Genomic DNA, 144,179 nt, shown 5'->3' with positions numbered 1-144,179 from the left:
TGGGTTTAATTTCAGAATTATGTTTGATTCCTTCCTCACCATTTCCCTTACCAAACACATACATTTCACATGTTTTTTGGGGGGGATTATTTTTCCTTTTCTCTTCAATGGGAAGGAATTAGTACACTCCGCATTAAGAAAACCCACAAAATGCGGTTTTTGGTCAACAAGGACAGTTTGGTAATGTTCAAGTAGTCTAGCGAATAGAAAACCGTACACGAGTAGTTAAGCACTGTGTGTTTCCAAATCTCAGCGTGGCCCCACCAAAGATCGGCATAATTTTGTTATTATTATGATTTGAGGAGGACAAAGCGGAGGACTCTGGATGTATAAATGCACCGTCAACTCGGTGCACGCATATGCATACAATTCCAATTCCGGAGGACTATTCCCACCCTATTCCCCCACCCACGTGTCCATGGATGAATGGCAATTACGTGCAACTTTGTTAACCTCTTTCTCAACTGGACTGGATCATCTGTTATATCAGAAATTTTTGTCTCATGATCCGCACCAATCACATACAGCTTGTATACAACTGTGTCAATTCATTTCGTTTCAAATTAAATGTTATCATTAAAAATTGTAATTCATATTTGACCCTTAATTTGAAACAGAAAAAATATTATATATTGTTATTATTTTTTTTTGTTTGATGTTATTGAGTATTGCATTATCAATTTATATATAAATGGGCACAGCATTGTAATAATTTTGTTGAATTCTGGATTAAACAGTGGTGCATCCTTAATTTTGCGTGTTGCAAAATAAGGGTAGAAGAGTCAAAGGCGCAACGCCTCAAGTTGACCGACCACACGTACAGATGGAAACAAACGGTGTGTCATTAATTTGCTGCTTTGCCGGTCTCTGTTGTCATACTTTTGTCCCTTTCTTCATGTAAACCTTTTTCGGGGAAGGCCATTTCTGTGTACACTAAAAGCCACCAAAGACCAACACAAATTCAAATCCAATTTTGCAATTCCTTTTCTTTTTTTCTTCACACGAAGTCACTCTAACAGGGAACATTCAAATCATCCTCCTGATCTTGGTAAGAACAGGACAACCCCGCTCTCTCACCTCTCTCTCTCTCTCTCTCTCTATATATATATATATATTTATTTATATAGTGAAGGATTCTTTTAATCTAGTCATGACTAAGGAGGTGGTTCATGGGAATGGATGGGGTCAACAAAAACCAAACCTAAGATATGGATAGAATGGATACATATATACATAGATATTCTCCTTATGAAGAACGTGAGTTCCATCCATGTTATAATCATCAAAACGTGTCTGGTTTATTAGTCTATATTTGACACTAGCTACCTCATCATCAATTTATCAGATATATTCTCAACATTCATGTCTCTTCTTCTTTCATTGCCTCGATTTCCTAACGTTTGGCCATACCTTATTATATGACATAGGACCACCCTAACCTATCTTTTAATTACTTTTTTCTTCTCTTTTTTTTTTTTTTTTTCCTACCAAAAATATATATATAACAATTGACATGCAGCCCGAACCAGTTTTAAATAGGGGTGCAATTCAGCCGGGTCAGAAACTTGAACAGGTTGAAGGGTGAACCCCAAGCACTGACCCAAGATAAAAAATCTGGTTCAAGTTCAGTCCAATCCAAAATAACCTTTCTCCTCTACAAGTTATATGAAAAATTATAAACAAATTTTGAAGAAATTAATTTTTCAAAAATTTAATATAAGAAAAATCAAGATTTAAGAACAACTACAACAAAAATAAAAAATAAAAAAAAAAAATAACGAAAGGGAGAAAATATTGAACACAATTGTAAATTTTTATATAACATACGTAATATCAATTTATATTCAGAAGCCCAATCTAATTTAAGTTCAAGTTGGGCTTCAATCCTAATTTTAAAATAATTGTTTAAATTCGTCAAAAATAAGTAATCATGCAATGATGGGCTCACCTAAATCGGATCTTGAATACAAAAGCCTAAGCCCAAAAGAATGCAACCCAATCTCATGGATTAAAACAAGCCCACCTACCCAACCTAGTATGAGACCAAGTTACAACTCAAGTCACATAAAATAAGAATCATTCGAGAGCAGTAGAATTAAGTCATAAATAGTCATAAATAGCCAAAGCGCGCGGCGGAGCGTGGGAACGAGAGCACGCTCGGAAATAACACCCGTTAAAAAAGATTGTGTGACTTAGGTTATAACCATTTACTATATTTTGTTTTGCATTTAAAGAATACAACCCTCATTTATTTCAAGAATGCGTTACTCATTAATTTGAGAATGCATTCACATATTACTATTTCTAAAGATTACAGATGCATTCACGAAGTTAAGGTATTGATTTCTCAAAATGATGTTTTAATGCATAATATATTAAATTTGCTTAGTGAGAGTATTGATTGAAGCTTGACAAAATTAGTAGTCGGTAAAGTGTCGAACTCCCAAATGAATGTTTCGTATTTGAATCCCTTCTTAAACTTAATTTGCTACCAAAAATAAATAAATAAACGGAATTAAATAATTGGTGTAGTGGAATGTTGGTCAACCCAATTGCGCCTAATCCGGGGCGTGGAAATCCAATCCCCATCAACTGATCGTTGTTTGTTTGTCTACCGCGGGTCAATTTGGTACATTTGGTCAAGAATCAAGACTCAAGACTACCTCCACAATACCATGACCTTTCTTCTACCATATCATCTAAAGCTTATGAACCAAATTCTACTTCATTTGGTTAGACCCAAAAAAGGGCATCATTATATTGTGTTTACCAGGAGGGCGGGTTGTTAGACCCAAAAAATTATGAAAATGCACTTAATGGAATTTATTAAAAACCTTTTCAATAATTCAAAAAACAAGAAAATGTGAAATTTTGACATGTTTAATTTTGTTCATTATAGAAAAAATTTCCTTTATACCAATTCAAATCAATTTTACTGTGGAACTCCCTCGGTTATCAAAATTCTTTTTTTCTTTTTTAACAAACACATTACCCTTACCGAGAAGCCTTGTTTATGGGTGAAATATTTGCACATTGGGAATAAAATGCTATAAAAATGATTACCATTACCAAAGTTTACATAAAATTGATGGTCCACTCCAGCTGGTGCTATATGCTTCCCACTCATGTTGTTTGGGATTGCAGTAGTTAGAGTGAAACATAATTATTTGATGGGTCAACACATATATGTGTCAGCTTTGTCTTATCTTACTTTATGCTAAGGACACAAATTTCAAATTCAAAAAGAAACATCATCTTTCGCTTGTGGGTAGTTGTAGTGGTTATAACAGTTGATCCATATCTAACCACGCATATCATAATTGAAACATGTTTAGCAATTGGATTCTCTTTTGATAAACCCTAATTATTTTTAGGACACCACAACTTATGAGTGCTTAACATGCACCACATAAAATGTTACAGATTTATTGCTAACGAACAAAAACAATTCATTTAGGTGATGATTGATGAAGCCGTCAGATAGTGTCCTACTGCACACACAAAAACACAAACTTAAATGGGCGTCCGAATTTCCTTTAGTCTATTCTGCTATATTTGAGATGGAAAGTTACATGCGTCCATTGATAGATTAAGAAATGTTTTAAAAAACCCGACACTAACGTCATCGATCAAAGAGAAAAAAATTGTGTATGTAAGTGTCCTATTATCTTGTTTTAGTAGTCGTTTAAAACACCCCTCGGTCTATTTCAATAATAGCTCCTTAATTATCCCAAAACCAAAGATACATATATATATATACACACTTTCAAATCGCTGTAAAAAAAAAAAAAAAAAAAAAGGATGGGATTTGTATTCAATCTAATATAAGTTGAGTCATATATGTATGATACTATTATATATGAAGTACTACCATGTAGTAAACAAATAGGAAGTGGATGCCAAACGTACAAATATCTCCAAATTTATAAATGAAGTACTAATAAATGAATTTAGTAGGCTCTCCAAACAGTACAAATATCTCCAAATTTAATTGACAGGTTACAATTGATAATCAGATAATAAATATCATAGTTGTTATTGAATATGTCCCAAAGAACACAGTATTGTGATCCAAAGCATAATAGACACCTTTTTACAACCTTGGCGGTATGAACATGAAAAATATCCCACCATATGAACAATACATACTGTTTCGTCCGGTTTAATATGTACTTTATCAAAAAATTTAGAATATATACTAAACATTCCAATCTTTTTTAAGGTGTATCCCGAACCGAACATACCATCATTTGTTTACACCAACAATGACTTACACCAACAATGACTCGTAGTTATGTTTAAGAACATCGAATCAACAACTTGAACTTGAAACTAGGACAAATTTAATTCCAACTCTGTAATAAATTTTCTTCAATTTCAAATTCAATGTCCCGATTCACAACAAGCAAGCAACAAGTATGGTATAAATAAGAGCCAAAGCACTCCCTGCCACAAACAGGGTTGGTAATGGATACATATCCCGGCAACCAGTACAAGAAAACTAAAACACTACCATTCCTCAATCACATACCGCAATAGAGTTCACAAACAAGCAAAACCATCAAACGACACTTGAGGACTAGCCAATCAATTAATCCCATATAATCAACACCTTGTTAACCCACTATATCATTTGCTAGGAATGCATGTAAATGAGCAATTTGAAAGAAGAAGAATAACTCCTAATTCCAATTATGGTGATTTCTAATGGCCTAGTGCAGATACATAAAATACCTGCAATTTCAACCCGGAAGTAATCACTCGCGAGCAGTGATTTCCAAACAATCTGAACAATAAACTCAGTCTATTGTCCAACAATTTGATTATGAATATAAGCCATCCATTCTTCCAAACACACATACATAACATTTATACAGAACTTAGGAGACAGTTGAAGGATGAATATAAGGGGAAAAAAAATGAGGAGAAAATTCGAAGTCGAAACCTGTTTAGTTACAAACCTGTTTTAAAGTAATTCCACTTCCTAAATCAGCAAATGATCCAACAAAGGCTAATCAAACAAACAAGAAAAAACCATAGAATACAACAAACCCGAGACACCCATATATAAATAGAGGAGTAAAACTTAAATACATCACACGAGCCTAATTAGTCAATCATATTCATCAGCATTCGATCATCTCAGTGTATCGTTTCTATGCTCTTACTGAGCTCCTCCAATTTCTTCAACCTCAATCTCTCACTTTCACTTACCAGCTGGTCCATCAATACAAAATACAAAGTCGAGCACATTTAAACAAGAATAATTAGACATTGAAGTTGAAAAATACATACATATATGCTTTTATTTCAAGTAAGAAATATATAACACATAAACACTCACCTCCATTAATCTGGTAATCAGCTGCACTTTTTCTTTGTTCTTTTCATTGAAAGCCTCGAGAGCTTCTTTGTACTCTCTCTCCTGTGACAAATTAATACCACCAATTCAGTAATCGAAATTTCTTGTACAATCATTTCTTTGAACTAATAATTTTGATCTTTATGTATGTTCACGAAATCTGTGATCTTTATGCATGTTCATGAAATCTGTGAGAATCATATTTTGATATAATCTGAATATTAATAGTACCATAGGTGGTAATGTTTTACCTTCTTCTGGCAGCTCTGTCCCAGAGGCTTTAGTTCCTTGTTGACCGAGTCGATCTTCTTACGAACAAGTGCAACTTCCTTCCTCATTGGATCTGCTAGCCCTTCAAGCTCCTATTTTTTTTTTTTTTAATTAAAAAAAATACACTTGTTATTTATAGATAATTAGAGTTAAATAACTACTACCACTTTGACACCTTACATGAAATTAGCTATAACTAATGTTTTCCATATTATACCTATTACTATCAATGATAAAAACTATATGGCCTTTTTACAGGGTTTATATTGATAAGAAGCCTTGGATTAATTGATCTAACAAATGATAAAAATTATCTGTACCCAAAAAAGAAAACATGTCACAAAACACATACAACAAAAAAGTAAGTTACTAATTTTTTTTGAAGAAACATAGAGTTCTATTAATTCCCAATTTCCCATAGAAAAAAAAATGATGGAAAATACACACATAGTTTGATTTCCTTTGTTCTATAAATTAAAAGAACATAACGAAAAATATAAAACCCTAAATCAACTAAATCTACAACTACAACTTTCTGGATATACACGCACATACACATATATCCCAAGAAATAAGAGACAAACTTTACAAAGATGCTTCTCTTAATTTCCTGCATAACAGTAACAAAATTCTTTACCCAAAAAAATTGAAGAAAACTACATCAAAAGTTCATGTTTTTTTTAGGGAAAGCAAGTTTAATTTGCTAGACATATAATTAAATCAACTTATTTTGGTCTAATCCGTAGCTAAATTCATATACATATGTACATGAAAAATTATGTAGTTCAAAGAAATTATGTCCCCCAAAAATAGAAGAAAACTACATCAAATTTCATCTCTCTTTTGTAGGAAATCGAGTTTAATATAATCAAATCATCTTATTTTGGTTTTATTAGTACCTAAACTCATATATATATATATATATACACACACACACATAGCAGATATGTACCTCACGAATGGTGGCCAAACGTTTGGTTTCTTCTTCGATGCGACCCAACTGAGCCTGAACTTTCTCCTTGACCTCCAATTTCTTCTTCTCGATCTCTTCCTCCTTGGCTCTGAAGGTAGAGAGAGCTGATTTTGACATCTCTTCGTCTTCTTTGGTTAGACTACCGTTGAAGCTTAGGCTCCCTGAGATTTGCCCTGACTGCATCAGTGCCTGTTGTTGTTGCTGCTGCTGTGTTTGCATCATTTCTCTCTCTCTCTCTCTTTCTCTCTCTATAATATTTCTCAGAAACCCTTCTTCCTTGATTGAATTTCTCTGTTTATCTTCCCCTTTCTCTCTCTCTCTCTCTCTATCTTTTGCTTTTGCTTTGGAATGATGGCTCTCTCTCCTCTCTTTCTCTCTCTATCCTGTTTGCAGGTGCTTGTGAACAAGGCTGGCCTTAATGTTTAAAGTACCAAGCCAGCTTAGCTTTCTTTATAACACAAAAATTAAAGAAAAAAGGAAAACAAAAAAAGACATTATATATATATATATATATATATATATATTTAATTAGAGGTTACAAGTTCAAAATAAATAAATAGGAACCTATCTAGATCTCGAAATGATGGTAGTCCGAGGATCATGGTTTCTTTGAATTCACAAAGTAGAAGAAAATATACAAAAAAAAATTTGAAATATTATTAGTAAAAGGATAAAATAAAAAACATAAGGTAATCTAAAAAAAAAAAAAAACTAAAAATATAAAAAAAACTAATGGTTGAAGGAAATTAAAAACCTAAATTTAATTTTTTTTTAAATTATAAAAAATAAAAATAATATAAAACTTAATAAAACCGTCCTACATCAATCGCACGTGCACTCGATTAGTGTTAGAGGTTCTTGCTCCATATTATATTTGGATAAGAAAAGTGTTGAGTATATATCAGTAGAGTTAAATTTAATCATTGATCCGGTGTCATGTCAAGTATCGGAAATAAGAAAAACACTCACACACTCACATGTCTTTATGGAAACTTCAACCCTCGACTTTCTCTTTTGAGATGTGAGGAAGTAATACTAAATTACAGTACCTTTGATTTTTGAGGGAGTTAAAAAGCGTCAAAAAGAAAAAGGATTGCACATTAATTTGTCTGAGTTCACCCTACCAATACAGACATTGCGAGTTTAAATAAGGAAGAATACTCACATGGAATTCACATGAGATTAGTGTTAATACTAATATGGGAACGTTGCAAGTTCAAATAAATTATAATACTCAAATTGAATTGAGATGATAGGAGGATTGGTGAATATGTACAAAGTGTTATGTATTACTGTCTAATAGTTTAATTGTTTTTTTAACAAGGAATTTTATATATATATATATATATATTGAAAAGTTTAAGCTGAAATGACCCAACTGCCAACTACTTAGAAAAGATAGATGAGAATTATTCAGCTCGAGTGAATAAAGAATGTGTGGCCAAATTTCAAGACTGTCTGCACAATTATTCAGAACACCGAGTAATGAGCACTAAAATAGAAGAGTCCTTTAGATTTCAGAGCGCTTGAATTCAAGATTGTACTTGTTGCAGATCGATGATATTTTTATAAAGGGAATTAAAATTATGTTTAAAGTTTGTCTTCTTCGATTGTAAATTTTACTTGTGTTAAGAGGATGCAAATGGACGTTTTACAATAACAAGGTTGTTTTCTTAGGTTGGTAGGATGACAATTTCAACTAACTTTTATTGTTCGTCCACATGGGGGTGGGCTGACACTAGCACATAATAATATATATATATATATATATATATATATATATATGCACAAAACATCAAATATACTGTATGAATTTATTATTGCATATATGATATATATATATATACATGTATAAGTGCCAGTAATCATTTTTTACCCTTATGATTTTGCTCGTTTCTTTTTTACCCCACCAATAGGCTCAGTTTTGTTGGGAAAAAAAAAATGGAAGAAAAAGAAATGAAGGGAAATGAAGGGATATAGTTTTTTTTTTTTTTTTTTTTTGGTATAAAATTTTGAAAAGAAAAAAATGGATGAAATAATTTCGAAGCTTTGATAAATCGGGTTTGTCTTTCATACGGTGAAGTGGGTTGTTACAGAATAATATTAGAGCCTGATCAGTCGAAAGGGTGGGCACAATTCCATATTACCACCTGAAGTACTTATATGTGATTGTGTTATTTTCAATTGGTATGGAATCTTTCGGAATAAAAGTCAAAAATAAAATCGTGCACGTTCAAATCCAAAATGAATAATATCGTAATGGAGTGGGTCGTAACAATTTCTTTGTGTTTTTTTTTGTTTTACTGTACCAAACATAACCATAGTATATATATTTCTATGCCTTTATCTTATTCACACTATTGTTCTCCTCCATCTTTACTTTCTCTAATTATCTAAAACCGTTCTATGCCTTTATCTTATTCACACTATTGTTCGCCATCTTTACTTTCTCTAATTATCTAAAACCGATAAAGATGCTTATATAAAGATACTAGAACGTCGGCGGCGGCTTTGAAGCGAGGCACTTTTATCTAAATCCCTCACATCAAAAAGTTATTCACAGGCACCCTCCACTCAAGAAATTTCTTTTGTTATTCATATTTTTTTTGGAAAATTCATTTTTTGGTGGCAACTATTTTAAAAAAATAAAATATGTCTAAAACAAATTCAAAAAAAGATGTAGGTATAGTCAATTACTTGAAAATTTTATATACAAATTTTTTAACTTTGTAATTTGGAATATAAAACAAGAATGAAAAAAAAAAAAATTCTAATAATAGAATATCTTAATCCTAAACACTAGAAGGGACAAATAATGTATATGTATGTGTACATACAATCATATACAGTAAGGTTGAAGTGTTCTTAGGATGAATTGTTGAAGTGACCGTAATATCCTTGTGGGATATTACTTGGGTCAGTTTGTTTCCTCCACTAAAAACTCTAATAAATTTTGTATAATTTTTATTTCGTGGTCACTTGAAGATAGGGTTCTTAAGAAAAAAGTTTGGTGTGGAGTGGAGAAAAAGGGTGACCTGACTCACCTACAAAATCAGGGGTGGTACTAAAGAAAGCCTTTAGTCCCAAGCAGAGTAAATTAATAGGTAGCACCACCAGCTTATCTAACCTTTTGACATATATATTTCACTACCTTTCCTTCATGGACTTCAAAGCAAGATTCTCCTTTTAAAATAAGTCCTACCTATTTCATGCTCGGGCTTGGATTCGGGCTCATTATGCGTAAAAATTACCTATTTTGTATGCTCTGTATTCATAATTTTTTATTAACGCTTTTCATAGTCAAGATTTTTAAAATGTATTTGCATTTCTTTGCAAGCGTCAAAAATTTCTCCTCCAAGACAATATATATACACGCATATACATACAAGCACACACAAATATATGTATATGTTGTTTTTCTGTTGTTTCTTTTGTTAGCCTCTTATTATACTTGGTTAGTTGGAATGACATAGTCAAGCTGTACTTTAGATATTCTAAAATGATAAAATTACAAGTTAATGGTATTGTTGCTTTTTCTTTCTTTTTGGGGGACCATTTCACCACTTGACCTATTCAAAAGTTGAAACAGTACAGTTGTAAATTACCTCGAGATCCAACGGCCATGATCATTCAATCAGATTGATTATGGTCCCAGGAATCTATTTTGTGGGGCCATCACATGGTAGGTGTTGGATCAATGAGCAATATTGTGTCACCTCGCGTGCTACCCAGCTGCTGATTAGTGGTGATATATTGATATATATATATATATTGATTATTATTAAAAGCATCAAAGTTAGCAACTTGCAACAAATGGAGACCATAAACCATTTTTCTAAGGCCTTGTTTGTCTACTTAATGATTTGTTGTGTCTGGCCAAACATCAACTCTCGTTAATGTAAGTACATATATATAGGTTATTATGCCAAATGTATCGATTTGGAGAACTTCACACACAACATCGCTGTCTGCGTATGTATATCATTTTGGAGGTAGTTAACCAACTGTATCTTAGATTCCCTCCCTCACCTATCATGATTCATGATTAGTTCAAATTACAAAATTTATAATAAATTAACAAAACAAACAGGACCTAAAAGTTTACAAGGATAATGATGCTGGGACATTCCCGTTATTAACTTTCGGATAGACCATCATGCAATGCATTTAAAGGATTTAAGGAATAGAAATCTGTCCCATAGTATTCTCAGTTAAACAATTACTCTTTATCTCTCTAAAAAAATTACTAATTTGCTATTTTAAATTTTTAGTATTTAGATTTAAAATTTTAAACTCAAAGAATATAAATGAAAAGATGTGAAATATATTATTTGAAAAAAGAAAAGTGGACAATTATTTTAGGACAGACAAAAAAAAAAAGCATGACACTTATTTTGTGATAGAGAAAATATGTCTCAATAGCATTATATATATATATATATTACAATTAAAGTGATAATTAATATATCCTCATAAGTGAACAAAAAACAAAATCCATATAATTATCATGTCAAGCAAACTACCAAGCTTATGTTGAAATTGGGCTTAAATGTAAATTTGTTCAAAGTCGTGTGTGGGGTAAAGGAGATAAGTGTGAGCTTTAATTTGAAGCTTATTAATTTTTGAAGTTCAGTTTGAGCAAACGTATTAAAATAGAAATTTGAACTGTGAAGAATAATAATATGGGTTCAAATGTAGACAGACACATTTTATTATGACAAAAGGATAAAGGTTAATTATGTATACACAATTATTCGTTCAAAACATTCTCAATTAATGAGAACACATGAGTAACTTCTTATTTTTGAGCAATTTATTTAATTCAACACGAGTTTGCACATTTATAGCTGCCCTACTTGAACATCTATCTTATATATGCAGATTGGAAAATAATAAAATTGACGATACTTGACCTATAAAATTATAAAATTCATCGGCACTTGCCCATTACTGTAGTATTACTCTATTGGATTATATAAATTTACACTTCTAAATTTCAAAATGAGTTAAGTGGTCCTTAAGATGTGCAAGAAAAAAGTGAGACAAATAGTAGAGTGCTCTCAATATTCTTACAAGATTGGACCCATTTTAAAATTCGAAATGTCGTTTTAAAATAGTTACTACAATCCATCTTAGTCGTTTTGATAATTTTCTAATTTTATGCAATTTTTGTTCTAGCTCAAAATGGATTCAAATTGTTTTGGTCCTTGTTGAGCCCTCTAATTTTGTGATACAAGACTTAATAGTATCTTTTTGTACATTTAGAAGTCCTTTCAAGTTGTTAATTTTTTTTACCTGTAAATGTTCAGAATTTTTTTGATAATTGTCTGGTATCAAACGAGTGGACTATATATAATCGATGGATTATGAAGTGCTTTAAAAATTCCGACACTATCATTGTCGACCAAAACTAATAATAATAATATTAATATTTTAGTTTTTTTCCAACTCATTTGTCATAGAAAAATGTTACAATGAGAAAGTTCACACTGTAAATTTGCATCTTGTAAACACCACTTCTGATTTGAAAACACCTTATCAAATTGGGGATTCAATTGTCCTTGATAAGTTTGAGAGCAAAAACCTACTTTTTCTCTCCCCCCTCGAACCCTCAGCTGCCCTCTTCGTTCTTTTCCTCTGTTTGCTCCCCACCCCCTCCCATGGGGGTGGGAAGGTGCCGATCCTCGCATCCCACCGTTTAATAAATTCGGCGTGTTGTAATTAGTCGCTCGGTGGATAGATTTTTACGTCGTTTTATTGTTGTTTTGTTAGATCTGCTCGTGTTAAGCTTGTTTCTGACTTGACGGGGGTAGATCTGTTTTTATCTCCGGCTAGATCTCCCATCTATATCGGGTTTTGTTATCCCCGCCTTTGTGTAGGTTTTGTGGTCCCCACCTCTGTGTGGGTTTTGTTGTCCCTGCTTCTTGTGCGGGGTTTGGGAGGATTTTTCCGTCGGCGGCGCCTTGTGGATGCAGCCTTGGAACAGTTGCCTTGACGATAGCTTGATCTGTGAGTCACTCCAGTTGCTACTTTCCTCTCTTGGTGGTTTCCACAGTTGCATTGTTTTCTTAGCAAATCTGAAGCCCGTTCTTCACTTTTTCTTCTATTGTTTCATAATTTGTTTGTCTTTATATAACCATTTATGGCGCTCTTAGTAGTTGTATTTTTTTATTGCCAAGATAGATAAAAAATAATAATAATAATAAAATTTGCATCTTGAACTATGTTGTATTCCTATTTCTCAATTTTTTTCAGAAAATGAATAATTTTGCGAACTGCCAAAATATTGTCAAAAATTAATTTATCAGAGACAAACGATTCCTTGCTCAGCTTTAACCACTCTAACCAACATATATAGGTTTAAGCGGATTAGGCAAGACTTTGTAACATTTTTCGTTCAACATAGTTCAAGATGCAAAATCAAAACGAAAAAATATTTTTTATATATTTGGAGTACTTTGGGAAATGTAAAAAAAAAATAATAATAATAATAATCAAATCAGCACCAAACAGAATTCCTAAAATATCAACTTTGTTGTGGGCTCCAGCTTCCGTTGGCAAGAGAACGGAAAGAATCACTGAAAGAGAAGTCTCAACCTAAGTTGTCCAAACAGGTCACAACGGTCTTAAATATCGATATGCAATTCCGTATATGATCAACCATCACACAATAAATTGTGAAAGCGATGTGTATGTATGACTTCTTCACGGTTATCTGTGGCGTGTGTATATGGACTTATCCAAGCCATTGATACTTCAGTTTTAAATTAATTATGAATTCATCGGCAATAGCATAACCCAAATTAATGAATATATGTACCTATCGTTACACAATCCGACATTTTTTATACCTATACAAATGGTTTTCTTACCGCAAACTACCTTATAATTGCATGTAACGTGTGGACAAACATATTAGTTTTTTTTTTTTTTTTTTTTTTTTGTGATACTAATATAATTTTGGCTTCGTAATGATGTAAATGAAACATTATTGATTGATCTAATTAATAAAACGTCTAACTCTCGACTTAATTAATTATTGTTCCCATCAATATTATATATTGTTGTGTCGTAATAATATATATCAACAAATAAATATTGATTTACAATTCCACATACAAGGAATCAGGATGCATCGTATTGTAAATTATAGACAAATACTCACGCAATGGAAATAAATTAATGAATCATAAGTGCATGATTTATGGAGAGGATTGAGACATGAATTGATTTATGTTAATATTAATTCATCAACAATGGCAAAAGCAAGATTCAATTGTGTCTGGACCTGCCATTACACACTCCTACATTTTTGGTTCTATGGTTCACCTGTTATAATTATAAATATGATTTTCTTTTATTAAAATATGACTCGTTGGTGGTCATAACAAACAAATTAGGGGTTTTTTTTTTTTTTTTTTGGTCTAGTTGGTACTCACACACATATATCTTTACTGAGGTTTGAACCATTGACCTCCCTTTGAGAAGTAAGGACTTGGTACTGTTAGGCCAAAGGCGGTTTGATTTTTGTGTTCTATTAATATATTGTTAACTAAGGTAGATGCATCATGTATGCCTAGTGTTCAACCATACCAATCATAACTTAACCCATAATAGTCGATTCGCTTCCGAAGTGGCCTAATAATTGAACTTTTATATACGTGTATTTAGTTGTATATTTAGTTTGCTTATTATTTGTTTTTTAGTATGTGCAAATGTTTCTCCCTACTTTAGCAACACCATTTCTTGAATGCCCCTGTATAACTTCAAACATAGTAATAATATTTTGCACCAGTTAGGGCAATGAAATCGTAGTCATTTGTTGAAAATGGATGTAAAGTTCCCCCAAAAACATTTTATATTATTACAGTGTCGCAACCTTTTCAAATGAGAACTAATACCAATTTTTATTTATTTATGGAACATTTCAGGATTCATTGAATCTGATTTAAGTCTAAACTAAGAACAGTGACATTTTTGTTTTTTCTTCATTCTCAATTCTAAGTGATGAGCACCAACTATTGTTACAGTTAATTGAGACCATCTTCCTATTTTTAATATATATATATATATATATTTTGTCAAAATTTTAGATAGTTCGTTACAATTTAATTCCGATCAATCACATATCAGCCATCATAAGTCGAAATTACATGATTTCGAAATATCTAATTATTCGGAACACGATATTTTGTGGAGTCTACCAATGATGAGAGAGCTGTGTGTAATCGGCTAAGTCCGGGATGGACAAAAAAATAGTAGAGCTGTTTTATATGTTGTTTGTCTCTTGTGTCCAGCCAAAACAATCTGCAGAATTTGGCTTTTTTAATATTTTAAGACAAAGAAGTGGCAGTGTGCCTCTTTTAGTTCCAAAAACGCACATTATTATTCATATGACATCATGACAATAATTCCATGTGTAACAGTTTCTATGGGCTTTTTTTAAAAAAAAATAAAAAATAAAATAAATAAATCCATTGGAATCTTCAATTCAGTGGGACGTAATCTAAGTTATGAAAAAACGGGAGCGAAAGCGAATTCGAGAGCAAGAACGGGAGTGAAAAAACAATAAAATTAAATCTTTGAGCGAGAATGCGCACGGAGCGTAAGAACGACACCTGTTGAAAAAAATTATGTGACTTAAGTTATAACATGTTAAAGTTAGGCAAATAGCTTGATACTACTTGGTTGGTCAAATTCAAACACAACCTAGTTTAAGCAGATAGGACATGAACTTAAATTGGTTGCAATCTCTAAATAAATTGGATACAAATGTTTTCTATAATTTGATCAGTGTTGTTGAACTCATTGATTTTGCATATGAACCATTAATTAAAGCATGAAAAAAATGCTAGTGTACATAATATATGGACTGTTGTCTATTAATAAAATGATATAGTAAAAGTAAAAAGTTGAGAGTTTAAATTATTATAAAATTATGCCGGAATGTTGTGTAATGATGGAGAGAGCTATATCAGATGTAACGTAACAGAATCAGTTATAATGGTAATCTTGAGCTGGGTTTGTGATCGTTCATTTCGATTAAAAAAAATTAAAAAAATTTAATAAAAAAAAAAAGTGATGGAGGCAACCAAATTGGAAAAAGTTACATTTGCAAATTCTATGATATTGATGGGGACATTTAGCATTGTGTGTTTTTTCACTGGGGTGTTCAAAAGGTGACAACTTAATGAAATATAGGTCAAGGATTAGAACTAAGAGTAGACTTTTGGCCTACTGAATGACTAAATTTTCTTTTACCTGGTAGTATTTATCTTTGCCCACATTGGAAATTGAAATTTTGGTCATAAGGACATGATTGGTTCACTGTTCTGATAATTATTTTATCCTCAAATAACAGTGTTAAAACTGGTTTTTGTACTCATAGTTGAAATTTCATATAAAATTGAACCAAATAAGTCTAAGTTCTCAAAACTGCACAGTGAAAGAGAGAATTTTTAGTAAAGATCTCAAATTTTGATTATACCCTCTTCGACGAGCAACTCTCAAGGCCCATAGAATGTGGCACATCTTTGTCCCAAACAGTTGTGGGCCTTCCTATGTTAAAGAAAATCACTGGGCGACGGCCCAATTTCATTCTAAATAACCCAATGATTTTATTGGGCCTCGGTTTTTCTCTTAGCACACAGTTCAACCCAAGATTAACCCCACTGGATAGATGAATTGAAATAAGACCTCTTGTCATGACCCATTACCATCTGTTTTAGGTGATTGTAGGAATCCAAAAGGGAATGGTCAACAGTGTGAACACAAAAATAAGAAAAATAAAACTATAAAATATATTCTTTACAAAAAAATGAATTTTGTAAATGAAATGCATTTCGAGACTACTTTTTGTTTTTATGCTTATGTAGTTTTCTGAACCAAACAAGCCGTTGTTTTTGTAAGATCAATGGCCAATGTTTTCTAGAAAAGAGACCATGTTATTTACAAGCCCAAAGTCTCCCACTCGGATTCTAATCATCATATTGATATAGACTACAAAATTGGGCTCTCTATTTTAACTTCTTTTTTTTCTTTGGCCTTCACAATTCTTTTGAAGAAGTGTCACTCCACACGAGAATTGGCACCCCGAGAGTAAAATTCTTTCTTAATTCACAAGTTTAATTTTGTCAATTCCCAAATTTAATTTAAGAATCTTTAAATTCACAATGATTTCTCATTCATTATACTAATGACAACTACACTTGACATTTATTATGGATGACAATTACTAAAATATTTCTAATAACAAACAAAACGATTAGAAATGTGCATAATTAAGGATAAAATTTGTTGAAAATTTTAGTTTTAGTATTCTACATGCACGACTGAGTTCTGGACAGTTCGAAAAAGTCTATTTTCGGCCCGAAAGGAGTATTTTTTGGGGTGCAAACGACCCATTACAAAAAACCAATGGCATAAACTTGTGGGCCATGTTGGGTTCTAGCTGAAAACATTCGAATAGGGCTCCAAAATCGATTTTTTTTTTTTTGTCTTATAAGAGGCCTGTAAACTTATTACATGAAAAAGTTTATATATTCATTTTAAAATTTTAAACAAACATTGTTCAAATTTTCATGAAAGAATTCTCAAATTAAAATATATACAATATATATTAAAAAGGATATTCCTGATATTTAATGGTATTTAATTTATTATTTAAGTGCATTTTATTTGATTATGTGTCATTATTTTTTTTTATTAGGTGCTTAATTGTTTTCTTTTGTGGTGATTTAATTTATTTAAATGATATTTATTTTTAGTTATTTGATTGAAATTTAATTATTTAATTGGCATTAATGGTTTAAGTGTAATTGGTTTAGTTATTTGATTGGAATTACTTGTTAGTATTTTAATTATTTAATTGGCATTAATGGTTTAAGTGTAATTGGTTTAATTATTCTATGTGTGTCTTATTTTATGTGTGTCTTATTTGGTTTAATTGGGTTTATTAATTATTATTTTGTTCAATTAGATTATTTGTTAAGTATTTCATGGTGAATAGGGTAATTAGGTAAATACATCTAACTAGGGTTTTAATTACAGTATAAATTAGGGTTTTATATTATAGCCGTCGTAGGTTTTTACGTTAATTGGATGGGCTGGTTAGGATTGTGAGTTGGACTTAAATGAACCTAGGGTTTAGGAAAACTCTAAAAGTATAATGTAGACGTCTGTGTAGGGTTTTTTTAAACAAAACACACGTTTTGTGGAAGTGGAGAAGGAAAAACGCAGTTTTTCACATTCTGCCAAGGTTTGATCAAAGCTCCGATCCTGCTTCGTCCGTGGTCCGATCGAGCTGAATTTTGGAGGAGAGGTTCACGACTCAGTGACGCACAATCTGAACGGTAGAGATTAGAGTTTGACCTCGGGAACAGTAATTCGTACTCGTGAACAGTAACTGGGTCGCACAGGTTTTTTCCATTCTGCCCAGATTTCATCAAACATCTGATCCCGCTTTTTCCGTGGTCCGATCAAGTTGAATTTTGGAGGAGAGGTTCACGACTCAGTGATGCACAATCTGAACGGTGGAGATCAGAGTTTGACCTCGGGAACAGTGATTCGTACTCGTGAACAGTAACTGGGTCGCACAGGTTTTTTTCCATTCTGCCCAGATTTCATCAAACATCCGATCCTGCTTCGTCCGTGGTCCGATCGAGCTGAAATTTGGAGGATAGGTTCATGACTCAGTGTTGCACAATCTGAACGGTGGAGATCAGATTTTGAGTTCGGGAATAGTGTTTCGTACCCGTGAATAGTAACCGGGTTTTGGAACTCGCCGGGATTTTTTAAGAAGACGACGTTGAAACTTTGAACAAAAGTTTTTGAGGCAAGATTCTATCCTTACTCTTTCCCTTAGACTTCATACTCTTTGCACTCTTAAATAATTCCAGGATTAATGAAGATTAAACCAAACTAAAATGATATCTGTTTTGCTATGAAACTGGTAGTTACAGTAGTGTTGTATGCTTGTTCAACCTAGACTAAGCATGTTTGTGGATGCATTGCGGTTCTGTGGTTCACGTTTTTCCTTACCACTGCTAGTATAAATTATTGGAAGGATGGGTCTAGATGATAGCTATCTTAACTTCTGTAATAGCAACTGTTGGAACTTAAATACTAGGAGGATTTGAGTTTAACACTAGATCGGTTTTGTGGAACACTATAATTTGAGCATGTCTACATACATACTGTGAATATTGTTTCGATGCTTACATTATCACAGTTAGTATCAACTGTGGAGGTTAGGATTTTGTGATACATACCCTACATATCTGTATGTCATTTGTAAGGTGTTAAATGGAAGTTTTAATTAATTGTCTTTATATCAGACTAAAGAGAACAACTTAAATTGGGCATGTATATGTTGTTGTTGTGACCCTGTTTATCAATGCTTATTTTATCACTGCTAACATTGAATGTTGGATGTTGGAATTTAGTTGATATATACTTGATTTATTGGTATTATTGACTACTGGAGGATTGGAAAGTAGGCACCGATATGGGACGGTGGCATACTAAGGATGGGTTTGGTTTTTAAAACAATACCATTACCCACCTACTTGGAATAAGGATGGGATTAACTAAAAGTTAAGTCCCGTGGATTTGTATTGTCATGGCAACTACTTGTTGAGTGGCAATACCAGGGATTTTGGATGGATTTTATATATGTACTATTATGGTGCCTCGGTATGAGCTTGAGCCTCAGGACCCATGGCTAGGGAGCGTATATGCATCGGGATGTGTAGCTGGCTACAATGGTTTGAGGTGTACCCTGTTTAGGTATAGGTACATATGCCCACTTCGTGTGCGTTTTAGCATGTTACCTCTATTCAGGTTGAGACCGGCCTGTAGTCCAGTGAGAGTCCTTTAGTGTGACTATATATATATTTACGGACTATTAGCTATTGTTGAATTGTTTAGGATGTACATGTGTATCGGGCCTCTGTTTGGATTGTAGTAATACAGAACTTGCGCGTGGGCCTGACCCACTTCTATTTTTCAGGTACATGACAGTTCCAGGCTTAGACGTGTTCGTGCTGAGCAGAGGTCTCTATTCACTCTTCCGACGATGTAGGGCTCTCTCTATAGTTTTATTTCTGGACGTTTATTACAGTTGTTCTATCTTCCGTTTGAATGTTTAATAGGGGTCCACTAGAGATAGATTCCCAAGTTGTAAACTGATGGAGTTTTGGAGTTTGGGTTTGATGGATTTTAATAATTATAATATTTTGCGGATTCTATTTTTAGTTCCTTCCAGCTTTAATTTCATTTCTTAATTTATTTTGTATTCCGTGTTCATTATAAAATATTAATTGTTTGATATTCCCTCGGGTTTGGGTCTGGGCCTGATTAACCCGTGTCTCGGATCCGAGGGGTATCACATAAGGGGGAGGGAAGGGAATGATAATTTTAACCCTCAATTATGTTTGGTTGATTAATGAAGGTAAAAAAAACAAAAAAAATAAAATAAAATAATAATAATCATGTTTGGGAAAAGAATGGAAAAGAAAAAAAAGGAAAATATTTATATAAATTTACTATTACACCTTTTTATATTTTAAAAGATAGATTGATAAAAAATATATATTTTTAAGGCAAATCATTTCAGCCTCCCCCTCATCTCTATTCTCGTTCTCAACTCTGCACTTGCCCTCTCATCTCTCTCTCCAACTGCAAACTATAAAATCTACTTTTCAAATTGTTTAAAAAATCAAAACCCATATTGGCATATCATTTCAGATTGTTCGAAAAATCAAAACCCGTATCTTTCAGTTTCCATCACCCGCTATTCCAGTTCGGGTTCGCCGTTCGCAAGCTTCATCTGTTGCCTCTCAACTCTCCAAGCTTGCCCTCTCCTTTCGTTGCAACTGCTAACTTGTATGTATGGGTTTTGTTTTATTTATTTATTTTTTTCTAAATCAACTAATCAAGGTTTATAATTCTTATTTTGCAAACTAAATCCTAAAATTAAGTGTAATTTTGATTTTGTGTAAGGGTAAATTTGGTATCAGAACTAATTCATCAACCCTAGCCTTCCATTTCCTCCCATTTTTGGGAAGTTAAGAAAATTACCATTCATGCCTTGAGTTATCATTCCAAAACCATCCATCACCGTCCCTTTCCTTGCCAAACACAATTTTTTAATCACCCTCCATCACCTTTCCTTTTCCTTTCCTCCCTTTTCCATTGCATCAAACTGACCCTAAAGGATTGGGAGTTTTCTGAAATAGGTGGGGAGTAGTGGGGTTTTATTGAATTAGTCCTTAAATTTAAAATTAAAAATATTTTTTTAATTACAAAAATACCTTTTAATTATCTTCTTCACCCCTTAAACTCACCCCTCTAAATTATTTTTGTAATTTAAAAATAATAATTTTAAATTTTAAATTTAACATTAAATAGTAAGGTTAAATTTGTCATTTCATAATAGGGTAATTTGATCACTTTTTAAAGTGTAAGGAATTTTTTGAAATAGGTTAGAGAGTTTATGATTAAAATTTAAAGGGCGAATTGCAAAAAAATCCCCTTAACTATTACTCACTTGCTAAAAACCTCCTTATGAATATATTTAGTAAGAAACCCCTCCTCGACTATATTGAGGGGGGCATTTTAACTAACATTCATCTCTATTTAATTTTTTGGATGAAATTACCCTCTTCGTCTATAGTTTTTTTTTTTTTTTTTGAACTCTTTAACCTCTTAATCTAACCTAGAACAAATGCACAACAAATTCCATCAAATTTACCTTAGAGTTTAACATAACACATTACAGCTGTTTATAAGTACATACCAGAATATGAAAAGGCATTGGAGGACAACAAGATATGCGTAGCTTCTTTTCCCAAGGTAGCTGGTTGAAGATCTCGGTTACATCTACCAAATGTCGTTTCTGATTGTACCTGATCATGGGGTTAGCATGAATCCTTAAATCAAATGAGATGAAGATCCATAAACATGGTTTCAAGGTGGCTCTTAGATGGCCAATTTTCAACTCATTAGGAAAGAAATATAGAAATTTTAAATTTGAAATGTGTTAATCATTCCAGTGACTTAAATGAGAGTTTGAACGAAGGGAGAATAAACAAATCATGGAAGTCCATGGGATAGTTTTCTCACTCTAGAATTCTAAACAAATAAGCTCTCCACTTCCAAAACAATGTTCTACTAATTCTGCAGCTTCTACCTCCCATCTAAATATCTAATGACACTAAATTTATGAGTGTCACACCAGCACCATTGGAAAACACTCGAGCATTAAAATCCCAAACTTTTCTGCAATACAAGTATCAATGAGGGAGAATCTGTGAGCCAAAGACTCTGAATGGGAATAACTGTGCGAGGCTAGAGAGAGTAAGAAAAAAAAAATTATTGATAAAAGGATAATTTTGTCCAAAAAAATTAGATAGAGATGGATGTTAGTTAAAATGGCCCCCTTAATATAGTTGAGAGGGGTTTCTTGTTAAATATATTCACAAGGGGTTATTTGCTAATGAGTGATAGTTAATAGGAGTTTTTTGTAATTCACCCAAATTTAAATATAGTGAAAATATTATAAAATTAGCCCAAAATATTGATGTATAAACGTTTTGCAAATTTTAAATTTTGTCCATTTTACGATCTTGTTCTGAAATTTGCTCCCGACCTAAAGTCCGCAACCCCACAAGCAGAGAATGTTTTAGACCATTAAAAGTACGAGCATCATAAGCATCCTAGAAATTTCCCAATAGAACAAAGTGGCTAAAATCCTTGAAAATTAAAGTCACGTGAAGACACGTGAGAAGTCCGTAGGGCACTCGCGTGCCGGCGTGCTTTGCTTGCTTTATATGAGTGTATATATATATATATATATATATATATATAGATAGATACATATATGTATCTACTACTATATGTATAGGAGCGTAGGAGGCTATGGCATCCAGAAGACGTTAAAAAAAAGAAAAGGTAGCAAAGCAAAGTGGGGGTCCCATGTGAGCAGCTGTCACTTCTGACCCTATACCCTGCAATCTCTGAGTTCTGACCACCTTTTCTGACAAACACACTGTCTCTATGACGTATTACTTATCAACCACATCCACATGTCACCGACCTTTTTACTTTTTTTTTTAATTTCACTTTATTTTTCTTTTAAAAAAAACTTCTGATCAAGCAAATGAGATGACGTGAACTGGCTTGTGGATCCCATCTGATGTTTCGAAAAACTATTTCATGGGAACATATAATTTTTCAGGCAGGTAAAAAAAAAAAAAAAAAAATACACCTTAATTTTAATTTAAAAGTTACTACTAATAATTGTTATAAGAGGTATAATGGCCATATGGAGAGTAAGAAGGAGAACGTGAGCGGTGAGGCGAACTTTTTGAAAAATTAAAAGAGATTTCATGAGATTTACTTACTTCATTACTTCAGAATAGTTAAATGCAAATAAATAAATATATATATATATATAGTAAGGGGTTATTATGATTTTTTCTCTTTTTATATGTGTTAGAATTTTTTAATGAACATTATTTTATTAGCCATCAAGAGATACTTTTGAATGAACAGATATGATCACTGGGAGGTGTTATGAGATAAAAAATGCAACTCAAAATCAATAAATATAATATATTTAATGTAAATTATTGCAACCTATTGCAGAAATTGTATCCCGTGATAAAAAGATATATAGATAATTGTGTCTAATGATGAAGAGACACGTATAAATAGTTGTATCCAATGATGAAAAAACGCATATAAATGGTTGTGTCCAATGATGAAGAAATACACTCAATCCGAGAAGGCACTTCTATATCTATAAATACCACATTGGGCTGCCATTTGCAATCGTTCAATTCATTTTCTTCTATCCCCCTCTCTAGAATTGAACCCAACCCAAGTGGGTTCAAACCATAGGACAAGTGGTCCGAACCACTTAGACTCTTATCCAATTTTATCGAACCATATTAAGATTGGTCCGAACCATTTAATTCGAATTACACGCAATTCAGTATTTATTTAGTATTGATGCATTTTTTAGTCAGAGAGAGTATTACACGGAGGAGGTTCGCTGCATCTACGAGTTTGTACTGTTGTTACAGGTTGATGTAGACCGTTGTATCATGGGAGATAAGCGCCAAAGAGTTCGTCAGTACCATACGGGACGTAAATTGTCTTAAAGACATAATATCCAATACTAGTCTCGGTCCATATTCTTTATTTAGTAATTATTATTTTATTACTTTAATTTAAATATTTAATTAAATATCAAGTTGCATATTTAATTAATTATTTTAGTAAATTATTAATTATCTCATGGCATATTAGTATAAGAATAGTTATACTTAAATGTCATATGAAACATATAAAATTAAACAACGTGGGTATGTTTTCAAGTTAGTAAACTGATGGACTGTCTACCCTTAGATGGTACAAGCATAGAAGCTTTCCTTCATGGAGGAAAAGTTGAGATGTGTGAAGTGCCAATAGTTTTCAGATAAAAAATTTAAATAAATACATTGATGATATTGAGAATCACTGCTTGTTTGATTTGCAACTTTGAAAATAATTTTTAATAATTCAAAAAGTAAAAATTATAAAAGATATAGGAAAATAGATATATTTATAATTGAGTTTTTAGAAAATTGAACCAAACATATTTTTTTTATACAGTTTTATAACTTTCTTTTTTGAAAACATATTAGTGTTTTCATAATTACAAACCAAACAAAAATTATATCCACAACAGTAAAACAATTCAATCTACCAATTTCTTTTTTTCTTGTAAAAAATTCAAGCAAATATACTATACCTCCGCGGTTACGCCTACACCTTCAATATTACTCCTAAGGCCATCGGATGTTGGAGGCTTTTTACCGGTTGGCAAGGGCATTGGGCAAGTAGACTACATGGTATGGTGTTAGCAAAACGTGGGCCCCACATGTATGCCAGCAATGGTGTTAGCCATAGGTAGCAATGGTTTTGCTATTAAAAATGGGTCTCACTTCCATTTTTTTCCCTTCTATCTTCTTTTTCTTTTTCTTTCTTCTAAAGTGTTGGGTTCTATAAATATATTGTCAAAGCTTCTATTACTATACCGTGCAAATGCTGTAACTAAATATTACAGCTAATCACATCAACAATTAGGCTAACGTGATTGACAAAAAATTGTCCATAGCCATCCGATATAACAATGGCAATACCTGATGCCCTAAGTTCCTAACATAATTCAAATACTCAATGGCAATTACAATCATGGTTCGCCGTATTGGTCGATACGCGACCTTTTTTCAAAGGCCCTATACTAGTTGGTTCGACTAATTTACACTGATTTTGTCCGAATTCATTACACTGCGACCGTGACCGATATCGTGAATCATGATTACAACTTGAACTAATATACCCATTAGTAACTATCAAAGAAGTACTCTTCCTAAGACAGGGAGTTTCACCATCATGTAATTGATATCACAGACTTTGGTTTGGGTGGTTTTAGCTTGGGGGTTAAAAAAAAAAAAAAAAAAAAAAAAAGGTTAAGGGAGATAGAGTGTTTGGTTCAAATTATATAAGAACGACATGCATGCGACTCCAAATGAAATGATTTGAGTTCAACTTGAGTCTCTTCGGCTCAGCTTATTCATTTGTGGGCTATGTTAAAAGACTAAATTAAGGATCATGACAGAGCCCAAAAAGTTGAGTTTGACCTTAGCTTGTTTAATTACAAAAGTCATTTGGGGTTTTGATTCGAGTTGTGTTTGAAATCGTATTGACTTATTCATAAATTTATACGCACCTATATATGTCTGTGTATGAGCATATTCATGAGTTTACATGCATGAATCTATACAAGTTTATATTTATAAATATGTCTATGAGCCTATACATGAGACTTATGGTTACGAACGTATAAATGCACGCCTACAAAACCTCATATTCGTGAGTTATATAAGTTTAACTCAATAAAACTGTTCAGAACCAGCTTAATCTAAAAATCAAACTTGAACTCGAAATCGATTCATTCGCTTAACCAACCAGTTCGATATAAAGCTATTTTAAAAATTATTAGTTTTGTTACTTTCTCGGTCCCAAAATAATTGAGCAATTTGAAATTATGACTCACAAAGTATTTTTATCAAATTTAGAGAGTATTAATTAACAACTCAATTTATTTGCCCTTTATAAAATAATAAAAATAAAAATAAAAATAAATAAAAGACAAAAAGTAGTAGTAAGAAGAAGAAGGGGGTGAATGAGTGGTCACATCATTCACAGGACGGTACTTCAGAGCGATCCAAATCCATCCATCCACCAGCTTGCTCTTCTGACGCTGCTAATATGTTTTGATTCCTTCACCCAGGTGCTTTCAATGCTCTCTTCGAAATTACTCCATTACCCTTATCCATTTAAATTAGCTTCAACAAAATGAATTGAATTTGCAGAATTAATTTTAAGAGAAGTGATAAATCTTCTGACTTTAATTGTCGACTATTCTTTTAAAAATAATGTGATTGGAAATGAGTAGAAGAGAAAGAGATGTTTACGGAATTTTTTTTAAGAGTTTTAATAGAATCCAACCACGTTATATTAGTAAGAAAAGTCGATAATTAACGTCGGAAGACTTATCATTTTTTTAATTTTAATTAGTAAATATTTTTTTTTAAAAATTAATATATATATATATATATATATATATATATAAAAACTTAAAACTCTTACACATCACAGGTAAAATTATACCCTAATTCAATATCAAAATTTGCTAAATTAATCGAGTACAATCTTTTAAGTTATGTCATTTGTAATTTCATGCACTAGTTTGCTTTTAAATTTTAATACATTATTTGTCTTGTACTGAATATATATATCTTGATGTAGTATTTGATTGCATCACGTTGTTGTTAGGATTCTCATTTTAACTTGTTTGTATTTTTAAATCAAAAAGCTGAAGATTAGTAGCATCAGAGATCTTCACCTAAAACCATAATCTTTGGATCAAAGTTTGATATTTTAAAAGAACAAAATACTCCATATAATATAACCAATTTTTGTTCTTTTTACTGGTCTTGAATATATTTGGATTTTTTCGGTCAAAATATATATATATATATATATATATATATATATATATATATATGGATCTTTGAAGGTAATCATGATGGAGCAATGCAAAACTTTGTAATGGCAGTTGTGTAATTAGAAGGACATGGATGTCTAGGCAAGTCATCTAGCTGTTGACAGTGCCACCTAGAGAACCATTACTACTAGCAAACAGGGAATATCTCGATTACTGTTAAATAAAATGGGGAGTGAGATAGTTACCGAGAAATAATAAAAAATTTACATAGAAAACGAAAACCTCTTTTATGATTTTTTATTTTTTATTAAAAAAAAGAGATAAAAACTATTGGGGCAATTCGATATTTACATTATTAGACTTTGATAGAATTATAATTCAAAATCATTTAATAAATTCTTTTAAATATATATTTAGGTGGAGATGGAAGATTTTAAAATGACGTTTTTCCGAACTCCAGTATTTTTAGAAGAAAAACAGGATGGGTAGCCAAAAGAACATATTATGAGAGTTTTGCTTTTGTTTATAATAGTGGCAAAAATTGAGAGAGTTATTTTAAGGGCTCTTTGGGAGTCTGAAAAAAAGGCAAAATTGGGCGTTATTATAAAGGCAAATTTACAAGTTTAAGAAGATGACAAAAGGGTTTTTTATTTTTTAAATTTCCTGAAGATGACAAAAATGGCAAGTTTGATAAATGAGAATTTTTCGATTTCAAGAAAATGACAAAATGAGTCTTTCATAAATTCATAATTGTCAATTTAAAAAGATTTTAAAAAGCAAAATTCCCTTTCTACATTATTTTCTCATTCAAATTACACTGCATGCAATATTCGCCTCAACTAGTCCTCCTTTTAACTCCCGTGGTCTACACAATCATGATGGCCTTAGTTAAAGGGCTCTCCTAAGCCTGGAGCATGTTACCCGGAGTTACGAATGTGGAGCACAAGTAAACAAATAACTTTGGACAACATAACGAGGATTAATTAGAAGTTACAATACAAAAAGACCTAGTTACATTCTAAACGATTGACTGGTTGAACCATTGATTATTTGTATAAGCTTGAAATGTAAACCTAAGTAAAGAATTCTAAGAAAGACCGCAAAGGGAAAGCGTTGTAAACTTAAGACTACAAGTTACACTATAAAAAGTGAGAATAAGGATTAGTAGTTGCCTAACTAAGGAACTCGAGGCTGACAATCAGAGTATCCTCTAGGAGTAGCGCGGGATAGACGTATGAAAAGTAGTCGTGTTAGTTGAGGACCTTGATCTCTTCATATATGAGATTTATTTATAGCGTTTGAGATTCTTGGTCCTTGATTGGATGCGCGCCGCACGGATGATTCAAATGGTTTCTTTGTGAAGGCTATCGTAACAATTGAGGTATCATCTTTTGCCTAACACAGATGTGACCTTCTAGGTTTATCTATAACGTGATGGGCTCAGAATGTATATCGGTTGCAGGCACTTGAGCATTGTAAAAGTCACTTCGCCCAGTACGTTTGTCTCTTGATAGGATCGATGTAGGTGTCTTTGTCCATTGCTAATCACCTGCTATGTCCGACCCTTACTTCTACAATATACTAGGCTCGGCAAAGTCTCGTTAGAGTGAACATGGCCATAAAGATTGCTTACTTGGCTAGGAGGGGGATCTAGTCATATCTCTTCTACCATTTTGCTGACATGAGCCTTACTCTTCATGACATCACGTTTAGGTGGACCAAATACACCTAATCTGTGTGCAAATAGTCTTTTCCATCTTATCACATGAAAACTAGGCTCCATTGAATGTTTATCTTGAACTAATCACTCTTAAACTTACAAATGATGATGTAATTCAAAATTAGTTCATTTAAAGTTGGACTTTGCCAATTCATTAAGTAAATGAGCTGTGATCAATTTCGATTTTTTAATTTGTAGGATAAACAATTGACAATCAAACTTGGGTAAGAGTTATAAGTTTTAAAATCATTTTCCAACTAATCTGTTGCAACAACTAATCTGTTGCAGGGTGGCGACTACTGTAGGAAGCGAATTGAATTTATACCTAACCGAAAGTGTGAAAGTGTCCTAACATGAGAATGAGCAAACTTCTTCGAGTAAAATACTTCGAAGTAAGAAAGCCTGTTCTTGGCTGGGGTAGAGCTTTACGCGCGCGCGGTCACACACTGTCAGTGTCTTCTGGCCTTAATGGGGTAAAAGATGAGGGCAGATAATAACGGAAGGGTATTAGGCTACCCGTAAGTAACTCAACTTGGTAAAGTCGCAACTGCTGCCTTTCTCCGTTGTACCCTTTCCGAAGCATTGAGAGACAGACACTCTGCAGGTTACTTTTACCTCTCTCGAGATTTTAAAATTTACTTTATTTTAGAGTCTTTTTTTACTCTCACATGTCTTGTCTTGACTTGTCTTTTCTAGAGTACCCTAGCCTGCTTCCTCCTGCAGCCTTCTCCATCAATTCTCAATTCAATTACCCCCCCCTCTCTCTCTCTCTCTCTCTCTCTCTATCTGCAATAAGATAAAAAGAGTCCACAGGAGAGTATCTGCAAAAGCTAGCTTCTACAGACTCTCTTTACTTTACATACCCAACGCACTAATAACAAAACTCCAAAAGCAACCAAAACAACTGCTACAAAAGTGTCTCTCTCTCTCTCTACATGGACTTCCATCTGAAGCAATGGAAAAACCAGCAGCAGCAGCAGCAGCATGAGTCAGAAGACCAACCTTGTGCAAAGTTACCAACAAGACTTCCTCTGTTTGACACCCATCAATTGCTGCAGCAACAACAACAACAACAACAACAAGCATCTGAGCCTGAGTCTGATTCACCACCTGCTCTCTCCCTGCCCCTTCCATTCTTTGTACCTCAACTCACTACCAAACTCACCAACATGTCAGCATTCACACCTGCTGAACATTCAACAACAACCACTTCTGCTACCAGATCATTTCCCACCAGTAAGATCTCTCTCTCTCTCTCTCTTTCCCTCTTTCTTCTTCTTCACAATCTGTCACACACACACCACACAAAGTTTCATTTTCCTGCTTTGGAAAGTTAAGTAACATTTGTGGCTTGGTTGGTTGGTTGCTTCTAAGTCACATGCATACATACTACTAATCAACTATTGTGTACTTTATTTTTATTTTTGTGTGAGGAAGGGATGGGAAGTTACTTCAGCTGGGGGCAGTGGCAGGAGCTTGAACTGCAGGGAATGATATTCAGGCATATGTTAGCTGGTGCTTCTATTCCTCCTGAACTACTCCACCTACTCCACAACTCCCTCCTTAATTCTACTACTACTACTACTACCCCTCCTCCATATTATCTCCACTACCCTCCTCGCCATTATCAGCCTTCTTGTAAGTTCTCTCATCACTACTCTCATCAGTTCTCTCAACAATTCCATTAAGATTAGTATGACCAGTATCATATATTTTTATTGAAATATATACGTTGTGTTTACCTTTGTTTGTCTCTATAGATTCTGTTTTTGATGGATTAAATCTGATTGATATAACTTATAAGAGAGATGATCTGATCCAAATGATACTCCATTTTCTTCTAGCGTGTAATCAAATCATGCTTTGTTTTTATATATTATTTTTTTCTCTTCAAATGTGACAGTGTGTGTGTGTGTATCAGTGTTGCAATCAGGGTATTGGGGGAGAGGTGCTATGGATCCGGAGCCAGGTCGGTGCCGGAGGACAGATGGGAAGAAGTGGAGATGCTCAAGGGATGTGGTGGCTGGACACAAGTACTGCGAGCGCCACATGCACCGTGGCCGCAACCGTTCAAGAAAGCCTGTGGAAATCCCCACACCCACCACCGCTGCTAATGGTGGTGGTGGTGGTAGTGGTGGACTACTCAAAAACAACACTCTCATTCCTGCAGCTATGACTGGTGGCACACATCTTGCTCTTTCTGGGCCTTCCCCTTCCATTGATCTCCTTCACCTCAATCAAAGGTATATACTCTCCTTCTCACTCTCTTCCATTTCCTTTTGCATGATTATTTGTGCTGCCTAACAAGTGAAGAAAATCTTTGATCAAGATGATCCAAACCATCAAAAGGCTTATTTTTTGGCCTCCCCCTTTGTGGGCCAGGGCATAACTCCCTTAAAATAACGAAGTCTTACTGGTAGGACCCCATTTTAGATCTGGTCTCTGTTTTGAATCTGGGGAGAAGCCTTTGATTCTGCATTAACAAACCCCAGCCACTTCTTTTGTGTCCAATAATCAAAGGGCCCTTTCTTTATGTTCAACTGCACTTTCTATTTTTATGTTCTTTAACATTGCCTTGCCCTTTGTTTATCATGCTCTTACAGACCCTCAGAGCCAAAAACTGAAAACAAGTACCCATTTGAACTTAAGCATGAGATGTCCGGGGATGCCAATTCTGGAAACCAAGTCCTCCGTCATTTCTTCGATGATTGGCCAAGATCGCTTAAGGAACCTGCTGAAAGCAATGCCAGCACGGTGACTTCTTCTGCCACCAGCCTCTCCATTTCAACTGCAAGTCCTCAATCCGATTTCTCTCTAAAACTTTCCACCGGTAACAGAGATGAACCAGGTCCTGAGGACAGGAATGCAGAACAAGAGCGGCCTCAGTTCAACTGGTCCGCCGGATGGGATGCAAACCGGGTTGCTCCAATGGGAGGACCACTTGGGGAAGCATTGAGATCATCAAATTCATCACCAACAAGCGTTCTACATCAATTGCAGCGAAACTCCACATCTGAGACCAGCTACATCACCACCTGATTTGATTATTAGAAGCAAATGGGTCTTGCTTTAGTTTTCTTATTTATTTCCCCTTTTCACGGTTGCGTGTTTGTTGTAACCCATCTGTTTTATAAACTGCATGTGTTTTTGTTGTCTGATGATTAGTTTAACTGATAATAATTCACAAGATCAATCTCGCTTTTTCTTTTTTTTTCCCCCCCTTTCTTTCGTGTTATTTTTATGGAACTGTATTTCAAAACACATGCTTAGAAGCAAATGGTTCTGCTTTAGTTTTCTTGTTTATTTCCCTTTTCACGGTTGCGTGTTTGTTGTAACCCATCTGTTTTATAAACTGCATAGTGTTTATGTTGTCTGATGATTACTTTAACTGATAATAATTCACAAGATCAGTCTCGCTGTTTCCCTCCCCCCCCACCCCCTTCCCCCCTTTTCTCTCGTGGTATTTTTATGGAACTGTTTTTCAAAACACATGCCTGTCAAATGTGTAATCTTTTATTTATTAATCGAGAGAAATCCTATGCATTCATCAAATGCATCATCAACTACTACGGATTCAAAAACATTAGGATGTACAGTGTGCTATACATGGGTATGTCTCACCAAGAAGCAGTCATATCTTCAACCTAAGAATTCAATATATAGAAACATTTACAAAATGCTTTATGCTGATAAATTTAGGTACATGCCCAAAGATAGATTGGTCTCATTGCTGGGCTTGCAGGTATGCTCCTACCCATTTTTGTCTCTCTGATCCTAGCCGTTTTGCCTATTGGATGCTGGGGCTGCTGATATGATGGGAAATCTGAAATTGCAGCAAGAGAATACTAAAGATGTTCTAGCTCTGTGAGAAATCTTTGTCATGATCTGAGTTCATGCCTCAACCGGTTTCAATTTATCGTCTGCCAGAGCATAGACCACTACGGTTCTAGAAGGTGCATATACCATGAACGAACTAGGTCGGTTATCATGCCCATCCTGCACAATCAAAAATGATGATGAGAAACTTTTGCTTCAAAATATCTATTAGACAAACATTGAATATTGACAGAGTCGAAAATTAAGAATCTGAGTGAATTCTTACAAATGTGAAGTACTCTGCACTGTGATCAATTCTATTGAAGCCTCCAAATAGCTTCTCATCTGAATCCAAGACAACCTGAAAAGAGGAAACACAACATGCATTTTACCAGGATGTTAGATTAGCAATGGATAAAATACCAATACAACATAAATCATACAGTTTAGATAGAGCAATATAAGAAAAGGAAGAACAATGCTTAATGCCATTTCAACAAGTTTCCTTCCACCATTTTTTATAATCCTCATGGGTACCAAGGCATCTTGTCAGCTAAGGCCCGACGACAACGCACTGGTGGGGATGATTTAATGGGGTTGAGTAAAATGATAACACAATTTGAATATCCGTAAAAAGAAGTGCCACTTGAAATGTGATACAATTTTAAGTGACAACGACTTCACATACCACCGAACGTGAAAATTTAAAATATCAAAACTTTCTAAATTTACAGTTACCACATAAAACTTCAGCACATAAAAATTTAGGCCATGAAAATTTTCAATACTTAATTTTCAGTTTTATCAAACAAGACTTAAAAACTAAAACAGAGTATATGGAATGTAAACCAAATGAATACTTTTAAAATAATTACTTTCGATACTTACAATTAATAATACAAAAAAATGAGGAGATGGATGATTAGCAGGATTAGAGTCGGATGGACAAAATGAAGTCAGACTAGTGGTGTCCTATGTGATAAAAAAAGCTATCAAAAAAACTAAAAATTAAATTTTATAAGTCAGTCATTCATTAGGCCAACTATCTTATACACGAGCGAGTGTTGGCATTAAAAAATAAATAAGAATCATGTAACCGAAACATGAAATGTTGAGAGTATCTAAAAGAGATAAGTTTATTAATCAAAGATTGGAGTCGGCCACTTAAAATCTCCTTTTCTGCTCTATTCTATTATATGTCATGTATTGTATGGACATATAGACCGTAGGCCCGTCGATGCACCAGTAAAAAAAGGAAGAATAGTGTGCATAGAAGGTAAGAGGAACCGAGGCCAATCAAAACTAACTTGGGATGAAGTAATTAAAAATGGCTTTTAAGAAATTAAATATAAGAGGAGAATAGAGCAGAAAAAAAGAATTCAAGTGGCCGACCCCATTCTTTTGGGATTAAAGGCAAGGATGATGATAATGATGAAATAAAGCCATAGGACCAAAAGGTCCAAAATCATTGTCTTCGGTAAGAAACATGAAATCTATAATTTATTATTGATTAAAAAGCACATTTGACATTTTGTTAGTAGCATGCAATAAAGAGTAAGGGGCATAACAAAGCAGGTGTTCCTTTTCCAGTAATTTTGAAATCAATCATAAATATAGAATAAAAAAGTTGCCCAGCAGACAAAGCTATAATTTATGAATTAATTAATGTTGCACAGCAATTTCTTCTAAGAAAGGAGAAAAGGGTGAATTTTAGAATACTGATTTCTCCCAACATAAATCCACAGAAAGGTTTGAGTAATTTTGCTCCAATTACATTTAAGTTTTCGGATTGAGATAAAACTACCAGATCATGTTCCTATCTTATTTGCCACTAATAGATGCTAGAGATTTCTACTTAAAGAGATCTTCAGTCTGACATAATTTCCAGTTAGTTCCACAAACTAAACAGTCAGAACAATGGATCAGATATTAATTCTGAGAATGTATCTTTAAATCCCTGAAATCTGTAAGTTAGCAAACTGAGTTCAAGAAAAAATAAACCACATCAAGGAAGATAACTAATAGGCAAATGCCTAGAGAGATTAGAAATGTAAATGTCATGTAGGGGGGGATTACACAAACCAACTTTGAACATCTGAAAATAGAAGGCAAAAGGTAATCATACCTTATATTTTCCTGCCTTTAAGCAGCCTACACGGTAGTCTGAATAACTCTTAGTCCAATGGAAATTAAAGACGAAGACCAGGTTCCCTCTTTCAAAGATGATCATTCTATCACCTTCATCCTTCCTTGAAATATATTGGTGTTCTGATGTCATGAACTATACAAACAGATTATCAATTTATTGTTTTTAATTAGTAAAATCCAAAAATACAACTGCGATGAGTTGAATTCATTAGCAGGTACAACAGAGATAAGATAAGAATGAACATACAATTCCAGTCCTAAAATCCATTACAAGTAATGTTAGGCCAATAGCTAATCTTAGTAGAATTGTTAGTTAGGAACTATATATCCACATTTATAAATATAATACATGTACCAGCGGAGAAAGGTCATTAAGAAAGTCCCACAATATAAGTGCCAGACACCTAGCTTTCTATGAAATTATTCTGCCCAGCCAGAAGACATAATCGTGTACGTTTGAGGCAAGATATTCAACATGACGGAGGAGCAACCTGAAGTGGTGACATTTATTCACCTTTGATAAACCCCATATACATGAGAGGATATAGGACAACTAAGAGACCAACTCCTAATGCTTCATTTCATCTCTTGAAAGAATAAGAGGAAAAAAGAGAATAACAAAAGAAAGTTAGCCACCCTTTTTATATGGGCATAGGCAAGAAACGAAAATGCAGAAGATAAGTCACTTTCTTTTTTATGGCTAACTTGTTCATGAGAAGAGCCTACATTTGCATAGGAAGACTAACCATCAACCCATAAGTTATTCCCTTGATATATAAAGGAGAATTGGTGAGAAACAGTTAATGGAAAATTTCATAACTAACCATTATAAGCTTCTAAAATATCCCAAAACTTAGAAAATTTTATATGCACCCACAAAAATATGGAGATTCATTGAATAAATAAAGCACTAATTTATGGTATTTGGCAGAACACATACACCGTATGTTTCTTCAACATGCTGCATTGCCCGATCAAATTCTTGCAGTCCATGATACCTTAAATATTCTGCATCACCCTGAGTATACAAAACCAAAGTTTTCAGAAACCAAGTTGAGGTTACATAGAAGCCATCCAAAAGGTTAGTTACAGTAAACAAAAGGTTTTATTTTATTTTATTTCATTTTTATCATGGCTGTAGAGCTCTAATAATACAGCAAACATAATTCAGGCAATCAAGAAAAGAAGAAAGTAAACGATTACCTTGTAAAGGAATTCCTTATAGGAAGCAACCTAATTTGTTTCTAAACAAGATATAAACCTTGCTTCTCACTAAAACTTTATAAATATTACCTAGTGATTTTATTTATCAAAAATATTCAGGGAATCTAAAACACTTGTAAGCCCATTTCATTTTCTCTCTATGCCCACAAAGACTGAATTGCTTTATGTTATTTTCTTGACTAAACGGGAAAATTCTTTAAGCCCCTATAATTCCAGATTATGGTTGCTCAACAAAACCATAAACAAAATGAAAGTGAACCCACATGAGGATCTCCTTTCCTTCATAAAATGTAAAACTAGCTCGTGATATAACTCAATGAGGAAACTTACTAGATCAAATCTACGCCGGCATTTATCGAAACTGTTATTATTCCCAGGGACAAATTTGCCATTAGGAAGATATTGATCAGCCCTTGGAAAATCTATCCACTCTGATAAAAAGAATTGTAAAGATTTAGTAACCAAACAAAGATACCATACAACAAAGCCAAAAACAGTTGAATTCATTATGAAAAATGATAGCTACATCCCAAACTAAGAATTGTAATAAACAAAATGACCTATCCTTACCAGGATGCCCAAATTCATTTCCCATGAAATTTAAGTATCCTTCTCCACCTAATCCCATAGTAATAAGCCTGATCATTTTGTGCAATGCTATTCCGCGATCTATCAGGGGAGTTGATGGTCTATCCACAGCCATGAAGTCGTACATATCCTGAAAAGCACAAGAAATACAGCACACACATTTTCTTTATTGATAACACGTCTTGGAAATTATGATAATATCTATATGATAATATGAAGAATAGTGATTTTATATTTCTTTTGATCTTAATTCCAGTTATGAAAAAAAAGTATAAATATTTTGAAAGATTGAAAAAAATTAAAGTTTCAATAATTAAACATGAAAGGTCATGCTATTTCTGAATATAACCCAATTATTTTATCCACATCAGTGTAACATAAAACAAATGAATGACCGGGAAAATACAACTCAACTAAATTAACTCATAAGCAATGATTGAATACTTAGTGTCACCATAAAAAAGTAAAAAATAAAAATCAATGCTTTAATTCCACAGCATGCTGCAGAAGATTGCAAATTTTCATTAATGTTAGTGTTGAGGATTGATTAATCAACTTTCTCCAAGCAAACGCTACCTATGAAAATGTCAAGGCCATAAACATGACAGAGGCAGATGGAATGCATAATAGGAATATCTTTTCCTCCTAGTCATCATATTCAATTTCAGGTCTAACAACAAAACCCTAATTACTTTAATTCCACTCTTGCAATAGTATCAATTGTTTTTGATAGCATACTTCAATAGTTTATACTGTTGTTTGCCCTTCATAATGAGTGGAAAATACATAGCACTAAGAACATATTTAACCTTGTCCATCAACCAGAATGCAATGGTTTTGTCACCGACTAGAGCTTGGTCGTGACTTTCAGCATAAGAGACACATTTTTCCGACCACCTTCTGTTGGTGAGAGTGTGAACAATATTACCCATTTCCCAATCTTCATCCCTTTTCCTGTACCAAAATACCAAGAAGAAACAAAAAGCAGATATAAATTTGCAAGTTAAACACATCACAGCAGTATTAAAGATACAAATCAATGCTATCTTAGCTTGAAAGAAACAATTAAAAAATCAATCTTCTGCAAGTGTGACATGATTTCTTCAACTCAGATTGCAGTTATCAAATTGCACGGGTTAGGAAAACCTATATGCTGGATCCCATGTCATAGTCATAAAATTCAAGATGATGGATTTGGAAGTACATGTTGACTTGTCTCTTTCAGTTATATTTCATAAATTATAGTTAGCTATAAACTTGGCATTCTCCACAATCTTTGTCGAAGAATTCCCACGTAAAACAAGCAGAAAGGTATGACACAGGACAATCCCTCAGAATAAGGTTTATGGCTGCTTTTACTGGATAATAGTGGGGTATTGTAGGACTTTGAGTTTGAACTAATGTTTAATGGATGTAGAAGAGAGAATCTAATATGCATGTGCTGAAATTGAAAGAAATGGAGATGTAAGACGGGGATTTGAGATGCCTCAGCTCATCTAAATATCAAATAGTCCCACTACACTTGTAGGGTCTTGTGAAACAGGAGAGGCTATAAATTCTTCTTTAGGTCATAGGCTTCAATCGCAAAGTTACAACCCTACAACTCTACAAGTAGAGCCTAGCAAAGGAGGTTCCTTATAAGCTGTATAACTGATAGCTAAAGGAGAAGATGGTAATCAACATGATTCCAAAACAGGCAAGGTCTAGAATTCAAATCTACGTGTCACCCTCATAAATATAATTCATAAACGTTGAATCGGATTCTAGCCACAGGTAAGAGAGCATGTTAGAGAGTGATACTCTCACTCTACAGAAGTACTAGCACTCCACCTTTTTTAAAAAAACAAAGGTGTTACGACAAACGCAGCGAACCCAAGAAACATACCACACAAAGAACACAAGGATTTAACGTGGTTGGTAAAGCCTACGTCCATGGTGAAAATCCAGCGAAAGATTTCACTATACGAAAATCTGGAGATTACAAGTTTTAGCCTCCAAACCCTAGCTCTCGTTCTCTTTTCTGCGATTTTCAGTAACCAAATTTGGGCCACAACATCACAAAGGAAATGGCACAACCATTCCTCAAAAGTGGAATATACTATTTTGGGCAATTGTGAAGTAAGACGGTTCTTTTGAGAGGCAATTGCGTCATTTTCATTTTTTGTTAAGAAAAAGAAAAAGATCAAGTGGAGTACTAGAGCATACTTTTTTAGTTTGTGAATATCATTTCCCTATCTAAAAATTAATAAAAGTATCTTCTTTAAAGGCAGTCAAGTAATTGTTTGATGTTTCGAAAGCAACATACTTGAGAAGCTCAATCCATTTGTCAGCAATGGCCATATGCAGCCGATAGTCAAATCCAACGCCACCATCTTGAACAGGAATACAGAATGCTGGCATTCCACTAACCTGAAAACCAATAAAACTGCATAATAAATGAAATAAACGAAACGCACAACCGGCGCCATGTTAATTATGCTTTATTTTAGTCTGTTGCTGCATGCAATCCTTTTCAATTATCATCCTCACAATCAAATAATTAACGAAGTCACAAAACAGTGGGTTGGAATGTACAAACTCATGATGGGAGAGTTTTGACAAAATAAGGATACAGCAAAACAAAAAAATTCATTAAAAGAAAAGGAAAAAAAAAATGAGTTATTATTATTATTTTTTTTTCTGAACAACTGAGTTATTTTTCTTGGACATTGAATTTGAACTGAATTAGACAAGACATATTCTTGTTATGCATCAACTCCTCTAAGAAAAAACAGTCCAAGTATTTGAAGCCCTAGTTAAGGTTTTCCTAGCAATTATACCTTGATAAAATAAAAATAAAAATAAAAATAATGAATTATAACATAAAAAGGTGTACTAGGATTTGAGACACACCAACACGTGAGAGAGATTAGAACTTTTATTTTTCGAACACAAGTGAGTTTTTTCATAGAATGATGCCCTATAATGTTTTCAGATTGAATTCAAAAGCAAGGAGTTCCACTGGATACTTGACCATATCAACCACAACATCTATAAGTAAAAAAAAAAAAAAAAAACTAGGAGATTGGGCACGAAGAGTAAAGGAATCAAAGCACCACTTGAAGAGCGGAATTGTGAGAGTACCAAATTTGTTGACTGGCAACTGTAAAATTTGAGCAAAATGCCTAGAGTGTGTGTGGCAAAGGTTTGGGTAAGAGTCGGTAACCTAGGTTTGTAAATCTTTTTTCATAGTGGATTTGATATACATCGACTAGGTTCTGTTATTTTTCCCTCTTGGAATTTTACACATAAATCTTTGTATCATTGATTTAGATTTGTGGTTTGGATTGACCCAAGTGGATAGTAGATACTGATGCATTGGCAATGATTAATAAATAAATTAAAAAACAATCAAATTGTGCATTACACCGATTCACCCCTTCTAGGCCTAATTGAGACAAAGCATACTCTGACGTATCATAGCTTGGCCAATAGTCCACTTTCTCACTCACGTTATCCTGTTGACCAACTTCGCCAATTCTAAGGTATTAATAACCTCAATAGGAGAATCTCCTGGTGTGCATCCCAACATACTATCTTTTTTTTTTTTTTTTTGATAAGTAATAATATATTAGAAAAACGTTCAAAAGGGGAACGCGTCCCTAATACAAGAAAAAAGGTCTAAGGACCAATGGAATCCAAGAGATCAAAGAAATCATCAATTGAGGAACATGCACTTCCTCTTACATAAAAGAATAAAGAACGAAGAATATGAATTTTTAAAGTAGTTAAAGACGATTCTTTTCCTTCAAAGGATCTGTTATTCCTCTCATGCCACAAGCACCACCAGACACAATGTGGAACAATCTTCCAATAAACCCGAGCTTGTTCTTTGACAGGACACCTTTTCCAAGCGTTAATCAATTGAGCGGAGTGCTTAGGCATTACCCAAAAAATGCCAAACAAACTAAAAATAAAACTCCAACAATCAAACGCCACAGGACAATGCAAAAGAGTGTGGTCCACGGATTCACTATCAGCTTTACATAAACAACACCAATTAACAATAATGTTGCCTCTCTTTCTCAAATTGTCCAAAGTCAAAATCTTCCCCAATGTGGCAGTCCAAACAAAGAATGCAATTCGAAGAGGAGCTTTAGAGCGCCAGACAGACTTCCAAGGGAACTCAGGACCAACGAAATTGGACAAACAAAAGAACATAGAGCGAACACCAAATCGACCATGAGCTAAAGGAACCCACAGAATATCATCACACCCTCTGCCAATATCCTTATGACTATACAACATATCCAAAAAAACACAAGCTTCCTCCATTTCCCAATCCTGAAAGGGCCGCCTAAACCGCACATCCCACGTAACTCCATTGTTATCAAGTTGATAACAATCAATCACGTAAACATGCTTATTGGCTGCAATACTGTAAAGCCTAGGAAAGGAGTGAGACAACAACTGATCGCCGCACCAAAGGTCCTCCCAAAAACGAACATGTCTACCATCTCGAACTTTGAATCTAATATGAGTGGAGAAAACATCCCAACCCTTCCGAATGAATTTCCACACACCAATGCCTCCCGTAATAGTGATTGGAAGAGATGACCAGCCCCCACTCTCCTCACCAAAACGACAAGAGACAACTCTTCTCCACTGACGATGGCGTTCCCCTCCAAATCTCCATAACCACTTTCCCAAGAGAGCACAATTAAAAGGAACAATTTTTCGAATGCCAAGCCCACCTAATTTCAACGGTTAGCAAACTTGATCCCAATTAACAAGATGATATTTAAACTCCTCTCCCCTACCACCCCAGAGAAAATCCCTCTGAATTTTTTCAATCCTTTCAGCAACAGAGCATGGAATTTGAAACAAAGATAAAAAATAGGTAGGAAGGGATGAGAGAGTACTCTTAATAAGTGTGATTTTCCCCCCTTTAGAAAGATATTGCTTTTTCCATCCTGCTAATCTTTTCTCATATCTATTAATCACTGGATCCCAATTCCCAACTCGAGTAGAAGAAACTCCCAAAGGCAATCCTAAGTAAGTAAGAGGAAAAGAACCAACTCCATATCCTAAAATAGCAGCTAAGGAGGAAATATCTGGAACATCCCCCACTGGGACAAGCACACGTTTTTCGACATTAATCTTTCACCCAGAAACCACTTGGAAGCAAGCGAGAGTGCACCTCAGATATCTGAGTTGAGAAACTTCAGCATCACAAAATACCAGAGTATCATCAGCGAATAATAAATGGGAAATCTGCATCGGACGTTCAACATCTATGGCAACTCTGAACCCCCTGATGTAGCCCAAATCTTCCGCTTTCCTCATTAACCTGCTCAAACCTTCCATGACAATGAGAAAAAGAAAAGGCGATAAAGGATCTCCTTGTCGCAGACCACGCGAGCTAGCAAAAAAACCCGCAGGTGAACCATTCACGAGAACAGAAAACATAACTGACGAGATACAAGTTTCAATCCATTTTATCCACCTATCACCAAACCCCATCCACCGAAGCAGATACAAAACAAACTTCCAATTAACATGATCATAAGCTTTCTCAATATCAAGCTTACACAAAATGCCAGGAACCCCACTTCTTAATCTAGAATCAACATACTCCCCGGCAATAAGAACAGAATCCAAAATCTGCCTTCCGCCAACAAAAGCATTCTGTGATTCTGAAATGAGACCATCCAAAACATTACTCATCCTGGAAACAAGAACCTTGGTACTAAGCTTATATAAACATCCAATTAAGCTAATAGGCCGAAAGTCCGTAATATCAGAAGCACCGCCCTTCTTAGGAATAAAGAGCAATAAAAGATGCGTTTAGAGATTTCTCAAATGTGCCATGATAATAAAACTCCTGAAAAGTGCCCATCACCTCAATACGCACCACCTCCCAACTCTCCTTAAGAAAGCGCATAGGAACCCATCTGGCCTTGGAGCTTTGTCCCCGTTGCAACTGGAAAGTGCATTAAGCACTTCCTCCTCCGTGAATGGAATCTCAATTCTATCCCTATCCAATGCAGAAATAGAATTAAATGAGAGACCATCAAGAGTGGGTCTCCAATCCAAAGACTCGGTGTAAAGCCGCTGATAAAAAGAAGCGATTCCCCCACGCACATCGTTCTCCCTCCACAATTCTGAACCATTAACCCGGATACGCCCGATATGATTACATCATCTGTGGGCATTGGCAAGTCTATGAAAGAATTTTGTATTTCGATCCCCATCTTTTAACCACAAAGCCCGAGACTTCTGGCGCCACGAAATCTCCTCCATATTAGCAATCTCAGCAAAAACCGCTTGGCAAGAGGCTCTTTTAGAGCGTAAAGATTCTCCACTCTGTCCCACCTCGTCAAGACGATCAAGCTCAGCAATATCAGCAAGAACTCTATTCTTCTTCCATTCAAGATTCCCAAACACTTCTTTATTCCACCTTTTTATTCCCAACATACTATCTTTTACAAGAAATATAAAATGTACTTCCTTTGCGAAATTAAAAAACCTTTTTCAGATCTAGAAACCTCAATTCCAATGAAGTAACTTAAATTATCCAAGTCTTTAACTAAAATCCTCACTTTGAATTTTCAAACTGGACACTTATTCTGAATCACTCTCTATCACTACTATATTATCTACAAATATGCTTAAGCATTTTTTTATCACTAATACATATCTACATATATAATGAGGACTGAGATATTGCCTCTACCCTAATTTACAGATATACTACAATTTGAGTGATTACATCTACCCAAATTTTACCATAGTCTTGTGAAATCTGTCAAACCAAGCCCTTAAGAATTACTTCAAATTTTACCACTGCCTCTCGCTTTATATCAAAAACCATTTTACCAAAGAATGATATTTTACACTAGAAAATGAAATATATATATTAAACACAATGAAAATTTAGTAGTGTCGATGTATCCTTCTAGATTTGATATATCTGACGTCCAGGCACATATCCACACCCGACACACGTACCTTGATCCACATAGTGAAAAGCTCAACTAAAGTACAACTTAGCAATTGGTAAATATGTCTTTCGATAGTCTATGGTATATATCGTATTTTAAGTCAGGTATAGGTCTTATGTGTCTCTTAAAATGAAAGGCTAACAAAAAGTAAATAAATAAATTACATCCTAGTTCGTAGAATACCAATTTAAAATTTCATTTTCATTTTCATATTCCTCACCATGGAGGTTTCTTAAGTTCGTAGAATACCAATTTAAAATTTCATTTTCCTATAGATATAAATTACATCTTAGTTCTTTAATCAACTAGATATTTTAGCCTTCGCGCCACCTTTTTAACTGTTTTTGAAGTCTTTCCGTACAAACACCTGCCACCAGAACTCTGAGCATGTCAAAACTAGCAGTACTCACGTACCCTAAACGTTTGTGAGTAGAGGCATGTGACTTGGATACACAACTCACCGAATGTAAGCCAAGTATTCAGAACTTTTTTTATTAGAGGGATGTGCCACTTGGACACACCCCTACACCAAAATGCGAGCCAAGCTCCGCGCCCCCCCAACACACACACACACACACATAAGTTTTCTTCTACACAAAATGGGAAACAAAAAAATAACATGCTAAGAAGTGGAATATATGCAGGTCAGACATTCATTAAACCAAAATTATATATGAAGATTTTGTAAGCAAGTTATAAACATCAAAATGAAAGATGCTCATCATAACTACCAAATGGAATGGATTACATACATCTTCACCAATGGAAACAGCTTCAGGGAACAGCCCATGAATAAGATCATTAACCAGCATCAAATAAACCACAGCGTCTACATCAGTTGTAAGTCCAAAATATTCATTGTAGTTTCCAGTAAATGCTACCTAACATCAATCAAGTTAAGGAAAAGACAAGTAATCAGAAGTAGCACAGCTGATCATAAATATAGACACAAAATACAAGGGTTTTGAAAGTATATCAAGATAGCTAAAAACAGGGGTAGCAAAAACTAGCCTAATTGAAAGGTCCAGAAGCCTATAAAGACATCTACCAGCATTCCCATTGATGATATGTTCTATTCTTTCTGCTTTGTTTTACCATGATGTTTAAAACCTTGTGACTGCGGAATCGGTTACAGCTGTCATGAATATTTTTCGACTGTGCACACAGGGAACAAAATGCATCGATGCATAACTTCTTACAATATAATTCAATAAAAATGCATTTTTAGTGAATTTTAGTAATTTTGATTCCATTTTTTAAGACCATTTAACATAGGTAATGATTTATACATGAATTCTAAATCGCTGTCATTATTAAAAATGATTTTGATTACACTTTGATAGATTTAAACAAATTTTTTTTTTACAAGATTGAATAAAAGAAGTGTTCAAAAGGGGATCACATCCCTCAGAAAACACATCAGGCCTAATTGGGCCTCTAAACTCTCAAAGAGTCCAAACAATCAACTATCTCATCTATGGATTTACATATCTCCCTATAACCCAACAAAAAAGAGTGTTAATAATAGAGAACTTTAACTCCCCCGTAGGAGTATCCTTTCCTTTGAAGGATCTCCTATTTCTTTAAAGCAATAAACACCACCAGACGCAAAGAGGCGTAACCCTCCAAAAATCACCAACTTGGACCCCCACTATACAACCGCGTCAAGCCTCAATCAAGTTTCTCGAGGATCTGGGCATAACCCACTGAAAAGAGAAAATAAAAAGAGGTATATAATACAAGTTAAAAGTATAATAGAATTATTAGGTCTGAGTGGATAAAATTCCTTGAACTTTAAAATTTTGTCTGATTCCACATTTTCGTTTATATGTTTCAACTTCCTAGAAGAAATAGCTTAAAATATTATTCTTGCATTTTATTAAAAAAATCATAATAAGAGTGTTGCAGCAATGGATAGAGACCTCTAATTTTTGAATCTTACCGGGAATCGACTCTAGCCATCAGCAACTTTAGATTATACCTACCTAGCTGGCAACCATCCAGCAATCATTACACCTACCTAGCTGGCAACCACACACATTACTTTACAAAGTAAAACGGTGTTAGTGTTTTCTGGTTCGGCCGGCCATTTCTTCAAGAATTGGCCAGTTCGCCGCTGAACCGGCCGGTTCTGTTGTGAAATCAGGGTCACCCCAATGTATCAGGAGTACTAGTATCGGCACTCCCCATTTCCATTACGAACCAGCCGGTTCGGCGAACCATGATTCAAACCCAAAGAATGCAAAATTTCAGATTTGGTAATTAAAAATTCAAAATACAAAAATATTAAATTATAAAAACATGGAAATGTTTATTACGAGGAAAATGAAAACAATCAGAGATGAAAAAACAAAGAGAAAAAGAGAAGTTACAACTCTTTCCTGAGCCACGGCAGCAGGTTACAGACAAAAAGTTTTGACCAAAAGAAAAAGAACAAATTAAAGTTGCCACCCTTTCACATCGGCTTAGGTCGTAAAAAGGTTTAAGTGTTGTTGGTTGAGTCTTAGGATCGAATCTTACCCACCAAAGGAGAGAAAAAAAAAAAAAGGACAAAGTCAAAAAGAGAAAAAGAAAAAAGAAGAAAAAAAGAAAGAGAGAAAGAAAAAGAAGGAAAGAACAACCGGCCATCGGATATTCGCTAACATAAAATCATAGTCTGTCAACTTTTAAGATTACTTTTGATATTCAAAGTGGTTGATGCTGTTTACTTCAAACAACAGAAGATATGGATCTCAGGTTTTATAAATTTCTGCAGCAAAACTATAACAGATTTACTTAAAAGTCCGTTGATATCATACTCCACTCTTGTGCACCTTCATAAAGCGTAGGAACTAAGTATTATTTAGCAGAAGGAGAGAGCCAACACAAAAGTAATGACAAAAGCTACTCTCAAGTTGTTGATGGGAAGTCACAAGGGAAAAGATTTACTGAGTTTGAGCTTTAGACATTTCTGTGTTTCAGATGCCCATTTACAAAGAATTTTGATGAATAACTTCAAATATGGAACAATATTGTAGTACCCCAACAAGAAGAATAGGTATTCCAGAGCATTTTGATTGTACCTGCAATCCATGATGAGTGTACATCATTGAAGTCACACCATCAAATCTAAATCCATCAAACTTGTATTCATCCAGCCACCATCTTGCATTTGAAAGAAGATACCTTAGTACCTAAAGCAACACACAAAATTAATCCATAAATCGATAGGGAAAAAGAGAGAAAATTCATTGCAATGCAGGATTACTATAAGTTCTTAAGATATCACATACTTCCCAGTGTCCATAGTTGAAAAGGCGTGAATCCCACATCCAATGATAGCCCCGTGATCCAGAATGGAAGTAGTGACTATCAGTTCCATCAAACATGTTCAGCCCATCCAACGTATTATTTGAGGCATGGCTGAATTCATTAAGTATTTACCGTCAGATACAAAAAGATAAGAGAACTAATAAGTTAATTAATAGTATAATTATAAAAATAAAAATACTAATAATAATAATACCCAACAACAGAGCAGACATACGCAAGTCTGAATTTACAAATTTCTATGTGCAATATATTATTTCAGAACTCCCAATGTAGAATAGAGAATGTGATGATTTGGTATTTACTACCAAACATTTGATAACTCCCATTCTGAAAGTAATGACTAAAGATATCTGTCCAAATCCTTTCAACTTGATTGAATCTTAACCCCAAAAGATTAGACCCCCTAATCAATTTCATGTTTTTATGCTTAAACTTCTCCTTTGAAATTTTGCCCCATTATAAGGTCATGATTTATGTGTCCTAAATCATGACTAAACATTTGTGATATGGTTCCGGAGGATGAACCGGATATGAACAGTTTCAATAAGATTTCATTCCTGAACAAAAATCCATTTTTTTATTAATTTCATCTATTGCATGACCGGAACAGGGGAGGATACATGTTACACCATGATTTTGAATCAGGAGAGATTTCCAGAAATGGCAGATCTATTCAGTCTATCAATAACCTAACCGGATCTGGTGTATCACAAGGGATTTGCCTTCTCTGTTGATTCCTAGGAATTGGGTCTCTTAGAGAGTTAGACACTTGGACCAAACTAGTGTGGTGGGAACCCAGAATATGGCAAGTTATCGAAGCTTTATGATCTGATAGTGGAGCTCAAATGAGCAACTCTGCATTATGTGGAAAAAAATATAACATGCAAAGGCCATCACCAAGCTTCCTGACACAAATCAAGCCATTTCGCCCACACATGGGCCATGCAATCAAATGAAAATAAGGGAGGAAAATAGAGAGGGAAGATATGAAAAAGGAAGGGGGAGAAGAAAGAGAAAATAGAAAAGAAAGGAAAAAGAGAGGAGAAGGAAAAGGGGGAAAGGAAAAAAAAAAAAAAAGTGGAAAAGTTAGTGGTTTGGGAAGGGAATTTCATTTCCTTCAAGGTAAAAGACTAACCCTCCTACCTAAGTTCAGCTGTGTGCTAAAATTCACCAAGAATGGTGTTAATCACCCAAAGGTGTAGGAACTCAAAAATTGAGCATAGTTGTCAAACGATGTTAATAGATTGGACTTGTATTGCCTTGCTATGTAAAGAACTATGGGCTATGGATTGATAACTCTTGCGGTTAATGGTGGTGGTGGTGGTGATTATGCTTTATTCATGAATAAGTCTAGAATTATTGAGATAGGTTTTATGCGGGCTTTTTAAAGAATTTCACAATAGTATACACTATTTTTGGGTCATGGACTGCTCAAGATGGATAGACCTTGAGTGTTGAGCAATAGGCCGCTCGGCTCGAAACTCGATTGGTTGACCACCAAGCTGGATCAATCGGATCCTATCCGGAACTTCAAAGCTTGTTTGAAAGAATTTAAAACTTACACAATGACTTTGAATTCAGTGTTGAAAGTAAAATGAATGTTTTGGAAAAGCAAACCATTCTTGAAAAATAAACCTTTTACTTGGCTAATTAAGTTCTAAATTGTATTTGATATAGTAAAATGTTTGTTGGTAGTAAATTGTGATTTCAGTATTCGTATGAAATGATCATTTGTTGAAAAGATCACTGGTTGTCTCGTTTTTAATATCTTTTGCATACATGGCCGTGGGTTAAACATTTACATATCATGCCTTCATAGTCTCGGACATTTCATTACAATGTCATGGCCTAGGCTGACAACATATTCGACGTGTAGTGATGGTCTTGGACCATATCAATTTGTGATGTTTCCATTTTTTGCCATTTTTCATTTTCTGGAATTTTTGTCGTTGCAAGGTCATTTCCGTCTTTTGCTATTTTGTGTACTGGACACCGTGGGATGTGCCAGTTGTGTCTGAGAGTTGGTTGGGGCATTTCATTGAGTTCAGGACTCTTTCAAATGCAAGGATTGTCATGTTTGAATTTTTCTGTTTTTCGGGCCGGACGGTCCCGTGTGGGACCCGCTACCGGAATTGTCGTGCACGAGGGTTTTGGTTGGGTCCATTTGCATCACATTCATTTTTATTTAATGTGTTTTATGTGGTGGTGAATTAATATGTGTATATATATATGTGTATGTAGTGGAAATAAAAGTCAAAAAGAAAAGAAAAGATATTTCATAGTGGGACCCACATTTTTATTTTAGAAAAAGGCCAAGAGGCCAATGTTTGGCCTCACCTTTTTCTTTTTCTCTCTCTCTCCCTGCCGGTTTCACTCTCTCCCCCACACAATTTCTTTTTTCTTTTTCCTTCTCCAATAAGCTTCAAGTCTTGATTTCTCTCTCATCTTTGAGAGATTTTTGATGCCGTTTGCGGCAAATTGAAGACCACGGCGAGATCTGCGATTTGATCAAAGCAATTCCTTGTTTGGTGCACTTTAAGAATTTTGAAATCTAGGGCACAAAATTGGGGGTTTTTGCTTATTTTGAGGTAGGGGTTTCTAATTCCCAATTTCTTGTTCCTTTGTGAATTTTCCTTCAATATTAGTTGTCAAACATGCCTAATTTGAGTTGATTGCCTTGAAAATGATATTATTGTTGTAAATGAAATCTATGATTATGTGTATTAATTAAATTGTGTGAGAAGAATGCCTAAATGTTAATTTCCATGCCATGGTGTTTGTTATCTTGCTAGAAATTGCTATGTGGAAGCATGTTAAATTGTGTAGTAGAAATTATTTTATCTTCATAGTAATGTCAAAATATGTGACATGCGTTCATATGGGCATGGAAAAGGGCAAAATGATTTGAAGTGAATGAAAAAGGAATTTTGGGTCAAAGTTTTGATTAAAGTGATTTTATGAAAAACCCGGTTGCCGCGGAGTCACCAAAGGGCCGTGGTGTTAATCTAACCTAGAGGGAACTAGGGGAATCACCTTAGCGTCGTTGAGCTATCTGGGCCTCAAATAACGCCGCGGAGGTACCAAAGGTCAGGGACAGTAGCCAATCCTTCTCTCGGGTCACTGCAGAGTCACCAATGGACGTGTTATATTAACAGTTTGTGAAGTGATGGATGATTTTGAAAATGGGGAGCGACATAGCACGGCATTGCATTTCATAGTACAATATTGTTCATTTGGACTTTGATATTGATGTTGTATTTCCCTTGGTAAAGCATGATCCCATTTTCTACATCTCTTTTCTTTTTTTGGGTTCACGGGGTCACAAGAGGTGTGTCTTAGGTACCACCTATTGAGCGATTTGATCACCCCATTACATTTAACATTTTCCAGGGCTAGGAAAAGTAGTAGTAGACATCGACCCTTCACAAGCATAAGGAGGACTAGAAATCTATTTTTGTCACCTTTTGTGTATTTGCCATTCTTTTGTGAAGTTTCAAACCATAGTAAAGTGTGTTCATTTTGCAAACCATGGCCATGTATTGTAACTAAGATACTTGACTGTACTTTGATGTAAATCTGAGACTATGTAAATGCTTATGTTGAATGGGAGGATGATAATATATTTTGAGAAATTAGTATCGTTATTTCTGTGTGATGTTGTATATTTTGCCTTAAATTCGGACTTGTTTTGAGTATCAGGTTTTTCTCACAAGTTGGCATGATGCCGTTTGCGGCAAATTGAAGATCACGGCGAGATCTACAATTTGATTAGAGCAATTCCTTGTTTGGTGCACTTTAGGAATTTCGAAATCTAGAGCACAAAATTGGGTGTTTTTGCTTATTTTGAGGTAGGGGTTTCTAATTCCCAATTTCTTGTTCCCTTGTGAATTTTCCTTCAATATTAGTTGTCAAGCATGCCTAATTTGAGTTGATTGCCTTGAAAATAATATTATTGTTGTAGATGAAATCTATGATTATGTGTATTAATTAAATTGTGTGAGAAGCATGCCTAAATATTAATTTCCATGCCATGGTGTTTGCTGTTTTGCTAGAAATTGCTATGTGGAAGCATATTAAATTGTGTAGTAGAAATTCTTTTATCTTCATAGTAATGTCAAAATATGTGACATGCATTCATAGCATTGGGCATGGAAAGGGGCAAAATGATTTGAAGTGAATGAAAAAGGAATTTTGGGGCAAAGTTTTGATTAAAGTGATTTTATGAAAAACCAGGTTGCCGCGGAGTCACCGAAGGGCCGTGGTGTTAATGTAACCTAGAGGGAACTCGAAAAACCACCCTAGCGTCGTTGAGCTATCTGGGCCTCAAATAACGCCGCAGAGGTAATAAGGGTCAGGGACAGTAGCCAATCCTTCTCTCGTGTCGCTGCAAAGTCACCAACGGACGGGTTATATTAACAGTTTGTGAAGTGATGGCTGATTTTGAAAATAGGGAGCGACATAGCACGGCATTGCATTTCATAGTACAATATTGTTCATTTGGACTTTGATATTGATGCTGTAATTCCCCTGGTAAAGCATGATCCCATTTTCTACATCTCTATTCTTTTTTTGGGTTCACGAGTTCACAAGAGGTGTGTCTTAGGTACCACCTATTGAGCGATTTGATCACCCCATTACATTTAACATTTTTCAGGGCTAGGAGAAGTAGTAGTGGACATCGACCCTTCACAAGCATAAGGAGGACTAGAAATCTATTTTTGTCACCTTTTGTGTATTTGCCATTCTTTTATGAAGTCTCAAACCATAGTAAAATGTATTCATTTTGCAAACCATGGCCATATATTGTAACTAAGATACTTGACTGTACTTTGATGTAAATCTGAGACTATGTAAATGCTTATGTTGAATGGGAGGAGGATGATATATTTTGAGAAATTAGTATCGTTATTTATGTGTGATGTTGTATATTTTGCCGTGAATTCGGACTTGTTTTGAGTATCAGGTTTTTCTCACAAGTTGGCATGATGCCGTTTGCGGCAAATTGAAGATCACAGCGAGATCTACGATTTGATCAGAGCAATTCCTTGTTTGGTGCACTTTAGGTATTTCGAAATCTAGGACACAAAATTGGGGGTTTTTGCTTATTTTGAGGTAGGGGTTTCTAATTCCCAATTTCTTGTTCCTTTGTGAATTTTCCTTCAATATTAGTTGTCAAGCATGCCTAATTTGAGTTGATTGCCTTGAAAATGATATTATTGTTGTAGATGAAATCTATGATTACGTGTATTAATTAAATTGTGTGAGAAGCATGCCTAAATGTTAATTTCCATGCGATGGTGTTTGCTATCTTGCAAGAAATTGCTATGTGGAAGCATGTTAAATTGTGTAATAGAAATTCTTTTATCTTCATAGTAATGTCAAAATATGTGACATGCATTCATAGCATTGGGCATGGAAAGGGGCAAAATGATTTGAAGTGAATGAAAAAGGAATTTTGGGGCAAAGTTTTGATTAAAGTGATTTTATGAAAAACCAGGTTGCCGCGGAGTCACCGAAGGGCCGTGGTGTTAATGTAACCTAGAGGGAACTAGGGAAATCACCCTAGCGTCGTTGAGCTATCTGGGCCTCAAATAACGCCGCAGAGGTAACAAGGGTCAGGGACAGTAGCCAATCCTTCTCTCGTGTCGCTGCAAAGTCACCAACGGACGGGTTATATTAACAGTTTGTGAAGTAATGGATGATTTTGAAAATGGGGAGCGACATAGCACGGCATTGCATTTCATAGTACAATATTGTTCATTTGGACTTTGATATTGATGCTGTAATTCCCCTTGTAAAGCGTGATCCCATTTTCTACATCTCTATTCTTTGTTTGGGTTCACGAGTTCACAAGAGGTGTGTCTTAGGTACCACCTATTGAGCGATTTGATCACCCCATTACATTTAACATTTTTCAGGGCTAGGAAAAGTAGTAGTGGACATCGACCCTTCACAAGCATAAGGAGGACTAGAAATCTATTTTTGTCACCTTTTGTGTATTTGCCATTCTTTTGTGAAGTCTCAAACCATAGTAAAATGTATTCATTTTGCAAACCATGGCCATATATTGTAACTAAGATACTTGACTGTACTTTGATGTAAATCTGAGACTATGTAAATGCTTATGTTGAATGGGAGGATGATGATATATTTTGAGAAATTAGTATCGTTATTTATGTGTGATGTTGTATATTTTGCCGTGAATTCGGACTTGTTTTGAGTATCAGGTTTTTCTCACAAGTTGGCATGATGCCGTTTGCGGCAAATTGAAGATCACGGCGAGATCTACGATTTGATCAGAGCAATTCCTTGTTTGGTGCACTTTAGGAATTTCGAAATCTAGGGCACAAAATTGGGGGTTTTTGCTTATTTTGAGGTTGGGGTTTCTAATTCCCAATTTCTTGTTCCTTTGTGAATTTTCCTTCAATATTAGTTGTCAAGCATGCCTAATTTGAGTTGATTGCCTTGAAAATGATATTATTGTTGTAGATGAAATCTATGATTACGTGTATTAATTAAATTGTGTGAGAAGCATGCCTAAATGTTAATTTCCATGCCATGGTGTTCGCTATCTTGCTAGAAATTGCTATGTGGAAGCATGTTAAATTGTGTAGTAGAAATTCTTTTATCTTCATAGTAATGTCAAAATATGTGACATGCATTCATAGCATTGGGCATGGAAAGGGGCAAAATGATTTGAAGTGAATGAAAAAGGAATTTTGGGGCAAAGTTTTGATTAAAGTGATTTTATGAAAAACCAGGTTGCCGCGGAGTCACCGACGGGCCGTGGTGTTAATGTAACCTAGAGGGAACTCGGGAAACCACCCTAGCGTCGTTGAGCTATCTGGGCCTCAAATAACGCCGCAGAGGTAATAAGGGTCAGGGACAGTAGCCAATCCTTCTCTCGTGTTGCTGCAAAGTCACCAACAGACGGGTTATATTAACAGTTTGTGAAGTGATGGATGATTTTGAAAATGGGGAGCGACATAGCACGGCATTGCATTTCATAGTACAATATTGTTCATTTGGACTTTGATATTGATGCTGTAATTCCCCTGGTAAAGCATGATCCCATTTTCTACATCTCTATTCTTTGTTTGGGTTCACGAGGTCACGAGAGGTGTGTCTTAGGTACCACCTATTGAGCCATTTGATCAACCCATTACAATTAACATTTTTAAGGGCTAGGAAAAGTAGTAGTGGACATCGACCCTTCACAAGCATAAGGAGGACTAGAAATCTATTTTTGTCACCTTTTGTGTATTTGCCATTCTTTTGTGAAGTCTCAAACCATAGTAAAATGTATTCATTTTGCAAACCATGGCCATATATTGTAACTAAGATACTTGACTGTACTTTGATGTAAATCTGAGACTATGTAAATGCTTATGTTGAATGGGAGGATGATGATATATTTTGAGAAATTAGTATCGTTATTTATGTGTGATGTTGTATATTTTGCCGTGAATTCGGACTTGTTTTGAGTATCAGGTTTTTCTCACAAGTTGGCATGATGCCGTTTGCGGCAAATTGAAGATCACAGCGAGATCTACGATTTGATCAGAGCAATTCCTTGTTTGGTGCACTTTAGGTATTTCGAAATCTAGGACACAAAATTGGGGGTTTTTGCTTATTTTGAGGTAGGGGTTTCTAATTCCCAATTTCTTGTTCCTTTGTGAATTTTCCTTCAATATTAGTTGTCAAGCATGCCTAATTTGAGTTGATTGCCTTGAAAATGATATTATTGTTGTAGATGAAATCTATGATTACGTGTATTAATTAAATTGTGTGAGAAGCATGCCTAAATGTTAATTTCCATGCGATGGTGTTTGCTATCTTGCAAGAAATTGCTATGTGGAAGCATGTTAAATTGTGTAATAGAAATTCTTTTATCTTCATAGTAATGTCAAAATATGTGACATGCATTCATAGCATTGGGCATGGAAAGGGGCAAAATGATTTGAAGTGAATGAAAAAGGAATTTTGGGGCAAAGTTTTGATTAAAGTGATTTTATGAAAAACCAGGTTGCCGCGGAGTCACCGAAGGGCCGTGGTGTTAATGTAACCTAGAGGGAACTAGGGAAATCACCCTAGCGTCGTTGAGCTATCTGGGCCTCAAATAACGCCGCAGAGGTAACAAGGGTCAGGGACAGTAGCCAATCCTTCTCTCGTGTCGCTGCAAAGTCACCAACGGACGGGTTATATTAACAGTTTGTGAAGTAATGGATGATTTTGAAAATGGGGAGCGACATAGCACGGCATTGCATTTCATAGTACAATATTGTTCATTTGGACTTTGATATTGATGCTGTAATTCCCCTTGTAAAGCGTGATCCCATTTTCTACATCTCTATTCTTTGTTTGGGTTCACGAGTTCACAAGAGGTGTGTCTTAGGTACCACCTATTGAGCGATTTGATCACCCCATTACATTTAACATTTTTCAGGGCTAGGAAAAGTAGTAGTGGACATCGACCCTTCACAAGCATAAGGAGGACTAGAAATCTATTTTTGTCACCTTTTGTGTATTTGCCATTCTTTTGTGAAGTCTCAAACCATAGTAAAATGTATTCATTTTGCAAACCATGGCCATATATTGTAACTAAGATACTTGACTGTACTTTGATGTAAATCTGAGACTATGTAAATGCTTATGTTGAATGGGAGGATGATGATATATTTTGAGAAATTAGTATCGTTATTTATGTGTGATGTTGTATATTTTGCCGTGAATTCGGACTTGTTTTGAGTATCAGGTTTTTCTCACAAGTTGGCATGATGCCGTTTGCGGCAAATTGAAGATCACGGCGAGATCTACGATTTGATCAGAGCAATTCCTTGTTTGGTGCACTTTAGGAATTTCGAAATCTAGGGCACAAAATTGGGGGTTTTTGCTTATTTTGAGGTTGGGGTTTCTAATTCCCAATTTCTTGTTCCTTTGTGAATTTTCCTTCAATATTAGTTGTCAAGCATGCCTAATTTGAGTTGATTGCCTTGAAAATGATATTATTGTTGTAGATGAAATCTATGATTACGTGTATTAATTAAATTGTGTGAGAAGCATGCCTAAATGTTAATTTCCATGCCATGGTGTTCGCTATCTTGCTAGAAATTGCTATGTGGAAGCATGTTAAATTGTGTAGTAGAAATTCTTTTATCTTCATAGTAATGTCAAAATATGTGACATGCATTCATAGCATTGGGCATGGAAAGGGGCAAAATGATTTGAAGTGAATGAAAAAGGAATTTTGGGGCAAAGTTTTGATTAAAGTGATTTTATGAAAAACCAGGTTGCCGCGGAGTCACCGACGGGCCGTGGTGTTAATGTAACCTAGAGGGAACTCGGGAAACCACCCTAGCGTCGTTGAGCTATCTGGGCCTCAAATAACGCCGCAGAGGTAATAAGGGTCAGGGACAGTAGCCAATCCTTCTCTCGTGTTGCTGCAAAGTCACCAACAGACGGGTTATATTAACAGTTTGTGAAGTGATGGATGATTTTGAAAATGGGGAGCGACATAGCACGGCATTGCATTTCATAGTACAATATTGTTCATTTGGACTTTGATATTGATGCTGTAATTCCCCTGGTAAAGCATGATCCCATTTTCTACATCTCTATTCTTTGTTTGGGTTCACGAGGTCACGAGAGGTGTGTCTTAGGTACCACCTATTGAGCCATTTGATCAACCCATTACAATTAACATTTTTAAGGGCTAGGAAAAGTAGTAGTGGACATCGACCCTTCACAAGCATAAGGAGGACTAGAAATCTATTTTTGTCACCTTTTGTGTATTTGCCATTCTTTTGTGAAGTCTCAAACCATAGTAAAATGTATTCATTTTGCAAACCATGGCCATATATTGTAACTAAGATACTTGACTGTACTTTGATGTAAATCTGAGACTATGTAAATGCTTATGTTGAATGGGAGGATGATGATATATTTTGAGAAATTAGTATCGTTATTTATGTGTGATGTTGTATATTTTGCCGTGAATTCGGACTTGTTTTGAGTATCAGGTTTTTCTCACAAGTTGGCATGATGCCGTTTGCGGCAAATTGAAGATCACAGCGAGATCTACGATTTGATCAGAGCAATTCCTTGTTTGGTGCACTTTAGGTATTTCGAAATCTAGGACACAAAATTGGGGGTTTTTGCTTATTTTGAGGTAGGGGTTTCTAATTCCCAATTTCTTGTTCCTTTGTGAATTTTCCTTCAATATTAGTTGTCAAGCATGCCTAATTTGAGTTGATTGCCTTGAAAATGATATTATTGTTGTAGATGAAATCTATGATTACGTGTATTAATTAAATTGTGTGAGAAGCATGCCTAAATGTTAATTTCCATGCGATGGTGTTTGCTATCTTGCAAGAAATTGCTATGTGGAAGCATGTTAAATTGTGTAATAGAAATTCTTTTATCTTCATAGTAATGTCAAAATATGTGACATGCATTCATAGCATTGGGCATGGAAAGGGGCAAAATGATTTGAAGTGAATGAAAAAGGAATTTTGGGGCAAAGTTTTGATTAAAGTGATTTTATGAAAAACCAGGTTGCCGCGGAGTCACCGAAGGGCCGTGGTGTTAATGTAACCTAGAGGGAACTAGGGAAATCACCCTAGCGTCGTTGAGCTATCTGGGCCTCAAATAACGCCGCAGAGGTAACAAGGGTCAGGGACAGTAGCCAATCCTTCTCTCGTGTCGCTGCAAAGTCACCAACGGACGGGTTATATTAACAGTTTGTGAAGTAATGGATGATTTTGAAAATGGGGAGCGACATAGCACGGCATTGCATTTCATAGTACAATATTGTTCATTTGGACTTTGATATTGATGCTGTAATTCCCCTTGTAAAGCGTGATCCCATTTTCTACATCTCTATTCTTTGTTTGGGTTCACGAGTTCACAAGAGGTGTGTCTTAGGTACCACCTATTGAGCGATTTGATCACCCCATTACATTTAACATTTTTCAGGGCTAGGAAAAGTAGTAGTGGACATCGACCCTTCACAAGCATAAGGAGGACTAGAAATCTATTTTTGTCACCTTTTGTGTATTTGCCATTCTTTTGTGAAGTCTCAAACCATAGTAAAATGTATTCATTTTGCAAACCATGGCCATATATTGTAACTAAGATACTTGACTGTACTTTGATGTAAATCTGAGACTATGTAAATGCTTATGTTGAATGGGAGGATGATGATATATTTTGAGAAATTAGTATCGTTATTTATGTGTGATGTTGTATATTTTGCCGTGAATTCGGACTTGTTTTGAGTATCAGGTTTTTCTCACAAGTTGGCATGATGCCGTTTGCGGCAAATTGAAGATCACGGCGAGATCTACGATTTGATCAGAGCAATTCCTTGTTTGGTGCACTTTAGGAATTTCGAAATCTAGGGCACAAAATTGGGGGTTTTTGCTTATTTTGAGGTTGGGGTTTCTAATTCCCAATTTCTTGTTCCTTTGTGAATTTTCCTTCAATATTAGTTGTCAAGCATGCCTAATTTGAGTTGATTGCCTTGAAAATGATATTATTGTTGTAGATGAAATCTATGATTACGTGTATTAATTAAATTGTGTGAGAAGCATGCCTAAATGTTAATTTCCATGCCATGGTGTTCGCTATCTTGCTAGAAATTGCTATGTGGAAGCATGTTAAATTGTGTAGTAGAAATTCTTTTATCTTCATAGTAATGTCAAAATATGTGACATGCATTCATAGCATTGGGCATGGAAAGGGGCAAAATGATTTGAAGTGAATGAAAAAGGAATTTTGGGGCAAAGTTTTGATTAAAGTGATTTTATGAAAAACCAGGTTGCCGCGGAGTCACCGACGGGCCGTGGTGTTAATGTAACCTAGAGGGAACTCGGGAAACCACCCTAGCGTCGTTGAGCTATCTGGGCCTCAAATAACGCCGCAGAGGTAATAAGGGTCAGGGACAGTAGCCAATCCTTCTCTCGTGTTGCTGCAAAGTCACCAACAGACGGGTTATATTAACAGTTTGTGAAGTGATGGATGATTTTGAAAATGGGGAGCGACATAGCACGGCATTGCATTTCATAGTACAATATTGTTCATTTGGACTTTGATATTGATGCTGTAATTCCCCTGGTAAAGCATGATCCCATTTTCTACATCTCTATTCTTTGTTTGGGTTCACGAGGTCACGAGAGGTGTGTCTTAGGTACCACCTATTGAGCCATTTGATCAACCCATTACAATTAACATTTTTAAGGGCTAGGAAAAGTAGTAGTGGACATCGACCCTTCACAAGCATAAGGAGGACTAGAAATCTATTTTTGTCACCTTTTGTGTATTTGCCATTCTTTTGTGAAGTCTCAAACCATAGTAAAATGTATTCATTTTGCAAACCATGGCCATATATTGTAACTAAGATACTTGACTGTACTTTGATGTAAATCTGAGACTATGTAAATGCTTATGTTGAATGGGAGGATGATGATATATTTTGAGAAATTAGTATCGTTATTTATGTGTGATGTTGTATATTTTGCCGTGAATTTGGACTTGTTTTGAGTATCAGGTTTTTCTCACAAGTTGGCATATGGGATTTATGGCATTATTGAAATTTTGAGACTGCACATAGCAGCATTTCCAAGATTGTCGGCCGGTTGACAAGGTTCATCAGTCAGTTGACAGTGCATTTTGTTGTATTCCAGTGAGTTGAGCCAGGAGGGCCATTGTTTCGGCCGGCTAAACCTCACCATCAGCCGACCAAAACCCCAGGTCCGGCTGACCGAACCTCCCCACCAGCCAACCAATGCACCACTGTAGCAAAGTCCCGAGAGCATACCATTTTCACCATCGTTTCAGCCGGCCGACCATGTAGGTCAGCCGGCCGACCATGTAGGTCTGCCGGCCGATCCAACCTCATCAGCCAGCCGACCAAGGGTTTTCGGCCGGCTAATTCTTCCCCTTTGACTTGCACATTTGACCATCTTTGTAAAATGGTGCATTTTGAGTAATTTGGACCTTGGTCTAACTCGTGTGTTGGATTTTGACGTAAGTTTGAACAGTGTTGTCCTTAGTTGACCTCGGGTTCGGTTAAGGACCCGGTTAACGGTTCGGACCCACGGGTTCGGGTCGTTACACAATTAATACTTTTGTTTATGGAATTAGACAAAATTTGTAAGTTACAACTGCTTGAAGCCCTTGCGTTGAAGGCCTCAACCCGAATTTGTGTGTTATGATGGCCTCAGGCATTTTGTGTTGGTGGCCTCAGATTGATTTGAAGAATCTTCTTATGATCTTGGGCCTTTTTGACTCATCGCCTCACTCTGAATTCAATTGTGGTAACATTCTGGGAAGATTCTCGCTAATACATTATATTATGGGAGGCCTTTGTGGAAACTGAGCATCGCCTTTGGGAAGCATCTCGACAAATGGCACAATAGGATGGACTCATATACACGATGCCTGGGGTGACTCACTCAGATAAAAGAGATAATGATGTAACGACAAGGATGAACTATGAAAAAGATATTATACAATAATGCTTTTCAGTCCAATTTCTAATTTCAAATTTGTTGTCATTGTTGTTTCGTGGACACTGGTTTTTTCCCGAGTCAAGGCATTTCGTAACGTTCAATATATTAATATCGAGCACTGTGCTAATATATTTGTTGTACAATATTGTACGAGTTGTCACACGTGTACAGTTAGTATTGTATGAATTGTCACCTACCCCTCATTACAATTTATAGAATTACCAAGTATAGGGTTTACTTGTTCTCCACTCACCTACTCTCGTAGCTTCTCCTATATAAACACAATTGTATTATTGTATTACTGACTCAATAAGATATACGTTTTCATATATTCTCTTTTTCTCTCTCTTTCAACATGGTATTAGAGCGGAAATCGATCCCTCTATAAATTTTCTTTTAGTCTTATTCAGACTCCGATCTTGATTCCATCTCAGCAATCTCTCTCGGATCCCTCATCGGTTTTCTCTCATCAATCTCTTCACGGCAATCTCTCCTCGGTGATCTCAGTTCTCGCATTGCCAATCTCTCTCGGATCCCTTCTCGGCTCTCTCCTCGATAATTTTTCTCGGGTTCATCTCGGCTAGATCTTAGTTCTCTTATCTCGGCTCCCTCTCGCTACTATATCTCATTTGTTCGGTAGCTCTTGTGATGGATAATAAGGAATCCCATCTACTTGGATCAATCACCAGCACCAAACTGACAGGCTCAAACTACCTTCAATGGTCTCAAGCCATAGAGGTGTTCTTACGAGCTCGAGGAAAACTGTCATATCTTAAATCAACCAAACCAAATCAACCAAACCCCACCAGTGATGAAAAGATTATTGAGGCTTGGGACAAAGAAGATGCTCAGATTATGACTTGATTATGAACAACTTGGAGCCTGAGATCTTCAACAACGTATCATTCCTAGAATCTGCCAAAGATATCTGGGAAAATCCCAAGGACATGTATTCTTCAGAGAATAATATTTCTCGTATTTATCAGTTGTACCAGGATATTTTTAAACTCCAGCAAGGAGATTGTTCTGTTAAAGATTATTACTCAGAATTGAAGGGCATGTGGGAAGAATTGAATGTCTACCAACCATTGAATATAGACATTAGACAACAAAAAGGGCGAAGGGAGGAGTTTCCGATGGCAAAATATTTATCTGGACTTGAGCCCGAACTAGCTCCGATCAGTTCACAGATTTTGTCTAGCAAGGAGATACCTACAGCAAGTGAGACTTTTGCTCAAGTTCGAAGAGCATCTATTCATGCCCCTGTGATTGAGAAGGACAACCACTCTGCTTTTGTTGTTCTTACTGAGCGACAAGATACTTTCCGTGGAAGACGAGGGGGCAGAGGTCCTTCCAACCCAGGCCGTGGTACTCATGGCAGCAGAGGGGGTCGCAGGCTGAAACAATCACTATGTTTGACTTCTGCTGGGCTCTTCATGGCAAGCCAGCTTGGGTTAATCAAGCTTCAGTTTTGGAGGAGACTACTCCCACTCCTGTGAATGAACAAGTCGTTCTCTCCAAAGTCGAATATGATTCTCCGATAAAGCGTGAGCGTGCAAATCAGCCCTCCTCCACCGCTACTATCGTTACTTCAGGTAATACGTGTCTCCATGCTTCCTCTTCTACACCTTGGATCATTTATTCAGGGGCATTCAATCACATGACAGGTAACCCATCTCTTCTGTATGCTATTTCTCATGTTTTCTCACCAACGGTTATTACTATAGCGAATGGTGCCAAATCAACTGTTCATGGAATTGGTACTTTCCGCACTTCGGGTCTCACTTTTTTATCAGTTTTATATATCCCTCGATTTTCATTCAAATTATTGTCGGTTCGCAAAATCATATTAGATTTAAATTGCTCGGTTACTTTTTCTCCTTCCCATTGTGTCTTTCAAGATCTCAAGACGATTGGTGGGGGGTTTGAGATAGATTGTTTTACTACTTCCGGCTAACTACTACTCCAACAGCTCTACATTCCACCTCCTCTTCAGCTTATCAGTGGCATTGCCGCCTTGGACTTCCCTCTTCAAATAGTCTTCGAGCCTTGGTCCCCTTCTTTAGTTGATTTTGCTAAGTTTAATTTTACTACTTGCGAACTTAGTAAACATCGTCGGACTACTTTTAAGTCTCGTTTTGATAATAAAAGTTAAAAACCTTTTGAGTTAGTACATTCGGATGTTTAGGGACCTGCTCATACTACTGGTTTATTTGGTGCTCATTATTTTGTGTCATTTATTAATGATTATTCACATGTAACTTGCGTTTATATTCTTAAAGATAGATCTAAAGTATCTCTATTTTATAATCCTTTGATGCTGAAATTCAAAATCAGTTTGATGCAAAATTACTTGTTCTTAGAATTGACAATGCCCTTAAATATATACTAAATGTTTTTCAAAAGTGTCTTGAGTCGAGGGGCATTATCCATCAAACATCTTGTGTTGATACCCCTCAACAAAATGGAGTTGTTGAACGGAGTAATGGCCCACTCCTAGCTATCGTTCGTGCTTTAATAATTCAAATGCACGTTCCAAAACATTTTTGGGCAGATGCAGTTCTAGTTGCTGCTTAAACCGCATGCATTCTAGGGTCCTTCAAGCAAAATCACCATTCCAAATGATGTTTCCTGACAAAAACCCTTTTTCCATTCCTCCAAAGGTGTTTGGGTGTGTCTGTTTTGTTCATAATATAAGCCTGGGACGAGACAAACTTGATCGTCGTGCTCACAGATGTATTTTCTTAGGTTGTTCTCGCACTCAAAAGGGATATAAATATTACAATCCAACTCTTCATAAACAATTTGTGTGTGGAGATGTAACTTACTTTGAGGATGTTCTTTATTATTCCCAGGAAGGCAGTCGTTTGGAGGACTTCATTCTTCAAGAGTATGTTCTTCCAATTCCAGTTTTTAATTCTGACATTCCACCAGCTCTTCGTGTCTATGCTCGTTGCCGAAAAAGAGTAGTTAATCATGTTCCAACGACTGAAGTAGTAAACCCAGTCTTGCCACTTCCACAGTCGCTTCAATGCCTGGAGATTCTTCGATCTCTTCGGACTCTGATCTTGATCAACCTATTGTTGTTCGGAAAGGTAAACGATCATGTACCAATCACCCTATCTCTAATTTTGTATCGTATAATAAATTGTCCTCCTTTCTAGCTTTTTCTTAGTCATTATCCTCTATTACTCTTCATAAGTCCTACAGGGAGGCACTTTCTGATCCAGGGTGTAGGAAAGTTATAGAAGAAGAAGTAAACGCTTTAAAATTGAATCATACTCAGAACCTTGTTCCTAAGCCTACTGATACTCAGGTTGTTGGTTGTCGTTGGGTTTTTACTGTTAAACAGAAGCTTGATGATACTGTTGAGTGTCTCAAAACTCGACTTCTTGTTAAAGGCTACACTCGTACTTTTTCTTCTTCTTTTTTTTATAAGTAAGGCTACACTCGTACTTATGGCCTTGATTATACTCAATCTGTTCTCTCCTGTGGCCAAAACTGAATTCTGTTCGTGTGATAATCTCTCTTGCAGCTAATCTAGACTGGCCACTTCATCAACTTGATGTTAAAAATGCCTTTCTACACGGTGACCTTACTGAGGCAGTCTATATGACTCAACCACCTGGGTTTGAGTATAAGGGGGAGTGTGTGTGTCATCTCAAGAAGTCTATTTATGGCCTCAAACAACCCCCTCATGTATGGTTTGATAAGTTCAATAAAGCAGTGGTAGCTCATGGTATGACCAAAAGCCAGGCTAACCACTCTTCTTTTTTTAAGAAAACGAAAAGTGGCATTGTGATTCTTGTGGTGCATGTAGATGATATCGTTATCACCGGCAGTGACAAAGATGGGATACAAGTTCTAATCCATCTTGAGTTCTAGCTTTTCCTTACTAAGGATTTGGGCAAACTTCGGTATTTTCTAAGAATTGAGGTGGCTCGATCGAAGCAAGGCATTAGTCTTTCTCGGCAGAAGTATACTCTTGATCTCTTACAGGATACTGGATATCTTGGTTTGAAACTTGTAGCTACACCCATGGAGACTAATGTAAAACTTAAGGTGCATAATGGTGACCCACTCGATGATCCAAAGATGTATCGGAGACTTGTAGGTAAACTTATTTACCTCACAATCACTCGTTCAGACATCTCCTATGCAGTCATTGTTGTGAGCCCGTTCATGACGAGTCCTTGGGTACCTCACATGGAGGCAGTTGTACGAATCTTGAAGTATCTCAAGGGTGCTCCGGGACGTGGTTTGCTTTATCGATCTTCCGGACATCTTCGGATTGAGGGATACACAGATGCAGATTGGGCAGGTTCTCCTTCTAATCGATGGTCCACCACGGTTTAATGCACCTTCATAGGAGGAAATTAGTAACTAGGAGGAGTAAGAAACAGTCCATTGTTGAAGCAGAGTATTGTGCCATGGCACACACTGCCTGTGAACTTACTTTGTTGAAAACTCTTTTACAGGAACTTGGGATTTCAGTCCAGTACACAATTCCTCTCCATTGTGACAATCAGGCAGCTATTCATATCGCTAGCAATCCAATCTACCATGAGAGGACTAAACACATTGAAGTATTTTGCCATTTTATTCGATCTAAAGTTGACTCGAATGAGATTGTAACACCTTTTGTTCTGTCTGGTAGACAGCCGGTAGACATCTTCACTAAGACACTTCCCAAGAACTCTATTGATTCCATATGTAGCAAGCGGGGAGTTATTGACATTTACTCTCCAACATGAGGGGGAGTGTTGTACAGTATTGTATGAGTTGTCACACGTGTACAGTTAGTATTGTATGAGTTGTCACCTACCCCTCCTTACCATATATAGAATTACCATGTATAGGGTTTACTTCTTCTCCACTCACATACTCCCCTAACTTCTCCTATATAAACGCCATTGTATTATTGTATTACTGACTCAATAAGATATACGTTTTCATATATTCTCTCTCTCTCTCTCTCTCTCTCTCTTTCAACAATATTAAAGACAAGAGGTTGATGATAGGCCTGATTTGAGATTATTGTTTTCACTATATCTAATTTTGATGTCAAGTTATGTTGCATTACACTTTTAACACCACGTTATCAACTAATGCCGTTACATATGTTATCAATGTTATCAACTAATGATGCAAATTGATATTGCTAGATAAAAAGTACGGATGTTTTCATAGTTGTCATTTTGGCTGCAACATTGAACATAAGGTACATATAGTGAGATTTGATATGCATTGCTGGTCCTGTTTGGTATACAAGTTATGTGAATTTTTACAAAAGAGTAAACCTCAATCAAATGGTCGATTGATCAAGATTTTCGCAGAAAAAATATCCGATCGATCGGAGATTGTCCAGGGGTGCTCAATCGAAGGCTCAATTGATCAAACATGGCAGACATACTAATATGGAAACTCTCTCAAACCATAATTCTAAAAGGATTATACTTATCATATACATGGGTCTTCTACACTGGCTATAAATATGGAGTTATAGTCCTCTACAACTCTAGGTTATCTCTCACTGGAGCATTCGACTCTTGACAAATTATTGTGGAATTTCATATTTTTAGAGAGAAAGTTATGATAATCATACTATATGCTATTGAGAGAATCAAAGCAAGGAGTTTAATTAAGAATATCCACCCTAGCATCAACTATGGTTTGTAAAGAACAAGTTGAACAAACATCACTTGTCATTGGAGATCTCAATTCCATGAAGAAGCAGATCAGATGAAGACCGAATCTGTCAGTGGATCATGGAGGTTCTAGGGAGATCTTGCATAATTTTGAATCGGGAGGGTCTAGGTGATTCTAGAGTTAAGAGTGTCCATAAACTTAGTCTGTAACCTCTCTCTCATTCAGTGAGTTTTGACCAGTCGAGAATATACACCCCTTCCAGGTCTAAATCACCACACCCCCCCTGATACATTAGAGTCTTGGGGTCTGGTCTTACAATATTATCAGGTCCATTCCTTAACAGCTTAAACTTTTTGGTAATTTCCATTCTAACATGATATCATAACTTCAGTTCAACGAGTTTTGTGTTCAAACTTTAATTATTTGGTCTATCCCTTAAAAATCTAAGTTTTAGTAGCAATTAGTAGTTTAATATTCTACTAGAGTCTAGGTCCTAAAATATCTTGGGTCCAACTCAAGTCCCCATGTCACAATTTAATCCCTCCTGCATCTACTTGCCTCTCCACAAGTAAGACAAGGTGACACATGGAGGGTTCGGGAGCTTGATTTTCATTTTTTTACCCAGTTCCAAACGACTTAAAATTTAGAGTAATTCAGGGTGTTCCGAGCTTAAATTCTACGAAATCCTAGATACAACTCTCAATATCCATTTATTTCTAACTAGATTTTTCTGTATAAGTTTGTACTCTATTGTGTTCTGTCTATTTACCACAAGCAAAACGGAATAGCATGTGAAGAAGGGTGTGAGTGATTCAAATAGATTGTTGGGTTGATTTCTTAGTTGTTCAGTATTTTGAGGGTATTAGTATTCTAATATGGTATCATTGCTTCGGTTCAATGAGGACTTGGGTTTAAATCTCCCCAATCGACATTTGTTACAAATTAGCATGTCTGTATTTTTATTCCATTAGTCTGTTTTACCAGTCACCACGTACAGGGTTGCAAATGAACCCAGGTGTTAATGAATAATTAGGGCTCAGCTCAAAATCGTTCATCAAGTAAACAAGCCAAGCTTGAGCCCATTTTTTAAGCTTGTTTAACAAACAAGCCGAGGCTAAATAATATCGAGCTCAGCTCGATAGGCTCATGAACAGGATTGTATACTTAAAAATCATATTTACATTTCTAGTTCTTATACTTAAAAGGTTTAGCCCATCAAATATAAGTTGAGCCTAACTAACACCATTACATAAATAAGGCCCAAACAGCCCACGAGCGATATCTAAGGGACAAGAATTCAAAACTATCTTAGCCATTAATTTAATTAAAGAGATAAGAAGAACCTAGCAACCATAGCCGCACAACCCAACAGCCCCTCTCCACCGAAAATCCCATGCCATCAACCCTCTCTAATGGCAAATTTCGTTTTCATTCTCAGATTTCTCACATGCAAAGATATGTTCCAAATGTTAACAATAATAAATCAAAGTTGATGCACCACCAAAAACACATTTCACAGAACAGTCAACAGTGTAAACATTACGTTACTCCAAGATGTATTTTCCTAAAATTCACCCCACCCCACCCCACACGCGCGTGGGGTTGGGTTTGGGTTTGGTATCTCAAAATTTAATTATTATTATTATTATGATGATGATTACCTGTGCACGATATCCATGAGAACAAGCAGACCTAGCTCATGAGCTCTATCTATTAGAGACTTGAGCTCATCAGGTGTTCCACACCGGCTGGAAGGGGCAAAGAAATTTGTGACATGGTACCTGAGCCACACACACACACACACAAAAAAAAAAAATTAGCAATTTCAGTCACTCACTTGTAAGTACCATGATATGGAAATTAAAGCCCCACCACAGCCAGAAAACTACTAATGTTATTAGCAGCTCAATAAACAAAAATATATAAAAAAGAGAGAAAAAAAAAATTACCCAAAGCTTGCATAATACGCATGCTCTTGAATAGCCATGATTTGAACAGCATTATAACCAAGCTTTTTGATGCGAGGGAGCACATCATCTCTAAAGTTGGCGTACGTATTTATCATAGGCTCCTGCATCTCAAAGTCAAGAGTACTGTCAATACCAGATATATAAACTTTAATGTAACATGAAAGCAAAAGCACAAGGTCTCAGAAGAAATCGCTAAGTTTTTCCAAGACAAGTTGACCCTTTCATGCGAAGCAATTTGAACTGTTTTCAAGGAAAGAAATTTTGGTGAAGTTATATAGGGGCAAAACTACCAAGAATGGTATTTTATATGTCCATCAAAATCAAAATAAGACTTCAATGAAAACGAGATTTCTAAGAGTAAAATAGTTATACAGGTAATAAATGTAGTGATCTTCTTGGTTCCTAATTGAGTTTTAAGGAATATCCAAGAATTGGAGCATGGATCCGCATAAAAAATCTTTCTATTCTCATGAGTGTGCATGAGTATAGTAAGTAATATAATGCCAAAAAGTAGATCTCCAAAGAATCAGCGTGAAAGACTGGCTTTCAAAGTGCCAATTAGCCATGTTTCAAGGGAATGTAAAGAATTTTCATTTATCAGGAACACATACGATATCTTTGTGCATTGGTGATCAATAAATTCGCAGTCCATGGGATCTAGGATCTTCTATACATCTCATGAAATTCAGGCTTAGCCCCTCTTAAAGTTCTCCAACAAAAATCATTTAAAACATATTTAAAAAAATGTATAAAATTTCAAAGGAAAAAAAATATATGTTGATATGAATAAAGTAATATCAATCAGGAACTTCCATGTGTAAATGAAAATCCTCAAACACCCTTTTGACAACCAGTGAATTCCATTCCCAGAAGCTGAAGCTACCAAAAGCTAATATTGGGCTTCTTCTAGTTCATCTGTTCATGAGTTCTCAATAAGTCAAAATATCAGGATAATTTGAGAAGGAGAAGCCAGGTGGTGGTCAATCGTTGTTTTATGTGTCTTAGTGATGAGGAATCTGTGGATCACCTTCTCATTCATTGCTCTTTGGCTAGAGAGTGTTGGGATTTGATGCTTGGCTTATTTGGTTTTTCTTGGGTTATGCCAGGATCTACTAGAGGGTTGATTGAGGCGTGGAGAGGTTGCCTGTGGGGGATCTCAGTCAGGATGCGTGGAGGGCTACGCCGCTTTGTGTGTGGTGGTGTATTTGGCTTGAAAGGAATAGGAGATTCTTTGAAGGAAAGGCGTTGTCGATTTCGGTGCCTAAATTCTCGATTATTTCCACTCTTTTTTGTTGGGTTTCAGGGAGAAATCATAGATCGTTGGAGGAAATTGTTGACTTTTTGGCCTCTTTGAAGGCATGAGGCCTTTGTGGTCTTTTGTATTTTCTTGGGTTCCGCTCCCCTTCTGAGCGTTTTTTTTTAAATGTTTTATTTATAAAAAAAAAGAGTCAAAATATCAGGGGTAATTGAATAAAAGGAACAAAAATTTCCCAGAAAATTGGTGCCCAATGTAAAGGTAAAAGGTCAACGAGGTGAACAGAAAATACAAACTAGTGAGTGACCTCACAATCATAAAAAATGAGAACTCCAACTTTTCTGGAGAAGCTAAGGCAAAGGTCTTTAGAATCTTGTAATTCGGCGCTCTCTCGTGGACTAAAAAGATAAGAACAAAAAACTAGTTGACATTTTATACGAAGCATTCTACATGAGGTCCTAGCAGGTTTTCTGCAACCCACATTACACAGGCAATCAAATATGACGGAAGAGTATGTGTTCCCATTAGTGAAGAAATATGAAGTTTCCATAAACATCAACGAGGTTTCAATTTCAGTGACAAAAGGTCAAGGAGATGAATTACATTCCAGAGTCAGATTAAGAAGTCAGATTAAATGTAGCTAAAGTTGGCAGACTTGCTCTTCTACATGTTCCCGAACGTGACAATTGCTATATTGTATAGCCAAATTTCTGAATGACAAAAAGAAATAGAAGAGGTGTGGTTTTACAGAAAAACCATCCAAAGACATTTAATCATGATTTATGGTCAAGGACACTACTGTTGCACTTCAACACAGAGAAAAGAAGTCTCGGATGAGTAAGTTCCCAAGAAAATGTTCACATATTTGTTCTTTTATTACTATATTGAACATACATATCTCTTTCATTGTATATAGCTGTTTCATATTTCATTTTCATGTTCACATATTTGTTTTTTATGGTATTTACATTATTATCTTGCCATGCAGAAGACCTATTAAGTCTAAAATAATGAAGAAATCAGTAACATCATATAACAGGTTCGCCAACCGTAAGGCATAATATACTTGTAACCTATAAGTTTTCTAATAAATACAGCAGTATTCTTTAGTCAGTGTCCTAACTATTGCCAGACACAAGTGAGCAAAAAGTGTGCACAAATTCCAGATAAGGAAGTTTAGCAAATCTCATGAATCAACAAAAGAAACGTTTACAAGTAAGATAAAGTAAGATGAGCAGAGGAGAGGATGCGCACCGTACTACTCATTCCAACATGTGCCTCATAAATCCTAAGTGATTTTGGTCTCTTTGGCTGAGGATGCTGGAACACATACTTCTCCTGTGGAGAAATGAACATCATTAGCCCAAAGAAAGAGTGGAAAAATAATAACAGCAATCACTTTATTTCACAAAATAAATAAATAAATAAATAAAATCTGATCAATACAACCATTTTCCCCCTTTCAAACAGTCATGAGTACTTGCAAGTTCAACAAAAAGATATAAAAACATATACTCCGTAATATGGTATATATTTTAATTACATTTGAATTGTTCAAGATTTATCATTTGGAAGGCTCAAATTTCAAAGAAAGTCAATAAAAACAATTATTTCAGTAGTTATTATTTCGGTATTTCCAGAATTATATTACAGAATTCTCTCAAATCATTGATTCCATGAACTGCTACATACATTTGTTAATGCCTCCTTTGTTTCTTCCCCAAATCACACTTTTACGCAACACCACATAATTCCCAACTCAACAAACCCTTTCCCCAACTACTTGGGGTCAGCTACATGAATCTCAGCCTTGCATAATTCCATATCCTAAAGTCTACCAATCTCACAGCAAGAGAAAGAAAACTGAGTAAACATACCTCTTCTGGTGGATCATAGTAAATCCCATTATATGGAATTTCACTAGGAGCCTGTACAGAGAACTTGATCCAGGCAGGAATGGAGTCTTTAATGCCAGATGGAGTATCCATGCGGATCTACAATGTCATTAAAAAGATGGTTACTTTCAGAAGCATAAATGCAATTACTTACCTTCACAATATATGACACAACTAACAAAAGTTTACACGGACTGTGATATTGACTGAACTGTTTGAACCCTAATTAACACATCAAGTCTGTCTTAGTAGAAGGCCTAGGAGAAACTCAGTAATCCATAATCAATTCCTATAAGAAACCAAACGTAAAAAATATGTGTAACTGAACTCCACACTGATTTTGATCAGAAATTGTGGGAACTATTAACAAAACAGTATTGTCGAATGCTAAACAATCTATGATTCTCTATAGACAACCTGTAATTAATATGTATATTAGGAAAGGCTGAGAAATTAAATCACAGAAACTCAGATCTTCAACCTCAGAGTATTCTTATCAGACTTGTTAAATGGATCTACTCATAACATTGGCTAGTACAGACATTCCCTCATCGCACGTAATATGGTGGCAAGAGTAAATATTATCTTAAGTCAGTATCACCGCAGTGACATAAAGAAGAAATACAGTCAACTCCCACAAGCCGGACCAAATATGTAACAACTTAGAAGTTTCTTTAATTCAATGTCAGCACAAACTTAGTGCAATGCAGGATACTGCCACATAAAAACTACAGAATCCTAAGTTAGTTATGGAATTTGTGAACAAACCATACAAATATACAATCAGATTCGAAAAATCAATTCATCAATTAAAAGGTCGTAAAAGTTAGTTATCTTGGTCTACCAGTAATAATCCGTCTCACAAGATGCCAAAGACAGCTACAGGGCAGTGAATAAGGAGGTAGTTGACTCTTTTCTTTTTCTGGTGTCGATCACACATATACACAAGTGTGTATAAACATCACATACATAAAATATTTCTTATCTGATAAGAATCATATTTTCTTTTCTCTCGAATATAATAGGCTTATTATTTATTTATTTAATTATTCATCAACATATAAAAATCTAAATATATAGTGTATCTTTCATTTGATTTGGGAGACTACTCTATATAGGTTGAAATATATTTATATTCACAGCATATGCTACATAGTAATGCATGATTTTCAAGAGTTAGCAAAATTAAAGGCTATCATGATTGAGGGTTTCTTTGTTGTAACATGACTAATGTTTCCATCCAGTACAGTTGGACAAAACAAACAAAAAAAGATATGCACACAATCATATTTAAGCAATATCCATCAATCACAGTTCTCCATATAAAAAAGATAGAAAAAAAATTGTAACTAGACAGGATCATTTTAATTATTATCATTTCTTTTAATTTTCTTTTCTTTGGGTGTGTGTGTGTGTGTGTGTGTGTGTGGGGGGGGGGGGGGGGGGTGCCACAAATTATAGTAATAAAAATTAAAATTTTGTAGTTCATCCAGGAGAAATGTTACCTTCACTCTTGAGCCATGGGGAATTGGTGGAGAACCATCTGCATTATTCGGCAAAAATATCTCCCATACACCAAATTCATTCTGTTCACACATTATCAATGAGTTTCATCTCGTATTATGCCATTGAAAAGATTTTCAAGGATGACAAGAAAAATGGAAGTTCCTATAATTCGCTGTAGATATTAACAAATAATCATCAAATATAAACTAACATACACATGCTTACAGGCTTCTCCTTTTAAGCAATCCACCCAACTTGTTAAACATAGTATTATAATCGATGTGCAGGAAACTTGGTCCATTGTATAATGCAGCATAATAACTAATACAAGGTCAACATTTTGATTATAAATCTGTGATCCAAACCTTACATTGATCTTCTTCACAAATTTATACAATCAGCTTAAGAACAATCCAGTTTAGGAAGCACCGCAATTGTTTAAACCCCTTATAAATTTTAAACTAAAATCTTCAAGATTTATTGAGCTAATCAAAGTGTTAAAGCTTGTATAATGACTAGGATTAATGGAAATAATTTTCTGCATTTTTTGGCTGATTTTCGGTTATGTAGTATCAACTCGAGGTTCAAATGAAGTTCACCACAAAATGAAAAAGCTAAATCTGCAATAAGTTACTTTGTCAAATGACCAGGTCCGGAGGTTTTTTTGTGATTTGAAGTGTTAGGTTTATTTTATTTATGATTATGAGAGCAAATATGATTTGAAACATCCTCTGGATTGTAAATGGACAGAGAAGAACTTCACTGTCATAAACTTAATGAACCATTTTTTTATTTTATTTTTTAAAGTAAAATATCATTAAAGGCGCTCAAAAAAGGGGAGCGAGCCCACAAATGAGTATCCCGTCCTCATCTTTCAGTGTTTTCATTAATGCTCATTCAGAGATTAGGTTTTTTCTCAAAAGCTACTGTTAGCAAATATGATAGCCACGATTAATGGAATGACTTACCGTATTAGTAGAGATTTGATAATGCTATAGAATATGCCATAGAATATTCTGTGATTTTATTTTATTTCCTTTCTTTGATTTAGATTGGATTTTATTTCCTTTCTTGTAATATGAGCATGTCCTCTTTTTTATCTATAAATACTAGAGTTGTGAATGAATGATTATCTTATTCAAGCCTTTACACAATTCTCTCATTTTTTTTCTTTCTTTTTGTTTTTTTTTTTTTTTTTTTTACTTGGTATCAAAGCCAGGACAATCTAACTGCAATGAGGGCATTGCGAGTTCAGCACCACCCATTCGGGAATGGTCTAAGCCTCTAAGGTGACATCGCCCATTCTGGAGGTGTCAGGGGGGCAGGGTGTTCCGACCTCAATGAGGGTGTTGCGAGTTTGGCACCACCTATTCAGAAATGGTATGAGGAGACATAATTGTCTCTTTTTTATGGTCTGAGGAGACATCGTTGATTCTTTCATCTACATTGTTTAAACATATGTATGAAAGAGAATGGTCTGAAGAGACATTGTTAATTGTTTATGGTCTGAGGAGACATTTTTATTTGTTGATCGGCGCTTCATTTGAGAAAAAATCATCTCTGGTCAAATTCCCACTCCATTTGTCATAAGCTCTCAGCATTTGACAATGCATTGTCCAAGTTGGACGTTTCAGATATCCACGAACCAACTTGAGGGGGAGTGTTAGTACATATGATAGCCACGATTTATGGAATGACTTACCGTATTAGTAGAGATTTGATTATGCTATAGAATATATCACAGAATATTCTGTGATTTTATTTTATTTCCTTTCTTGTAATATGAGTATGTACTCTTTTTTATCTATAAATACTAGGGGTGTAAATGAGCGATTATCTCATTCAAGCCTTTACACAATTCTCTCATTTCTCTTCTTTTTATATTTCTACTGCTACCTTCAAGGGACACCGACATTTATACTTGCAAGAAAATTAGTGTGTTTTTTGTATTTTATACTTTTGACAAGTCAATTTAAACCTCTAATTGGGTTTCAGCTTGATTTCAGCCGTATGAATATTATTGTTGTTAAACAACATCTACTCTAATGCTCCGTTTGGTTGGAGGGATGGAAAAGTTGATGGAATGGACAGGGAAAGGATGGATAAGGCATCCATAGGGAAGGGAAGGTGCATCTCTCGTGTTTTGTTTGGTTGAATGGAATGGATAGTAGAAGATGGATGGGGTGACACATTTTTTTTGTTTAGTTGGAAGGAAGGGAAAGATAGTTTTTATATTCATTTTACTAATATGCCCTCATTATTTAAAATTTTAAAAATTCTATATCTATCCCAATTTTTTAGGAAGGTTAGAAATGAAAATTCCATATTTGTGTTAGTTATTACATCTTTCTCTCTTCTCTTCCTACAAATTTTGGATGGATAGAAAAATACAAAGGAAGGAGGGATGTTCCATCCCTCCTTGCTTCCTCCCTCTTTTCCCTTCCCTCCAAGCAAACACGAATAAGTTAATTTATTCCCCCTCTCATCCATCCCTCATCAATCCTTCCCTCCAACCAAACATAGCATAAAAGCTTAAGCTTTTAGAGAAGGTGTAACTTTAATATTTAAATCCTTCAACACGCCCCCTCGCGTGTGGCCTTCTTTTTTGTCCAATACGTGTTTCAATTTTTATTATCAGGGTGACAGTGAGGTTTGAAGACAGGAACTAGCTTGCTCTAATACCATGTTAGGCATAGTGCAACCTGTATCACCCATTCACAAATATAATGTCCATTACACATCAATCCCCAATTCAACTCAACATAGTTTCCAGTCCCAACTACACTCTTGCTACAACCTCCACTAGCTGTCATTGGAACTAACATTGACATCTCTAATTACTTTATTCAAAGCAGGACAAAGAACAACGATACACTAGGCAAAAAATATGATGAAGTATGAAAAGAAACAATAGTGGAGAAAATAATATGAAAGAGATATTCGCAATAAAAAGAAGGGAGACAGACACTGAACCTTCTCTATAAAACAACTCTAACAATACATACCAAGAAAAACAAAACCTCCAACATTTATCCACAAGTTTTATTAGGTAATAATATCCAGCTTGTGCAGATAATTAAGAAAATGAGGCAGCTAAACATACCCGGGTCATAACATCTGCATTAGGATTCCAATTGTTGAAATCTCCAATCAATGATGCTGACTGGAAATAGAGTAAAAAAATACTTTCAGCACATTCAAATCAAATTAATAAAAATCTAGGTACTACATATAATAGTGTGGAAGGGAACATGACCAACCATTCAAGCAGAAACGTGAACCAAAAGAGGAAACACAGAACATATCATGATCCTGCAGATTGTTTATGACCACTCGATGATGTACTCCATATAGAACCATTTGAATAACCAATTCTCATAAATTTATCGTCCATATCCAAATGTCATATATTCACTATCAGTCGAAAAATAAATAATTAGAGATTACCCATTGGTCTAAAATATTTTTCCTGGTTCACAGAATTTTTTCCCGCTAAGGTTTGCGGGAAATGTTCCTTCTTCAAAACGTAAAAAGGTAATTATATTAAGCATTTTCAACAAGTAATAAGAAACCGAATCAATTGACCCAGGAACTAAATGAATATGAAAGATAACACCAAAAACAATCAAAATATTTTAAACAGATTCCACAAAAAAAATGCACCCAGAAGAAAATTTAGAATGTCAAACAAACCACCATCGCATTGAATTCTAAACAGATAAAACTTGGTCAGAAAGAAATTTTGGCCAATTTGCAGAGGATATTATATATTTTTTATTAGTTACTGTATATAATTATAGTATGCATAAGAAAAACAAAGCAACAGTAGGTAGATGGTTATGGTCAGACCACTTAATCACATGACATAAGGGAATTGGTCACACTTTGCTCCATATCATGGTTGTACACCATGAGCCCAAGTGCCAACATACCCTAGGAGATGGAATGCTTAGGCAGTGGTTTTGATTGTTCAACCAAGGAGGCAATACACATCAAGTGGTGTACCGCCCAGAGGCTTATATACAGATGAGAGCATAGAAAGAGAAGAAGGAAAGTAGCAGCCCTAAGGGCTCTCTATACCAACTCAAAATACATACAAAAGAAAAAAAAAAAAATTGATAGAAGAGGCTACTTGTGGTTATGGACGTGCCCTTATTCAACTATACTGACACGTGACTGCCAGATGAACCAGATGGATAGTGATGCAGGCTACTTTGTGGCTCTGGACTTAGTGGGATTTTTCTAATTATGGCAATTTGTCTCTTCAAACACAGGTAACATTTCCTCAGCAAAAATGAAGATGGATCAGAATGTTATATTCAAGAAGCATTACTCCTAAGCCTCCAAGCATGGCAGAAGCGGCAACATGTCATCATCGAACCATGAGCTGGCCATGGCTAGGCAAATGAAAAATACCTTGTGTGTGTGGCTAACAGGTAGCTAACAACACACCGTGTATGCCTTTCAGTGAAGAAGCATGCACACTCCATACAGACACTCCACGCACTGTTTCAACCAAAGGTCACTTCTATTGAAGCAACTAACATTTCAGTTACTCTATACAAAAAAGGGACTATAAAATAAATATACCATATTGATAAATATAATAATCGATATATCAAATATATATTCAAACTAATATAACTAGAAGGCATCTAACATATACAGTGATCCTATTATACACCAGTCTTCTATATTTAATTCTTTTAAATAATTTTTAATTACTTAATTTCACACAAGTTTTCTCCTGCCTCTTTGTAACTTATTGTAACGGCTGGGTGCTTGCCATCTGACCGAAAAGCTTAAGCTATTGACTAGTGCCAAATACCCGCCCTTATACGCTCAAGACCTTTCCCATCCTGATTTAATGTGGGCCAAGACCCCTCTAACATTATCCCGCACTCGAACTTGCAAATCCCTTGTTGCGGTCGGATCACCCTGCTTACCTGTTCCCCCTAACAGTGGGAGGACAAGCTAACGACCCATACACCACCCGGGTGGGCACTTGGTGTGACATCGGATCAAAGACTGGGCTACTTTGATACCACTTGAAACAGGTGGAGCATTTGGTGTCTGACCTAAAAGCTTAACTATTGAGTAGTACTGCATACCTGCAACTATATGCCCAAGACCTTCCCCATCCGGATCCAATGTGGGACAAGACCCCTCCAACACTAACCAACTATGTAAACAACTTTCCCTCTTCTAACCCATGCATCTTTGGGTCTACATTGTATATGGCCATACCACCAAAGTCTAATTTCTCTACTTTCATCATTAATAGTCATTATTCCTAACCCTTCCCTCACAACTTCATTATTTTTTTTTGACAAGTAAGATTTTTATTAAAAGCGCTCAAAAGGGGAGCGAAACCCAAAGAAACACAAGGGCCAATAGGCGCCTCAAACCTTCAAAGAGACCAAAAAAACAATAATCTCCTTAATAGATCTATAATCTCTCCATGAGACCCAACAAAAAAGAGTAGAAATAATAGAGAACTTAAGCATAGAAATAGGTTTCTCCTTTCCCTCAAAATATCTCCGATTTCTCTCGAGCCAAATGCACCACCAAATACAAAGGGGCTTAGCCCTCCAGGCATCCTGAATGAGAGCCCCAACAGAGACACATCTCCAAGCCTCAATCAACCCTCTGGAGAAACAAGGCATAACCCAATGGACCCCAAATAATCCAAGCATCAAATCCCAACAGTCTCTAACCATGCTGCAATGTAAAAGAAGGTGATCAACGGTCACCACACAAGCACAAATAACAACGATTGATCACCACCTGATTCCTCATCCTCAAATTATCCTGGGTTAAAATCTTACCCAGAAGGGAAGTCCAGGCAGGGAAGGCTACCTTAAGGGGAGCCTTAGAGCGCCAAATAGGCTTCCAGGGGAAAAGGCCTCTGGTGCCGACCAAAAGGCACCTAAAAAAGGACCAAACCTCGAAGCGACCCTAAGAATTAAGGTCCCAAAGCCAACAATCCGAATCCCCAACTGAGATCACTTGGCAATACAGAACCTCCAAAAAACGAGTAACCTCCTCAATCTCCCAGTTCTGAAAGTGCCTCCTAAACTGAACATCCCAAGTCAGTCTCCCATTATCGAGGTGATAACAGTCAACCACCATAGCCTGTCTGTGAGAAGCAATCCTATATAGCCGAGGGAAAGCAAAGGCAAAGGGAGACTCCCCACACCAGAGATCCTCCCAAAAACTGATCCTCCTGCCATCCTTGATCCGAAAACGAACATGCTTGCAGAAAACATCCCACCCCCCCCCCCCCCCCCCGAATGAAAGACCAAACCGCACCTCAAGAGAACACCACCCACCTCTGCTCTCCCCAAACTTGCTCACGATAACTCTCCTCCAAAGCCAATGCTTCTCAATCCCAAACCTCCAAAGCCATTTTCCAAGGAGAGACTTATTAAAAGGCAACAACCTCTTAATTCCCAAGCCTCCACACCGAATTAGAAGGCACACATATTCCCACCGAACCAAATGATACTTGAACTCCTCTCCTTTTCTCCCCCAAAGAAAGTTGCACTATAGTCTCTCAATTCTCTCAGCCACTGAAAAGGGAATCTGAAAGAGAGAGATGAAATAAGTGGGGAGGCTAGAAAGGGTGCTCTTAATCAGAGTGACCCGACCCCCCTTGGAGAGGTACTGTTTTTCCCAACCCACCAACCTCCTCTCGAATCTATCCACAACCAGATCCCAGCTCCCTACACATCTCGAAGGGGCTCCCAACGGTAACCCTAAGTAAGAAATGAGAAAAGAGCCGGTGCGACATCCAAGAATCTGAGTAAACATCTCGATCTCAGGACCATCCCCAACAGGCACAAGAACGCTCTTACCAACATTCACCTTAAGACCAAAGACAACTTGGAACCAAATCAAAACACATCTCAAATATCTCAGTTGGGACGCATCAACATTAAAAAGCACTAAAGTGTCATCCGCAAACATCAAGTGGGAAATCTCCAGTTGACTAGCAACATCCCTACCCACCTGAAAACCTCTCAAAAAACCCAAATCCAGCCCTCTTCATTAATCTGCTGAGAGCCTCCATCACAAAAAGGAACAAGAAGGGGGAAAGTAGATCACCTTATCTCAAGCCCCTCGAACAAGAGAAAAAACCCGTCGGGGCTCCATTCACAAGAACAGAGAACCGAGCACTAGAAATGCAAAAAAGAATCCATCTCCTCCAACGCTCACCAAACCCCATCCTCTCCAATAAGTAGAGAAGGAAGCTCCAACTCACATAGTCATAAGCCTTCTCAATATCCAACTTGCATAAAACACCCGGAACCCCACAGCTCAAACAGGAGTCCACACATTCACTAGCAATAAGAACGGAGTCCAAAATCTAACGATCTCCCACAAAGGCATTCTGAGAGTCAGAAATGACGCCATTCATAACCTTCTTCAACCTAGAGGCAAAGACTTTAACAATCAACTTATAAAAACAACCCACCAGACTAATAGGGCGAAAACCCCTGACATCCATCGCCCTTCCCTTCTTCAAAATAAGAGCAATAAAAGTGGCATTCAAGCTCTTCTTAAAAGAGCCCTGATCATAGAAGGCATGAAAAGAGCCCATCATCTCCTCACGGACAACCTCCCAGCACTCCAAAAGGAATCTCATAGAAAATCCATAGAAAATCCATCTGGACCTGAGGCTTTATCCCCATTACAACTCTTCAACACAGACAAAACTTCTTCTTCCAAAAATGGCTCTTCCAAAACAGAGCACTCCTCACTCGAAATAGAGTCAAAGTGAAGCCCTTCAAGCAACGGACGCCAACCAGCTGGTTCAGTAAACAACTTCGAAAAGTAATTAGCAAAACCCTTACAAATCTCCTCCTCCTTACAAAAAATCTCCCCATCCACCCGAATCCTCCCAATGTGATTGCCCCTTCTGTGAGCATTGGCAAGTCTATGAAAAAAAAATTTATTATTGTCGCCTTCCTTGAGCCACAAAGCTCTAGACTTTTGCCTCCACGAAATCTCCTCCACGACAGCAATCTCAGCAAACTCTGCCTGACACTCCACCCTCCTAAGCTTCAAGGGAACCGGCAAAAGGCCCTGACCCTCCATCCTATCGATATCAGCAATCTCAGAAGAACCCGATTCTTCCTCCAAGTCAGATTCCCGAAAACGTCTTTGTTCCAAACTTTAACATCATTCTTCAGAAGACGCAGCTTGCCTGCGAGAGAATGATTAGGGGTACCAACCACTCCATACCCCACCCACCAGGATCGGACTCACTCCAAAAAACCTTCAGCCCGAAGACACATATTCTCAAATATAAAAGGGGACCTTCTGTTACGCAGCCCGCCACAATCCAACATCAACGGAACATGGTCAGACAAAGGGCGAGCCAAAATGGCCTGAACAACATCAAAAAACTTCTCCTCCCAATCACTTGACAAAAGGAATCTGTCAAGACGAGAGAGAGTGGGAAGAGAGCGACCATTGGACCAAGTGAAAGGCCTACCCACCAAAGGCAAATCAAACAAACCATGAGCGTCAATGAATTCCGTGAAAGAGACCATGTCGACTGTCCACCTGCCCCCTGACGACCTCTCAAAAGGAGAGCGCACAACATTGAAATCCCCACCGATACACCAAGGCAGCGACCATCTCCTACAAATCTCCCCCAACTCCTCCCAGAGCAAATGACAAACACTATCCTCTGAAAGACCATAGACGCCAGGAAAAACCCAACGAAAACCATCCTTCACCAAAGAAAGAACGCACGAAGCCGAGAAAAGCCCAACCTGAGAATCCATCAAAGAGACCCACCGGTTATCCCACATAATCAGAATACCACCCGAAGAACCAATCGCATCCAAAGCAAACCACTCCAAAAATCTCCCTCCCCACAAGCTTCTAACAATCCTATCCGTTATTGAGGCAATCTTGGTTTCTTGCAGACACACAACATGCCCACCCCCTTTCCAAATCACCGATTTCACCACTTTTCTTCTAGCCGGGTCGTTGAGTCAACAGTAAAAATAACAGTCTCTCCCCTCCTTCCACTACCCCTCTCCCTGGACCTCTATTCCTCCTTTCATAAGTAACAAAAGTCAAGGGGCTCACAACCCCCCTCTCCTCCCACTCCACTGGGAAACTCCCCCTACTCCCCCTACTTCCCATTCTTTCAACAAACTGAGAATAGAGAACATTCAAGAGCAATCTTCACATCACGTCCCACACAAACAGTGACACTCTCTCCCTTGCACTCAACAAAACAAGAGTGGCCCAACCCATCAACCTGACAGCCCCCAAGCAAATCACCCAACCCATTCACCAACCCATCCTCAAAAACCGAGGAAAGGTTTTTGGACACAGAAATCAATCTCTCCGAGGACTTGCTCACCACAACCGAAGGAGGAGAAGGGGGAGTAGATGACGGAGAGACAGAAGAGAAGTTATGATAAAAACCAGACTTACCCGAATCAAGAACTGCACATGGAACCCACTTCTGCTTTTCCATCCAAGTCCATCTTCGTCAAAAGGAAGGGAGAAGAAACCGCTTCTTCGACTTCAAACGGTGTCCCTGCGGTGGCTTCCTAGCTCGCCGTCCAACTGTGACAAGAGATGAACCAGACGGCTTGCCGATGGACCATCAACGGATGCAGACAGTGGTCCAAAACGGTTAGCCACTTCAAGATTAGAACAAACAGCCCAGATAAATCAAGCTGAGAACCCAGCCCAACCTCAAACCCACTGCCCAACCCAACAGTGTGACCTTGTGTGCATTCAAAAGCATCAATATGGGCCGCCTTACCTTTATCCAGACCACAACCCACCGGTTCAGACACACCATTAAGAAGAGGCGGTCCACAAGGAACATGAGCCTGCTTAGCCAAATCCCCTTTCGCTAGCCTAATAGCAAGCCCACCAACATTTAATGCCAACTTGTCTGTTCTTGGCCTCGCATGTGATTTTGAATTGAGACCAACTGTAACCCACTTTGAACGGTTCTCAACTCTGCACCAACCACATGCAAGGGTATCATTTCTCCCCCACCCATGCGCTGGTTGCGCGTGAAAGCCACCTCTATGAAGGCTCCTATCCCATCTCTGCAACCGACGGCCAAAACCTAGCCCACTGCCCCTCTGAACTTTCCGGCCACCAACCAACGAAGAAGAAGAGCTTTCTCGCCTTCTCTGAGTGAAAAGTCGTCTAAAACACACTGTGATGCGATCCCAGAGCTTATCTCTCCATTCCTTCCATCGCCGGAAATTAGCAATCCCCTTCTCACCCATAGAAATCCATCTCAACCACTCCACCTCCTTCAGCAAATGAGATCCATCCCCCCCCCCCCCCAAGTTGTCAGTCGTCAAAACGAGTTGAGGAAGCATTTCCTCCCAAACAGCCACCTTATAGCAAAAACGGTCATCATGAACGAAGATGAACGATGGGAAAACACGTCCATCAGACACAGTGATCCGAACCTTCTCAGCGTCAAGGGACTCATCAGCATCCACCCAAATGAACCCTCCACACAAATCCCCAATCATCACAAAAAGAGCGTGACTCCAAAGGTGCAAAGAGAGGCCGTACAACGTCACCTTCTTCAACCCCTGCTCTTTCAAAATCTCGGAGCATCCCACCCTGAAACTCCATTAAGTCCACAGAAAGAGTGGCCTTCCCCCAGACACGACACCCCTCCTTGAGCACTCTCTCTTCTACCGTCGAAGAGGGAAATCGGAAGAGTAGAGAGTCCGGCAGAGGTGACACAACCACAGTTGGAGACACTTTCCAAGCACACGAGGCCTAATCTGCAATCTGAGCCCTAGAACCCACTTCTTTGTCGAATTTCCCAACCAAACATAACCTCAGATCCTCCCTTCTCTTACCCACTGAGTCATCATCCAAGAAAAACGACGACCCTCTGTACGTAGAAGCAGTTCTCACATAGCCTCCTTGAAACAGGCATGGGAGACTCGCAACTTCCAAGAAAGAACGCATAACAAAACCCAAACCACAAGAGAGGAAAGAGAAAAACCAAGGAAAGTAACTGAGGATTTCACCAAAGTAGATGACTCCGGTGACTGGTCGGAGTAGTAGGCTCAGGCCACGCCTTCGTTACCGGAAGCTTTCTCTCTCAATGAGGGTGGACCCTTGCCTTAATTTCATACACCTTTGGCCACATGAATTCTCCTTTTCCACCCTTAAAACTTCATTATTAATCTTATCTCATCTTGTAACTCCTATTATCCATCGTAGCAAAAGTCATTACGGCTTAAAGAGTAAAATCCTCTAAAGATGGTATTGATTTTGAATCATAGAAACCTAAATTTTTACCAAATGCTAATGCTGAAAGAAAGGCGGTTCTGAATTTTAATGTAAACTAACAAATTTGACATTGAATTTTAGAGCTAAAAGTTCAGTTGCTAAAAGTTTAAAGCACAACTGCTGCAGTACTAAAACTTTTACTCCTAAATTTTTAGCTTCATCAAACTTGGTCTCCAGTGGTAATAAGTTTCGCTCTTCTTTCTACATTCTGTTCCCAAGGAAACACTTTCCCTTTGTAGATACCTGTTTTTCGTCGGTCCTGGAAAAGTCAAAGAGGTCTGGGAATATACCACTAAACAATATGAGTAATGCAGAAGGGTGGAAGAAGGGAGAAAAAATCAGTCCAGTGAGAGAATTTGAGCAATGGTAGGGAAAAAGTTGCCGTCAGTTCTCTTGGTCCTTGTCTTTGTGTCACTACCTCCTTTTATAGCCCTAGGTCACTCAGGTGACATATTGTTGGGCCTTCAGCTTGGAAATGGATCAGGGTCATGCCCTTTTTGGGTTGTGTTGCCCTAATCCCTATATTTCTGGAATTGCCGCCAAGTGTACCTTTCCTATTGAGTGACCCAAAAATGGTATGCTGTAAAGGCAATTGTACTATTCCAGCTGTCTTTTGCTCTAATCCTCAAATTGGGCCTTGCCTTGCAGAGCAAGACATTACTAATTTTCCATCCTTCATTCCAATATCCCTTCTGCATCCCATCGACCTTGAAGAGTCCTACCATAACTCTTCATTGCTTTGGCACAAGGTTAGATCAGATCAAGGTTCAGGGCCCGTCGATCGACAGGTCAACAATTTATGGCTAGGTCGGATCGCGGTTCAAGGCCCGTCGATCGACAATTTGTGGCGAGGTCAGATCGAGGTTCAAGGCCCGTCGATTGACAATTTGTGGCTGGGTCGGGTCAGGTCGAGGTTCAAGGTCCGTCGATCGACAGTTTGTGGCTGGGTCGGGTCGAGGTTCAAGGTCCGTCGACCGACAGTTTGTCATTAGGTCGGATCGAGGTTCAAGGCCCGTCGATCGATAGTTTGTGGCGAGGTCGGATCAAGGGTCAAGGCCCGTCGATTGACAGTTTGTCATTAGGTCGGATCGAGGTTCAAGGCCCGTCAATCGACAACTTGTCATTAGGTTGGATCGAAGTTCAAGGGCCGTCGACCGACAGCTTGTCATCAGGTCAAATCGAGGTTCAAGGCCCGTCGATCGACAATTTCTCATCGGGCTGGATCGAGGTTCAAGGCCCATCGACAGATTGCTAAGGCAGGTCAGGGTTCAAGGCTTATTGGTTTATTACTTCCTTTGCTGAGGTGGATTTTGCAGAAGTTTTGCAGAAGTGTTGTCTTCTTACTCGAGGGTAGTACTAAGGTGGGGTCATCTTGACTTGACCCTGGGTGATGTGGCTGAACCACATCCACACCCTTGATTAACCAAACTACAAGAAAGAAGCAACTTCTATTTTTTCCTTATACATATTATTGTCCTTGCATTTACATTCGTTGATGACATTAGTTTTCCATTTCTGCTACCTACAAAGGCAAATGCTAGATTGTCTTTTAACAAAAAAAAAATTATTTTATTGTGTGTGTTAAAGACTAAAGAAGGAGCTCTCAAGAAATCTCATTGCATATTAGAGGTACAACTTAAGTAAACAGCTTTACATTACAACAGAAATTAAAGACACTCAACCTTGTCAAGTCTCTTAAATTAACCATTCAATCTTCTTCCTAATCCGTTGGCACACACAAACAAACATCCTACGTTCGTTTTCTGTTTTTAATGCCCTTAGTACACGTCAGTATGATTTAGCCAGGTGACCCAAATGTCAGATAACATACCCTTGAAACCTTATCTTAAAACAAGTATGCAATATTCAGGGCTAGAAATCATCGAGTTTTACAAGTGTACGCTGTGTTTAAACTTTGCATAGTCATGTAAGACCCAGGGGATTGCAATTCATATCTAACTTTAATCACAGAAATACCAAGTCTAAAGAATCACCACAAATGTTAAGACTAATCAAGAAATAATTGAGAAAATGAATAAGGCACTTCATAAATAGAGATGAAGCAAAACAAACCTTAGCTCCAGGTGCCCACTCTCTATAAGTGATACCTGTGGCACTGAAAAAATAATAAGGATGAAAATTAGCAACTACAATATCCTTCTGAAAGGCCATTTTATAACATATAAAACAAAGAAAGGACAAAAGGAAGTTCTTACTCAAAGTTAGAACTGATTGAGAGAAGCCATATATAAGTAGAAAGTTGTATATGGAAACAACATATACATCTTTATCAAGAAAACATTACCCAGTGTGGGTCCTGTCAATCGAGGGTGCTGGAAGGGATGGACTAGATACAGACCTAATCTTTGCATTAATTGCACAATGTGGTGCTCTCAGGATTCGAACCTGAATCCTCACGCTTGACGACCCAAGATTACTACCAGTGCACCAAGCAATGGCCCTATGTGTTTGTGTTTGTGTTTGTGTGTAAAGTGAAGTATATATACAAATTATTTCATGTCGAGCAAACATTAAACAACGAGCAAATAAACTCTACTACATATAATAAAAATATCAGTTTTACTTTCTACTTCCATTGAACATTCCTTCTTGTTTCCATTTTTTACTTTATACTTCTTTGTAGTAAGGGTAATTTTCTAATTTTAATCTTTAGTAATATAAGTAGAAGAACCAAAACTCTCAATGGTTAAGCCCCATCTCACGTCTATTCTTGCTTTTAATTCTTCCTCTTCCTCTTCCTCTTCCTCTTATCGGCTTTCAATACATGGTAATGGAGCAATAGTTGATCCTAATTGATTCATTATCAACTTCTCTTGCTCTTCCTCCTATTCTCTCCTTGATTCTCTTACTATGTAATTGATACTCTCATCAGAAACTGGTAAAAGAAATCTGAAGCTTTCAGAGGTGGTAAACAAAGTTTAAAGCTTCTGAACTCACTAATATCAAAGAAAATATGGTTTTCTCGCAACAAGGATTTCCTCTTCAGCCTCCCATGCCATATTCCCTCTAAACTTCCACATCAACCACATCTATGTCTCCACAACAATGCCTAGGTATCACAATCTACCCTGAAAAACGGATAACCAGCCTTGTCCAACCCTAAGAAGCATAGACACTTCTATGAGGTGCCGTGTCCGTGTCAGACACCAACACGTCAAGGATACTCTTGGACACATCTCTCACACTTCATGACAGAGTCCATAATTTAAAAATAATTTTTATTATTTCGGACACTTCGACACATTCCGAAAACTTGTCAACATGTCCCACACTTTGTCTTATATAAACCAAACATAAGGCAGTCCTAGAAACAAAATTATGAACATGTATCAAAGTGTCCAGCCGTGTCCAACCTCTTTTTCTTTCAAAATTGACATTAAACACGTCATATAATGTAATATGAACAAAAACATAACTACAATGACAAGATAGAATAGAAATATCACATATAATATAATATATTCTTTTTTATATTCGAATAGCTTCACCTTCTAAATTATGTAACTTCAGTATAGAAATTATAAAGTAATTAAAGTTCCATAATTGTCTTAATCAATAGATATATAAATGAAATTTATATTTATATTAGCTGTGTAGTGTTCTACTTTTTTAGAACTTGGCGTGTTGGGGGTATCTGTGTCGTATCGTGTCCATATTCCCTGTCCATGCTTCTTAGCGGAACAAGTTTGGAGATCATCAAAAAAGGGTTGGGCAATATTAGGAAGATCAAACAAGACTTAAACTTGGAATGAATAGCAATGATGGGGTTTGGGGCGTGGAACCCTTTCCAACCCTGCCCCATAAAGAAAAAACTATGTCCATACCCATCCCAACCTTTGACACAAGGTGGGGCAGCCAATGAACAATTAAACTCAGGGTAGGCTCCTGACAGGGTAACATAAATAGTTTTTATGTGTAAACAGACCCAAATTCCATTAAAATATAAATAAAAGCTATATATCTATTCCAAAAGCCACATTTTTTATCCCTGTAATCAAACATGTTGGAAAACAAGATAAGATTTTGATCTCTCTCTCTTCCCACTCTCTTCCTTTTACGGCTTTCCAGGCGACTCTCTTCATCTCCTCCATCTTTTCACCTATCTATCTTCCTCACTCTATGAATCACAGATCTCAGACTCTCTCTTCAAGTATTCCTCTCATCCCCTCCATCTATTGATATATTAGATCATCTCTGTGAATGGATACACATGTATGCATTCAAATATTTATAAATATCATCTAAAGTCGTGTCCTCATCTGACGTGTCCCAGTGTCTGACGGCGTGTCTGATTAGAAGAAAAAGGGACACGTGTTCAAGCCTTGGACGCGCATATCCGTGTTAGACACGTGTCTGACGTGGATACGGCAACCCTTATTGACATGTCGGTGCTTTACAGCTAGAGACCTTACCCTTTATACAGCTATGTGTATGCAAGTACTGAAAGGCATGAGATCATTATTCAGGGTAGGCAGAGTTGTCCAGTTCCATCTCTGTCTCGGCCTCCTCATGTTATTGGCATTTCTTTTTCTTTTTCTTTTTCTTCTCTCTATAGACATTGCACTTGTATTTACCATTTGATTATGACAGGCTTAGTGAAAATACAGTGTAAAACCAAAAGCAAACCTGTTTCTCTATCTTATTTTTAATTTATGCTGTCTGGAGTAAAAATTCTTCATTTATATTGCAATGTTTTCTTCTCTTTCAGAATATCCATTTCTTTTTCCCGCTTATGCATCTCTAATCATTTATATTGCAGTGTTTCTCTCTCTTTTAGAAGATCTATTTCCTTTTCCTTCTTCTGCATCTCTCAATTTCTTCTTCCTTGTCCTTTAGATTTTGCGGGACTGAATAGTACACTCTAGATTCTGAAGTAAAATTCTTCATTTATATTGCAGTGTTTCTTTCTCTATTGGGGGATCTATTTCCTTTTCCACTAATACACATATATCCTTCCAATTCATGCACAGCCGCAAATTTATTGTTTACAAGCAGGTCAAATGAAAATGATTGTACTAAACTAGGAGTTGATAACCATTGCAATATTTCAGTAGCAGCATTGCAAAGTAATAATAAGGCTATTTAAGAAGCAAAAATTTTGGCCAAAGGAAATGCACTAAAACCCCCAGCCACAAGATAGATAGATCTTAGATAAATAGTAAACTCATGGGAGTAGAATTTTCAATTTCATGTCTCTGCGTCATTTTCAAGATCACCTTTCCATTTTCATTCTACTTTATCTTTTAATAAGTTGTCCTCTCAGACAAAGAATAATATGTTACATTCAGATATTAAGCAAAGATGTGCATTATATGGCATTCAAATGTTTATGTAATAGAAGAGCAAAGAAAAAAATGAAATTAAAAAGTGAGATATAAGAGCAATACCTCCGGGTGAAACCAAATTTCTCATAGCCTCGAGAAAACGCTTCCAAACCACCTTCATGCTTGTCAATTGCCTCACGAATTCGTTTGTATTGCCCATACCTGTAATTGGACAAATTTACACGGTGGCATAGGATAAGTCTTTGGGATCAAAAGGCAAAAGCACACAGGACAATCTGCCAGCATTGTTAAATGCAAAAAGAAACATAAATTGGAGTTAATCAATTGAGAACAGTAGAAAGATGCATCAGATGAACACCATTATTACCTAGGTATGATAAACAAAGGTTGATGATTGTTATTAGCATGTTAATGCACAAAAAGTCACAGTGAACAAGCATACTGGTCAAAGCCGAAGAATTTTAATTAAAATTTCATCCCTTAACCACCAAAACAACACCAGAGTACTTGCTACAATGTATCTTTCACTGGTTTCAAAATATTGATTCATGCTCAAGTCTATAGTTCAAAATGTTGCATGCCCATAAAAATATATACAACCAATTGCTTAAAGGTGACTTTATGACATTAAGAGATAGATAAATGTACATGTATCATGTACTCTTCAGGACCAACTACTTTGTCACATATATTCACAAAACTACATCCAACCAAAAGAAAAAAAAAAAATTATTCAATTAATTGTAATTTGGTAATATGATTGCCAAGATTTACATATTTTTCAGATCAATTTTTGATTTATTTTGAGTTATGTTGTTTTGGCACGAACTGGTATCTGTTTTTTGTTAAGGCAAAAACTTCATCCAGGTCTCTGATAACACCTCCTTTAGACTTTACTAGCAGGCTATGAGGAACCTTATCCGTATGGTTGAAAAAAAGGTTACTACTTTATGAGATAGATTTATTCAAGGATGGGAAAGTTTTATTTCTTTACATAATAAGTTTTTTTTTTTTTATTTCACCTGTTCTTATCTTCTTTTTCTCTTTCTTTCTTTTCTAAGTAATCGTAGAATCCTGATCTATCAATAGGCTAAAAGAGGTTTATGTTAGATATTACGATATGGAAAGTACTCAATAAGCGGCTATTTCCACATTAAGAAAATAAAATAACAAGCAATTTCCATCAAACTCCGTAACTAAGCATTCTCAGGTGAGAGTAGTACAAAAATGGGTTAACTGTTGGGGAGTCCTTGTGAGAAAAAATGAGTAATTTCCAAGCTTCAATACATGTGCTAGGGAGTTAATTCACTCCATGAAAACTAACCCAAAAAAATATATATTTAAATACTCCATGTGAACAATTACTATTCTAAGGGAACACTTTTGCAACACAGTGGTAAGGAGCCCACCAAGATTCAGCTTGTATGGATTCTTGCTTCATCAAACTAGAGTTCTAAAGTGCAAGAACTCAACAAAATAAATTATGCATCCTCCCATGGTTCACTTTACTGCTAACATGTTCCTTCTCACAGAAGTAGCATTAATTAAAATATGGAAGGCACCTCACCTATAATCAAGATGTTCGGAATAACCTCTCAAAAGTGGATCTATTTTATATATTCCCTGCCCTGAGCCAGGTGGAGGAATGGACCTTGGTTTAGCTGCATCCTTTTCTTTATCTACCAGCTTGTTTAAAGGAATTGATGCTTTCACATCCTTAACTTTACCATCTTCGACTACAAGAGGTGAAGCAGCAGTAATTTGCTCATGATCAATCTCGTTTGAATCACCTGTTGCTTCTACAAAATTATCATCAACCTCGATGTCACTATCTTCTTCCATCTTCAGACTGTCTACATCATGTAATACCTAACACAGAATCACGAAGGCATAAGACATAATCAATAAACTTACGCGATATATCTTTATGTGTTCCAAAATCAACAAAAGTTGACACTGATATTAGCATTGAGAGGTATCTTATTGGGAAGGTTGGTGCCCTGTAGAATATCACACAAATACTATGTTCAATAATTAAAATAACATGCATTGAATTAGATGCCAAAACAGAAAGAGAAATGCAATCAATATAGAGCAAAACTATATAGATTCAATGAAGTCCAGTTTAAAATTGCCCAAAAAATAAACAGCATCAAGGCATTTACACTGAAATAGTGATGAATATTATTGCTTAATGAATTTTATAGTCCACAACATTTCACAATCTATGAACAGATTCAATTTAGTCATAAGGTTTAGGCCAAGTTTTACGTGTTGGAATAAACAGTAGAGATGCAAAATGATCTTGTGAACAAGTGGACTCCACAAAGGATTCAAATTTGTGAAGGGGGTAATTGATACATAATATTAAGTTATGTAATTAGTTGTTAGTTTATTGCAAGATTATAGCTTTTAGTTTAGTAGTGCCTAAGAAGCACAGATACGAACACTGGACACGGGTATGACACAATATGGACACTGCAATATGACAAATCTCAAAAATAAATAAGTAAGTAGGACACGAACATGGAAGGATACGTCAAAATAATAATAATATATTTTTATTACCTAATTTTATCTAAATTATCATGAACCGCAATCACTAATTTACATCTTAGGGTTGGATAAATATTGCTTTCATTTTCTAAATTTTATATATATTTTTTTTTCCAATGAACCGAATTACTTTTAAAATTACATTTGAACCCCATTGAAAAAAAAAAAAAATTATTACAAACTACCCTGCCTGGTCTTGAAACTGCCCAACATTCCAGTCATGTCCCCATTGTATCCTTGTCATTTTCATGTCATGTCCAACTAATAAAAGACAATATTCAAATTACAAGACATTTCTAACTATGTTGGACACATGTCCGACCCTATACCACACGTGACGTGTCCAATACAGCTATGGCATTCCTAGAGGAGTGTCCGTGCATAGAGTAGTACTGAGCTTAAATGTGAAACTCTGTAAGGGCTAATATAATAATCTGTTGTCTGAAACTGGCCCAGCTCATGAGGTCTCAGTATTAGATAATTTCTTGATAATTTCTCTTAGATTGCTAGAAGTTTCTACCAAGCAACTTAGGTGTTGTCTAATAACTCCATTTAGCACTTAATCTAAATGGATTAAGTGCTTAAAAACTTAAGTGTCACTAGAAATGAGATAAAATTTTAGGTGACAGTGATATCACTCAAGGATGAGTACTCTGAATTCAAAAAAAATATGAAACAAATTCCCAATTTACAATTACCGCTTAAAACTTCACACCTAAAACTCAGCTATTAAAATTCAGTACTTAATTTTCAGTTTTATGAATCAGCACCTTAATCAAGGCTTCCCATGAGCTTGAACACCATCTTATTATTTTCTTGGCCATTTTCTCCTCTTTTTCCCCTATTAGTAAGTAACACAAGTTTGTTGCACAGAACAAAAGATACAAGGGAAATAGAGATGACAGATAGTAAAAACTGGGAAAAGAAGGACAGAACAAAAGGTGAACAATTCTGACCAACAAAGAATCAGACACTCGTTTTTTTTTTTTTTTTTTTTTTTTTTCCTGAATGAATCAGACACTCGTTTACTCCATATAAGTTTCAAGGAGGATAAAAAGGGTCGGCAAAAGACAAAAAAGGGTTTCCACCTCTTTCAGCCAACCAGCAAAGAGGACTATAAAAATGAATCTTTTCCCGTTGAGACAGCCAAGAATGATTCTGTTTATGTTAAACACAGTTACTCTATCCCATGTCATAATAGAATTGTATCTTCTGCATTGTAGTCTAGTACAGTTATGCATTGTATACATATCCAGGTATTACTCTAAAGGCTAGATTTGTTTTCACCCTTTAACATTATAATCTAAATTCCAACTCCAGTGTCCCTGATCAGATCTCATCTCCTTCCTAAGACAATTCTACTGTTACATTTTTCCACCAAAGTTGAATGATGTAAATCAAGGGAAAGTGACATCAGGAATATTACTGGAATTTGATCAAACCTGGGGCTTTGGTTTTCTCCTTAAATTCTTTGCCGTATGACCATCTCAAGATACCTAAGTTGAATTGACGGTGGCCTCGGGAGTTCTTATCTATTTTCGCCTCTATTTGCTGTTCAAAGATCAAACTCAGAATACATTTGATTCCATTGGTCGCCATGGCTTCTTCCTACAGATTTTAACACCAACACTAATATGAAGCTTGATGCCGCAAATTAAAACATTTGGTGGGTATCTATGAAGAAAGTTCTGTGTGGCCAAGATATGTGGGGCAAAATTGAATCAGTCAAGCAATGCACGAGAGTTTCAATTGATTTAAGTCTTTCTACTCATCAAGGCAATCATAGAATTCAAGAGCTTTAAACGTTAATGACAGTATTATTAGCAGCAGTTCTCTAATGGTGTCATCATTGGTTTTCTTGTGCCAGTGGGCATGCAAAATGTTGAAATAACATCCTTTTATGCACACGAAACATCTTCAACCAGAATTAGAGCTTAGTGAGGTCAAAATTTTGTATTTTTTTCTCCATTTCTAACTTTTGGCTCTGCAATAGCTGACTTGATTGCTGAAGAGGGTCATCTTCGTATTTTTGCACTAATCATCATACTGAGGAGGCTTTAGTCATAGATGCTTCCCAATATTCATCTCATTCTACTTCTAATTGTGGAACTTCCACTGGCGTCTTCACCTAATTAATGTTGCAATTGCAAGAAATTTGGACATTTAACACCAAATCATCCTAGGCTTTTCCAGAAAAGGCCTAATTAAAATCGAGCTAATTTTCCAGCTGTTGTTCCCACTTCTCCAGACATCTCCAATTCTTCACTTGGAATTATTTCATCCATTGGCCATCAATGTCTGACCTCTGTGCAGCGTGCACAATTTCCTCAGCTTGAGATGATGCTTCTGTTCAGTACCAAAATTGTGTATCAAGAGTGACGATTTCAGCATATTTCATATAACTTGTACTGCATTCATCCTAAATTGCCTTTCATTCTTACCAGCTCAATCAAGTGCAGGTTGATTCATTTTATTTGGTAAGTTTTTGGAAGCAGTTGTTATGTCCCTCTTTCTCCTTCATGAACATGCCAAACCCATTGCCTGTCCAGTGAGATGTGCTTCCTTTGGCTATAGTCTAGAGAATAATGGTTATGGCTGCTATTTGTCAATGGACTCTTTATAAGCTTAAAGTGAAAATCACATTTTCTCATGGTGATTGTCATGAAGAGGTTTACATACAAACCTTCCCTGTCTTACTCACCTCCCCAAAACATGGATGTGGTCTTCAATGTACACTTCATGGTCTCGAATAAAGCTCCTTATGCTTGGTTTGAGAAATTCAGTGCAATTGCTTTATCGACAGATTTTCAGCATGACCGTGTTCATTCACTGTTCCATTGAAGGGTAATATTGCTTTTGTATGCTAATTACATGATTATCACCAGAGACACATTGATACAGTTCGATTCCCAAACTCAAATTAGTAGTACCTCTAGAGTCATTTATTCACCAAACTACGAGTGAAAGGGAGAATAAAAAGGCTACAACTAGAACAGCCCAAACAATGTACTTACTCACATTCAGTCTGTCAAAGAGCACTTGCAACCTGCTTTTGAGATGAAAGATCTCGGGTTCCTTATTGAATAGGTCTCAAGGTTATTTACGTTCCACATGGCTACCTCCTTTCCCAAACAAAAATATACAACTGCTGAACTGCTCTAATTTCTCAAATCTGCTTGGCAGATACTGCTACTGCTTCTCCTACAACGGAGCCTCATTTTAAGCTTTTACCAGATGATGGTAAGCCTCTTCCTGCTGCCACTTAACTTCAGCTTCTTGGTGGCCTCATTTATCTCTATGTTTATGTAGCATAGGTTAATAGCCATCTTGTTGTTGCCCCACTTGTCCATTATGCTTCTCTTCTGCATCAGTAACTATCTTTGTGGTACTCCATCCCATAAATTTGATTTATTCACCATCGCTTCTGCTTGACGCTTAAGTGATTTTCTAGGAGATTCTCATTTCTTGAAAAAAGCTAGAAGTGGGAAATTGTATCCACTCTAGTGCAGTAGCAGATTATCATGCTATGGCTATTACTGCTACAGATATCTTCTTTCTGACATGAGGATCATTAGTTTTAACACCTACTGCTTTTTATTGTGACTTGAGGGTCATAGAACAGATAAAGTAATTCAGTTTTCCATCAGCAAACTAAGCATATTGATATTGATTTAAACTTTGTTTATCATCATTTCCCTGCCAGGACTTAATTATTTAATACTTGGTTGAAAAGTTAGAACATGCTAAAAATACAACCAAGGGTGCATTAAATTTGCCACAACAATAGGATATAACAGATTATTCAGCTTTCCATCATAGATACAAATTATAGTTAGAAAAACGATATGGTATGATACATAACGTAGGCATCTGGGTCTTCGCGTAATTGTGTGTGTGAATAAGCATGTACGCACACGTGTATGTATGGGATGTATATCCACATACCTGAGGATCTTCCAAATTGGTATCAGTAGCTTCCAATTGATCTGTTGATGATGAAGAACCGTCACTCTGGCTGCCAGGAATAAGGACTTTCTCAGATGCAGCAACTGTATAAGATGGGGAGTCAGAATCATAAGAAGACCTCCCTGCAAAAATCTTACCTACAATCAAGCAGCAAATTAGCTCCACAAGCTGACAAGATGTAGACATTTATCATTTGTACACAACTATGGTGACAATTACAGAATATAACAAATAATTAAGTTCATCTTAGTAAAGAAAAGAGAATGCAATTCAGTCATGAGATCAGAACTTCCAAGTAACGAGTTCTGGAAGAGTTACTACTTGCTATTGAATCCTACCAACCCAAACCATGTATTTCAGATAACCACACTGGAAACCTCCAAGGGCATAGAAGCCCCTTAATCGTTAATACTGATAATTCAAGAATGATGTAACTCCATAAGAGGTCCAGTATGATGCCATTCTTCACAAAGACGATAGACAAAAAAAAATGCTGCAGCATAACTATAATGAAGGGAACCATGGAGCATTAGGAAAGTCTGATACGTATATATAACCCCCCCCCCCCCCCCCCCCCCTATAAGGTGGGATCGTGGTTTATTCCTTCTTTACTTACCTTTTATGCTTTAACCAAATAGTTTTTTTTTTTCATTTTTACCTTGTTCAAGCAGAAGCAAATATTCTATCCCATCACTCAAATAATTGATAAAATACTAATAAATAGATGTAAAAGACAGGCTACGTATTGCTTCAAAATGTAAGATAATCTTTCAAAACAGTTATTATTGAAATTTTCTTTGACAGAATATACAAAATGGAGCAAATTAATCAATTCCAAAATAAACACAAGGCAAGTTCAACCCAGACTGATAGATAGGAAAAGACAGTATACTTGGACAGCTAAACTGTAATGAAGGGCAACCATGAAGCATTCTCCATTGAATGAAAATCTCTGATCTATATAATTTACTCCCCAAAAAAGCTAGGATAATGATTTTGTCCCTTTTTACTTACCTTTTAACTGAGGAATTTTTTCTAATTTAACTTGTTCAATCAGAAGCCAACATTTTATCCCACCATTCAAAGAATTGGAACAATTCTTATGCATAGACATAAAAGACAGACGTATCAGACATACAATATCGAACATAAAAGTTGACATCTATGTTAAATGGAGTCTTCAAAAGTTGGTAAAGTGCCCTTGTCGGACACGCAATACTTGAACATAAATAAAGGGACCAGCCAATGCAGGAGACTCCTGCCATTGTGGGGACACAATCCTCAACATGGATATGGGATACGTTTACTACACTATTTGGTTGGAAAAGAGCCTTAAATGAAATCCAATAATTCACTTTTGTTATATTATTGTTCAAACAAGTGAAAAGTCTATTGAATGCAATGTTATATAAAGACATTATTTTACTCTAGAAAATAAAATAAAAATATTAAATAATATGCAAATTTAGCAATGTCCAAGTGTCTTTCTGTTTGAGATTTAACACTTGCCTGGATAGACACCCGCACCTTGAGCCCATGTAACATAGATTCAAATCCTTTTTGCACTTCAAGTATATTGATTCAACACTCCGAATAATAGTTCACCATCTAATGAAAATTGCTTACATGATCAAAAGGAAAATAAGTGTTCTTATATTACCTACATGCTTTCTCTTTGTAACTCTGTATGGAAGTATATGTTTACAAAACCCTATATTGGTATATATAACTTGTCTATCCAAGAACAATTCCGGTTTTTGTTTTTGGGTTGGAAAAAGAATAGGAAACTGAGTCTTGCAAAGTTCGTTTGATCCTCTCCCATGTCAATTGTTCAAACTTTGGCAGTAAGGGTCAAACCATAACTCAATAAATCCAAATACTCTATAGATTAAAAACATAAGTTTTCAATATATAACATGTTCACATACATTCTAAAATATGTCTAATGCATAGATTAAAAAGAAAAATTAGTGCATCTTAATCATGGTGTGTGGTGTGAATGCACAATATGCAACCCTGATTGGTGAATATGATATTCAAGAGGTATATTAGCCTTTACCCTTGTCATGATCTTCAATTTTCATCTTCATAGTTTGTAGATCATGTGGTATATTCTAACCCCAACAAACTTAACAAATATATACCAGTACTAAGTCCCGTGACCTTTGCTTACCCCCGGGGGCTAATAACTTAACAACACTTTGATTCAGTTATGGTTGATAATAAGAATTTGTATCCGGTTCTTCCACAGCAAGCAATTTATGATTAGTTGGAATTGATTTCCGTTATTGTTCTCTAAAATTTGTCATATTGTTGTGAGTATGATTTTGTCCATGGAAGAAATCAATATTCTTAACTAATGCATCATTTAGCACTATTGGCAATAAATTGAAGCTTATGACCAAATTATTTAGTTTGTTAGTAACTCTATGAGTATCCTTGTGCGGCAGATTGTGTTTTTATCAATAAGATAATTAGATAAAACATAAGAATAATTTTTTAAAAAAGAGAGCACTTTCCTTTTGACACATTTCATATGCAGTTCCTGAATATCCACTTAAGATAGACAATATTAAACTTGAATTTATAGGCCCCTCTAGTCCTCTGCCACTCCACCACTGTCCTAACAGTTATATGTTTTAACCCTTGATGTTATCTTTAGCTTTCTATAAAACATGGTTTGAGTCGTCTGACCCAAGTATCAAAACGATTTCTGTGGTATAGTTTCTTAAACAGCAACTTTGCAGTTTTGCTTGATCATAACATTTGGTACCAGTAAAATTAATCTTGAGGCCAACTGTGAATACCATTGGGGGGCTAGAATTGCATGTTACCTAGTGGAAAGATGAAAACCAATAATAGCGTCTTTCAGCAGAAACAGCTATAACATAATTTTCCATTAAACATGTTACAAGTTTGCAAATAACAGGAGAAGAAAGAAAAAATCAGTACCGCATTTAAAATTCCGTGATTTCTTTTTCGTAAGAACTGAAAATTGAAAATGTTGGAAACCGCGATATAAGTATTTCAAACAGTTTTTGACAGTAAGCAAACTCCAAAATACCGATCTTTCGAGAAAAAAAAAAAAAAAAAAAAAAACTCCAAAATACCGATCAACAAAGAGAATAACACAAAATTCCGAAAAGAAATGCTAAAATTGCAGTAACATTGCACACTAAGTAGTGCAGATACAGAGTTAGAAATAGGGAGTATAATAGCATATTTATATATATATAGATAGAGAAAGAGTGTGAGAGATAAAGATTTACGAGAAAAATAACGGTTCCTCGACGATAGTGAGAGATTCGTAGTCTTCCGATCACCGAGAAAGTTCGATCCAGATGACTGGTAGACGAACGGAGCAGTAGGCAGTCGAATCCCTGATATAGTATAAACCATTTTCTAGGGTTTTCTGCCGGTGACGAGGAAAGAGAAGAGAGAGAAAGGAGAGAGAGAGGATTGATGATATAGATCTATTGCTGAGTTCAAGGCGCCAAGAGAATCGTGAACGATTGATCGGCATAATACCAAACACCAACAAAACAGAGTTGAACGTGTGTATAAGTGAATTGCATGGAGATTGGATTGTGGGTCCACCGATACACACTCTCAATCGTCCATTTACGTTTTATTTTTTACAGATGGGCGTTGGTGGCCCCCACGTGGGTTCCGTTATGTCTTATATGGTAAAGATCACAAACGAAAGGCTACTAACATCCATGTGCCACTTTCCTCATTTATCTTGACGTATTGTAAAGGCCTTAAAAAGTTACTTTTGAGTTGAATTAAAAAGAGCCTTGCCTTATTTTTAACAATTCCACTAAATAAATCATATATCAAATTACTTAAGATCAACAATAATTTATGCATTTTGTGTAAAGGTCTGGTATTGAATGGTTAGAATCTGTTTTAAAAATAAAAGTAATGGCGCAATTATTTTACATTCTTGAGGAGTGCCTGTAATTCTATGTTGAATCCAATTTCCTTTTTAGTTCATGCATTTTACTTATATATGACAATCTAACATAAATTTTTTTTCCTGACGGCGTGACTGATTTAATAACTAAACTACTTCATAATTTAGCACTCTTAGCAATTATCAAAAAAATTATGTAGAGTAATCCTAAGAGTATTGAACTCCGATTTTGAGACAAAAGAATTATTAGAGTTTAATGTAAAAATGTTATTTTGCAAGGTCATAAGAGTAAAATTATTATTCAAAATAAGCATAAGAATGCATGTCACTATATTGCATTGAGATTGGCATGTAGGCATTAGAGGAGATTAAGTTGCCTTGAATGGTTAAACAATTGAACTACGATCGTTTATAGCGCTTATACAAATATGTATATATAACACATTTACAATATATTAGAGAACAAGAATACTACAACAACATTAAATCAATAATGTCAACAAATTTTCAACCTTGTTGCATTCTTTATCTTTATCTAATATTGTATCATATAGACATATTTATGTATTTATGTGAATGCATGTTACTAGCACACCGAAGATCAAAGAGCTTCCATTTTCCTTGGCTTTTTTTGGTTCCAGCTACTGCCCTTCACGTCAACATCTGTGTTGTCAACATGTACAGATATTTAGATGCTTAGAAGTTTAAAACCACGCGCAGAGATGATGGCAGTGAATCAAAACAACGATCATTCTGGACACTAAGGGTGAGTCGTCTCAAGTTCCCAACCATTAATTGTTCGTTTATTTGATTTGAAAATCCAAGGAATATACCATGGAATTGAAGAAGGACAATCGTAAGAAAAATGATTCAAAATTGACTCTTTAATTACTAATGGTATCATGATTATCTCGAAGAAAATTATGTATATGTCTTGATGTTTCATTTATTTAATGATTATATTGTCATTTACATAAATAATGTTGTACTGCACAATTAATATTATTAGTGAAGATCTACATCATCCTCACTAGTGATGTGGATAAAGAATAAATAGACATGTTATCTTTAATTACTAAATTTAATATGGTAGGTAAATACCCACTTGTTAGTGATAATAAGGTATATCCTCACTAGTAAAGACCTAAGTATTGCTCTTTTTAATGTATCTTGGAACTATGTTTGGGCATGTAACATTGGGTTGAATTATTCCCTAACCAGCTCTTATCAATTACTGAACTCTTAAAGCAAGTAATTTTGTTTTTTTCTTACTAAATAAATTGGTATTATATTTTTTTTCTATTGTGTTCGTGTTCTTTGGGAGTGTAATTTGTAACTGAAAAAACATATCTCATTTGAGATTCAAATTCAAGTTATTAAGTCAATGGATAAACATGACTTGACTGGTCCAAATTCAAATCATTTTTAAAAAGTTGGTAAAAAGTTCAATTTATTAACAGCCCTAAACATATATCCTATCTGCTCCAACTATTTAGATCCAAAATCGTTTATTTAAGGGGATTTTGGATATTGTTGATGCAAATTTGAAAAGCGTTTTTAGGCGGGCTAAAATGCTTTAAACACTCTTTAACTATTAATTGATTGTAAAATGTACCCCTCATCTATTAAACTCATTTAACTTTCAAAATTGTCTCACATCACAGACAATTTTTAGGTTTCATCGTTAAGTGAGAGACGTTGGCACTACTACGAGTGAAGAGAAAGATTAAAAAAAATAACAAAATAAAATGACCTAAATACCCTTCATAACAACAAAAATTACTCATTTGTCACACCCTCAAAAGAATCAGCTTTTTAATTTTCTTCCGTTGTGAAGGATATTTTGGTCACTAAAAAAGCTTTTAAATGTTACGCCTTTCTTATTTAATAGGCAACTCTGAAAACTGTGGACCTTAATCAGAAGTGTGGTGTCACCACTTTTAAAAGTTTGAGGAACCTAATTACAACAAAGGATAGTTATGGTGTGCATTTTGTAACAAAGTCAATAGTCGAGGAGTGTTTAGTGCACATGTGCCATATAGATGAATTACATTGTGAAAGAACTGAGTATCCATGCAATGAAATTTGTATTTTAGTATGTATCATATCTTAATTAGATCTCTTGTTGTTCGTGGATTGTTAAAAGTATCATGTATCTTCCACGTGTCAGAATAAATGATTTTCAGTAATTTAAAAAAAAAAAACTAAATAAATATTTTTGTGTTTGAATTACGAGATATGGTTTATCAATATATGATTTGATGAAACTTATTTTTAAATTTGAATGTCTTTCAAATAAAAGAATATACTATTTTGAAGCCCCAAGGGTTCGTTTGGTTAGCCGGAAATTGATGATGGAAAGTGAAAGGAAAAGAAAGTGAAGTAAAATAAAAAAAAAATTATATTTTTATCATGCATTTGGTTAACATGATTTTTTTGTAAAGAAATTGTGGGAAAATGTTATTTCATTAATTTGGTTAGCAAGAAAGTAAAAAGAAAATGATTTATATACCAAAATTACTCTCATGAATTCAATACTAAGTAAAATACATCATACAACAAGGATAATAAAAAAATATAAATAATTGTTTTATGAATAAAAATATATGTGCGTGCATATATATATATATATATATAAAGTCCTAATGTAAAAAGTAAGAAAATTGTAACTTAATTAGGAGTCTTAATTTAAAGAGTTAAAAAGTTGTAATATAAGTAGGAGTCTTAATTTATCAAAAAGAATGAAGAGAAATAACTACCGAAGGTATAATTAGAAACGAATACATGATGATACAACTTTCATACAAAATTGAAATTTCGCGTGTTTTATAGATGAAACATTTTAAAGAAAATCAATCAGCGGGAATATTACCTGAAAGTTTTTCCTTTCACGCTAACCAAACTACCAAATAATTTAAAAAATTTATGTTTTTTTTCCTTTCTAACTGGTTGACGCTAACCAAACTAACCCCAAGAAAAATAATCAAATTTTGTGAAATTTTAAAATTGTTAAACTAAAAAAAGGGAGAATTTTAAAGTTTATCCAACATTCTAACTTTACCTGTCATATTCATTCATTTTAATTTATTCCTATTATCAATCATCACGGCTACATCCTCACCCCCAAAAGTAAAAGACTAATGATTGGTGTGTAAAAAGTAAAAGATTGATGGTTATTGGTTGGCCTGTGAATTTATTGCCAAGAGAACAATGTATATGTATCTATCTATATTACTTATAAACTTGTTACTTAAATACATTTTTTATTTTATTTTTAATACAAGAAGTTGAATAGCTTAAATAATTACCCTTTATGCAGTTTTAATTGGCTCAATGGTTATAATGTCTCCCCCCGTTTGTATTATTATCTGAGAATCAAATGGACGCTTTGAGAATAATTGGAGTGAGACTTTGGACTTTGGAGGGAGTGGATGAGAGGAATTTGATGAGCCAGAAGGTTTTTTTCTTTTCTTTGTCTTGACAATGATTTGTAATCAGTCGGAGGAGTGGAGAATAGAACTTAGGATCAATAGAATGGGAACACTTTAGGCCTCACCCAGTGACCCTCTTGCTCTTTAGAAAGAAGGTTTGAGTTCAATCAACTATTATTACTACTATTTTTTTTTCTCGAAATCATGATTAGCTGTCCGATATGCAACTCGTATCGGTCAGTTTATATTAATTTTGTCCGAATCCGTTATACCGTAATCATGACCGATACTACGAACCATGCTCGAAATGTTAACCAATATATATATATATATATATATACACACACACACTAGGAAAAAGCACGTGCAATACACGTGTTGAATGTTTTGTAGATAATATGATAGAGTTTTATAGAAAATAAAATAGTCAATTTGTGATAGATTTTATAAAAATTATTTTATTTTCTTTATATATATTATTATTTAATTATATTTTCTTTTATAAAAAAAAAAAAACTCAGATAAATAGGAAATATGTTTTAGAATTTTATATAAACTCTTTTAAAAACTATTTTTATATCAATCAATAAATATTTTTTTATATTAATAATTCTTGTCTAATTAAATTTCAATAAAAAAATAGATAATTTGCGTTAGAGTTTTATAGAAACTCTTTTAAAATCTCTTTTTATATCAATTAATAAATAATTTTTTATATTAACAATACTTGTCTAGTTAGATTTTCTTTTATTAAAAAACTCAAAATAAATAGATAAACAGGTAATTTGTATTAGAGTTTTTATATAAAATCTTAAAATATATCTTTGTCTAATGTATTGTAATTTTATTGAAAATAAAATAGATAATTTGTGGTAGAGTTTTTCTACTCTAATTAGATTTTATTTTATTAAAAAACTAACAATAAATAAATAAATAATTAATTTGTGTTAGAGTTTAATATAAACTATTTTAAAAACTCTTTTTATATCAATTAATAAGTATTTTTAAATTTTAATAATTCTTGTCAAATTATATTAGCTTTTATAAATAAAAAATAAAAAAACTCATAATAAAAAGTAGTTTGTGATAGAGTTTTAGAAAAATTATTTTATTTTTTATATCAATTAAAAAAAAAATTTATATTAACAATTCTTGTCTAATTAGAATTTATTTTATTCAAAAACTTATAATAAATAAATAAATAGGTAATTTGGGTTAGAGTTTAATATAAACTCTTTTAAAAATTCTTTTTATATCAATTAATAAATATTTTTATTTTAATAATTCTTGTATAGTTAGATTTACTTTTATTAAAAAATTCATAATAAATAGATAAATTGGTAATTTGTGTTAGAGTTTTTTATAGAAACTCTTTTGAACTTATTTTTATATCAATTAATAAATAATTTTTTATATTAGTAATACTTGTCTAATTAGATTTTCGTTTATTAAAAAACTCATAATAAATAAATAAATAAGTAATTTGTGTTAGCGTTTTATAGAAACTCTTTATTATGTAGATTTTAGTGTTTATATAAATAAATAAATACTGAAACTCTTTGCACATTTAATAATAGTATAGAGAAAAACTATTTTTAATAAATACTGAAACTCTTTGACAGAGTTTCTGTATTTTACTCTATAATTCTAGATTTCTAAAATTCTCAATTTCTGTACCCTTTCCTCCATACCTCTATTTATAGGCTTCTTGGATTAATAGGATTATGACATGTGTCATTTTCTGATAATGACATAATTATGACAGAGCGGGTCAGTTATATTGTGATAATTATCCATAAAAAATAACTATTCTTTTTATATTGAACTAAAAATAAAAGTTTTATATAGAATGCAATTGATATTATTAGGTAATTTTGAAATTAATAAATATTTTTTATTTTAATAATTCTTGTGTAATTAGATTTGCTTTTATTAAAAAAACTCATAATAAATAGATAAATAGGTAATTTGTGTTAAAGTTTTAAATAAACTATTTTAAAACCTATTTTTATATCAATTAATAAATAATTTTTAATATTAATAATACTTGTCTAATTAATTTTTCTTTTATTAAAAAACTCACAATAAATAAATAAATAGGTAATTTGTGTTAGAGTTTTATAGAATCTCTTTAAATATATATTTGTCTAGTGTGATAGAGGTTTATTGAAAACAAAATAGGTAATTTGTGATACATTTTTATAAAAATTATTTTATTTTCTTTAAATATATCCTTATCTAATTAGATTTAATTTCATTAAGAAACTTATAATAAAAGCTATTTTGTGGTAGAGTTTTAGAAAATTTATTTTGTTTTATATATCAATTAATAAATTTTTTTTTTTATTAATTATTATTGTCTAATTAGATTTTATTTTATTAAATAGGTTAGTTTAAATTTTATTATTTAGATTTTAGCTTTTTATATATATTTTTTACATAAATAAATAAATACTTAAATACTGAAACTCTTTGCACATTTAATAATAGTATAGATAAAAACTATTTTTATATCAATTAATAAATATTTTTTATATAAATAAATAAATACTCAAATAGTGAAATTATTTGGCAGAGTTTCTGTAATTTACTCTATAATTCATAATTTTTAGAAATTTCAATTTCAATACCCCTTCCTCTTTCCTTCATGCCTCTATTTATAGGCTTCTTGGATTAGTTGGATAATGACATGTATCATTTTCTGATAATTACATAATCATAATTGGGCCGGGCCGGTTATGTTGTGATAATTATCCATAAAAAATAACTATTATTTTTATATTAAACTAAAAATAAGAGTTTTATATAGACTGTGATTAATTTTATTAGGTAAATTTTAGAGTTTTATATAAACTATTTTTACAAAAACTATTTTTATATTAATTAATAGATATTTTTTTATATAAATAAATAAATATTGAAATACTGAAACACGTTGTATTATTTTATTAGGTAATTTTTAATTAATAAATATTTTTTATTTTAATAATTCTTGTCTAATTAGATTTACTTTTATTAAAAAAAGAACTCATAATAAATAGATAAATAAGTAATCTGTGTTAGAGTTTTATAGAAACTCTTTTAGAATCTATTTTTATATCAATTAATAAATAAATTTTTACATTAATAATACTTGTCTAATTAGATTTCCTTTTATTAAAAAACTCATAATAAATAAATAATTTGTGTTAGAGTTTTGAAGAAATTCTTTAAATATATATTTGTCTATTGTGATAGAGTTTTATTGAAAACAAAATAGGTAATTTGTGATAGAGTTTTATAGAAATTATTTTATTTTATTTAAATATATCATTGTCTAATTAGATTAATTTTATTAAGAAACTCATAATAAAAGTTAATTTGTGGTTGAGTTTTAGAAAAATTATTTTGTTTTGTATATCAATTAATAAATATTTTTTATATTAGTAATTTTTGTCTTATTAGATTTTCTTTTATTAAAAAATTCACAATAATGAATAGATAAATAAGTTAATTTAAATTTTATTATGTAGATTTTAGTGTTTTTAATATTTTTTTTTATATAAATAAATAAATACTCAAACTTTTTGCACATCTAATAATGGTATATAAAAAAACTATTTTTATATCAATTAATAAATATTTTTTATATATAAATAAATAAATATTGAAACTCTTCGGCCCAAGAGTTTCCGTATTTTAGTCTGGAATTCTAAATTTCTATAATTTTCAATTTCTGTACCCCTTCCTCCTTCCCTCTAGGGCCAGTTATATTGTGATAATTATCAAAAAAAAAAAAAAACTATTTTTTTATATTGAACTAAAAATTAGAGTTTTATATAGAATGTGATTGATTTTATTAGGTAATTTTTAGAATATTATATAAACTATTTTTATATTAATTAATAAATATTTTTTTTTATATAAATAAATAAATACTGAAATACAGAAACACTTTGCATGATTTTATTAGGTAATTTTCAATTAATAAATATTTTTTATTTTAATAATTGTTGTCTAATTAGATTTACTTTTATTAAAAAATCATCTTTGTTGATTTGTTGTGTAGAGGGGCCCACAAGCTTGCTTGTAAGGCCCCCGTGCCATCCACATCACAGATATGTGACTTTTCGAGTTTCACCTCACAGTTGGATCAATCGAGTTTTATTAGGTAATTTTCAATTAATAAATATTTTTTATTTTAATAATTGTTGTCTAACTAGATTTACTTTTATTAAAAAACTCATAATAAATAGAAAAATATGTAATTTGTACTTAAATACTGAAACTCTTTGCACATATAATAATAGTATTATATGAATTAATAAATATTTTTTATATAAATAAATAAATATTGAAACTCTTTGGCAAATTTTATGTATTTTACTCTGGAATTCTGGATTTTTAGAATTCTCAATTTTTATACCCCTTCCCCCCTCCTCCATGCCTCTATTTATAGGCTTCTTAAATTAATAGGATGATAACATGTGTCCTTTTATGATAATTACATAATCATAACTGGGCCGGGCCAGTTATATTGTGATAATTATCCATAAAAAATAACTATTGATTTATATTGGACTAAAAATTAGAGTTTTATATATAATGTGATTGATTTTATTAGGTAAATTTTAGAGTTTTATAGAAACGATTTTTACAAAAATTATTTTTATATCAATTAATAAATATATTTTTATATAAATAAATAACTACCGAAACACACTTTCCATGATTTTATTAGTTAATTTTTAATTAATAAATATTTTTGATTTTAATAATTCTTGTTTAATTAGATTTACTTTTATTAAAAAAACTCATAATAAATAGATAAATAAGTAATTTGTGTTAGAAACTCTTTTAAAACCTCTTTTTATATCAATTAATAAATAATTTTTTATATTAACAATACTTGTCTAATTAGATTTCCTTTTATTAAAAAACTCATAATAAATAGATAAATAGGTAATTTGTGTTAGAGTTTTATAGAAACTCTTTAAATATATCTTTGTTTAGTGTGATATAGTTTTATTGAAAATAAAATTGGTAATTTATGATATAGTTTTATATAAAATATTTTATTTTCTTTAAATATATACTTGTCTAATTAGATTTAATTTTACTAAGAAACTCATAATAAAAGTTAATTTATGGTAGAGTTTTAGAAAAATTATTTTGTTTGATATATCAATTAATAAATATTTTTATATTAATAATTATTTTCTAATTAGATTTTCTTTTATTAAAAAATTCATAATAATAAATAGATTAATAGGTTAATTTATGGACCATTTGGTCAAGCACAATTGATTAGAGATTGAATTTTAATTTTATTAGGTAATTTTGAGTTTTATAGAATTTATATCGTGGGATATAATAATTAATGAGAACTCTTTATTGTGAATTAAACTCTTTTTATATTTTGTTAATTTGAATTTTATTAAGTAATTTTGAGTTTTATAGAATTTATATCAATTAATAAATAAATACTGAAACTGTTGCACAAAGGCCGATAAAGTAGTACTATAGTTTATCTTAGCCAAAAGACCAAGAAATGTTAGCAAAAGGCCGACCCAAAAAAATTTAGTACTACACTTGATCTTAGTCAAAAGGCAAAGAAGGTGTGATTATTATTTTTTTAACTCTATAATTTTATAAGAGACTTTGTAATTATTTTTACTTAAAACTAATGTGGGACTTTGTAATTTGAATTAAACTCTTTTTTATATTTTGTTAATTTGAATTAATTTTAATTTTATTAGGTAATTTTGAGTGTTATAGAATTTATATCAATTAATAAATAAATACTGAAATACTGAAACACTTTGCACATTTAATAATAGTACAGATATAATAATACGTTTAATATACATATATATAAGGTAACCATATAGTGAGCTCAATTAGTGGATTGGTATGCTAAGCCTAACAAAGTCGAACCAACCACAAAAAGGTCCATAAACAAGCCCATATAAAGCCTACGGATACATCAGGCCCAAAAGACAAATAAGCCCAAAAAAGCGACAACCGATATAAATGGTTTGAGCCGAATCATTGATCATATTTTATTATTATTTTTTTTTCTTTTTATTTTTTAAAGTACGTGTATCAGCTCCACAACACATATACCATTTAAGTCAAGAGTGTAATTTGAAAGCGAGATCTTAAAAACTTACCTCCCAGATCCGCTATGCCGATCACATTGAAGGGGTCCCTTTTAACAATTGCAAATAATAACCACTGAAAGTCTTTTGCTACATCGATTCTTCTATCCTTTTTGAATTGCATATAAATGATTATGGGATGTCTTTGCTAGGTGGAATCTTTTAACAGTGTGAAGCATTTGGATTACCACCAATTTATAGGTATGAAATATGTATCAAACATAAATAAATAAATAAACACCTCTAATATTATTGTTTTGGGTATATTGTTATTTTAAAATGAATATGCTTGATAATAAAACTAAAATTCATTCTAAATACTTCACTAATTTAATTTTGACACAGAGACACATTGCAACTCGGTTTCTCTTCTTGTTTAATGTTATCCTCTTTGGTTTAGTAAAAAAAAAACAAAAAATTCAAATGGTGTAAAGTGTAATTTATTTAGGCTATTCAACTTTTTTTTATTATACAATAATAAAAATATTAAGCTATTCAACTTTTTTTATTATCATTAAAAAATTAAAATAAATGTTATAAATAATGAAAAATGCTTACTAGTTCAGCAATAGATTTTGAAGAAGTAATTAATGAGAAAAAAAAAAAAAAATTTTTTTGTGTGTAAAAGAAAATTAAAAATTCCACTTATTTTAATAAACAAGAGAAAATATCGCATTTCCTTCATTTTCCGCCCAACTCGGTGGATCCAAACGCAGGGAAAAGAATTGTATTCCAAACAAAGCGCCCAAATACTCGAGTTCGGACTCATATTTCCGTGGAGGAAAAGTCCGTACACCCGAGTTTCGAGTTTCAAAGTCCACTCTCCGGCGACGTCGTCGACGAGGTATGGATTCAATTTCGTATCCTTATAGTGAAATGATGATATATTCTCTTGTTTTAATTAGGCAATTGATTCAAATCGTCCTTAGTTCTATCGATTATACATGTTCACACACTCATATATATATATATATATATATATATATATATTTGCAGTGATTGTGTTCTTGGCGAGGTCGCACAGCTCAATTCAGATGAATGCTTTTGATACTTTGATGTTTTATGTGTGCCCTGGTCTTTGTTTTTGAAATTTGTCACAAGCATATTGTGACCGAGAATTTTAGTTTGTTAGGTTAATTGTTTCACGTCTTCACAAATGAATTGATTATCTTATTTTTCTAAATGATTGGGCCTTTTACTCTCATTTGGCATACTTGTTATGCGTCGGCCATTTTTCCCCTTCCCTCTGCATATACTGAATATTCTGTTCAGAAGTTAAGAAGTTAAGTACATAAGAAAGAAGAGTTCTACAATCGTAGTTGGCGTGATATCTGCTCTACTAATACAGATTAGTTTATAGCACATTTGCTTCACGATTAATCTCAAATCTTATTTTTTTGAAGAGGCCAAAGATTATATTTTTTTGGGTAACAAAGGGTGTCCTCGCCCTGTTTTTGACCTGGACTATTACGGTATTACCTATGGTATGCAGAATCACCCCCCAACCACGGGTATCAGGTAAGCCTAGGGTGAAACTCGACCTCCCAAGAGTTGAACACAAGACCTCTGGGTCATGTCCAAAGGCCTTATGCTAACTCAGTTACCCCGTAGGGTAAAGTATTAATGGTCACTTCAGTTGGGAATAAAGCATGATGGCAAATATCTGGTCTACCTGTAATTGTTGCCAATTCATTGGTAATAAAAGATATTGGATTAACAATGAATATATTTATTACTCTATCATATCCACGTAGAAATTTACACTCTTCCATAACGGTGGATGATTATGCCGGTAATATTTCATTAACTATTAGTACATTTCTCAAATGTTCAAGCAAAATTTCATTTGTTATATTAGTACATTTGCAGATTTGCAAGCACAATCCTATCTATCTTCATGAGGCCAGAATTTTTAATTTTGCTTTAACCATTAAGAAACTATGGGTGAAAATAATATATGATTGTGGTTGATTGGTCTAGAATTTGTTTGGCAGTAAAAGAAATTGAATTAGCATGGAATAAATCTACCAATTCATGATAAATGTTTTATTGAATATTAATACTTTTGGCACAATCCCATTTATTACTAGGGGGTCAAAGTGTTTAATTTTGTTGGTCATTAAGGAACTCTTGATGGGAACAATATTTGTTTGTGGTTAGTGTAACATGATATTCAATTTAGTTACCACCAATGGCTTATCCCAAATGATATCTCATCATCCTTCCAAATGAAAGGTTGAGAGTGTGCTTTACCAACCCCTCTCCTCCTCACCTCCCATCCCCCTTCTCCCCAAATCAAGGTATACTGACTGGAGAAAGCTTTGCAGGGATATTCACCGATTATTGTCAATCTCAACAACTTCTCTTGAATAGAAGTTCAATATGGCTGCCTCAGAAGATAATAGTGCACTCTTTCCAATCTTCATCTTGACTATAATGGCTTTGCCATTAGTGCCTTACACAATGTTGAAGTTATGTCGTGCAGCCTCCATAAAGACAAAGAGTATCCATTGCCAATGTTCAGTTTGCTTCCACTCTGGGAAGCACCACAAATCCATTTTTAAACGGGTAAGTTTCCATTTAACTCTAGATTATTTGAATTTTAAATCATACTTGCAATCGTGTTTACTTGTATTCTGATTCTATTGATTTACTTTTCAGATCTCAAACTTTTCAACATCCAGTAATCTAACTCTTGTGTTGCTTTGGGTCATCATGGCAGTCCTGGTTTATTACATCAAAAACATTAGCCATGAGGTAATTTATATATCATTGCTTAATTCTTCATTAATTGGGTTTGATTTGGCAATTAAAGACTTTAAGCATAAATGATACAATTGTACGATTCATTACAGAGTGTAGAGTTTTATTTAAACAAAAGAGTCTATTTTTGTGATAATCATGTTATCAAATCAAGGGTAACTTGCACCGACTTCCCATGAGGTTTGGTCTAATTCAAGAACCTTTCATCCCCTTATCAATTGTCGGCTTAACTATTCTTTATTCTTTAAGCATAATATTTCAAAAAGTTTCCTTTAGCCTAATGGTGGGATGGTGATGTTGTTTATTCTTCCTTCTTTTCTTTTTTTTTTTTTTCTTTTTTTCTTTTTTTTCTTTCTAATAAGTGATGGTGGGATGGTCCGATGGAGATTTATGTAGTCTCCTATTAATTATATGATTCTTTTAAAACAGTTTTATTAATGTTTTAGTTCGTAGTGATTTGTCCAATTCTTTTTACCACCAATCACATATTATGATATTATCTATTTTTATGTTGTTTTAAAAATGCTTGAGCTGTTCCTCGTAAAGGAAATATCCTTCTGCATGTTTAAAAATGTTTTGAGCTGTTTCTCATAAAGGAAATATCCTGCTGCATGTTTTCTTTTTCTTTAGATCGAAGTTTTTGAGCCATTCAATATTCTCGGATTAGAACATGGGGCTTCAGATTCAGAAATAAAGAAGGCATATAGGAGACTCTCCATTCAATACCATCCTGATAAAAATCCAGATCCAGGTTGAGGTTTTTCATATCTGCATTTTATTTGTTATTTTTTCCCCATACACGTTGACTGAAATCTGATGCTTCTTAGCTGTCATATGTTTATTGACTTCATTCTTTTCTTTTATCTCAGATGCTCACAACTATTTTATAGAGTACATATCAAAGGCATATCAGGCTTTGACAGATCCAATATCACGCGAGAACTTTGAAAAATATGGCCATCCAGATGGTAGGCAGGTAGCATATCCTTGCTACTAAGGAGGGGATAAACTATCTATTCATTAAGAAATTTGATTTAGAAGAGAGTTGACCTAAATCTAAGTGAATTTGACATTTTTGTTTGGATCAGGGGTTTCAAATGGGCATTGCACTCCCTCAGTTTCTGCTGAACATTGATGGAGCATCTGGTGGAATATTATTACTAGGGATTGTTGGAGTTTGTATTCTTCTGCCACTGGTTATGGCTGTAATATATTTGTCAAGGTCATCAAAATACACTGGAAACTACGTCATGCATCACACATTATCTACATATTATTACTTCATGAAGCCTTCTTTGGCCCCAAGGTATACTATTTCTTTATATGTGCAACCTGACTTATAAAGGCCTCACTAGCTGCCATGAAAGTTTTCAGTCCATAATTCCACCACAACCCCCCCCCCCGCCCCCCCCCCCCCCCCCCCCACACACACACACACACACACAAATATATATATATATATACACACACACATATATATATTGCTCTCCCCCCTTCCCCGTTATTCTGCTTTCTTAAAATGTGGTCAAGTATATCTCTAGTTCTCTCTCCATCCAGGGTGAAATAAATAAATAAAAACCACGATTCTCTGTTTAAATTGCTCTGAAATAGTTCTCATGCAGGCCGTAATGCTAGTGTTACTTAAACAACGAATAAATTGTATTTTTACCCCTTATTTGTGCTTTTCCCTAATATTACCTTAGTGATACAGCAAGGTCATGGATGTTTTCATAAAGGCTGCTGAGTACATGGAAATCCCGGTTCGTCGGAATGATGGAGAACCCCTTCAGAAACTGTTTATGTTAGTCAGGAGTGAGTTGAACTTGGACCTTAAGAACATTAAGCAAGAACAAGCTAAGTTTTGGAAGCAGCATCCAGCCCTAGTAAAGGTGATATGCTTGCCGTCTTTAGGTTGTGTCAACTGTCGAGCAGTCCATGTCCTATTATTCTCATCCTTGGTATTTCGGTTTACATAACAACAATTATATCCTTTACAGACAGAATTGTTAATTCAAGCCCAATTGACTCGTGAGTTGGCGGCTTTATCGCCAGCTCTACTGCGTGATTTCAGACATGTGCTTGAACTTGCACCTCGCCTTCTTGAAGAATTAATGAAGGTAATATTCCTATGCCTTTTTTTTTTTTTTTCTTTTTTCTTTTTTCACTGCCATTTACCTTTGTGATACATTAATGCTGCTGCATGCTGTTTCTCTTTTATGAAACATTTTGTTGTGCATATTTTCAAGTTAATCTCTGTAGACTCACTTCTGAAATATTTTAATTTCATACTTCAGAGTTCTCTGGACATTGGGTGGCAAACTTAGTTCCATAAACCTCTAGACCATGATAGCGATTTTTCTGGAGAACTCTTCGAAAGTCAATTTTCTAGTGCCTCCCTGATTTTTATGGAAAAGTTTGCATTAACCTATCCATTTTTGTTTTTGAGTAATTAAATAATACGGAGTACTAGTTTTTTCTTTAATTGTTAAAATACAAATAATACTCTGTCCAAACACCGTGGGATATAGCCCTTACTGTTTTTTGCGAACTTATGAACTGGCCTGGTTTCATTCTGTTGGCTGCTTACATTCTATTGCCAACCCCTCTCACCACCCACTTGTCCTTGTTGGGCAGCTGCGAGACCCCGAGCAGCTCAAGCTGTTTTTTGTTGAGAGATTTTTCAAGACCATTTATTATGTCAATTAAACAAGCTAATTGCTGCCTGTGGTCTAATAACTGCATCATTTTCTCTACTTGCTATGGAAAGCAGAATTATTCACTTAAAGCATTAGACTAACTGTTTCATAGCAATAAACATTACAGGACTGCCACTAGAATTCCTAATTAATACATGTTGGCAATTATTTTCTGAAACCAGCTTTTTTAAAATATCTGTCACGACTTACAAGTATTGTTTTTAAATATTTATATGATATCAAATTTTCATCTAGTAGGTTGGGAATCAGGGACTGGTTAAGAGTCTAGCTAGCACAAGTTGTTCGAATTGTCAAAATGAGCCCTAACAGTAACTGGCTGAGCTTGGTTTGAACTCAGCTCATGCTCAACCTGTATTGACCTGAACTGGGTGTGAACGCGCCACTAAGCTAACATGGTGTAATTGTTTACACTTTTATTACCTTTCCTCTTTGGGCCCTGGACCTGTCATTGCTGGCTCTTAGAAGTAAAAATCTAACAAGAGGATAAACTCTACAAACTTGTGAATTGTATATCTGTAGTACTGGAGAAGGAAGATATTGGAACATGTAATATTTATTTGGTGGCTGGTGTAGGTCTCTCTCTCTCTATCTCTCTCACTCGCGCGCGCGCACGTTTATAACCTCAGTTGTAATGATTAAACTTGATTATTTCTGCTAAAGTTGTTTTTCTTCCTGTCCTCTACAAGTTGTAATAATTCATATATACTGTGGATACAGATGGCAGTTATACCACGCAGTTCGCAAGGGCATGGATGGCTGAGGCCTGCAATTGGGGTGGTTGAGCTTTCCCAAAGCATTATTCAGGTGTTGTATCAATAAAGTTGCTATCCATGTTCCATTTAAGCAAAGAGATAACTAAGTAAATTTGCTTTCCTGGTTGACCATCATATGGCAAGCTGTCTTTCTTATTTTACTTTTACAAATGACTTGTGATACACTCTTCACATGTGCTGCTAATCATGCATTGATGCACGTCTATTCTTGCATCCATTCAGAGGGTGTGTGAAGCTAGGTTAGCATAGTATTGAGCCAGTGAGAGCGCAAATGGGAGCAAGAGTGACTGTCTAAGAAATGTCTACCGTCTAGAGCTTCTCAGTTCTCTGGACTTGGCCATGGAAGTATGTGTTCACATATTATATGTGATTTCAGTATATTTATTATTCACAAAAGGATTAAAAAAAAGAGCTTCTGTACAAAATTAAACTTAGCTTGGTGGCATTTAGCGAGCAACTTTTGCTTTGCTGTTCAAGCCCCTGCAAGTGGACCTATTTTTAAGGAGCAAACTACTCTCAGAACCCTTGGAGTGTACTTGATCTGCAACCCCCTGACTGCCCAAAAATTGAACTCGCAGATTTAAAAGTCAAATGCGGATTATCAGGATTGTGTGTTGGAACTGCAAATTTGTGTGGATTGTTCAGCAGTCTTCTCCCACCTAGGCAGATTATGTATTTTAGGTGTGGAGGTGGCACGAAAATGGAACCCTTCCAATAATTCCGTATCTTGTGAAGTGAGTCCCTTGTTTGTTGTTTAGAGTTTTTGGGAGCAACCACACTAAAATGGTCCATTCAATATTATTTTTTTTAAGCATCTGGACTGAGCCTGTTATTCTATTCTAAGCCTGAATGATTCATTTTTCAAAAATGTTAAGGATGTACTAGGATTTTAGGAGATCACATTTTTTCGGTGTATTGATAACTCATTTTACATGGCCAAGGAAATCAAAATATGATTTTTTGCTACACGTGTAAACACACCCAATTAGTTCTTGTGTCGTATGCATCCAACTTACCTTATGGGACTGATTTAGTTTTATTTAAATCATTGCTTGACCTAAAGTCTCTCACGTGATTAATAAACTTACCGTTCATTCCTTAAAAATTCAGTCCTTTCATTCTGTTTCAAATCTTAAAATTTTTTTCTGTAGATTTCCTTTACCTTCTTCCCAGTAATGAATCTAAGATTGTAATTTCTGCTTCATGCTGACTGCTGTTTTTTTGGAATTTGGAAATATTGTAATGCAGGCAGTTCCACTTAGTGCAAGAAAAGCAACTGGAGGATCCAGTGAAGGAATTGCTCCCTTTCTGCAGCTGCCACACTTCAGTGAGACCATTATAAAGAAGATTGCGCGAAAGGTAACTTAATTTTATTTTCTTTGTTGTTTACTCTGCAGTAGGGTTCTCAGTTCCACTGCAATATTATCTTTGTTTATGCCTTTTCATTCTCAGCTCGCTCCTTCCTTGGGATCAATTTTGTTTCATCTTTTGGCTAAAACTTTTCCTTGGAACAATAATAATTTGGTGATCACATGCTCCTTTCAAAGAAAGCTCTAAACCGACTCTAAACTTGAGTCTTCTTAAGATCTGGAGAAGCTTGTGAGGTCAGATTCCCCTCCAGTATAAACATGTTGATAAGCTAGGTGCCAATTTTTTTTGATAGGTGAGCAGACACACAACTCACACACTCAAACACCATGGCCGTTGCAATGGGTACTTGACCTCTCAACATCCCACGTTGGAGGAAGATGAAATACCACCAGGCTAGACCCTTGCTCTTTGATCTGTTGGCCCAGTTCCGTTTCGTGGTGAAAGCTCCTTCGCTGCCGCGTGTTGATTGTTCTGGCTTAGCCCCCTCGACCGATCTTGTGGTATTCGACGGCGCTTTTGATCCAGCTTTTTCGGGCCAACGTCACTGGTCTGATCTGTGAAATATCCTGTGAGAATGTTGTCCATCGCCTGCCCCCTTGAACCTTCCCTAGAGACTAACATAAACTGCAACCTCGATAACTCTGTCCCCAGTTTCTTCACCCCTGACAACACAGACAGTCTTCACCCCTGACAACACAGACAGAATATCGGAGACGGGAGTGATGCGAGAATATATATATTTTAAGGGTATCTTTGACATTTGAACAAAATTCTACTTTCATTAAGTGTTGATCTGTATTAATTGATAAATGAAAAACCCTTTCACCTAAAATTCTAATTTATAGTGAATTATCGAACACACTTAATTTGAGAATCATTGAATTTGTTCAGTTTTAAGTACTTAACTGAGCTATAAAATAGTATCTTAGTTTTTGTTTTCCCCCTGATAAATAAGTTTGTTGCCATTGTACTCTGGAGACGTGTTATCCAGTTTGTATTCACCTTCGCCGCCGCGTGTTGATTGTTCTGGCTTAGCCCCCTCGACCGATCTTGTGGTATTCGACGGCGCTCTTGATCCAGCTTTTTCGGGCCAATGTCACAGGTCTGATCTGTGAAATATCCTGTGAGAATGTTGTCCATCGCCTGCCCCCTTGAACCTTCACTAGAGACTAACATAAACTGCAACCTCGATAATTCTGTCCCCAGTTTCTTCACCCCTGACAACACAGACAGAATATCGGAGACGGGAGTGATGCGAGAATATATATATTTTAAGGTTATCTTTGACATTTGAACAAAATTCTTAGAACTACTTTCATTAAGTGTTGATCTGTATTAATCGATAAATGAAAACCCTTTCACCTAAAATTCTAATTTATAGTGAATTATTGAACACATTTAATTTGAGAATCATTGAATTTGTTCAGTTTTAAGTACTTAACTGAGCTATAAAATAGTATCTTAGTTTTTGTTTTCCCCCTGATAAATAAGTTTGTTGCCATTGTACTCTGGAGACGTGTTATCCAGTTTGTCTTCACCTTCACCTTTCTATTGATGTCGTTCCTACCCCCCTCCTCTCATATTCTGGATGCAGAAAGTGCGGACATTTCAAGAAATTTGGGACATGACCTCACAGGAGCGTGCTGAATTGCTCACACAGTTTGCTGGGTTTTCTGCTGCTGAATTCCAAGATGTGGAGATGGTTCTCGAAATGATGCCTGCCATAACAGTAGACATTACATGTGAGACAGAAGGTGAAGAGGGAATACAAGAGGGTGACATTGTCACAATGCACGCTTGGGTTACACTCAAGCGTGGGAATGGCCTGATTGGAGCCCTTCCACATGCTCCATATTTCCCTTTCCACAAGGAAGAGAATTTCTGGTTGCTGCTAGCAGACTCTGCCTCAAACGATGTGTGGATGTTTCACAAGGTTAATTTCATGGATGAAGCTGCGGCTATTACTGCTGCTTCAAAAGCAATTCAAGATTCAAAAGAGGGGTCCGGGGCTAGCTTGAAGGAGATAAGTGTGGCTGTTAAAGAAGCAGTTGAGAGAGTGAAGAATGGGTCAAGGCTGGTAATGAGTAAGTTCCAAGCCCCTGATGAAGGGACCTACAACCTGACTTCTTACTGCTTGTGTGACTCTTGGATCGGTTGTGATAAGAAGACAAGCTCGAAGCTGAAGGTTTTGAAACGAAGCCGAGCAGGGACAAGGGGTGGTGCTATGGTGGAAGAGGGACCAAATGTGGAGGATGGAATTGAAGCGGAAGAGGAGGAAGAAGAAGATGAATATGATGATTATGAGAGTGAATATAGTGAAGATGAGGATGTTCAAGACACACACAATAAAGGAGCTGTGGTCAATGATGGTTCAGGATCTGAGAAAGAGTAGAAACTTATTTCCTTTTACTTTCATTATCATTGTTATTTGTAATTTTTGAGAAGAAAACAGAGAAAGGCTGGGGGAGGGGGGAATTCTGTTTAATTTCTTTCATATTACCCTTGCTGAATATCTGGGCTTCTTCCCAACGACACATAGTTACTTTAGCCTATTACTGTATTTTCACTTGACAGGAATAAGATATGCATGGATGGAGATCTCTTGACGGGTTGAAGTAAAAGATGGGTCAAAGCAATAAAGCCCGATATTGAATAACCATGGTTTTTTTACATTTTAGCCTTTTTAGGGTTTATCTTTGGTTGCTAATGCTATGTTTGGTTGGTTGGAGGGAAGGATTGAGGAGAGGGGGAATAAATTAACTTTTTCGTGTTTGGTTGGAGGGGAGGGAAGAGAGGGAGGAAGAGGAGCGAGAGAGCAAGAAGTGATAACTAGATTTTTCATTTCCAACCTTCCTAAAAATTTATAATAAATATAGAATTTTTAAATTTGTAAATAATGATTGGCATATTAGTAAAAATAATACAAAAATCTTCTTTCCCTTTCAACCAAACAAAAAAAATATGTCACCATATTTTTTATTTCTACTATCAATTCAACCAAACAAAAAGTGGGAGAGTCATCTTCCTTTCGTTAGGGATGCCTCATTTATCCCTTTCATTTATTTTTCCATCCTTCCAACCAAACAGAGCGTAAAATTTCTGTAGTGTGGATGGAAGGGCTGTTTATATTGGCTGTTTTTCAACTATTAATTTGCACCAATTTGCCATATGTTTTTATGTTTATGCTGTGGCTTTGGCTGGCTTCTCTTAAATCAGTAGCAGTAGAGAGATTTAGAGGTGGAGGTTGCACGTTTCATCTTTCCTCCCTCAACGGTTGTTTCTCTCCCATTGAGTTTATGGCCGGTGAGAGAACGGTTTTCAAGGGTTTAGAGCTGTTGAGATTGAATATATGATCAAGTCTCTCTTAAATACAAATGTTTTTTTTTTTTTTAAATACAAAAGTTGGCATATCCTATGTAAATAAAAAATTAAAATTTTCCTAAATCAAGTATTTCACAACATCAAGACAGCTGTTAGTGGGACACACAGGCTCTATCCGGATCCTGGAAAGAAGAGTAGGAAAGAAAATTGAAATTCTAAAAACTACTTTAGGAGACAACATTTTAAAGCATTTCTTTTCCTTTCCCTCCTTTTTGAGACATGACGAAAGCTTCGCGATGAACAAAAAAGAACCTTGTACCAAATTTTATCCAACTGCTATTGATAAAAGAACTCAAAATCTATGAAGCCATGCTGAAAGTTTGAAAGGCTTTTTTCCAAACATTTGCCCGTCACCAAATTTCTATTTAACACTCTAGTTGCCGCATAAGTTAGGAGAAATTATTATATGATACCGGCAACATTGGTCTAAGTTCAATCATTACGTGACACATCAGCAAGCACGTTAGAGACTATAATGTATGCCAACATGTTGGATCCAAGCGTTATGTACATTTGAATGTAATTGTAGTGTCCAATTGTGTATTCCATCTTTACATCTTTAATAATAGAGTTTTTTTACCTCTTTAAGAATAGAGAGTTACAACCCAGAGGTTACGAGTTCGAAATGAAAAACAGTGAGTTACGCACATCTAACCCTTTCCAAATTTCACAATGACGTGCACATCTAACCCTTTCCAAATTTCACAATGACGTGCACTGTGGCTGTTTTTCTCTCTCTACTAAGAACAATTCATACAAAATAACTGAACAAGTCTCGTGCCTATACCCCATTTGCTGAACTCGTGAGGTCACCTGCTAGAGCGACGATAGTTTTCATTCTTAAAACTTATGTTAGAACAAAATAATGAAGAATTTTCTACTTATATTACAAATGTTAATGATGGTGTGAGGATTACAGCAAGCGATTTTATCTACTTCCAAAAGATATTCAAGAAATCACAGTTTAGTTTATTTTTTTCAATTCTTAGTCTTAAAAAAAAAAAAAAAACAGAAAGAAAATATGAAATACAATGAGACCATTAGAAGCATTAGTGTGGATTGTGCTCTAATTTATATTGGTAAAGTTTAGACATGCAAATAATTCAGAATTCATTTACTGCGAATGTGTTAATGATGGTATATGTTGTAACTGATTTATTCTCCGAATTCATGATACACACGCAGACATTACAGAATACAGACTAGTAAAACATTCCAATATTATTGGGTATTTCAAAACAACTATAAATGAAACAAGAACAAATAATATGATCTAAGAGAACACTGTAAAGGTTATTTAGAAGATACATCCAAACTCACTTTCATCTCATTCGCGGAGAAGAAATTTGTTTTGTGCCTCAGTCACGTCCCTCGGAGGAAGATCAAACTCACTTTCATCACATTATAGATGCTACATAATGAAGACCACAGAATCCAAACTATCTTGAGAAATCATCAGTATCACGAACAATCTTCATCGAGGGTAGCACAACTGCAGCCACTGGATTGTTCTCGAACCCGCCACCTTCATCAATAATCAGTCTAAGGCCTTCAATATGAAGCTTTCCATGGTGACCGCTTACCACAAGAGTTGGTTTCTCAGTCAATTCCTACAAAATATCATTCATTTCTAGGTTACGATGATCCTTTATTTTCTGTTCCGGCTATTTGAAGCCATAAAAGTCACTTCATGATCAAGAATACAACTGTGAATGTCACTCAAAAAGACCAGGATGCTATTTAAGTAGTAACGGCAAAAGGAAGTTCTACTAACACTTCGGACCTGCTTCGTTTAATTTTCTAAGAACAGTTTTCTATTTTCCGACAATTGAAAATCAGATACAAATATTTGTAAACTCTGTTAAAAAAAATGTCCATTTTCATACAAGTGTCTTTTATAGCGTTTTCTAAGTTCTTGAGAATTTTTTTTAGAAAACTGAACCATTATTTATTGGGTAAGAATAATTTTTTTTTGCTGACACGAATACCGAAATAGGACAATTGGAACCAGTGAGGTATCACCTCTGGGATATCCCATACGCTTTTCCTCCCACTGAGTGCCTCCACTTTAGGGATCCTGGTGTCCCTGGCTTTCAGATACTTCAGCTGCTCTGCTACACCTTTTGCTTTCTCCAAACCAGCATGCACAGCAATAAATCTACAGTTTTTAAGTCCTTCCTCAGTCATTACACAGACCTCATCCTACAAAGAGTAAACATCACCAATACCCACTTAACTCTTATCTTTATTCCCTTGATTCAAATCAAATTACCAACAATTTGCCAAACACCATTCCAGATTTCAAATTTGTTTCCCACAGTTCACTTCAAATAATAAACAGCACGCTTATCATTTCATTTGCAATTGAAATCACGAAAGAAACAGCAAAGATTACAAGCCTGACCTCTTCGTGGACCCAAACCATATCAGCAAGAAACTTTTTGTGTTCATCAGGAACTGCCTTCATCAAATCTGTACACAGACAGCTCATAGAATAAGTTATCACAAATTCAATCACAACAATCAGACACAAACAAGCATTCAAATTGAACAAAGTAGAATCAAACAGAAAGGACTCATTTGATACGGAAAAAAATAAGATTCACATAACGAAAAACAAGACTAACAACTAAGGATCACTCTAATTGAATACAAAAAATCCATTAAAATTTGAACAACCAAGAATTGTGGCAATAAAAGCCGGTTCTTTAAATCATTATAGAACAACTTAATAATCATTCTGATCACAAATACTACAACAAGAAGCAAGCCTTTTCCTGAGGTCGGCTACATAAATCCTATATTTTCATTCCTCTTTGTTCAAGGCCACAACCTCAGTCAAATCACATGCTATTGTATCTTTTCTTACTAACTCTATCACGCTTGGTTCTATTTGGCGCAGTTAAGGCAGGTGTACAAACCAACTGATTTTTTCGCATTTTATATCCAATTTGTGCCACTCCAACCATCTTCCAAATGTTATCATTTCTAATTCTATCCTAGTGCTCAAATATACAACACATTTAACTTTGAAGCAGAGCAACGCATTGCCAAAAACCAAAATAATGAAACAAAACAACCCATTTAACATTGAACAAACAAAAAATGACACCAATCAAGCAAAGAACAATCATACCAGCAGAACCATGTGGAACACCGTAAGATTCAAAGGTCGGACCGGCGTCGTAAATGGAACCTTTATACTCGACCTCCTTAGCAGCATTGAATTTAACCTTAATTGACCCAGCCCATCTCCTTCCTTGCAAATGCATCTTCTCATACCCATCTCCCGTATACCATCCTTCTCTCTCCTCACTCGCCTCGAACTCCTTCCACGTCTCCGAAAACTCCGACCCGTCCGGCGGCGAAGGAAGAACTCCGACGAATGCCGCGAAAGCGAGATCGTGGTTCCCGGAGAGGAAGACATGGGATTGCTTGGGGTATTTGGAGGGCAATGAGATCAAGAAATCGATGACCTTGCGAGTATCGGGGCCTCGGTCGCAGTAATCGCCCAAGAAAACGATCAAAGCTGTTTCGAAATCAGATGGGCCGATTAGGGTTTCGAGATTGAACCAGAGGTTTTGGAGCTTGGTGATGAATCCATGGACATCACCTATGCAGCATACCACTCTCTCTTTGCTGGCTTTTGCTTCTTTCACAACACCCTTGTGGTCTTCTTCCATATATGTGTTTATGTGTGTGTCCGTGTGTGATATATGTATATGTATAGGGGGAGAGACTGCCGTAGAGAAGTAGATAACAAGAAAATGGAGAGGCTGACTGTTGGTCGTTAGAATCAGGATCTCTCTGGCTGCTTTTGCAATTTGCTTCTCTGCTCTTCGGATATTTATATTATTTTCACTCTACTTCTCTATAATTTGAGTAATACACTAGGATATAATTTGTGATACCAAATGCGCCCCTGACACTACCGACTTGTTTGTCATCACTATTCAGTACTGTAAAATCAAATACTATATGGTTCTTGTTTATAAAAATATTTGTATTTATTTTGAAATATTTAAATATTTCGCTGCTCTAATATGTGTGTCAGTGATTTGTAACATGTGGTGGTCTGTATGACTAAGTTATTGCATGATGATAAATTAAATTATATTAGGCATAATTCAGAGGCCTAATTGATAGGGTGTGCCTAACTCCCTAAACAAGTGGGTCCATATTCAAATTCCTTCCTTCCTTAATTATTCAGGTTATAAAGAAAAAAAAAAAAAAAACAAATTGACAACATATTGTCGTTATGTTCAACTGAAAAACATAGGTATTCCTACACGTATGTATTTATTAACAGAAGATTTGGATTACAAGTAGAAGTATTTAAATTCTACTACTATACTATTTTATTAGTGTATTTGTGAAATAAAAGAGAGTATTTTTAGAAAAATTGAATGAAATGTAATAGACAAGGAAGACAATGAAGTCTAGTTAAGGTTTCATCCTTTGGATCTCAACAGTGAAACCATCTATCAAAAAGGCAGAAAAGATATCTTGCCAATGAGTTGGGCCAAAATATATTCACAATGAAGTATTACGGTATTCCTCATATCAGATAATGTGTGAAGTATATATTTATTGATCCGTGACTCGTTCAAATCAGAACACTAGTTGTCATAGTAAGTAAAGGACGTGAAAAGTGACCAAAAATAACATATGAGAGATTATTAAAAAGAATTTTTAAAAATTAAATATAATACGCATAATGTTTAGCTATTCATTGGTAAGTAGTTTCGCTCTACTCACCCCTTAGATGTTCCAATAATAAAATAACACATCAACTTTAATAACAAATTCAGCAAAATAATGAAAATAGAAAAAGAAAGTCGAATTCACCGTTTTAATTAGATAATCACCCTTTCTCTTTTCTCTCTCCTTTTTCATCGATTCCCAACTCACGCCCCTCTCTCTCCACTGTTCTTCTTCTTCACCCTTTCTCTTTTATTCTTCTTTGCCCTTTCTTGCACTGCAATTGACGACTCCTTAGACATCCACATGACCAATTCCGTCTACTCCATTCCTCCATATTCTTTGGATGAAACCTTTGTAAACAGGTGCAAATTGGTGAACGCTGCACATCGCAACTTCTAATACGACCAGGCTTGCCATATGCATCACATTTAGTTTGTTGAGCCGACCACCGAATGTCCCATGTTTCCTTTCTGTTTTCCTGGTACTTCAGAGTTAGAGTTCCATCAGAACTTAAGGTCAAGTATAAATTTTTAAAAGTGTATCTTGCATCTACGATTCCTTCCTTCTCATCTGCAACTTCAAATTTGAAGTAGTTTGCTGAAGGCATGTCAGGTATGCCAATAAAAACCTGGCCATTCCATGGACCACTCCGCCAGTATCGATGACTACCATTCCATATATATGCTTCTGGAATATTCAGTGGATTGATGCCGAAAGTGATGAAAAAGAGAAATAAAAGAGAAAGGGTGAAGAAGAAGAACAGTGGAGAGAGGATGGTATGAGTTGGGAATCGATGAAAGAGGAGAGAGAAAAGAGAAAGGGTGATTATCCCTACTTCTTCTTTTTTAATTATTTTGCTGAATTTGTTATTAAAGCTGATGTGTTATTTTGTTATTAAAAGACCTAAAAATGAGTAATGAGTATGATAAAACTACTTATCGGTGAGTAACTAAGTATTGTCCACTGGAAAAATGACATGACATGTAATAGAAAGAATTGAAGAATCTGTTGCGGATGGGATCAATGCATGGATGACAGTGACTATTGGCGCTGGCTTTACTAGTATCTAGATGCCTCTTCTTAGGGATGTTTCAGAATTAGGCTACCTAATTTTAACAGCTTATAGTTGTTGGGAGAGAAGTCATAAATGAGCTATCCTAAGGAGAGGTTACCACAAAATTTGAGGTGCGAGTACACGGCAGAATCATGATCCAGGAAAAAGAAATCCAACTGCAGAAACAAGAGTAGCTATGAAGCATGATAGCTGCACAAGAGGAAAATATACGTATCAATAAATATATATGTACATACATGCCCACAGCTTTTTGTGTGCATTATTTGACCATTTGCGTGTAACTATCAGGCTGAAATACACTCCTCTCTCTTATGATAAACGAAGACAAAAGAATAATCTGGAAAGATAATGCAAGCAAGAAAAAGAAATAAGAAAGAAAATTGTTTGTCTTCTCCATTCCTGGACTAATAATACAATTGAGTACTTTCTATTGCATAGATAATTCACGAGCCCGTTCAGAACTTCAGCTTGTTATCTTCTTTGGAAGTTCAAGAACTTGATGCCGTAGGCAAAGACAAAGAAGAATAGAACGACCCAGCCGACATGGGCCACAGCAATGGCAGGAAGAAAGTCGTATTCAAAGCCTAAGTAGCTTTTAAGAAATGCCTTTACTGTCACGTTTTGCAGTCCAGGTACCTCAAGTTCAGTGTCTATATCGCCCACTTGAGAAACCACGAGGCCATAGATTGTCCAAGAGACAGGGGAAGCCCAGTAGTACCACCTCCACCAGATTGGGATTTGCTGCAACAAACAAAAGATATCAATTTACAAGCAAAGAGAGTTTAGATGCTTGAGGACTAAATCTTGAAGCATTTTGAAAAAAAGGGCCAAATATTCACATACCGGCCTAGGAATGAGGAAACCAGAGAATAAGTTCCAGAAGCTTAGGAAGAAAGACATGACAATGGCAGCAATTTGGTGTCCCGGAGTCAGTGCAACAACCATCATCCCGTACATTGTGAAGTAGACAAAGCACATTAATATGTAGTAGTAGAACCACAAGAATTTGCCCGCCGTCCACTCAAACCCGATCATGGAGTACAGAAGAAGAGTGTAGACAAAGGTTTGAATTGCAACGTAGATTGTCTCTATGGCCACCTGCAGAATTTGAGATATTAGGATAGTTCTTTGTCTATGCAACTGGCTTCTGTTATTTTCTTTATACATCGAAATAATATGACTAAGGTTGCCACTATGCCCAGAGTCTGTTTATGTATAAGGGTCAATCTCTAGCTACTTGGCAATTCATTAAAATAGAGATATCTGCACGATCTGTCATGAAAGACTTACCGGGGCTGTTAACGAAAAATTTGCATTTCATTTCTTTCCATATACTAGCTTTGAAGGAAAATTTTCTTGATTGCCAGTTACGCTATCAGTTTAAATATATGATAAAGTCTTGGCTCCTACTTGTACGAGAATATAAACTTATTTAAGGTGAAATGCAGTCTTTTACCTGAGCAAACGCATAAGGCAGAGCAGAATACATTCCAGCTGCTCTTTCACGATAGAAAACTGTTCTCTCAATAGCAACAATAGACTGCACTGCAGAAGCATTGGTGGCTCCAAGGAAAAGAACAGCAGCATACATAGCTCCCAAAAGATTCATAAGGTCTTGTTGCTTGGTTCTGTTAACAAAGTCATTAAGTCAACTCAACAGTCTACATGCAAATACCCAATTTTCAGCAAACGATATAAAATATTTTTGAGTAACTCAAGCAATGAAATGTTGGATGGTTTCACTATTTTTTATTTTGTGGTATAAATAAAATACCTAAATTCAATTGAAAATACAGTATGCAGCTCTCTTTCATATTCCGTCAATTATATAACAGGCATGCACAATTTTTTTGAAACAGTTAAATACACAAAAAACGAATAAATTATAGACTTACGTCTGCTGTCCTTTGTTCCAGAATATTAGACCAAATAAACAACCGATGACGATTGTCATAAAGAACCGAATGGCATTATACTGTGGATTCCTCCAGTAAGACCAGTGCTGTTTCCAGAAGCACGCTTTGCACTGAGTGACAAATGGTTGGGAATACTTGGTAGGGAAGTAGAGGTCCTTGGAACCTGCTGGCGGAGTACTAAGTTCTTCAATGAGTTCTTGGATCCTCCTGAAAGAGTATGAAGAGAAAAAATGAGAACAGTAATAATACTAAATAAGTCAGATAACATGTAAGAAAAGTAGTATTTGTTAAATTATATTATCACATTTACTTACTGGTAAAGCTCTGATTTGGCATAAATCTCAGCAAAATCCACTTCCAGTTGAGCCTCAACTGGTGGAGCAGTGACCTCTAACATCCATGTAGCAGGATTGTAACCATCCTTTATCTTGGGAACCCCATTAATAGCCTGTTGCAGGTTTTAGATATTAGTCCAAACTCTCACTCAGAACAGCAAAGAATTGCTAATACACCTTAAATTTTCAAGTATACGTTTCGAATTGGAGAGAGGAAATATAAGAATAGTAAAGGTTTACTCACTTCAAAATATTCTACAAGCTTGTGAGACCTGCGACCTAGAGGTCCTCCATAAATTACTTGCCCTCCTCTCTTCATCAATAGTAACTGCAACAGGCATATTATTTAGTTTAAAAGATCAATATAACTAGATGCAGACTTATACACAATAATTAACTTATACAATCTAGGAAATCGAGTCATACCTCATCAAAGGCTTCAAAAATGTCTATGCTTGGTTGGTGAATTGTGCACACAACAGTTCTCCCTGTGTCCACTGTATTTCTCACAGTCCGCATAACAATGGCAGCAGCTCTAGCATCAAGACCAGATGTCGGTTCATCCATGAAGATGATGGATGGATTAGCAACCAATTCTACAGCTATTGTCAGCCTCTTCCTTTGTTCTGTTGAAAGACCATCCACTCCCGGAAGGCCGACTAAAGCATCCCTTATCAGATTAAGCTCAACCAGTTCCATTACTTCTTCAACAAACATCTACAGTACAATTGAACAAGAAGGTCAAAGTAGAATATTAAATGATCAAAATTTCACTTTTGGACTCATAATGATAAACTTCTACGAAGGTAAAAGAGATATTCCAAATCACCGACGTACCTTCCGTGTTTTCGTATTTACATCTGAAGAAAGGCGGAGCCAAGCTGAATATAGGAGAGATTCATAAACAGTAACATTCGGTGAATGAATGTCATTCTGTTCACAGTAACCGCTAACCCGAGCAAATGTTGCTTGGTTCTTTGGGTAGCCTGAAATGACGATGCTTCCTTCAGTGTACCCACCGGTCTTTCTTCCGGCTAAGACATCCATCAATGTGGTTTTTCCAGCACCACTAACCCCCACTAGTGCTGTCAGTATACCCGGTCTGAAAGCACCACTAACATCTCGTAGCAGTTGGAGACGATCCTCTTCAACTCCATGTTTTTTCATTTCCTGGTAAAAATATAATACTTCCCAAATGAGGGGGTGGAGATAGCATTTTCCCAAATGATATGAATTTCTGCACTGATCTTAAGGCCACTAAATGCAGACAAGGGAAAGTGTCAATTGGCAGTTGACTAAATAGAGGACTGGGGCACTTGCCAATAGCACGTGATTTTGCCACCTAGACTTTAGCAAAAGTTGTATCTCCTCCTTCTACATAGGATATTGAAGTTTCAAGTCCCCTTGGGGCAATAGTGTATATGTTTGTGTGTGTGTTGAGAGTGTGTGTGTGTGTATTACTTACCAAAAAAGTAAAAAGATATAGCATTTTTCAATCATGGTTAGGGAAAAGCAAGGTGTATAAGCATCCATATACCTTGTTAACCAGATCAGAAAACAGAGTGGTGTTTGCTTCCAAACGCAAAAAGAGCACTAAGGAACAGCAAAAATATCAATGTAACTGCTAGAGAATGTATCGACAACCGACAATTCCAAATGCTAAAAACTAATAAAGAGTGTTGTAAATTATTATTATTTTTTTATAGTCTGCGAAACTCACTCACATGAGTGGATAAACATGTGGATGTGGTGGTTTGGGGATCGGAACATAGGACACGTATGCTTATATACAATTTTAGAGCATAATAACATTCCATACTCTTAAAGCTTAAGCCGATGGAGAATGGTCCGGCTTTGTTAATTATATGAATTGCTCTGATCATGAGATTCTCAAATAGAATGAAATTAAAATGAATCACTTACAGAAGGCATATCCACATAGTAGTTCACATGGTTGAATGCAAGTGAAAGGGGTTGGTAGGGCAAAACCATTCCTCTTCTAGGTGCATGATCCGATGCACTAACATTCCTCACTTCCATATCAACACCTGTGAGTATACACAAGATGTCATTAAAAATGATATTTGACAATACCAAGCCAAATTTATATTAAGGGCATCTACCCTCAATCATGCTGGATCATATAGAAGTTTTATTGTGTGGATTGAGAGACTGAATATCTATTAATTGATAAAACCTCTCTTTCTGTATTCTCAATGGGACATGCATTATTGGGATCTTAGCTATATATTTGTAGCCTGATCCTTTCTCCTTTTCCTTTTTTAACTTTAATGAGGTTAGGATGAGATGTAAAATCTTACTTCTAAACAAACATAGTGAAGTGACAAAAAAATTATTACACTAGGAAGATATCAAATATGGCAACAACTTTACCAACCGCGATAACAGAAGAAAAGAGAAAAGAGGAGAGAGAAGCCACTAGTTCTCTTTAATGCTTAAAAGAACCATCTTCAATATTTTTCATTACTCCTTTGTGGGTAAGAACTGTCCATGTTTCAGGATTAAGTTAGTAGATTCAATTACCAATTTATCAACATAAATTCTTTTCAGGAAACCTGCGTCCTCTTTTTAAACTTCTAAACATTACATTAATTTAAACTTTTAGCAGTTCCAACTTCTTTTCAAACATTAACCATTCAGTGCAACATAGCTCATCGTCAATTGAATCATGAAAAAGAAAGAGCGTTTAAGGTGGCAGAAACATAAATTCTATCAAGAAAACCTATGAAAAAGAACTTGTAATTCTAACTCCCCACAATATATAAATTTAGCAAGTAAATGTCATCTACAACCTAAATTTTACTTAACTACCAGCACGAGGAGTGGAATGAAAAAACAGATCATAGACAACAACAAGAAGATGAAAATATAAAGGTTTAAACCTTCAAATGCCTCTTTTTTATTTTTTCGATCGGATGACTTCTTGTCCTTTTTATCACTATCTTCATCTACAACCACAGCTTTTGCATCACCCAAAGCTGAAATTGAAAAAAAAGGAAATCTTGTCAATTCTAGATTCTATTAAAATAAATAAAAAATTATATACAAGATAAAATAACTTACGATTCAAGAAAGTCAATGCTGCAATAAATAAAATGTTGAAGAGAAGGGAAAACCCCAGGAGTGCTCCAATGCAGATCCAAAACCAATAGTCATCTGTATAGAAGCCTCTTGCCTTGAGAAGGACTTTCCCAACTGTAGGTTCATTAATTCGAGGGTCTGTATTTTTCTGCATTTAAGAACATGTTTAATATAAAAGGTCTTCTAGGTTAGTGCAATGAGAAATCAACAGCGATTTTTTTATTTTATTTTATAGGAAGTTACTCCATGACCAAAATGAATAACGTAAGATTCATAAGCAAACAATAAATCAACTAACCTTACTCCATCTTTCATCAAGAAATTCATTCATGACTATGGCATTCTGTCCATACATCATAGGAGAAATATAATAGCCCCATATCATCCATGGCTCAATGTCATCTGCAGGCACAAAAGGAATTGATGATTGTAATGTTTTGATTATATGACAGACATATAATCACCATACGCGAAGTCCGCAAATTTTTGCCAAATATCAACAGCATCAAGTAAAACGGGCACTAAAAATCAGCACATTAACATTTTGCATTACTTAGAACGAAGTCTCAAAGTGAAAAGAGATTAATGGCTTACTTTTGGCAATTATGAATCCTCCAAGTACGAATACCATTAGTAAGGTGAAGGTACCTAATGTGCTTGCAACAACCTGTGTTCTTCCCACAGCAGCAATGAATCGAAATAGGGACAAAGCCATTTGATGTATACCAAAGAATGCCAAGAACTGCCGAAAAAATCTGAAACAAGATGGTAGAAATGTTTCAGTAAATTACTAGGCATCATCCAGTGATGAAAACACAAAAGTGAGGAGTCAGTAACACAAAATCTGAGCAGTTGCCAAGCAGTGCATGCACATCGAGACTATTTCAAGGAGATAAAAACACATGACTCACTCTCACCTGCTGGCAGCCGGAGCAAACCCAATAGTGTAATATGTAAGAACAATCCATATCCCTGATTCCACGAATGATAAAGGGATCCTGAGGACCCAAATGGGCAAGCCGAAAGCCCATGCAGGATAGAACAAGAAATCCCTCTGTTTATAGAAGACAGGAAGCCTGAATACAGTCATCGCAAGCTCTGCCATCCCGTTAAACATCACATTAATGAGACTGAAAAAAAGAGCTCCATAAAATTTTCCTCCATCTTGCAGATTGCCATATGGCATCTCTGTCCTCAAGAACATAGTCATGGCAATTATTGACATGATCGTAATCTGGGTAGTCTTAAATATGTATACAAAGGAATTCCGTTTCATAAGCAGCCACTCTCTTGCAAAGCATGCCTTAAATAGTTCCCAGTTGGAGATGCCATACTTTTCAGTCACCAATGCAGCTGGGTGGGCTCTGGACTTGTCATAAGGAACACTAAGGTCTGTTGCAAGCTGCTGGCCGATAGGGAATGAGTTAAAGGCCTGAGCAAATTCAGGGACTGAGATAAATCTATAGGGTTGGTTCTTCTTGAACCAATATTGTTCTTGGTCCTTCTTGGAAGTTACTTCTTGAAGAAAGTCAGCAACCCCTTTTCTTTCTGGGCATTTGAAACCCATAAATTCAAAGAATTCGAGGACATTCTCAATTGGACCTTGGTAGACAATTTGACCTTCTGAAAGCAAGATAATGTCATCAAAAAGATCGTACGTCTCGGGTGCAGGCTGCAGAAGAGAGATGACCATGGTTACATCCATAATGTGAACCATTTGCTTCATGAATTTGATTATCTGAAAAGTAGTGGAACTGTCCAATCCAGTCGATATTTCATCCATAAAAAGAGCTTTTGCTGGTCCAACCAACATCTCTCCTACATCCAGTTAAACCAAAATGAGGACATGATATTTCATGACTATTATAGATGATAATGAGGACATGAGCATGAAGTATTATTCTCAAAAAAAGCTAAAAAAAAAACAAGCCTATTTTTTTCCTTAAGTAGCAGCAGATACAACTTCAGCCATGATGTGTTAAAAAGCCAAAAAGATTATGAGGTTTATACCACTAAAATCAAGGAAGAATGCCAGGTTTTCCATACAACCAATATTATTATAAATGTAAAGAAGTACTTTATCTCAGAGATTTAAACTGATTGCAAAAACCAAGAAAAGGTGCTAGTTGTGGTGCGCTAGTCGCTCATGCTTTTGTTTGTAATTGCCATGGCAAATTCGAATGTTTTATTGTTTAACATTTTTGAAGTAATGTGAAAGAACCTTAACAAAGCAATGACATGAAATAGCAAGAAGACTTAAACCAGAAAACAGGCTAAAAGAGCTAGTTGAGGATTCAATCCCCAAAAGGGCAATAGCGGGCGTGCATGTATGTCTTACTTACCAAAATAAAAATAATTAGACAATCCTAAATTAACGGGAGCATTGAAAATCATTTGATTGTCATAGTAAATATTTCTGAGAACATACCAGTTGTCAGACGCTTCTTTTGTCCACCAGATATACCCCTTCTCATCTCATCACCAACCAAAATATCCGCACAAATATCCAATCCAAGTATCTGTTATAAAATTTTAAATTGTAACCTTTTTATTTAAAAGAAAAAAGAAAAGAAATTTAACCTGGATCAATAAACCAGATGAAGCAATTTGAAATGGATACAATGAACCTTGAGAACATAATCTGTAACCAAACTGGTTTCTTGTCCTGCCATTGCTGTCGCCTTCATGAATGCATCAATCTCAGGATCTGGTTTAATTCCTGCTTCTTTTTCTCTTTTTGAGAGTTCAACTAGCAATTCATATCTTGTGCCAACTCCCAAACAGCGTCCAGAGAAATCCAACGTCTCTCTCACTGTCATCTCTCCATAGTGAAGATCATGTTGACTAATATATGCACAGGTTCTCTGAGGAACAAATTCAGTTAATTCATGACCACAGTAGGTGACTCTCCCAGATACCTGTTCAAAACTCCTACTCGTCAATGCCTGTGAAATCTTATACGTTTGGGCGTGAAAAAAAATAATAAGAAGAAGAAGATGAAAAATGCCTTTAGATCCTGATCAAGCTTCCCAGCAAGTGCCAGTAACAACGTTGTCTTTCCTGCGCCTGGTGGACCCAAAAGCAGTGTCATCCTGAAATCACCAAATCAGCAATAATAATAAATAAATAAAAACAATAACCACAATGAAAACTGTGGCTGAAAAATGGTACTACCAATTTCTTTCAAGAGAAAGACAGATTAACATAATCTATTAGTAAGAAAACAACGATAACTGTGTGCCAAAAATGACTTCAACAATTTATACTCCTAGCGAACAATTAGTAAAGGGCGAAAAGTAAACTTATGAAGAAGGAAATTTTCATCATTGACAAGGCAAAGTAAGAGAATTCAATATAGTTTTCCATCTTGGCCAGTGTGCTGCATTCCAGGAAAAAAATTATTTTGGCAATCCCGGCCTAAAACAAAAATGAAAATGAAAATCTTTACAACATAAAGATACCTCGATGGTTTCACTGTTCCGCTAATATCCTGAAGTATCTTGATTTTTCTCTTCTTAGATGGGGCTAGCCGAATCAGTCCAAGAATACCCTATTGTCCATAGCAGGTCAAAAGAGGGAAACAAAATCAATTATCAGAAAAGCACAAATCATGTACATTTTTTCAGATGAAATTTTTGCGAAACATACATGATACATCCACTTGCTGATTTTCATAAATATTAAAATGAAAATTTAGAAAATAAACTTACTTCACAATCAAAATAGACATTTTTAAACAATAAAAAATAAAAAATCCAGTGGAATCAAAATTTTAACAATTCATTTGAACAGAATCACATCCACCCAAAAGAAACAAGACAAGAAGATTATAATCAAACATTGAAATTCAAGAAACTGACAAACCACAGGCAATAATTTCAAATAATTTTTCCATTTGATGTTGACAGAATTGAGTCATTTCAGTTGTATAGCAGTGAATCATCCAAAATTTTGGTAATTCTTTATTCTTCTTACTACATTTTTAACCATTCTATGAAAAGTTAAATCCCTGAAAACTAGAAGAAAAGAAGAGAAGAGAACAAGCTACCTCAAGTGTGTTCATAGTAGCATTAACCAGAGTTGGAAGTGCCCTGCTCCCAATATACACATCTCCATCCACCGATAAATTCTCGAACCGCACTTCAATCTTCGGAATCTCAATTCCCACCCTAACCCACAAACAAAATTCATAATTAAAACTTAATTCTAAGAACTCATACTCATCAGAACTAAAAATCATATTTCAATGAACAAGGCAAAAAAAAATACTAAATATTATACTTCAATTCCCACCCTAACCCACAAACAAAATTCATAATTAAAACTTAATTCTAAGAACTCAAACTCATCAGAACTAAAAATCAGCAAAAAATTACTAAACAGAATTAGTAATCAAACTTAAGTCTAACAAAAGAAAAGAACCAAACTCATATAGAACTAAAAATTACACTTCACAGCCCCCAGAAAAAAAAAAAAAAAAAAAAAAAAAAATTAATGAATAAACTTAATTCTAACAACAGAAAATAACACAACCCACCTAACCCACCTAAACCATAAACAAAAATTAATAATCAAACTTAATTTAAAGAAAAAAATAAAAAGAACACAAGCCACCACCTAAACCAGAAACAAAAATTACTAATCAAACTTAATTCTGAGAAAAGAAAAGAAAACACAACCCATCTAACCCAGAAACAAAAATTAATCATTAAACTTAAATCTAACAACAGAAAAGGACTAAACTAAATACAGATTGAAAAATTACAATGAAGAATGCATAATTGAATTGAAAAGAATTAAACTGATACTGACCTATCAGTTCTGTCCCTCAATCTTCTTAGAAACTTGTCGTTGTCTTCTTCAACAACATTGAGTATGCTCTCCATTAACAGCTTCTTATCTTGCATACCCAATTTAGTTACATCAACTTCATCATGAACAACCCTTCCATTATCAAGCACTTGCCTCAGCATCCCCTTGCGGAGGCGGTCGTACGTCGGAAGCCTCTCGATGGCGGCCCACCGGAGCTCCTCCTCGTCGTCCTCCTGCCGCCCGCTGCGGTTGAATACGTCCGGCGGAGGCTGCCACACGTCCCGGAAACTGCCGGACGCCCAGCTTCTCCGGCTGGTCGACCCCAAGCTCCGCCGGCTGCTGGTCGATCTCGCCATGTCGTCGCCGACCAGAGCTGCCGCCATTGTGATCTACTAACGGTGGCCGGAATCTTGACGGGAGATACCTTTTTGGGAATATTCCAGTGGCCTGAATATCACCCAGATCGTGGATATATTGGATTTTTACTTCTTACTCGTGGATTGATTGAAATCAATCTTTTTCTTCACTGGGTATCACTGCAAGTCCACAAACTCTTGACCAAGACAAATTGCGTCATGTGTAATTCCACATATGTAATTGCATGGATGTGTGTGCCTATATATGCGTTTGTGTGTGTATATATATGTATGTATATATATATTTAAGAGCAGGTTTTATCGGTAGTCTGGGATTGCTATTACAAAGTGTGTGTGGCAGAGAGATGGAGCAGTGGATTTGGAGAGACGGCTGAAAATGAAACATTTAATGATTTAAAGGGTAAGTTTATCAACTTAAGTTATTTATTATTATTTTTTTATTAAAAAAAAAAATAAAGAAAAAGAGTTTTTTAACTTCCTTTTATGACAGATTTTAAAAAAGACAAAGAGTTTTATTAACTTACTTTTATGACAGATTTTTTTTCCTTTTTTTTTTTTTGTAAAGTTTTATTTATCAACTTGTGTTATTTTTGTCCTACCTTGTAAATTCATATTGCACATGACAACAAAGGAATTTAATACTAAACGCAAATACAAATATTAAATGATACTTTTTCTTCTTTTTTTTTTTTCTCTTTAATGAAATTAATAATTGAACAATCATCTATTTTTTTTTTTTTACCTAATTAAGCGATCATTTTGACTTGTTAGAAGTTCGGATGAAAGCAATTTGGAAGTTTTTTATTATTATTATTTTAATAACGTATTAATTTCATTAAAAAAAATCATTAAGAAAAAATATTCACACACATCCACAATTACTTCCTCACTTTTCTTTTGAAATATAAGAGGTTATACTAATTGAACTTATGATTCAATAATTTTTAAACTTTAATTTTACAAATACTTTGGGGTTATTGTTGAAATAAAACAAGCTTTCAGCAGTAAAGTTGTTAATAAATTGCAATTAATAAAAAGACATGTTATAATAAGTTTTTTTTATAATTAAATTATTTTTCTATTTATTTGGTAATATTTATTTTTAAACACTTTTACAATAATATCTTCTATTGTTAACTTTATTAATAAATTAATGTAATTGTCTTTAATATGATATTATCATATTCGACAACAGCAATTAGTAAAAAGTACCGACGTGTAAGAGAAAACAATTCAGCCCATTCGTTTACGCTATTTGTGTGCAAAATCTCATTTAGAATCCAGATTTGAAAAAAAAAATAAAAAAAAAAATAAAAAAAAAAAACCTCAAATGCAAGTCTTTACTTTACGTCTAGTGCAATCCAAGTATGTAACATTTATCTTACATAAACTTTTGATATTGGCTTAATTAATTTAGATTTATAATGTGGGTTGAAATGTTTTATAGTTTTAAATTTTAAAATAAGATCTGTTCTTCTTTAATCAAAGATTAATTTGTACTACTAAATTTTCTTTTTAAAAAAAAAAAGGAGGAGGAGAAATTCGTACAAAAGTTGACATGATATGGGGTGGACATCGCTTCTTAAATGTGACCGGTGAAGTTGAAAATAGTAGGAGAACACAGTCAATGTCGTACAATGAGTCCACACAGCCTATATATTATATATATAGGCATCCAAAGCATAATACAGTAAGTAATATTATACAGTAGCAACTTGCCCACGTTAGAGACAACTAATAATTAAACAATCTTTATAAATATACGAAAAATGTTCTTCCACGTATCTCCGAGGCATGAATCTTACGTAGCACTACACAAGTGCTAATGTGTAGTAAAAGCTTTCATCATCACAACCTCCGTTGTCATTTTCATATATGTGTTGGGCGCTCTTGTTGGAGAGTTCAACGCTGTATTAATTAGGTCATTGAATAGTATTAAATTTATTTTTATTAGGATAAAGATTCTTGTATAGGATATTTATAGTGAATTATTAAATTTATTATTTTAATTAGTTAATTATGTAACAAATAAGTAAATAAAATCTTTCACTTAATTGTATTTGGTATAAATAATTAATTAAAATTTGTTCAATTAGACAATTTATTACAAATGTTCAGTTTTATTATTGCACCATCCATATTATTTATCTTTACACATTAGGTAATGTACTATCTTAATCCCTTCACATATGTGCACAAACTTAATATGGAAACTATATTTACATAGAGTTAGGATCCTTAAATAACAAACTAATCTATTTTAAAAGTTCATTTTTCACTTTGGTTGAATTAAGTAAAATAATTACATATGCATCAATAACTATGGTTTAGGTTGAAGTTCAAAAATGAACTATTGCTTAGGTCGAAGTTCAAAAATGCCTCCAAACATTTATTCCAAAATACTAAAAATTATTCTCCTAAAATCAAGTATTTTCTTTAAATAATTTATTTCTTTTAACTTTGAACCATATTGCTGCAAATTTCATATATGCACACGATAACTTATACAAACAATAAAAAAAAAGAAAAGAAAAAGATTCAATATAGTAAAAAATATGACAATCAAAGGTAGTCCCCAAAAAATATATATAATTAAACTTAAGAATATATAAATTGTCTTTAATGTGGTGTATGACTTGAGATGATCATCAATTTTTTGGCTCAATTAATTATATTCGTTTTATAAATAATAAAAAAATTTATGTACCATTTACTGAAGCAACCATTTAGTTTTGTCATGATCTCTCTCTCTCTCTCTCTCTCTCTCTTTCTCGTGCGTGTGTATTGTATGTATGTGTGTATAAATATATATATTCAAAGGAAAGTTTCACATTTTCAAGATTATATTGGTATGAATTAGGAGATATGGTTAAAGTTATGTGCAAATAAAATTACATATATATATAGGATGAATTTCCACTTACTGAGAAAAAAAATTCTATACATAATTAATTTCCATTAAATTATTTGCATATTTCTAAATTAATATTTGCAAGTTTGAACTGAAATGGATTAGAAGATATCGTTTTGCACGAAATTTATATAATACACACACATATATATATTGTTTTTTATTTTGTTTATTTTGGTAATATATACACCAATGCCAAGTTGAAAGTCAACTTAGAAATTTTGTTTTTCTAAATTTTATGAACGAAAGAATGATTTGATTTAGAAAGAATATTTTGGTATTTTGAAATAAGAGTTTGGAGGATATTTTGGACCTAAATAATAGTTTTAATGCCTATGTAATTATTTTACTGACCAAATTGAAAAATTAACTTTAATAATACACTGATTTGTTATTTAAGGTACACAAATCTACTTTAGTGTAGTTTTCCCAACTTAATAACCAGAAGAAATCATATTTGGTAATGTCCATTTGTTGCAAGATTTTTGGAAGCAAAAATATGAAAGCATATGGCTGCGTTTAGTAACGAGAAACGTTTCTTGTTTTCTATTGTCAACCTCTAAAAAGGCAAAATGAAAACAAAAATCGCGTTCAATAAAATGTTTTAGTTTTTCGATAATAGAAAACTTTTCAATTTTTGTGAAGAAAAGAGAAAACATCAAAATGATTTTTCTTATATTTTCAGCACTATATCGCAGAAACGTTTTCACTAATGTTAATGCACACAGGCACTATTCATTTCAAATAAAATTCATATTATTTGTGTTATATACTAAATTGCATATTAAATGGTAATAAAAATATATATATTTTTAATATAGAATAAATTAAATATTGAATATTATTTTTTATTTGATAAAAATATATTTTAATATATAATATATTAAATAATAATGTAAATTATTTTTTATGACAAAATAATTTTGATATAGAATATAATGTTATTAGATTATTAAGCAGTAGATATTTTATATTATTATGTATCATATTTGTATTATATTATATGTAAATATTAAATTATAATTAATTTACAATATTATAGCACAATATATATTTTATTATATATAAGATATATTATTGAATATTTTTTATTCATAATAATTTATTATATGCTAAATATATTATATATCACATAATAAATGTATACATCATGCATATACATGTATTTATATACATAATTGGAAATCAAGTCATTGACCCTCCCCCTTCTATCTAATTACTAACTCCTAAAATTCTTGCCATGAAAAAAATAAAAAATTAAAGAATATTATGTACATTTTGTAGCAAATATATTGTATTTACTGAACATAGTTATTGTTTTATATTTTTAAATTTGTGACAACAACAAGTGTCAATAAACATCATTTCTGTTTTCTATTTTCATTTAAGAAAGCAAAATCATGTTTTTGTTTTCTTAAAACTGCAAAAACAAAAAATGAAAACGTTACTAAATGCTTTTTCATTTCCGGTATCTATAAATGAGAGCATTATGAGCTATATCCGCTTCAACGAGGATAGTAGTCTCTAAGCAAGTTTGAAAAATATAATTGTTAGTTTAAAAATGTCATTTAAGAGGTTTTTTAAAAAAAAGAAATTATTGTTCATTGCTACATGATATAAACGTTACAGTACGAAAATATATAAAAACACCAAATTGGTGTTTCGGTTTTTGCCCACCATTCATAAAATGTTTCAATGTTATGCAAAATAAAATAATTTATAACAAATGTGCTTTTTCTTTTTGGACCAAAAAAAAAATAAAAAATTGCCTACCAATCAGGCCCTTATTTTTTGCATTCTTTAGCACAGCAATATAGCATTTAAAAAGTCTTGAAATTTGTTCAAAATGAGAATAACCTTAATTGTACCGTGTACCCTTTATTTTATATGTATTAACATCTGACAACCCAACATTAACTTGTCATTAAGACTGGAATTTTTTTTTACGTGATGACCAATTTGCCCTTCCCTTTACTAAAAAGACACCATCAAGTCTTTTTGAACTGCAACAACAACCCACCATGCTAGAAAAATACAGAAAGCTTAATCATGATGCTCACATCCACTCAAAAATAAAAATAAAATAAAAGGACGAGTTTACCATTATTGACTACCACCAAGTGGGATTACCATTATTTTGTATTTCCAATCCTTGTTCTGTGGTGAGGCACGGATCAAAGAATTCATCCTTGTTCTATAGTGAGGCACGGATCAAAGAATTCATACGAGAGGAGTAAATTTATATAGAGGAATTTTTTTTTTTATAATTTTAGTGAGAGTAATTTCAAAATTTTAAAAATATAAATGCAAAAAAAGTATAAATTTAAGGATGTAAAATATAATAATAAAAAATTTTAGTAGGGGCAGATGCTTTTACTGAACCCTTCACAGATCCATGCCCGTTTGTGGCGATTTTATTATGAATTTACCATGCACCATTGAAATCGAATGAGCCAGGCCTTCTCACTAGAAGAAATCATAGGCTTTACATTAGACCTACATACCTAAATGAATTATACGGTCCACAAATTACATAGTCTTGGCCAATCACACAACCTTACACACAAACAAAAAATTAATGGCAATATGACACACTAATAAATGTATCAATTTTATTTAAATTTGTAATTACTTAACAGTTTGTGATTAGAAGGACTATATAACTTTTTAAAGTAAATTTCACCTATTTCTCTTGAAGTCCGGCAAATATTGCAAATGGGTCCATTTTACCTTTCATAATCCCACTTATCTTTTAAAGTTCTGATTTATGTAATAGATTTATTTCTGTTGGACCATTTTATCCTTCTAATGCTTGAAATGATAACAACTATTTCATAGGCAAAGTAAATAAAAAAAGTTACTGATAGGGAATATAAGTAGAATTATAAAATGAAAAAAAAAAGTTTATGTAAAATATTAATAAATCTCTAATCGAAAAATGTCTCTTGTTTTTGCCTTTGTGCGAAGGATATATACGGTAGTTTTCAAGTAAAAATTTCTGCCCCTGGTGACAAAATATATAATTTTCTTGGATTTAACAACTAGTCAAACATTTACTTTATCTTTAAATACCTATACGACTGATTTGGGCAGAAGTACTTTCAGATCAGCTCTGGCAGAAGATCGGATGCTTATTGGATAGTGTTACTGTATACGGTGAGAAAAAGGACTTATTTAAAACAACTTCGACAGAAGTCGGACATGCCACGTAAAAAAAATGCATCAAGTTTGGATAGTTCATGTAAGTTGCACAACTCAGATGCTATCATGCTGTTGCCAAAAACATAAACTATGTATCAAGTTGGACTGTCCACTAGGATTACAGATACAGTCACGTGGGTTGGGGTGTGCGTTTCCAATTTTTATAATATAAAAAACATAAACAATGTTTATTTTATTTTTTTTGCCCACATAAACAATGTTTTGTTGTGCTGTTATTTACTCTCAAACATAAATATATTTTATATGTTTTTTTAAAACCCAGCTACATATTGCAAAACATGATAAATGTTATTAATTGTATGTTAGGTTGCATTGAATTGAAATTAGAAAAAAATATTTTAAATTTTAGTTAATTTTTTTTTTCTAATTTTAATTTCAAGACATCAATATTATGCAATCGAAAATAGCATAAATGTATTTTTAATACTTTTTTTTTTTAACTGAATTTGAAACAAAAACAAAAACAAAAACAAAGACAAAAACAAAGACAAAAACAAAAACAAAGACAAAAACAAAAAACAAAAAACAAAAAACAAATGATTGACAAATGATCCCTTAATTTATCAGGGTTCAAATGCTTTTGCAAGAAAGTTCAAGCACATGAAATAATACACAAAGTTGATGATCATTTTAGCCACCGGTGTAATTGTTAGTGAAAAATTAATTTCCCCATTCCAAAACAGTTGTTCCGTTTAAAAAAAGTTACTTCCTCGATCTATCATGTATTATTCTTTTTTTAGAGTGTCCCAAATTAATTGTCTTATTTGACAAGTCAAAGCAAAAAATTTACTCATTCATTTCCAAATTAAATGAAAAACGGAAGCCACCTTACCAAGAGGAGTTGACAACAATATAGAAACAAAATAAACTAACAATAGAGAAAATGAGAAATTGAATGCAAAGCAAATTTTATTTGATGTAAATAACAATAATATCTTCAACTAAAACTAATGAACCCTATAAATTAGAAGGATTTATATAGAACTTCTCCCAATCCTAGCCTTATAAGAAATTGTAAAACAAATTTTATTTGCTGTAAATAAGAATAATATCTTCAACTAAAATTGATGAACCTAGCTTCCCCCAATCCTAGCCTTATATTAGATAATTACTAAATTTGGAATCAAATAAAAATAGAAAAGCTATTGAAAATTAGAAAATTACACAAAATAAAGAAATTTTCAAAATATAGTAGACTAATTATTTCTAGCTCCATTCATTGTTTTATATCTTTTGTGTAAAAATATATTTACCAATAATAACCAACCACGTTATCTAGGGATGTCAATTTTTACCGCCCCGCCGAGGCCCCGTCCCGTCCAACCCCATTAATAACGGATATGGGAACACTTTTTATACCGTTGGGGCGGACATGGATACAAATTTTGTACCCGTCGAGGGTTACGGGGCGGGTAAGGGTTCAATATACATATCCTAGGGGCCCCGCCCCGCCCCGCCCCGCATATAACTATATTTAATATATATATATATAGAGTCCTGATCTCTTGCTCCCCGTGGAGCAAGAAAAATAATCCACACTTTTTATATAGACTGTTAGATTAAATCTAACGGTCATTTTACAAACCCACACATGATCTTTCCTTTTAGCACAAAACTATTCCCACCCTATTTTTAGTTTCTATAATTAATTTTACCATTACCATCTATTATAACAATAAAAGGTAATTATAAAAGGTAATTATAAAAACCTTTGAAAAAAATTAATTCCCGTAGCTTTACTTTTATTTGTCGTGGAAGAGTTTACATTAAGGTTTTGAGGATTAAATGTTTTTAAATTTTGTTAAGTTTCATCCCTTTACGAAGAGATTAGATTTTCTGTTTTCATTTTATTTA

General features: G+C 34.9%; 6 protein-coding genes across 8 annotated transcripts; 2 read left to right on the top strand and 4 right to left on the bottom strand.

The window, feature by feature from the left end:
* Window positions 1–4,905: 4,905 nt before the first annotated feature.
* On the bottom strand, window positions 4,906–7,040 carry LOC132312930 (uncharacterized). 2 transcript variants are annotated; one of them, XM_059811498.1, is made up of 4 exons: window positions 6,585–7,040; window positions 5,614–5,724; window positions 5,346–5,425; window positions 4,906–5,227 (listed from the first exon to the last, which is right to left on the bottom strand). In XM_059811498.1, the coding sequence occupies exons 1-4, from the start codon at window positions 6,825–6,827 to the stop codon at window positions 5,143–5,145; spliced, it is 519 nt and encodes a 172-aa protein (XP_059667481.1). In that variant the 5' UTR covers window positions 6,828–7,040; the 3' UTR covers window positions 4,906–5,142. The 2 variants fall into 2 exon arrangements, with proteins under 2 accessions (XP_059667481.1, XP_059667482.1); XM_059811499.1 differs by having other exon boundaries at window positions 4,906–5,217; window positions 5,345–5,425; window positions 6,585–7,037.
* Window positions 7,041–29,319: 22,279 nt separating this feature from the next.
* LOC132314602 (growth-regulating factor 4-like) lies at window positions 29,320–31,682 on the top strand. Its single transcript, XM_059813443.1, has 4 exons — window positions 29,320–29,620; window positions 29,822–30,022; window positions 30,306–30,627; window positions 30,988–31,682. Exons 1-4 carry the CDS (start codon window positions 29,320–29,322, stop codon window positions 31,421–31,423), a joined length of 1,260 nt encoding a protein of 419 aa, XP_059669426.1. The 3' UTR covers window positions 31,424–31,682.
* A 193-nt stretch (window positions 31,683–31,875) lies between these two features.
* LOC132312929 (1,4-alpha-glucan-branching enzyme 2-2, chloroplastic/amyloplastic) lies at window positions 31,876–98,915 on the bottom strand. 2 transcript variants are annotated; one of them, XM_059811496.1, is made up of 22 exons: window positions 98,649–98,915; window positions 95,359–95,516; window positions 90,425–90,726; window positions 88,960–89,058; window positions 85,625–85,667; window positions 75,345–75,404; window positions 72,241–72,321; window positions 70,718–70,834; window positions 70,095–70,178; window positions 67,565–67,686; window positions 67,277–67,396; window positions 46,416–46,545; window positions 46,206–46,316; window positions 43,896–44,024; window positions 38,466–38,569; window positions 36,970–37,114; window positions 36,143–36,290; window positions 35,903–36,003; window positions 35,289–35,366; window positions 34,326–34,481; window positions 32,487–32,561; window positions 31,876–32,380 (listed from the first exon to the last, which is right to left on the bottom strand). In XM_059811496.1, exons 1-22 carry the CDS (start codon window positions 98,776–98,778, stop codon window positions 32,276–32,278), a joined length of 2,598 nt encoding a protein of 865 aa, XP_059667479.1. In that variant the 5' UTR covers window positions 98,779–98,915; the 3' UTR covers window positions 31,876–32,275. The 2 variants fall into 2 exon arrangements, with proteins under 2 accessions (XP_059667479.1, XP_059667480.1); XM_059811497.1 differs by having other exon boundaries at window positions 95,359–95,462.
* A 10,626-nt stretch (window positions 98,916–109,541) lies between these two features.
* Window positions 109,542–119,111, top strand: LOC132312928 (dnaJ protein ERDJ2-like). The gene is made up of 11 exons (XM_059811494.1): window positions 109,542–109,710; window positions 111,194–111,434; window positions 111,528–111,623; window positions 112,260–112,380; window positions 112,499–112,605; window positions 112,718–112,935; window positions 113,341–113,518; window positions 113,627–113,746; window positions 115,064–115,150; window positions 116,368–116,478; window positions 118,085–119,111. The coding sequence occupies exons 2-11, from the start codon at window positions 111,249–111,251 to the stop codon at window positions 118,880–118,882; spliced, it is 2,022 nt and encodes a 673-aa protein (XP_059667477.1). The 5' UTR covers window positions 109,542–109,710; window positions 111,194–111,248; the 3' UTR covers window positions 118,883–119,111.
* Window positions 119,112–121,074: 1,963 nt separating this feature from the next.
* On the bottom strand, window positions 121,075–123,695 carry LOC132312927 (tyrosine-protein phosphatase RLPH2-like). Its single transcript, XM_059811493.1, has 4 exons — window positions 123,008–123,695; window positions 122,276–122,343; window positions 121,894–122,073; window positions 121,075–121,481 (listed from the first exon to the last, which is right to left on the bottom strand). Exons 1-4 carry the CDS (start codon window positions 123,552–123,554, stop codon window positions 121,311–121,313), a joined length of 966 nt encoding a protein of 321 aa, XP_059667476.1. The 5' UTR covers window positions 123,555–123,695; the 3' UTR covers window positions 121,075–121,310.
* A 2,143-nt stretch (window positions 123,696–125,838) lies between these two features.
* On the bottom strand, window positions 125,839–136,561 carry LOC132312926 (pleiotropic drug resistance protein 2-like). The gene is made up of 20 exons (XM_059811492.1): window positions 135,816–136,561; window positions 135,052–135,172; window positions 134,465–134,553; window positions 134,011–134,095; window positions 133,631–133,921; window positions 133,432–133,522; window positions 131,921–132,821; window positions 131,598–131,758; window positions 131,302–131,405; window positions 130,986–131,151; window positions 130,805–130,900; window positions 129,825–129,949; window positions 128,739–129,071; window positions 128,328–128,618; window positions 128,146–128,229; window positions 127,881–128,014; window positions 127,546–127,773; window positions 127,107–127,278; window positions 126,494–126,748; window positions 125,839–126,391 (listed from the first exon to the last, which is right to left on the bottom strand). The coding sequence occupies exons 1-20, from the start codon at window positions 136,196–136,198 to the stop codon at window positions 126,122–126,124; spliced, it is 4,380 nt and encodes a 1,459-aa protein (XP_059667475.1). The 5' UTR covers window positions 136,199–136,561; the 3' UTR covers window positions 125,839–126,121.
* Window positions 136,562–144,179: the final 7,618 nt, after the last annotated feature.

This window comes from Cornus florida, unplaced genomic scaffold, assembly GCF_030987335.1.
Source record: "Cornus florida cultivar Cherokee Brave unplaced genomic scaffold, ASM3098733v1 CherokeeBrave_3.0.0_Hap2_Chr06, whole genome shotgun sequence".
NCBI lineage: Eukaryota > Viridiplantae > Streptophyta > Magnoliopsida > Cornales > Cornaceae > Cornus > Cornus florida.
The sequence above is the reverse complement of the archived record's forward strand: the minus strand, read 5'-3'. Positions and strand labels throughout refer to the sequence as shown.

Bases quoted from the DNA above. Each gene is read 5' to 3' on its own strand.
- LOC132312930 (XM_059811498.1), bottom strand. From the start codon at position 6,827: ATGATGCAAACACAGCAGCAGCAACAACAACAGGCACTGATGCAGTCA. The intron at 5,426-5,613 runs GTAAAACATTAC...AATTTGTCACAG, and splicing joins GACAGAGCTGCCAGAAGAAG to GAGAGAGAGTACAAAGAAGC. The intron at 5,228-5,345 runs GGTGAGTGTTTA...GTATTTTGTATT, and splicing joins CTGATTACCAGATTAATGGA to GATGGACCAGCTGGTAAGTG.
- LOC132314602 (XM_059813443.1), top strand. From the start codon at position 29,320: ATGGACTTCCATCTGAAGCAATGGAAAAACCAGCAGCAGCAGCAGCAG. The intron at 29,621-29,821 runs GTAAGATCTCTC...TGTGTGAGGAAG, and splicing joins TACCAGATCATTTCCCACCA to GGATGGGAAGTTACTTCAGC. The intron at 30,023-30,305 runs GTAAGTTCTCTC...TGTGTGTATCAG, and splicing joins TCGCCATTATCAGCCTTCTT to TGTTGCAATCAGGGTATTGG.
- LOC132312929 (XM_059811496.1), bottom strand. From the start codon at position 98,778: ATGGTTTATACTATATCAGGGATTCGACTGCCTACTGCTCCGTTCGTC. The intron at 72,322-75,344 runs GTATGTTTAGCT...ATGTGTGAACAG, and splicing joins ATGCAGATGTTATGACCCGG to AATGAATTTGGTGTATGGGA. The intron at 70,179-70,717 runs GTATGTTTACTC...ATTTCTCCACAG, and splicing joins ACTATGATCCACCAGAAGAG to GAGAAGTATGTGTTCCAGCA.
- LOC132312928 (XM_059811494.1), top strand. From the start codon at position 111,249: ATGGCTGCCTCAGAAGATAATAGTGCACTCTTTCCAATCTTCATCTTG. The intron at 111,624-112,259 runs GTAATTTATATA...CTTTTTCTTTAG, and splicing joins TCAAAAACATTAGCCATGAG to ATCGAAGTTTTTGAGCCATT. The intron at 113,747-115,063 runs GTAATATTCCTA...CTGTGGATACAG, and splicing joins TTCTTGAAGAATTAATGAAG to ATGGCAGTTATACCACGCAG.
- LOC132312927 (XM_059811493.1), bottom strand. From the start codon at position 123,554: ATGGAAGAAGACCACAAGGGTGTTGTGAAAGAAGCAAAAGCCAGCAAA. The intron at 122,344-123,007 runs GTATGATTGTTC...GTCTGTGTACAG, and splicing joins TGTTCCACATGGTTCTGCTG to ATTTGATGAAGGCAGTTCCT. The intron at 121,482-121,893 runs GTGATACCTCAC...GATATTTTGTAG, and splicing joins GCGTATGGGATATCCCAGAG to GAATTGACTGAGAAACCAAC.
- LOC132312926 (XM_059811492.1), bottom strand. From the start codon at position 136,198: ATGGCGGCAGCTCTGGTCGGCGACGACATGGCGAGATCGACCAGCAGC. The intron at 134,096-134,464 runs GTATCTTTATGT...TGGTGATTTCAG, and splicing joins GGAACAGTGAAACCATCGAG to GATGACACTGCTTTTGGGTC. The intron at 127,279-127,545 runs GTAAGTCTATAA...CTTTGTTAACAG, and splicing joins TGGAACAAAGGACAGCAGAC to AACCAAGCAACAAGACCTTA.